At 40.2% G+C, this 144,179-nt stretch overlaps 5 protein-coding genes across 7 annotated transcripts; 3 read left to right on the forward strand and 2 right to left on the reverse strand.

Annotated features, from left to right (window-relative positions):
* Window positions 1-17,459: 17,459 nt before the first annotated feature.
* LOC124262384 (tubulin-specific chaperone cofactor E-like protein) lies at window positions 17,460-28,482 on the reverse strand. The gene is made up of 7 exons (XM_046696865.1): window positions 28,394-28,482; window positions 26,978-27,131; window positions 25,937-26,082; window positions 24,279-24,460; window positions 21,260-21,605; window positions 19,457-19,608; window positions 17,460-18,082 (listed from the first exon to the last, which is right to left on the reverse strand). The coding sequence occupies exons 2-7, from the start codon at window positions 27,120-27,122 to the stop codon at window positions 17,767-17,769; spliced, it is 1,287 nt and encodes a 428-aa protein (XP_046552821.1). The 5' UTR covers window positions 27,123-27,131; window positions 28,394-28,482; the 3' UTR covers window positions 17,460-17,766.
* A 257-nt stretch (window positions 28,483-28,739) lies between these two features.
* LOC124262380 (prenylated Rab acceptor protein 1-like) lies at window positions 28,740-42,108 on the forward strand. 2 transcript variants are annotated; one of them, XM_046696862.1, is made up of 6 exons: window positions 28,740-28,888; window positions 30,851-31,060; window positions 34,737-34,834; window positions 36,447-36,548; window positions 37,440-37,576; window positions 39,858-42,108. In XM_046696862.1, exons 1-5 carry the CDS (start codon window positions 28,812-28,814, stop codon window positions 37,538-37,540), a joined length of 588 nt encoding a protein of 195 aa, XP_046552818.1. In that variant the 5' UTR covers window positions 28,740-28,811; the 3' UTR covers window positions 37,541-37,576; window positions 39,858-42,108. The 2 variants fall into 2 exon arrangements, with proteins under 2 accessions (XP_046552818.1, XP_046552817.1); XM_046696861.1 differs by having other exon boundaries at window positions 37,440-37,525.
* Window positions 42,109-46,829: 4,721 nt separating this feature from the next.
* Window positions 46,830-51,475, forward strand: LOC124262381 (transmembrane protein 218-like). The gene is made up of 3 exons (XM_046696863.1): window positions 46,830-47,022; window positions 47,411-47,513; window positions 51,126-51,475. Exons 1-3 carry the CDS (start codon window positions 46,916-46,918, stop codon window positions 51,264-51,266), a joined length of 351 nt encoding a protein of 116 aa, XP_046552819.1. The 5' UTR covers window positions 46,830-46,915; the 3' UTR covers window positions 51,267-51,475.
* A 5,629-nt stretch (window positions 51,476-57,104) lies between these two features.
* LOC124262388 lies at window positions 57,105-68,229 on the forward strand. The gene is made up of 5 exons (XM_046696870.1): window positions 57,105-57,286; window positions 63,537-63,614; window positions 64,335-64,403; window positions 65,234-65,407; window positions 67,400-68,229. Exons 1-5 carry the CDS (start codon window positions 57,197-57,199, stop codon window positions 67,532-67,534), a joined length of 546 nt encoding a protein of 181 aa, XP_046552826.1. The 5' UTR covers window positions 57,105-57,196; the 3' UTR covers window positions 67,535-68,229.
* A 2,583-nt stretch (window positions 68,230-70,812) lies between these two features.
* LOC124262387 lies at window positions 70,813-115,310 on the reverse strand. 2 transcript variants are annotated; one of them, XM_046696869.1, is made up of 6 exons: window positions 115,104-115,310; window positions 80,225-80,309; window positions 79,485-79,684; window positions 74,857-74,942; window positions 72,918-73,107; window positions 70,813-71,184 (listed from the first exon to the last, which is right to left on the reverse strand). In XM_046696869.1, the coding sequence occupies exons 1-6, from the start codon at window positions 115,302-115,304 to the stop codon at window positions 71,068-71,070; spliced, it is 879 nt and encodes a 292-aa protein (XP_046552825.1). In that variant the 5' UTR covers window positions 115,305-115,310; the 3' UTR covers window positions 70,813-71,067. The 2 variants fall into 2 exon arrangements, with proteins under 2 accessions (XP_046552825.1, XP_046552824.1); XM_046696868.1 differs by lacking the exon at window positions 115,104-115,310 and adding an exon at window positions 85,488-86,326.
* Between the last annotated feature and the right edge of the window lie 28,869 nt (window positions 115,311-144,179).

Here is a 144,179-nt window from a genome sequence, read left to right on the forward strand (position 1 = left end):
GGATTCTCAGTATGTTTTGATTCGAAACTATAATCCGTTATCAATAGTGTTTATTCGTAACAGTGAGTACTTCCTAATTAATTCCTTCTCAATTAAATCCTAATTAAATAACAAACAAGTGACACCTTCAACTCAATTAGCCCTAATTAGTTTTCACAACCGCATCCCTTTGATTCATGCTGCACCGTGTGTAAACGTGTGCAAACAACTTCAGTTCAGAGGCCATAAAAGGTAGGTGATTATCGAGTTTCTTGGCAAATATCGACTTAAAAGGGTAATTTTGCTTGTTGGGACCATGAAATTATATCGAGATATTCTTAAAATCGATACATCCGTATCGAGTTAAAAGAGCTAGAATAATGATAAATTATGAAGGATTTTGCCGGGAGTGAGATGTTATATCGAGACAACCGAGATATCGAGTTATCAGAGTTCGACACAACGGTGCTCGACGATACCATGTTTGAACCCTTAGTCAGTTTTTTTCCCACGGTCTGTCATACGCTGGTATATGCCGTATCTGTACAGTATTCGGTACTACGGCATTTGGGATATTTCTGTCTGTGAGATATGCTTTTATGTTTCAGGACACACCCCAGACCAGTTACTATTGTCCGTGTGGTTCGTCAAGAAGAATACACATCACCATTTCAGGGACACAGACAGTACCCACCGGGTACATGTATATTGATAACATTTATAATGGCCATTGGGCCTAGTAGTTACAGCGTTCGCTCGTCACGACGAAGACACGGGTTCAATTCCCCACATGGGTACAATGAGTGAAGCCCATTTGTCTCCCGCCGTGATATTGCTGGAATATTGCTAAAAGTGACGTTAAAACCATACTCACTCACTCACTTTAGTGGCCTAGCGTTTGTCGAGACAAAATCACACATAAAGGTCACCTCGAAGTCCACATACATTTACCAGAGCATCATGGCTAAAATAACAATATCTGAAGATTAATATGTACACTGTCACGGCCTCTAAAGGCTTATCCCTAAAATGTCTGGGATGAAACAATTGGATGACAGTATTATGAGTAAGTCAATGAGTATGAAAGAAATCAACCACAAGAAAAAGATGAGATATATCGGCAATTGCCAAATGTCGATTTTGCTTATTTGACATATGGAGACGGATAAAATCAGTCAGATGCCAGTATATCTGCTATGTCATTGTATAAACGTTCCGTTTACTTTGAGCGATTCTCTTGAGCTATTCAATGTTTGACACTGACTTAATGTTTCCGGATAACATTATACACTGCTCTTGCTTTTCAATACACTTACCTCTCCCGAACTGACAATATTAACCGTCTCGTAGTAATTCATGAACATATTTTGCGTTCGATTCTTGATGGGGGGCTGTGGGGTAGCCTAATGGTTAAAGCGTTGGCTCGTCACGCCGAAGACCCGGGTTCGAATCCCCACATGGGCACAATGTGTGAAGCCCATTTCTGGTGTCCCCCGCCGTGATGTTGCTGGAATATTGCTAAAAGCGGCGTAAAACCAAACTCAGTCAGTCAGTCAGTCGATTCTTGATGAAAGATTTCCTAAAATACAGCATGATTATGTACTTGCGGATCTCTTTGGCGTATTCTGCGACCCGTAATGTTCCAAGTAAGGCTTTGTGGGATTGCGATGTGGACTCCTTGTGACACAAGGTAGGCCTCTTGACGTATACATGTACTCCCCAACGACAGGTGCGCGATGTGGCCTAGCGTTGTCGTCCACGAAGATATAACTTGTGCTCAGACGGATTGTCAACGAAGTGTGGTACAACAACCATGTTTAGGATGTGAGTGATATACCGTTGCAGATTCAGATTTTGTCTGATCGTCACAAACTCAAGTTAAGAGTCATATGAGAGACAACCACACACAATCTGTGTATTTGACGCACAGTAAACGATAAAATCTATCTATTTTAAGCTTACTAATCGACGTTGAAAGTAAAAGAGATATCCTACTGCATGTGTACTTCGGCTTTCAACGACCTGCAAAAACTGCCAGGGTGTCAATCAGCACAAGGATACAGCGGAGATGGGGTGTTCAGAGTACCATGTCTTCCTCTTGGAAACTTGGACAGATTGCTGAAGTATGCATAACGATGAACGATGGAATATACATGGTGAGACATTCCTTCAGTTCAAACTACTTTCATGACCTTACATTCAGTTCTACACAACCGTACTTGTAGGTACTGTGTGTGGATTGCTTCTTCCATGTAACGGAGCTGCTGATCAACACGAGGATGCAGCAGAGATGTTGACTTCCTCTTGGAAAGTGGGGAGGGGTGCTGAAATGTAGTGTTGACTTCCCCTTGGCAAGTGGGAGAGGAGGCTGAAATATTGTGTTGACTTCCTCTTTGCAAGTGGGTGTGGAGGATGACATATTGTGTTGACTTCATCTTGGCAAGTGGGAAAGGGTGCTGAAATGTAGTGTTGACTTCCGCTTTAGCAAGTGGGAGAGGAGGCTGAAATATTGTGTTGACTTCCTCTTGGCAAGTGGGAGTGGAGGCTGAAATATAGTGTTGACTTCCTCTTGGCAAGTGGGAAGGGCTGCTGAAATATAGTGTTGACTTCCTCTTGACAAGTGGGAGAGGACCTGAAATATAGTTTTGACTTCCTCTTTGCAAGTGGGAGTGGAGGCTGAAATATTGTGTTGACTTCCTCTTAACAAGTGGGAGTGGAGGCTGAAATAACGTGTTGACTTCCTCTTGGCAAGTGGGAGTGGAGGCTGAAATAGAGTGTTGACTTCCTCTTGGCAAGTTGGAAGGGGTGCTGAAATATAGTGTTGACTTCCTCTTGACAAGTGGGAGAGGTCCCCGAAATGTAGTTTCGACTTCGTCTTGGCAAGTGGGTAGTCGTGCTGAAATATAGTGTTGACTTCCTCTTGGCAAGTGGGAGAGGTCCTCGAAATGTAGTTTCGACTCCCTCTTGGCAAGTGGGAGTGGAGGCTGAAATATAGTGTTGACTTCCTCTTGGAAAATGGGGAGGGGTGCTGAAATGTAGTGTTGACTTCCTCTTGGCAAGTGGGAGCGGAGCCTGAAATGTAGAGTTGACTTCCGCTTTGGCAAGTGGGAGAGGAGGCTGAAATATTGTGTTGACTTCCTCTTTGCAAGTGGGAGTGGAGGCTGAAATATAGTGTTGACTTCCTCTTGGCAAGTGGGAAGGGACCTGAAATATAGTTTTGACTTCCTCTTTGCAAGTGGGAGTGGAGGCTCAAACATAGTGTTGACTTCTTCTTGGCAAGTGGGAGTGGAGGCTGAAATATAGTGTTGACTTCCTCTTGGCAAGTGGGAGCGGAGGCTGAAATATAGTGTTGACTTCCTCTTGGCAAGTGGGAGTGGAGGCTGAAATATATAAAGTGTTGACTTCTTCTTGGCAAGTGGGAGTGGAGGCTGAAATATAGTGTTGACTTCCTCTTGGCAAGTGGGAAAGGACCTGAAATATAGTTTTGACTTCCTCTTTGCAAGTGGGAGTGGAGGCTGAAATATAGTGTTGACTTCCTCTTGGCAAGTGGGAGAGGAGGCTGAAATATAGTGTTGACTGCCTCTTGGCAAGTGGGAAGGGGTGCTGAAATGTAGTGTTGACTTCCTCTTGACAAGTAGGAGAGGAGGCAGAAATATAGTGTTGACTTCTTCTTGGCAAGTGGGAGTGGAGGCTGAAATATAGTGTTGACTTCCTCTTGGCAAGTGGGAGTGGAGGCTGAAATATAGTGTTGACTTCCTCTTGGCAAGAGGGAGTGGAGGCTGAAATATAGTGTTGACTTCCTCTTGGCAAGTGGGAGAGGAGGCTGAAATATAGTGTTGACTTCCTCTTGGCAAGTGGGAGAGGAGGCTGAAATATAGTGTTGACTTCCTCTTGGCAAGTGGGAAGGGCTGCTGAAATAACGTGTTGACTTCCTCTTGGCAAGTGGGAAGGGCTGCTAAAATATAGTGTTGACTTCCTCTTGGCAAGTGGGAAGGGCTGCTGAAATATAGTGTTGACTTCCTCTTGGCAAGTGGGAGAGGAGGCTGAAATATAGTGTTGACTTCCTCTTGGCAAGTGAGAGAGGAGGCTGGGATATAGTGTTGACTTCCTCTTGGCAAGTGGGAGAGGAGGCTGAAATATAGTGTTGACTTCTTCTTGGCAAGTGGGAGTGGAGGCTGAAATATAGTGTTGACTTCTTCTTGGCAAGTGGGAGCGGAGGCTGAAATATAGTGTTGACTTCCTCTTGACAAGTGGGAGTGGAGGCTGAAATATAGTGTTGACTTCTTCTTGGCAAGTGGGAGTGGAGGCTGAAATATAGTGTTGACTTCCTCTTGGCAAGTGGGAGTGGAGGCTGAAATATAGTGTTGACTTCCTCTTGACAAGTGGGAGTGGAGGCTGAAATATAGTGTTGACTTCTTCTTGGCAAGTGGGAGTGGAGGCTGAAATATAGTGTTGACTTCCTCTTGGCAAGTGGGAGAGGAGGCTGAAATATAGTGTTGACTTCTTCTTCTTGGCAGGAGTGGGAGTGGAGGCTGAAATATAGTGTTGACTTCTTCTTGACAAGTGGGAGTGGAGGCTGAAATATAGTGTTGACTTCCTCTTGGCAAGTGGGAAAGGTGCTGAAATGTAGTGTTGACTTCCTCTTGGCAAGTGGGAGAGGAGGCTGAAATATAGTGTTGACTTCCCTTGGCAAGTGGGAAGGGCTGCTGAAATATAGTGTTGACTTCCTCTTGGCAAGTGGGAGAGGAGGCTGAAATATAGTGTTGACTTCTTCTTGGCAAGTGGGAGTGGAGGCTGAAATATAGTGTTGACTTCTTCTTGGCAAGTGGGAGTGGAGGCTGAAATATAGTGTTGACTTCCTCTTGGCAAGTGGGAAGGAGGCTGAAATATAGTGTTGACTTCCTCTTGGCAAGTGGGAGGGAGGCTGAAATATAGTGTTGACTTCTTCTTGGCAAGTGGGAGTGGAGGCTGAAATATAGTGTTGACTTCCTCTTGGCAAGTGGGAGTGGAGGCTGAAATATAGTGTTGACTTCCTCTTGGCAAGAGGGAGTGGAGGCTGAAATATAGTGTTGACTTCTTGGCAAGTGGGAGAGGAGGCTGAAATATAGTGTTGACTTCCTCTTGGCAAGTGGGAGAGGAGGCTGAAATATAGTGTTGACTTCCTCTTGGCAAGTGGGAAGGGCTGCTGAAATATAGTGTTGGCTTCCTCTTGGCAAGTGGGAGAGGAGGCTGAAATATAGTGTTGACTTCCTCTTGGCAAGTGGGAGTGGAGGCTGAAATATAGTGTTGACTTCTTCTTGGCAAGTGGGAGTGGAGGCTGAAATATAGTGTTGACTTCCTCTTGGCAAGTGGGAAGGGGTGCTGAAATGTAGTGTTGACTTCCTCTTGGCAAGTGGGAGAGGAGGCTGAAATATAGTGTTGACTTCCTCTTGGCAAGTGGGAAGGGCTGCTGAAATATAGTGTTGACTTCCTCTTGGCAAGTGGGAAGGGCTGCTAAAATATAGTGTTGACTTCCTCTTGGCAAGTGGGAAGGGCTGAAAATATAGTGTTGACTTCCTCTTGGCAAGTGGGAAAGGAGGCTGAAATATAGTGTTGACTTCCTCTTAGCAGAAAGTGAGAGAGGCTGGGATATAGTGTTGACTTCCTCTTGGCAAGAGGGAGAGGAGGCTGAAATATAGTGTTGACTTCTGCTTGGCAAGTGGGAGTGGAGGCTGAAATATAGTGTTGACTTCTTCTTGGCAGAGTGGGGGCAGGAGGCTGAAATATAGTGTTGACTTCCTCTTGGACAAGTGGGAGTGGGAGGCTGAAATATAGTGTTGACTTCTTCTTGGCAAGTGGGAGTGGAGGCTGAAATATAGTGTTGACTTCCTCTTGGCAAGCGGGAGTGGAGGCTGAAATATAGTGTTGACTTCCTCTTGACAAGTGGGAGTGGAGGCTGAAATATAGTGTTGACTTCTTCTTGGCAAGTGGGAGTGGAGGCTGAAATATAGTGTTGACTTCCTCTTGGCAAGTGGGAGAGGAGGCTGAAATATAGTGTTGACTTCTTCTTGGCAAGTGGGAGTGGAGGCTGAAATATAGTGTTGACTTCTTCTTGACAAGTGGGAGTGGAGGCTGAAATATAGTGTTGACTTCCTCTTGGCAAGTGGGGGAAGGGTGCTGAAATGTAGTGTTGACTTCCTCTTGGCAAGTGGGGAGGAGGCTGAAATATAGTGTTGACTTCCCTTGGCAAGTGGGAAGGGCTGCTGAAATATAGTGTTGGCTTCCTCTTGGCAAGTGGGAGAGGAGGCTGAAATATAGTGTTGACTTCCTCTTGGCAAGTGGGAGTGGAGGCTGAAATATAGTGTTGACTTCTTCTTGGCAAGTGGGAGTGGAGGCTGAAATATAGTGTTGACTTCCTCTTGGCAAGTGGGAAGGGGTGCTGAAATGTAGTGTTGACTTCCTCTTGGCAAGTGGGAGAGGAGGCTGAAATATAGTGTTGACTTCCCTTGGCAAGTGGGAAGGGCTGCTGAAATATAGTGTTGGCTTCCTCTTGGCAAGTTGGAGAGGCTGAAATATAGTGTTGACTTCCTCTTGGCAAGTGGGAGAGGAGGCTGAAATATAGTGTTGACTTCCCCTTGGCAAGTGGGAAGGGCTGCTGAAATATAGTGTTGGCTTCCTCTTGGCAAGTGGGAGAGGAGGCTGAAATATAGTGTTGACTTCCTCTTGGCAAGTGGGAGTGGAGGCTGAAATATAGTGTTGACTTCCTCTTGGCAAGAGGGAGTGGAGGCTGAAATATAGTGTTGACTTCTTGGCAAGTGGGAGAGGAGGCTGAAATATAGTGTTGACTTCCTCTTGGCAAGTGGGAGAGGAGGCTGAAATATAGTGTTGACTTCCTCTTGGCAAGTGGGAAGGGCTGCTGAAATAACGTGTTGACTTCCTCTTGGCAAGTGGGAAGGGCTGCTAAAATATAGTGTTGACTTCCTCTTGGCAAGTGGGAAGGGCTGCTGAAATATAGTGTTGACTTCCTCTTGGCAAGTGGGAGAGGAGGCTGAAATATAGTGTTGACTTCCTCTTGGCAAGTGAGAGAGGAGGCTGGGATATAGTGTTGACTTCCTCTTGGCAAGTGGGAGAGGAGGCTGAAATATAGTGTTGACTCTTCTTGGCAAGTGGGAGTGGAGGCTGAAATATAGTGTTGACTTCTTCTTGGCAAGTGGGGAGGAGGCTGAAATATAGTGTTGACTTCCTCTTGACAAGTGGGAGTGGAGGCTGAAATATAGTGTTGACTTCTTCTTGGCAAGTGGGAGAGGAGGCTGAAATATAGTGTTGACTTCCTCTTGGCAAGTGGGAGTGGAGGCTGAAATATAGTGTTGACTTCCTCTTGACAAGTGGGAGTGGAGGCTGAAATATAGTGTTGACTTCTTCTTGGCAAGTGGGAGTGGAGGCTGAAATATAGTGTTGACTTCCTCTTGGCAAGTGGGAGAGGAGGCTGAAATATAGTGTTGACTTCTTCTTGGCAAGTGGGAGTGGAGGCTGAAATATAGTGTTGACTTCTTCTTGACAAGTGGGAGTGGAGGCTGAAATATAGTGTTGACTTCCTCTTGGCAAGTGGGAAGGGGTGCTGAAATGTAGTGTTGACTTCCTCTTGGCAAGTGGGAGAGGAGGCTGAAATATAGTGTTGACTTCCCCTTGGCAAGTGGGAAGGGCTGCTGAAATATAGTGTTGGCTTCCTCTTGGCAAGTGGGAGAGGAGGCTGAAATATAGTGTTGACTTCCTCTTGGCAAGTGGGAGTGGAGGCTGAAATATAGTGTTGACTTCTTCTTGGCAAGTGGGAGTGGAGGCTGAAATATAGTGTTGACTTCCTCTTGGCAAGTGGGAAGGGGTGCTGAAATGTAGTGTTGACTTCCTCTTGGCAAGTGGGAGAGGAGGCTGAAATATAGTGTTGACTTCCTCTTGGCAAGTGGGAAGGGCTGCTGAAATATAGTGTTGGCTTCCTCTTGGCAAGTTGGAGAGGAGGCTGAAATATAGTGTTGACTTCCTCTTGGCAAGTGGGAGAGGAGGCTGAAATATAGTGTTGACTTCCTCTTGGCAAGTGGGAAGGGGGCTGGGATATAGTGTTGTGTCTTCTTCTTCTTTACAAGTGGAAGAAGATGCTGAAACATACTTTAGTGTTGACTTCCCCTTTGCAAGTGTGAGAGGAGGCTGAAAAATAGTGCAGACCTCCTCTTGACAAGAGGGAGGGGAGGCTGAATTATAGCGCTGACTTCTTCTTGACAAGTGGGAGGTTGTGCTGAAATATAGTGCATTGTCTTCCTTTGAGCAAGTGGGAGAGGATGCCATGACTTTGCATGAGTTTCTCCTTTTTGGGACGTTCTGCAGATAGAACCCTCCGTCAGTGCTGGGGCGGTGGGGTAGCTTAGTCGTTAAAGCGTTCGCCAAAGACCCGCGTTCGATTCCAGTCATGTGAAGACCATCCCTGGTGTTCCCCGCCGTGATATTGCTGGAATATAGCTAAACGCACTACTCACTCACTGCTTTGCGATGATGGCTGATTTTGTGAACATCTATATTTTTGTTGAGTTTTGATGAGTGGTGATTAATTATTTGGGTAATACGGTTAGCCTGGTGACACTTCTATCTTGGCATCGATATCGTGGACTAATGTTTGTATCCTATTCATTTACAGGTAAAGCTGAACGGGACAACTCTACACACCAGGCGAGAGCCGAAGAAGGAATAGAAGCAAGAAAACTTTTTGTCAGCCCCAGTTTGAAAATTCGTGAGCTGAAGATCTGGAGACTAGACTAAAGTAGGAATCGTATTTAACCGACCTACCGGGTCGACATTGATAATATTAATACTGTATAACAACCGTCACATCGGAAATGCGACACGACACTAAGTCATACATAAATAATATACTCTCCCCCCCAAAAAACGCATCATGAAAATAGCAATTTCATGTAGCAATGAATTAAAACGTGATTCATTTTACAAAAGGTTTTGCTCTGTTTATGAGTCCTAGGGTGTTTATGTTTTGAAACATCACAACAAAACGCACCATCCGTAAAATACCCGTATTTAACAGCATGATTTCAATTTCGGCGTGTAGTGTCACAGAATACACAATTCACATGCAATGCACGTGAAAGTTGGGGATCAGATAGTCTGAATGATGGGTATAATAGGTTGATCGCTGTCTGTCGATTATTCACTATATTTGAAATATTGTTGACGAACGCAAAATGCCACGTCTAAGTGAAGCCAACCGTCATATCGTCATTGGTTTGCTTGAAGCTGGCCAGTCTCATAATATAATAGTTATACAGTATACCAGCCTGAACCTGAAAGACAGTATAACATCTAGATGATCACAGATTATACCTGAAAGTAGTTTTCAACGATATAATTATTCAACAACATAATAGATAAATCGCCCGGAACCAAAGTTACTCAACCATACTGAGGACCGACTGACGCATGTTATGATTATAACGATAAATTTTGTCTTATATGAGCGGTACCCAGTTGACAATTTTGTCACAATTAACGTTGTCAAAACTATATGCTTTCGTTGTGAAATCGTTATGATCTTACGTCCGTACAACGGTATTCTCTGGACTACCATTCACGTTGTCACAACGTTGTCATTTTCACGTCGTCGAAGTGCTACATGAACGTTACAATTACGTTGTCATAACGTTGTACCTTACATTTTGGGAACGTAATGGTAGTACGTCAATACAACGTTATTCTGTTCACTTACGGGATAACTGTAAGAGACAGTACAGTTATTCCCATTCTAATTCAACTCGTTTTACACTGTTTTCTCGTGAAAGAAATTCATTATTTAAACAAGGTTCCTCTAGGTCAAACGTTAATCATATCACTCCTTGAATTTACACCATCGCCTGAAAAAGTAGTTCCCTTTTTAACTTCAACACGTTTATTAATTGCACACTGACTAAATCCGACAATGATGAATAAATCAGAAATGAGGGGGCAAATGATAATGGCCCTCTGATTCCATTATCAGTTCTGTTATCACGCTCCATAATGACGTCATACATATTGTTTCATGATCTAACAGTATTGGGTCAACAGTCCGTTGCGAGTAAGTTGTTTGAACTTACAATTAAATTTATGATACTGTTTTGTCATTTTTAACACAAACTTCATCCATTTTAGACAATCCAGTGATCAACAGCATGAACATTGATGTTCACAATTGGTCTTGATGCTCATGCTGTTGATCACTGGATTGTCAGGTCCACGTCACGGCTTTTACAGACCAGCGCCACATACGTGGAATGTTGCTGAGTTGAACAGCAAACAGAGAAACATGTAAGGATCTGGGTTAGACTGACTGACTGAGTTTGGTTTTACGCCGCTTTTAGCAATATTCCAGCAACATCACGGCGGGGGACACCAGAAATGGGGGATCTGGGTTAGAATTGATATTCATGCCTGCCACTCACAACACACTGAGGGTCGGTGGTTAAAGCATTCGCTCATCACACCGAGACCCAGGTTCAATTCCTGACATGGGTACAATATGCCAAGCCCTTTATGGCGTCCCCCGCTGTGATGTTGCTGAAATATCGCTGCAGTATTGCTGTAAGTGGTGTAAAACTAAACTCACTAACTCACAGCACACGAGCTTGATGGAGACATATACCCAATGAGAAATAAGGTGCCCGACTCTGAGAGAGTGGTTTCAGGATGGTACTCAACCCAAGAAAAGTACTATAAGCATCTGTACTGTGAGAAATTGTAATCCCAAACACAATGTGTTACAGCTGACCATTCTCCAAATGACATTGTGCATTCGAGAAATTAGGAGTCAAGAATATAAACAAAAAACACTTCACACACTTTCAACGTAATGAAAAGTTTTATTACAATTACTACATAATTATTATATTAAAACCAACTTAACCATATTAGATTGGTAATTAAAACTGTAACACGAGAAGCTCTTTGTAAAAGCGTGAGAGAATTATTTCAAATTGGACTTACCTGAAATGATTTTAAAGTAACTTCACAGAAGTTAATGGATGATGAAGTAGACAAAAGGTTTATGGACATCAATTAGAAAAATATCATACATAACAGGTGTCGACCCTAATATGCTGTCAATCATCAATAAAATATTAATAACGTTGATATCACAGTGTCATAAAGAAGTTAATTTCTATAAATCTGTTTACTTGGTTATATCAAATCTTGTGTATAAGATGATATATGTATCTTTGACTGAGCCTCACATTGCGATAAAATATATAAATGGTACACATACTGTAAAACACACTGGTTTCTGTTAGTTATTACAAACACACAGGAACATTGACTTCATCGTGACATCAATGCCACTTACCTATTCCTGAAAGACAGAGTTTTACACAGCCTTCAGTAACATCCATGTCACATCTGAGGGCATGAATAATGGCGGCCCTGTCACATATTTAACAAGAGTCATCAGAAGATGACAAATCCCCCCGGCCCCCATACATTTGAAAGAACAAATCAACTGACAGTTACTTAAATTCCAACTTGATTTTTTTTAACTAGGTCCAAATTGTTTCCGTGGAAACCAAGAAAATAAAAATGCCAAAAATCTGCAAATAGCAAAAGGCACCACTTTAGGTTCTGTTTGATATATCTACCAAGTCTTGTAGAAAGATATAGAACGGTTTCCGAGTTGTGCTCTGGAAACGAAAGCCCACCCCTCCCTTTTGAGACTAAGTCCGAATCATTTCCATGGCAACCAAGAAAAATAAATGCCAAACATCTGCAAATAGCAAAAAGCACCACTTCAAGATCTGTCTCATATATCTGCCAAGTTCTGTTGAAAGATATTGAACGGTTTTCGAGTTGTGCTCCGGAAACGAAGGCCATCTTTCCCTTTTGAAACTAAGTCCTAATCGTTTCCATGGAAACCGGGAAAAATACAAATGGCAAAAATCTGCAAATAGCAAAACGCACCACTTTGGGATCTGCCTCACATATCTGCCAACTTTTGCTGAAAGATATTAAGGAGTTTTTGAGTTGTGCTCCCGAAACGAAGTCCACCCCTCACTTTTGAGACTAAGTCCGAAATGTTTCCGTCGAAACCAAGAAAAATAAAAATACCAAAAATCTGTAAATAGCAAAAGGCACCACTTTAGCTTATGTTTGATATATCTACCAAGTCTTGAAGAAAGATATTGAATGGTTTTCGAATGGAAACGAAGGTCACCCCTCCTTTTGAGACTAAGTTCAAATCGTTTCCATGGAAACCAAAAATGCCAAAAATCTGTAAATAGCAAAGGCACCACTTTAGGTTCTGTTTGATATATCTACCAAGTTTTGTTGGAAAATATTGAACGTTTTTTGAGTTATGCACCGGAAACAAAATGATTACGGGTGGACAGACGGACGAGGCGTAGACTATATCCACCAGCATTACATGCGGCGGGGATAATAATTGAACACAGTTCTTATGCATGACTAGGAAACCATGCAGGTACACAGAGGTAGGATGGTATACTGTCCTTCCATGACAGCTTTCATAAAGTAAATATATATTTATTCTCAATGTATGACTCTGTTGTCACGATATGGCTACCCCACTGCCCCAACACAGCCAAACTCAGACCCCTTAGTGATCTAGTGGACAGAACCTGTGAAGATCCGGGTTAGAATTGATCTTCAGTAATCCATGCTTGTCGTAAGAGGAGACTAACGGGATCGAGTGGTCACACCCGCGGACTTGGTTGACACATGTGATCATATCCCAATTGCACAGATCGATGCTCATGCTGTTGATCACTGTTTTGTCTGGTTCAGACTCGATTATTTACAGACAGCCGTCATATATTGAAATATTGCTGAGTGCGGCATAAAACTAAACTCACTCACTCACTCTAGTGGACAGAGCGTCTGTAAAGTGAGCGTTGGTGGCTTCGAGTTTCAGCCATAGCATAACTCTGACTTGAGCTTGCATTAAGGCAGAAGACAAACACTGCCAGTTGTCATGATATACTCGGAGTGAAGCATCCATGTTAATCTGCCGCCTGGTATTGCGGTTGGTTAGCATTTCAACAGTCTGCCTAAGTCCCTGAACCACAGTATTTTCCCCGACTGCCTAGCACGCCCTAAATGAAGCAAGTCTAGATTTCCTCAGGTTCTGAACCTCCATCTCACTGGGGCTCCTTTTCAATTCAGTTGGGATTATTTGTTACTATCAAAATTATATATATTATATATTAATAGACTAACCATTAGTCTATCATTTCAAAGTAGCCCAACACACATGCAAGCAGATTGTCAGGAAACAATTACGAGACCCCCATTACATCACAGCTTAGCGATGAGGTATCACTGGGGGCTGTTTTATTTGTTAGCAACATTCAGACTAGGAAAATATACATAAAAAAGAGCACTCAGCACCAGTAACTTCATATGTCAACATAAAATAGTTACATTAAAAAAATGTATGCTTTCTTTTGACAAAACATAGCCATTCATGGAAGATCTGGGTTGCAACTGGTCTTCAGCAAACCCATGCTTGTCGTAAGAGGCGACTAACGGGACTTGGTACACACGATTGCGTAGATTGATGCTCGTGATGTTGATCACTGGATTATATTGGCCCAGACTCGATTATTTACAGACCATCACCATATAACTGTAATATTCATGAATAACAACACAAACAAAAACAAAAAATTCATAACGTGACATGGTTACATTGAAACACAGAAACTGATATAGATTACCTACCATAACTGTTAGCTAGCAATTATTATTATCATTATTGCCCCATGTTTAGCATGGCCAGATCCAGGGCCTAGATTTTCGAAGCTCTCTTAGCGTTACGACAGTCATAAGTACCATGCATTAACATTAACTTACGACTATCCTAGCACTAAGAGAGCATTGAAAATCTAGGCCCAGGATTTTAAATCATGAAGTCCAAAGGTTAGGGGGAAATACATCACAACCTATTACTATTACAACCCAAATATACTATTCACACTTTCCTGAGGATCAAATCATTGAGTCAACAGCAAAAAAACTATGATGTAGGGTCAAATTTGGTTTAAATATCTAAGCCTATTGTAAGCATGGATCCAAGTTTTCAGTATGTCGTTTCATCTGTGGATCCCATATCTGCTATTGACAGGTTTGTGTACTTATCAATGACCCATGCCATTATTTTCAAAATGGTTGATTGGTGCCATGATAACCATTTTTATGGTTACTCTTGTATCAAGTGCATACTGTTAGCTTAAAGTGGCTGTTTTCCTGAAGATGTGTTACCATATCATTCTTTATCCAGTTCTAAATGGATACAATATCAAAATATAAATCTACATTTAAGTTATGTTGCAATTTTTTGTGATCCTTAGCAAAGTGTGAGTAGTGTATGTATAAAATGATCTACTTGTTCACCAATGTTGATAATGATAAGCTATTTAACCTTTGTATTGTAATTGATAAGGTGTTTAAACTAAGAAATAATGTAACTCCATTGTGTTAAATTCAAATGACTTTTGCTAGTGGCGCAGTAGGTATGTTCACTCATTTATACAGAATAAAATGATGATGATGATGATGATGGTGATGATGATGATGATGATGATGATTAGGGGGAAATGATCCTCAGGGAAACTTTTTCAGGGGAGAGGGGGTTGCGCACCACTCCTCTGGATCCGCCCTGTTTAGAGACTATTTTCTTGTACATTAGTTCAGAGAAAGTGATTATTTGCAGTGAGTAATATACTGAGTACCTATAACTTGTTATTTAAGATGGGATACGTTGAATCCCCAGCATGTTCTCTATGTAATGACTCACTTGAAACCATTGTACATGTTCTATATACCTGTCAATATGCTAAAATCATATGGAGACAACTTTCAGAATGGCATGCAAAGGACACTGAAGGAAACATGGAATTCAACGAAGAGAATATATTATTTTGATTTAAGGGTATGAATAATAACCCTTTAAATGCAATTATTCTTATAACAAAATCTATGCTTTACAGATGTACTATTAAGAACATTAAACCAAATTTCAAACCTTTACATCAAGAAATATCTATATTATCAAACAACAAAATTCACAGCAATTTCAAACTGTAAACAAGCAAGCTTCCATGCCTTTTGGTCATCTCTACATATGCTTTTCAGCAACCCCGTGTTATGCTTTAGATATTGCATCTAAATGAAAACATAATCTTGTGCACATCTATATGCACACACAGTCAACTCTCGTTAATCCGACACTTGTGGTTGCAGAGAAATATGTCGGATTAACGAAAATGTCGGATTAATGAAAATGTCGGATTAATGTATTTGTGTGAAAATATCAATGTTTACTAAATGTCATGATCGTCATACTGTTGCATGCATATCAGAAATGGTAGATCTAGTTATCTTCATCGTATGCAAAAATATTCACAGAAATAAAAAATACTAACAATACATTCTTGTTATCATTCATAGATGGCATAACATACATATATAATCACATCAGCGAACAGTTTCATATCTATTTCATGACCACATTGGCACAAAACTTGTTTTTACCACATATCAGCTGCCATTATGACCCGGATGTTGAATATGTTAAAGCAGCCAGTAAGGCACACGCTAATTACCACTCACGTGTGATTGTTTGTATACGGTCGGATTATCTGACCGGCTGTGTTGATTGTCGGATTAATGAATGTTTTTACAATGTATTTACAATAATCAGTTGCTAGATTGCTGTGTCGGAGTCAGAATGCGAGAATGTCTGATTAACGAGAGTAATTATCACTGTTTTAAATGGTTCCCTAATTTTTGTCGGATTAACGTGATTGTCGGATTAATGAGTGTCGGATTAACGAGAGCTGACTGTATATATGTACATGTATGTATTGTTGTTTTGAAATGGATGGAAATGTAAACAAACGGTGGAATTATTAAAAAAAACAATTATTTGCAGTGAGCAAGTTTCGAAGATTGTTAAACCAGTATTCCAGGTATATCATGACATGTCCACTAGATGTATTGCAGGTCTTGTTTTGGTGAACTGATCAGCAGATGAAGCAAAACACAAGACTCTTTCATCAACAACCAAGCAGGTATTACTGTTATCTTACATGTTCAGTAAATGAGATCAACGTCATGTACATATTTACAAAAGATATATTTGAAAATGGAGAAGGCGTGGTGCACCTTGGGATGGGACGGTCAGGTACTCAAACTCTGATATACCCAGGACTACCCAGACCTATAGTGAATCATGTAATGTGATGAATATTAGTTGTAACAATAATAATAATTATCCATGGCCACAATAAAAGGTTTGGGAATGGTTGTTTTGTTTATATAACCTTTCCTGAATTTTATGTAATGGTAAGTCCTAAGAGCCTAGATGTAACAGTCTTATATACGAGTACTCCCTGAATATTGTTTATTAATATTATAATTATTATCATTCATCCGCTACATCTCTGACACATATAGCCGTGGTACACATTGATGTCTCCCCATTCCCTAATCAAGCTTTCGTTCAGTGAATAAATAGAGAATACTACATGAGGTCTCATTACATACGAATTATACGAAAAGAGTGTCCTTCCTATGGTATCTGACCGAGTGGCTCGGTCAGATATATAGGAAAGATCACGAATTCATTATAATTCGTATATATATGAGACCGAGTGTGGTATTTTATTTATTACCCGTCTTACATGCATTTAAATTGACAAAATAGCATATTTTTGTTATGTTTTGGTTTCAAACCGAAACGGTTTCATAAAGAGGTTCGCGGAAGAGTTTTGTACTGTAGTACAATATTTGCATGGCGTCACACTAATGGCGTCACTGCCATGGTAACCGGCGATCGCGATGCATGTCAGTTGTCATCGCCTCATTACAGCCTCCTACAGTAAACTACTCCGTAGCACCCGTTTCTTGGTTTCCAGTTGCTTCATTAGGCTAACATCACTGATGGAAACATTGCGTTTATGTTTTTCGACAGATGTAATGTCTCAGTTCGACTCACAGTTAAACAGCGACCGCGGCAGCGTTAGCAATGTTTACATTCCCACAATGCATTTAAGTTGTAAAATGAATGAATTCACGTGTTTGTTATGAATGAAAAAATAGTTACGTCAGAATGTGACCTAATTGAGAGGTCATCGGTTATCAATCAAATCGTTAAATTTCAGGTCAAAGTCGTTTCTGACACAGGTCAACAGCGATCACGACACTTTCGTGTGGCGTCTGAGATTAATATGCAACTACCCATACGTGGGTAATAAAGACTAGAACCTTATATGATACTATAAAGCGTATTATACGTTGACCCACGTGGGTAATAAAGACTAGAACCGAATCTTAAAAAGGTATATGATATATAAAGTTATCAACTGGACGAACTTAATACAGGTCTACATCTGGGAAAATGTTTTTAGATGCTATTTTAATGGGCAGATAACCCCCTCTTTTCCCAGCTGTGATTTTTCAAAAACTGTGAATGTTACCCCAAAAAAATAAGTTAATATTATGAACTAATGGAAAATGTAAACTATTTAAAAATATACCGAGGACGGTAATTATCTTGAAATTACTAAGTTGAAATTTCAAGAAAATAAGTTGAAATTTCCAATTAGTATCTTGAAACTTCAAAGCAAAATTTAAATAGCCCTGTAAGGTTTACGTAACGTACACCTGGGTAGGGAAATATTTCAACAATAGGATGTCGCGTTGTTGGGTAGTGAAGTTATACTCCATACATGGGTTACAATTTTGGGGTGTATATTATCACCAATATTATGATTTCATCATAATGATAAATTCATCTCCATCACTAACATTATATGCATACAGTTTTCGATTAGGGTACACCATGCGTCTTGGCCCAAAATTGAGCTCTGTTTCGTGGTAGAAAAGAACCCATTTGGCCGGAGGTTGGCCTACAAAGTTTGTCAGGAACTTTTTGAACTGTTTTACAGTTTGATTGACACAGACGTCCATTTCTTCTTGCCTGTCATCTAAGATCACAGTCACTTTACAGGAACTTGGAGGTTTCATGTCTATGTTTACTAGAGCGTCGAGTTTGCCGTAGCGAGCTTCAAGTTCATCATATCTGAAACAGACAATTACATTGCAAAGTAGCGTTCGCTCGTCATGCCGAAGACCCGGGTTCGATTCCCCACATGCAGGGATGAGAATGAAGTTTTAAGAAAAACTCTGAAAACTAGCCGAAGCTCCTGATATTTAGGCAGTTTAGACCTTTAAAACTGGCTCAGAAATGACAATATCATGAACACAGCAACCATTAAAAAACTTTAAATCTGCTGAAACACATTCATACAATTGTCAAGGGATTTAGACGAGTCACAAAAATTATCCTTGGCCTTATGAAATCCGCGGAATATTCTCATCCCAGCCACATGGGTACAATGTGTGAAGCCCATTCCTGGTGTCCCCCACCGTGATGTTTCTGGAATATTGCTAAAGCAGCATAAAACCCAATTCACTCACTCACATCGATAAGTGCCTCACAGCAAATACAGCCATGAACTAGTCCAAATGACAAGATCATCAGTTTTATAATAAAAGCAACTTGATTTCCAAACAGAAGCTGAAGGGATTTGTAGAGTGGTGGTTAGTTTCAGCTAAAAGTATGAGTGAGGTACACTGGACAAATCAAGGTCCAACTGTTTCACACCGCAAAAATGGAACCTGTAATTCAAGACCTTCCAACAACACATGTAACAGAATTCAGTCTTTATGAACAGAAGTAACAAATAACCAAAACATGGCTCACACATTGTACCCAAGTTGGGAATCAAATCACATCTTCCGTGACATCACAGAAAGAGCACTTCTACAAGTGGTCTAACTATTCAAAGCTGGAAAGGCAGGCGAGCGAACGAACGAACGATCAATCGATCGAATATTGCTTTTTCGTATCAGCAATTCTGGAAAAGCAAGGTGACACACATCCTCGATGATGTCCAGGGTATACGTTACGATAACTCTCCACTATACCCATCTACGGCTTGGCCCGATGATTTTATTACCTCTCTTGGCTGGCTCCGCATTCTCACAGTAGCCAATCAGCTAAGCCGCCGTTACAACCGAACTTGTCAGTGTCAACAAAGATAGAGGTCGCAGCCGCAAAGGTTTGTTCGCAGTGCGACTCAGATTTTTGGGGAAATCATACAGACAATTTTACAGGTCTGAAACTTTAAAAAAATATATGCAAGAACTTTCCACCTCTTTCAGCATCTGTGTTGCCAAGTTTAATCGGTTAGATAATTTAAGAAGCGAAAGTGAGTTTTGATTAGTCCGCTCAACTTCCCAGCGTAGACACCTGATTGGATAAGAAGCCAGCCAAGGGACGTAATAAAATTATCCGGCGGAACTGTAGATGCATCCAGGGTATAGTGGAGAGTGATCGTAACGTATACCCTGGAGATTATCGAGGATGAGGTGACACATGAATGAGACGTACCGTGTTGGCTTGTTATCGCCATCCATGTAGTGTCTCACAAAGGCTCTCTCTGCATCCTCCCTCTCCTGGGCAGGCACAATGCTTCCATTCAGATACACAACGTTGGGGGTCCGTGCTATCATTAGCTGACGCCGCTTCTTGTCGGGAATACCCTGGAAAACACAGCAGGCAATGTGATGCAGAGAGCTACAGAGATGAATAGACACAAGGACAGATAGTCAGACAAACAAATCAGGGGTTTATCTTTCCCTTCAAAAGTAGGATCGACCAGAAATATGAGGGTACTGTAGTGTGGCGTGGTGTGGTGTGGTGTGGCGTGGCAAAGTGTAGTGGCGTGGTGTAGCATGGTGTGGTGTGGTGTGGTGTAGCATGGTGTGGTGTGGTGTGGTGTAGCATGGTGTGGTGTGGCGTGGTGTAGCATGGTGTGGTGTGGTGTGGTGTAGCATGGTGTGGTGTGGTGTAGCATGGTGTGGTGTGGTGTGGTGTAGCATGGTGTGGTGTGGTGTGGTGTGGTGTAGCATGGTGTGGTGTGGTGTGGTGTAGCATGGTGTGGTGTGGTGTGGTGTGGTGTAGCATGGTGTGGTGTGGTGTGGTGTAGCATGGTGTGGTGTGGTGTGGTGTGGTGTGGTGTGGTGTGGTGTGGTGTGGTGTGTGGTGTGGTGTGGTGTGGTGTGGTGTGGTGTGGTGTGGTGTAGCATGGTGTGGTGTGGTGTGGTGTGGTGTGGTATGGTGGTACAGTGAATTTTAAACATTTGTGAGTACTAGTGTTTGGAATTGGTTGAAATCCCACAATTGATGATTGCTTCATTACCAATGAACAATCATCGAAGAAATATTGGTTAGCGTCATTTTTCAGATTTTCCTATCCAGGTTGTTACTGCAGAAAAGTATAACATCTTGCAACGTGCTACATTAAAGTGATGACTAATATATCATGAACATAAACTTCCTGGAGTCTTAGAGAAACATTCAGTCATGACTTTTCAGTTAGTGAAGTGAGTTTTCTAAGAAATAAACATGTTTTCAGGCCCTGACAACTTCTAAGATATGTTCCATTGTCAAGTATTTCAAAGACAGTAGTTCCAAAATCGTTTATGTTCGATTATGAGAAAATGTGATCGATTGATTGGTCGTTTGGTCACTGCGACCAATCTTCGATTATTTCAATTAATCGGAACACCACCAGTGAGTACTAGACTGACATTTATGCTTCACAAAAAACCCTGCACATGAAAGGCCAAACATGTAGACACAAACACAGACAGGCAGATTGGCTTACAGACAGTTAAACAGACAAACATAGTTGATGAATGGACACACAATCAAATAAGTGAGTGGGTGAGTGTGGTTTTACACCGCTTTTAGCAATATTCTATCAATATCACGGTGGGGGACCAGAAATGGGCTTTAGGGATTGTACCCATGTGAGGAATGGGCGTGATGTGCGAATGCTGTAGCCCAAGGCTACCTCACCTACCGCCCCACACGATCAAACAAACCTACACAGGCAGGACAGTACAGACAAACTTGTTGACTTAAGAAGATCTACCACCTTTGACCAGTTTGATGGGCATTTTAGAAGTTGAGTTGATGAAGAATAATGACAATTATTATGGACATACAACTTCTTTTATTCTGTGGAGGCGACGTTTCGACATAGGTTCTAATATCGTTGTCGTCATCACTTGCTTGACAACGACATTAGAACCTATGTCGCAACGTCGCCTCCACAGAATTAAAGAAGTTGTATATCCATAATAATTGTCATTATTCTTCACCTTTGACCAGTTGTGACTTTCTCACCTCAAACAGTGGGATGCCGACCACTCGGACATCGGTCAGAGCTGGGAACAGTCTTAGTTTGTCAATCTCCTCCCACTTGCTGATGCATGTCTTGTTGATGTTCAACACACACAGGTGGGGGAAGGCTGCAGCGATTTCCTCCTTGTCTCCCAGTGATGTCAGCTCACAGGTCGTCAAGACCAGGTTCTTCAGCTGGGTAAAAGTGTGGCCCAGTTGTTTTATCTGGGACCAGTCTGTGACGTTGTTGCCGTTGAAGTGGAGCTTGTGTAGAGAAGGGTAGGAGAAGTCGTCGGGGATGTTGATGAGGACGGTGTAGTCATTCAGGCTCAGGTGCAGCTCCGTCAGGCTGTGAGGAATGTAAGTAGTCTGAGGCTATCATCACAAATCTTAATGCTGTAGCTGGCTCCTGTCTAGTTAATAATCTCAATAAACGTATTTGTCAGGGAGTAGAGTGGAGGGTAGATAAGTGGGGTTAGGTGTGGTGGTGGTGGTGGAATTGGTGTTTAACGTCGTGCTTGAGAATAGCCCACTGAGATACCATGCCGTAGTGAAGCATGAATACCCCACTCAGACACATTATACTGACTTCAAGCCGACCAGTCCGTGTACCCATTTATGCCGAGCGCCAGGCAAGGACCAACAAGTACCATATTTTAACGTCTTTTGGTATGGCGGTCGGGATCGAACCGACCTTCCAGCTCTCGAGGCTGGGACAGCTCTAACCACTACACCACAGGGGGGTGTAGGTTTGAGTGAGGATGGGTGGGGGGGTACAGGGGAGGTAGGTTTGGTGGTTGGGTAGTGTAGGGTTGGTTTGGTGGTTTGGGTGGGCAGTGTTGGGTGTAGTATTGGGTGTGGGTGGGGCGGTGTTGGGTGTAGTGTGGGTGGGCGGTGTTGGGTGTAGTGTGGGTGGGGCGGAGTTGGGTGTAGTGTGTGGGTGTGGGTTGGGGTGTAGTGTGGTGTGGGCGGTGTTGGGTGTAGTGTGGGTGGGGAGTTGTGTGTAGTGTGGGTGGTGGTGTGGGGTGTTGTGGGTGTGTTGGAAGGTGTAGTGTGGGTGGTGAGTTGGGTGTAGTGTGGGTGTTTGGGAGTTGGGTGTAGTGTGGGTAGGTGGCGGTGTTGGGTGTAGTGTGGGTAGGCAGTGTTGGGTGTAGTGTGGTGGGTGGTGTTTGGTGTAGTGTGTGCGGTGTTGGGTGTAGTGTGGGTGGGCAGTGTTGGGTGTAGTGTGGGTGGGGCGGTGTTTGGTGTAGTGTGGGTGGAGGAATGAGTGGGTGTGTAGTGTGGGTGGGGGCGGTGTTGGGTGTAGTGTGGGTGGCCCGGAGTGTTGGGTGTAGTGTGGGTGGGCAGTGTTTGGGTGTAGTGTGGGTGGAAGGCGGTGTTGGGTGTAGTGTGGGTGGGCAGTGTTGGGTGTAGTGTGGGTTGGCGGTGTTGGGTGTAGTGTGGGTGGGCAGAGTTGGGTGTAGTGTGGGTGGTGCGGTGTTAGGTGTAGTGTCAGTGGTGTTGGGTGTAGTGTGGGTGGGTGGTGTTGGGTGTAGTGTGGGCTGGCAGTGTTGGGTGTAGTGTGGTGGGGTGTTGGGTGTAGTGTGTGTGTGTGGTGGTGTTGGGTGTAGTGTGGGTGGTGTTGGGTGTAGTGTGGGTGAAGCGGAGTTGGGTGTAGTATGGGTGGGCAGAAGTTAGGGTGGTGTGTGGGTTGGAAGTGTTGGGTGTAGTGTGGGTGGGCGGTGTTGGGTGTAGTGTGGGTGGGCGGTGTTGGGTGTAGTGTGGGTGGGCAGTGTTGGGTGTAGTGTGGGTGGGTGGTGTTGGGTGTAGTGTGGGTGGGCAGTGTTGGGTGTAGTGTGGGTGGGCAGTGTTTTAAGGTGTAGTGTGGGTGGCATTGTGCAGTGTTGGGTGTAGTGTGGGTGGGCAGTGTTGGGTGTTGTAGTGTAGTGTGGAGTGTGGTGGTGGGTTTGGTGTAGTGTGGGTGGAGTGTTGGAGTGTAGTGTGGGTGGTGTTGGGTGTAGTGTGGGTGGGGTGTTAGGTGTAGTGTGGGTAGGCAGTGTTAGGTGTAGTGTGGGTGTAGGCAGTGTTGGGTGTAGTGTGGGTGGCGGTGTTGGGTGTAGTGTGGGTGTGAGAGTGTGTTAAGGTGTGAGTAGTGTAGTGTGGGTGGGCAGTGTTGGGTGTAGTGTGGGTGGGCAGTGTTGGGTGTAGTGTGGGTGGTGTTGGGTGTAGTGTTGGGTGTAGTGTGGGTGAAGCAGTGTGTAGTGTGGGTGCGGTGTTGGGTGTAGTGTGGGTGGGCAGTGTTGGGTGTGTATGGTGTGGGTGTAGTGGTGTAGTGTGGGTGGCAGTGTTGGGTGTAGTGTAGTGTGGGTGGGCAGTGTTGGGTGTAGTGTGGGTGGGTGGTGTGGTAGGGGTGTAGTGTGGGTAGGCAGTGTTGGGTGTATGTAGGTGTAGCTGGGTGCAGTGTTGGTTGGGTGTAGTGTGGGTGGCTGGAGTGTAGAGTGTAGTGTAGGGTGTAGTGTGGGTGGCGGTGTTAAAGTGTGGTAGTGTGTGGTGTGGCAGTATATGGTGGGTGGGCAGTGTTGGGTGTAGTGTGGGTGGGCAGTGTTGGGTGTAGTGGGTGGGGCTGGAGTTGGGTGTAGTGTGGGTTGGCAGTGTTGGGTGTAGTGTGGGTGGGCAGTGTTGGGTGTAGTGTGGGTGGGCAGTGTTGGGTGTAGTGTGGGTGGGCGGTGTTGGGTGTAGTGTGGGTGTAGGAGCAGGGGGTGAAGGCTTGAATTGTGGTTGATTGGGAGGGGGTTGGTTGAATTGTGATGGCTTTGGCTTTGGCTTTGAATAATAATTATGACACATATTCAGTATTGATTTTTTTCCCACTATATACTAATTTAATTCGCTTAATTCGATATGGTTGAGACCTATGCCCGCTCCATTCAGTTGAACTGCCAGCATATACCAGTTACCTCTCCAGATGTCTGAGACCTTGGGTGCCTGTTGTCTCTACTGATGTCAGATGTCTTGTTATAGAAATGTTTATCACAAGACCTACCCAGGGAAAACTTGGAGGATGTGAACAAGGCTGCCCCAGTCGATGTGGGTGTGGTTCAGAACCAGCTGTTTCACCCCCGGGAACACAAGGTCAGGGTCAACCAGCTCCTCACAAAAGGACAGGGGGTTAGAGGTCAAGTTCAGAAATGTCAAGTTGGGTATTTCCTTGATAACTTTAAAGACCTGTAAGCAGAAATAAATCACTGTCTGTCTTGGTGACCTTGAGAGATGTGGTCTGAATCAACGAGCAAGTAAGATAACTTACCATGCATATCATTCGGAGAATACTTTCAAAAATAACTAAAATGACTGACTGAGTTTGGTTTTACGCTGCTTTTAGCAATATTCCAGCAACATCATGGCGGGGGACACCAGAAATGGGCTTCACACATTGTACCCATGTGGGGATTCGAACCCGGGTCTTCGGCATGACGAGCCAACGCTTTAACCACTAGGCTACCCCACCGCACATGTAACGCCGCAAAATGACATGTAACATATGTTCGTCACAATGTCGCAAAGGCAATTTCATTACAATCAGACAGTGTACCATTATCGTTACACAAAGTTGTGAGGATATTCCATTACCGGTCACATAAGAATGACATTCACCCAAACAAATCATAACACCACTTATGACTGACTGACTGAGTTTGGTTTTACGCCGCTTTTAGCAATATTCCAGCAATATCACGGCGGGGGACACCAGAAATGGGCTTCACACATTGTACCCATGTTGGGATTCGAACCCGGGTCTTCGGCGTGACGAGCCAACACTTTAACCACTAGGCTACCCCACACCACTTATGATATCACAAAATAAGATACATTTCATAAAAATCCTTGTCTGTTTCTTGTTTCAATGTGGAACAGAACAGACTTTTAAAAATCCTTTGTTGTTGAGTTGCCAGAATTGTGTCCTTAATATTCCTTTGTTTGTGGATTATTTTATTTTCTTGTCTCAATAACCTTTAAATCTTTAGTTTTTGTTACCTGGTTTCAGGCCACTGACTTTTCATTATTTCTTAAAAATCCTGTTTGTGTTTTCAGTAGTCTGAATAGTGGCACAGAGCCAAAACTGACTAGAACATGCACAAAGCATCATAAACATTATGAAAAGCACTTCACTTTTAAAGTACCCACTTGAAGTTGAAGCTGCAGCAGCTCTGATACATATAACACAACCATTAGGGCTGTAACGATGCATCAAAATTGTTGAGTCTCCAACAGCAATTAATCGATGGTAGAAATGAAAAACTATCGATGCATCAATAGTATGTGTGACTATCGATAGTTTAGTAATTGACTTCCGTTGATAAATGTGCAGCGCAAAATACAGGAAATACCAGATTCATTCACCTTGATTTAGAACTATCCACCCCTGTTACCACTAAACAAACTGTTTACTTGATCTGGATTTCAAGTTTCTTGTCAGTTATTAAAAGAGACTGAAACTAGTTCAACTTGTTTTTATATCAGTATAAACTATACATTCATTGGGGAAATGACTTCAAATGAGACAATTCAAGGAGAAAAATACCATTGCAATAGTATTGCAATAGTTGGTCGAAATAGACTATCACAGTAGTTTGTTGCAATAAACTGTTGCTAGCGCAATAGTTGTTTCCCCTTCAATGGTTACTCCTGACCACCATGTACCTCTGTCCACTGTGTGATCTTGTTCTGCATCAGGTCCAGTTCACACACACCCTGACACATCCTGCTTAGCTCATCACAGTCTCCGGCCAAGCCCACATCACAGTCCGTCAGGTGAAGGTTCCGAGGAAGGATGAGGTCTCCTGATTCTAAATTGCACAACAAAGTGAGTGACCTTCAAACCTTGCATGCACCGGCAATGTTCATTACACAAAGCCATTCTAAAGATTTCAAAAGCATGAGAGGTACATTAGAAGGTCATGAAATGAAATATAACATTATATGAATGAAACCAGAGAGAGAGAGAGAGTTGGGTTTTATGCCGCTTTTAGCAATATGCCAGCATCACGGCGGGGTCAGACCTCCAGATAAGATTTAGCTCATGTGGGTACTGTACCCACTGTAATTTTTTGGAGTGGGTATTATGAATGTTGAGTGGGTATTTCATTTTCCGTTACCCACTGCTTTCAAATATGTGCATATTTCAATCATATTACTCACCTAAGTATTATGTCATTGAGTAAGTTTACTAAGCAGGTATGTCCTGCCTCATATCATACCGAATCAAAACCAACTTAAATATAATGGAAATCATTTCATAAAAAATCACTCATCCTATACCGACAGCATAACACTAGTCCTATACTAACAGTACAACTTGATAGCAATCTATGTCTTTTTCATTATGCAAGCGATTTTTATAAATATATTCCGTACATCATTTGTTTTAAATTTTTTGTGTATCTAACATTTTAAATGCGTAATTGGTACGCAACAATTATTTTTCAATGCGTAGTTGGAAATTTTCTATGCGTATTTTACCCGGATACGCAGCTTATCTGGGCCTCTGGGGGTACACCAGAAATGAGGTTCACTTTATTGTACCCATGTGGGGAATCAAACCCGGGCCTTCAGCGTGACGAGCCAACACCTTAACTACTCGGCTACCCCACTGCTCCAGAGAGAGAGTGAGAGTGAGAGTGTCACACACAAAGACATGCATATTCATCAATATGTAAGACTAGTCTTTTCTTTTAACTTTACCTGATATTTTTGCAGGGCCTCTTTTGGGCACAAATACATGGACATCAACCTCAACCTCCATGTCATCAATATACTTGTGGCATATCGCTTCAACCAGTGTCTTCACTGGCTGCTCACCTGCATCCTGCTTGTCACAAGCTGCCATTCTGCAAGACTAGAAACAGCATTAATAAATATCACAGCAACTTTTACATGTAACCGTATTTAGGCCACGCAAACCTTTGTTTTATCATGTTTTCAATCAGAGGAGACTGATTTTACAAAACTGGTTGCAGATCCTTTAAAATGTTGAGTGAAAACAATGTCATAATCAATATTTCAGTACTCAAAACAGACAAACTAATATGTTTCCAATAACCCTGCAAAGCAGCAGTGTTTCATATTTCTTTGTTTAATGCCACACGTTTTATGTTGTTTGCAAAAAGGTTACATGAACTAACTTGGCACTAACAAAACTGTTTTTTTTTAATTCTTTAACACTGAATGACCAGGGTTTTTTTTACATAGATCTGTCAACCAAGCAAGCAATATACTTCTTCCTAATCCAGAATAACTAGCAAAACAATATCTAAGACCACCACATCAGCTTCCAGTATCACAGGTTAAGATATGATCTCAGGGTCCACTTACTTTTGTAACTGCATAAAAATGGATAATAAGCTTTTAACATATTAAACTGATTGGTACATTTCCACTTTTGACAACTATTATATCTTTAAATGCTCATACATTTCGGCTGACATATTTGTCAATAAATATCCTTGTGATTCATAACATACCAAAGAAAACTTTTAAAATGTGTAGCCTAATTATTGGTTTGTTTTACCAAATTCATATTAGATAAAGAACAATACTTAATTCATTTGTCATATTTAGGACATAATGTGACATCGAAGACCAAGATCATCCCCAATAGCAATTGAATTCTAAAATATTATACAGTATCACGATCTTCTAGTTAAAGATCAATAGAATATATTACTGGGATAGGATAAATAGGATACAACATATTTGGCAAAAACAAACAAGTAGGAAAGCTGTGCCAAACATGTAGATATGAACTTTGTCACTTACTTGCAAAAAATAGGAATATATCATCAATCAATCAAAGTCATTGCTATTTATAGCTTGGAGCGGCCCGAACCCCGATTTATAGATTTGAAACATCTACTATAACAAGTAGTGGGACCTAGGAACCGGAAACTAATTATGCCAGGTAAACTATGTGAAGAACAGGCCTGCTGACCTTGTGTCTACTGCCACTGTACAGTGCAAAGTTTACACACACAAAAACAAAAAACATTTCAAACTTTAGCTATTCGTACCAAACAAAATGCAAATGCAAACTTATAAACAAGAAACAAGTTTGTTTCAAGTGAGCAAAAACTGAAAACATAATGGACACGTGGCTCTTACCTACTGCTGCCTTGTGTCATGCAAAGAGATAACTTTATTTAAACTTGTGACATTGAATCAAGATGAATCAGCTGCTATTTATTGTTGAAACATTTTAGGCGGAAGTGTGAAATACGTCATAAGTTTCTGCGTTAAAACTAGACTGGTCCCCTGCAACTATATGCTTGGGATATGGTACTTATCATTACAAGTTGACACCTCTGGGTCATATTTTTCATTTAACTGCAATATTTAGAATAATATGGTATAAGGATTTCAGTGCTCCCGAGTGTTAATTTATACGCTGTCTCGATAATCCATACTTTACCCCGAGCGGTTTATCCGGATCACGAAATATGTGACCTACGTAATACATTTGTGTGTTTACTGATGTCACTTCCACGTTGTCACTTCACACTGATGGAGTTGATTTGTTGACATGGCGGATAAATCTGGACTTGAAGGGAACATCGAAATTCCACTCATTGAACCAACATCACAGAGTTTAAAGCAACGGTGAGAATACAACTAGTTAATGTGCCCAGAAGTTACTTGACTTGTATGACTAGTCTTTCGAGTGTACCTAAGTTTATGGCAGTTGCAACTTGCATATCGCTCGAACTCGGAAGTCGTCAACTTAAACAGTCACTACTGACCACGGTGACCACCCCAACACCCTCTCAACAATTAGTTTTTGACAAGTTTGCACCTTAGTTTCATTAAATCTCATTAACTCACCATAAGGATGGAACAGAAAATATTTCCAATATTACCAAAATTAGCAGCTTGTGTAAATTATTCGCTTTGGCCTAATTTGTGTTTGAGAATCATGAATCTTGTAATTTCAGAAGAAACAGACGATTATTCATTATTTTCATTCACATTTTAGTGAAACATATTTGCCTAAAGTTTGATTGATAAATGTAAGGAGTCTACTGCTCAGCTTTTCCCAAACGACCAAACTCGAGTTGCCAGTTTGAAGCTAATCTAGGATTGACATGGCTTTTTCTAATTAGACCACATTGACCAGTCAGGTTGTAATAGGTACTTAGTGCTTGTTTCCCTAGTGATTGGCATCCAATAGTTAAACTTCAGATGCAGTAGCCATATTTCTCTGCAAGACTTGAAACACATATGAAGGTATTCACCTTGAACAGAAGGGAACAGATTTACTGTAAGTGTGTGAAGGACAGATTTTTATTTTTATACAGCTTTCTTGAAATGAAATAATCGATAATGGACTACTTCCCCAAATACAGAAGTATTGTGTTAGATCATTCGATTCAAACACTTAGATCTGCTCAGGTTTCTAATTTTTGGAAAAGGCGGGGTGTTAGTATGCATTCCAATGCACAAATATTAAAATTGTTGGTGTGATCAAACATAATAATGCTTATAATGCTGATAAAACAACAAGAAGAAAAGGACACTCAACTTCTCAAAGTCTGTAACTTGACACGGACAGTGACAGTCTACAGCAATCCATGAAATTATGTCAGTGGCTGACTCATCTTTCATATCATTTCCCAGTGATGGGCCAAACAATCACTGATGACTGAAGCTGCGGGAGTACTGCACTTTACCGGGTGCACTTTTTTGCAGATTAATTAGCGCTGCTGGGGCTCGAACGCGCTTTGCCGGTTTACTGACTTCGTTAATTAGTGACGTAATTGGCGGACGCTCTACCTCGGGACCACAAGTACCATCACAGTTAATGAGTGCTCGTTTAACGGGTCATTTGCACAGAAGTGAGGCGGAAGCACGAGAAATGAAAACAAACCACTGCGCACTGGTTTGTTTACATTTCTTGCGCTTCCGTCCCACTGTGCTACGCCCTTCCCATTCATTTTTTTTTTGCGCCATTATTTCTTGGACTGTACTGACAGTACTGGATGGATCGAAATGTGTTTCAATTGGATATAATAGGATTATACTGCCCTAAGGTAAAGTCAAACCCTAAATAAGAATCGGAAAGGGTGCCTAACCCTACCCCTCTCCCAACCCTAACCCTAAGGATCGGAAAGGGTGCCATACCCTACACCCTAACCGTAAGGATCGTAAAGGGTGCCATTCCCTAACCCTAAGGATCGTAAAGGGTTGTTTGACTCTTAAGATGCAAGTGAAGGGAGACGGAGCAATTACCGCGATATAGCAAGACAGTGCTGGAGACAGTGTGGTAGCGCTATAGCGATAATTGCCCCGGCAGAGAGGGTTGCGTCCAGTAAAGTGCATAATATAATGTCTTTTATGTGCAGAGAGGCCCTTGTGCACTGTCAGTTTTGTGATGCGAATGTGCACTATTATCATGAGAAAAGACAGCATCCAATCAAGTGTTAAATTTCCCTCTCAAATTATTTTAAGGATTTTCAGTATGTGAAATGTATATTATATATCAATGTTTGATGTGTTGTTACAAAAATTCACATGTGCAAATACCAAAAAGCTATTGGTCTATGTATAGTTTTCTTCATCTTCCAGCATGATGTCTATGTCTCTGTCCAACGCCACAGTCCGGGAATGGTTCTCCAAGACAAGGGAGGGTGTCAAACCATGGGGGGAGTTCCTCAACACCTCAAAGTTCCGGCTGCCAAAAACAGTTGCACCAGTTCCCAAGAGAGTCATGAAGAACATCGAGAGCTACCAAGGCAACTATCTCTTCGTCTTCATGGGCCTCGTCATCTTTTGTGTGTAAGTATCAATTTGTCTAGTGCAGAGATAGAATTCTGGATGATGTCCCCATTGCCTATACCAGATATATGACAGCTGTCTGTAAATAATCGAGTCTTGACCAGATAATCCAGTTATTGACATTGTGAGTGCGGATACACTCTAATGGGTTCAAAAGACACAGTCAACAAACTTCCAGCTCTCAAATGTTTTTCATGATGTCAATCACAGGGCTCCAGATAACTTTTGGGGGTGCGAGTGTACTTACACATCATATTGCAAGTGTAGGTGTACTGAGAATTTTGAAGGAGTACTGACATGTTTTTGTGTGAGCGAGTTGGTGATGTGGTTTGTCTGGACGATTCATCCATCACTATTTCCAACCATGTATTTGTATTTGAAGACGCGTGAGAAATAACTGAGTGACCGTGTGATGCGCGAAATGTCAGGTCCGACTGGATATAAATAGGAACAGTGTAGTTTTTAGCCAATCGAAAAATAATGACGCATATCGTTGCATGGCAACGCAAGTGATTCCTATTGTCGGGGTTTCCTCATGTGTCAAATCGTGTTTCGCAAAAGAAACTTGACAAGTATTTATCCGAAATAGATTTCCATTTGCACGATACGCACGGAAATTAAATGTTAGATGTACAAAGGTATTTATGTGCGTACACGATACGCTTGAAATCTTATATTATGTCAGACTTAATTGATTTTGAGGCGTACATTACGCCTGTACGCCCCTTATCTGTAGCCCTGAATCACAAGTTTGTTGATGCTAGCGTGATGTCTTTACTGTCCAACAAACATTAGAATGAGGTGCGTGAAAGACGTGTCTTTTAAAGGAGAGTGGGGAGCGTGCCGTGAACTGATCCACTACCTACTCGAAGGGGGAACAGGTGTGAAAACTTTGCGCACATGATTTTTGAAATCCTTGCAGTAATCACTTTCTACGCAATGATTCGGAAGCGTCGTGTTTCTGCTCGAGCATTTGTATACTAGTATCTTGTAAAGTGGACTGTTAAAAGAGTATTAAACTCTGCAGGTATTTGAAACTTATCATGTCGCACTCTAAATTGGGTAAACGTATTATCCATAAAATATTCACACACACAGAACCTAGGCTAGGACAGAAATTAACCTTTTGGTATTTTTTTTATCGTTAAACACAATAAAATATCGAGTGTTGTATTGGGTTGTGTATGGAAATCGTCAACCGCAAAATAGCAATAGAACCCGTTCCAGAAGAGCGAGAGTAGACTGACACGCTTCACAGCAGTTTATCGCTTTACATATCCTCGGCCCCTTAATGGTAAAATGGACTGCACCGCTATTCAGATTCACGGGTTCAAATGACAGGCCGGCATTATTCTTAAGTTCGTCTCACAACCCGAAAAAATGCCAGAGAGATAATCAGATGTTATTTAAACATGGACGTTTAACTTTCAAAATGCCATTAACAGTAAAACAGTATATCTGAAGTTTAATCTAGCTAAATTCCAGTTTGTTTTTCATTGGTTTGTAATTTTTGAAATAATTGTCCAAATGAGCCATTATAAACATCCTCCATTAAGATTTGGAATGGTGCAGTCTATACGATATGGCATCGCTGGTTAAATGAGACACATCTGCTTTATTTGCATGTATAATTTTTTAAGATGTTAAGCTATAAACTTCTCAAAATGACTAAATGCTCATAAACTGCTGATAAATGTCCAAATTTCAAGAAGAAAAGTGTTCATTGGTTAGAATGGCTGCGGTCTGAGTATTCTGCAGACAATCCAGTGATCATATCGAGTGTGTAAATACTTCAACCAAGTCCTGAAACTGACCATTATTTAAAGAACATATGATGGCAAGCACATGGGTTGCTGAAGACCTACCGGGGAACCAAGTTAGGTTATTGTCCTACCTCGTGGATTTAGGAAGATTGTGAGCTTGAGGTCTTAACTGAGCTAGAGGTGTGAGCTGTAGTGGTGAGCTTGAGGCCTGAACTAGAGGTGTGAACTGTAGTTGTGAGCTTGAGGCCTGAACTAGAGGTGTGAGCTGTAGTTGTGAGCATGAAACCTGAACTAGAGGTGTGAACTGTAGTTGTGAGCTTGAGGCCTGAACTAGAGGTGTGAGCTGTAGTTGTGAGCATGAAACCTGAACTAGAGGTGTGAACTGTAGTTGTGAGCATGAAACCTGAACTAGAGGTGTGAGCTGTAGTGGTGAGCTTGAGACCTGAGCCAGAGGTGTGAGCTGTAGTTGTGAGCTTTAAGGCCTGAGCTAGAGGTGTGAGCTGTAGTTGTGAGCTTGAGGCCTGAACTAGAGGTGTGAGCTGTAGTTGTGAGCTTGAGGCCTGAGCTAGAGGTGTGAGCTGTAGTGGTGAGCTTGAGGCCTGAGCTAGAGGTGTGAGCTGTAGTTGTGAGCATGAAACCTGAGCTTGTGAGGCCTGAGCTAGAGGTGTGAGCTTGAGGCCTGAGCTGTAGTTGTGATCTGTAGTTGTGAGCTTAAGGCCTGAGCTAGAGGTGTGAGCTGTAGTGGTGAGCTTGAGGCCTGAGCTAGAGGTGTGAGCTGTAGTTGTGAGCTTGAGGCCTGAGCTAGAGGTGTGAGCTGTAGTGGTGAGCTAGAGGCCTGAGCTAGAGGTGTGAGCTGAGGCTGTGAGGAACGAGGCCTGAGCCAGAGGCCTGAGCTTGAGGTGTGAGCTAGTGTAGTTGTGAGCTTGAGGCCTGAGCTAGAGGTGTGAGCTTATAGGTGAGGTGAGCTAGAGACCTGATCTGTAGTTGTGAGCTTGAGGCCTGAGCTAGAGGCGTAAGCTTGAGGTGTGAGCTTGAGGCATAAGCTTGAGGTGTGAGCTAGAGGTGTGAGCTTGAGGCCTGAGCTAGAGGCATGAGCTGCAGGTGTGAGCTTGAGGCCTGAGTTAGAGGTTTGATCCTTGACTGGCAAATGTTCTTTATGCGTTGTGTCTAGTCTCAGTTCATCCAGAGTTTTGGTTTGTGAGCACTATATTTGTTCTCATGGTTTTCCTGAAAGTGGTAACTAGGTGAAACCTGTATTGCCCTGTGTACATCAGGGTCATAATTTGTCTTTAGCAACGCATGCTTGTCGTAAGGCGATAAACGGGATCTGGTCTGTCAGACTCGCTGACTTGGTAGACTGCTTTCGGACCACCACTACCACTAACATGTTATTGTATCTCATTTGCATAGATCCATGCTCATGATGTTGATCACTGGATTGTTTGGTCCAGATTTGATTATTTTCAGACCGCCGCCATGTAGCTGGAATATCGCTGACAGCAGCGTTAAACAACAAGCATGCAAACAAACAACGCTGTGATGTATGTTGATGCAACAGTAAACCTCACTCACTCACTCACTCACTCACTCACGACATTGGCTGCATGTGCCAAAAAGGAATATAAATTAATCTGCCGGTCTTCGATTCCAACCACTGTTACTCAAATATTTTCTACAGCTTACAGATGTGTTACCTTCCAACCAACAAGTCCATACAATGTCATTAAATTGTATGATGTGTTGCTTTTGTATTGTATTGATAATGTTGTTGTTTATTTTGCTCTGAGGGTCAAATTTTGGAAGTGAGATTTGCCTTGGGATAATATATATTCATAATTTATTCTCCCTCATTATGTTACAGTACGAGTACAAAACAGTTCGGCTTTAACCCTGCTCACTGTCTCCTGTTTCAGGTTGACGTCTCCCATGCTGTTGGTGGCTCTGGCTGCCTGTCTCGGGGCCTGCTATATCATCAGTCTTAAAAATGCTACACAGAAACTGGCCATACTTGGTAGGTACAAACTGATGTGTCAAATTTCATACATGTTGGATAAGGTGCAAAAAGTTGTGATTATTTTTGGTATTTCGGGCACGTTCCAGACTGCATGAATAATCATGATTTTGGGAACTATGTTTAACTTAAATTCAAAATACTTGCTAACAGCTTTTAAGATTCCCGCCTTCCCGACCGTCTGGAACGCTCTATTTTCATCTCGGACAGTCAAATTTCAAATGTAGCCTGTCCGGTGGTCTGGTAGATATTTTTACCTCTAACAGTAAATATTTCATAATATCAGACAGGTTGCCTTGTCGTCAGTTTGAGGTATTTAAGGTATTAGGATAATTATGTTAAACTACTTATGATTGGACAGTTCATGTTCGATAACCAATCACAATCATGTACTTTCAGTTTTCCTAAACTCGGTGCATTGCTTGTTAGTGCTATGTAGTTTCATTGTGATGCCTCCAAACAGTGTATGGAGCTTGCACGTGTTGGAAATGGCAGTCACAGTTTCTAATTGTTGAAAACCGGACAGGCAAGCTTGTATCTGGACAGTTAATTTGTTAACAGTCCAGCTGTCTAGCTTGGAATTTTGGGAGTTTTAAACACTTCTTGCTGAGATAATGTCCCTGTGATAACGCATGTGCTTGGATACAGGAGGGTCGTTTTATTATTTTGGTTTTCAGTCGTAAGAAGTCATTCAAAATTACATTCTCAAATAGCATGTGTCTACTTCGTATTGTCTCTTTTCTGAACATAATCAGTTAGACAAGCATGAGTATGTATTGCAGGACAATCAAACTATCGGCAGGTGAACATCAGTTAAAGACTATTGGTGGGCAACTGTTCAATATTCAGACTTTGGAAGGCTTTTAGAATAAATGCCTGTGACTACTAACATTATCTGATTTACTTTAAGTGGAAACACACTTTCTTGTGAATTACAAAATATTAGTTCTTTGTGTGTGTGTCCCATCCAGGATTTGAAACCCATATTTCTGGGTGAGGTGCTAAGTCTCCTAAAAATTCAGCAATTTGAATCATTCAGCCACCAAAGCTTCATTTGCTTTCTAAGCCTCACCAGTAGGTTGTATGTATTTATTATTTGTTGTGTAAGTATGAAGTGTAGTGGGCCCATATAGCAAATGAACTTCTCCTTCACTTCAGGAATGAGTGTCTTGTGACCCGTGAAGATCCGGGTTACAATTGTTCTTCAACAACCCATGCTTGTCTTAAATGGCGTCTAACACTAGTAACAGTATCGGGTGGTCAGACTCGCTGACTTGTTGACACATGTCATCGTATCCCAATTGTGTAGATTGATACTCATGATATTACACTGGATTGTCTGGTCCAGACTCAATTATTTACAGACGTTGCCATATAGCTGGAATATTGCTGAGTGCGGCATTACACAATAAACATACCACCACAACCAGCATGTTGTACTTATTTTTATCCCCCGGGCATGTACTTGTTCTTTCAAGTATGTGGGGGCCGGGGTGATATGTCATCTCCTGATGACTCTTGTTTGTATGAAGTTGTGAACTAATGAAATATGGGCTCATATACCGAATAAACTTCTTCACTTCATTAATGCGTGTGTCTTGTTGTATTGCAGGTCGGGAGGTGACAGTAGCCCAGCAGTATGCATGCGTGGGGGTGCTCTCCTTCCCCCTCTTCTGGCTGGCTGGGGCAGGGTCTGCAGTCTTCTGGGTCATAGGTCAGTATCTCACCCTGTATTGTCAACATTGGAAGGATATTATTGTTGTGGAATATTACAAACCAAAGGGTTGAAAGACTTTGTATGATGGGATCCGAGGCCTGGAAATCTGCACTGTCTGGTCCAGACTCAATTATTCACAGACCGCTGTCATATACATGGGAAATTACTGAAACAATAAACAAACAAAAGTCGTATTAAGGGAATTTTGAACCATTCAGTGATTGTACATATGTGTTGCCAGGGGCGGTGGGGTAGCCTGGTCATTAAAACGTTCGCTCATCATGCCGAAGACCCGGGTTCGATTACCCACATGGGTACAATGTGTGAAGCCCATTTCTGGTGTCTCCTGCCATGATATTGCTACAATATTGCTAAAAGCAGCGTAAAACCCAACTCAGTCTCATGTGTTGCCTGGATACAAGGTATACAACCGCACAAGACACCACTGTTGATCAGTAGATTCATCTAGTAGCTGTAATTATGATGTGTCTTCAAGGGTTTTGATGTTATTGTTTCAGATCCTGCTTCATTGAATAATTCACAGAAATCAGGCACTTAATCAACAAAGTTGTCAAAAATGATTTGTATTATTTATAACGTTCTTTGATTCTTTGTGATTTCAGTGATAAAAGTTTTAATACTGGCATTACAATTCAACATGTGAAGATCACAGAATCCAGATAAAATGACCACACTTTTTTGTGCAATTTTAATAACATTTTTCCCATACTGACTGTTATTGTGTTTTAAAAGTAAATCAGTACAAAAATAATAAAAGTATTATTACTATTTATGTCATTTTTATGTGATTATATATTGTTCAGACTTATCAGTCTTGAAAGTTGAACTGATTCCAAACTGTAGTTGCCATGGTGATTCTCTTTGCAGGTGCTTCCTTCTTTGTGATCATGCTGCATGCCACCTTGCATGTGACAGCTGAAGAGGCTGAGGCCTTCGACATCGACATGGACGAGGTTCAAGTTGTCTGAGTTGTCTCCCTTGCACTAACTCGGTGTTTTACACTGGTACATACCTTACCTTCTGTTGCTGTACATCACATTTTGTTACCAGACATCACATCATATGTTATCCCATCTCTCATCACATCACATGTTATCATCACATCACATGTTATCCCATCTCTCATCACATCACATGTTATCCCATCTCTCATCACATCACATTTTATCCCATCTCTCATCACATCACATGTTATCCCATCTCTCATCACATCATATGTTATCCCATCTCTCATCACATCACATTTTATCCCATCTCTCATCACATCACATGTTATCCCATCTCATCACATCATCATGTTATCCCATCATCTCATTATCCCACATCACATGTTATCCCATCCCACCTCTCATCACATCACATGTTATCCCACCTCTCATCACATCACATGTTATCCCATCTCTCATCACATCACATTTTATCCCATCTCTCATCACATCACATGTTATCCCATCTCTGATCACATCACATGTTATCCCATCTCTCATCACATCATATGTTATCCCATCTCTCATCACATCACATGTTATCCCATCACTCATCACATCACATGTTATCCCACCTCTCATCACATCACATGTTATCCCACCTCTCATCACATCACATTTTATCCCATCACTCATCACATCACATGTTATCCCACCTCTCATCACATCACGTTATCCCACCTCTCATCACATCACATTTTATCCCATCACTCATCACATCACATGTTATCCCACCTCTCATCACATCACGTTATCCCACCTCTCATCTCATCACGTTATCCCACCTCTCATCACATCATATGTTATCCCACCTCTCATCACATCACATGTTATCCCACCTCTCATCACATCACATGTTATCCCACCTCTCATCACATCACATGTTATCCTACCTATCATCACATCAGATCATGTTATTCTACCTCTCATCTCATCAGATCATATGTCATCACATTGTGTGTTATCCAACCTTTCATCACATTAGTTATCCCACATCACATCAGACGTTACCTCACATCTCATCACACCATAATATCTTGCATCAAATCAAATATTGTTACATAACATGCCATAGCACATTTTTGCTCACTCACTAAATTATACATCACATCTCATGAAGTAACACCTTGTTACACCACCACATGACACACCACACATGAGTGTAGTGTTTGCTTGTAGTGATTACTTTTTCTGTGAAGTTTCCTGTACCAGAGAAAAAAATCCATTTTTCTGCAGAGCATCTTTTGCATAACTTTCATGATAACTCCTTTCAAGCCTTCATATAGTTAGTTGCCTTGCTGTGATGTGTTGCTGTGTTGTATAGAATAGAATAGAATAATACTTTAATGCCTTTTCAGGAATTTGTGTTACATCATGGCTGTCTAGTGGCTTGCATTAACTGTGAAATTCTGTCTACTGAAACAGATTAAATACCACATGAAGTCACTCTTGCCATATTGTTAGTGTCTATAGTTTGTTACTTGCATGAACTTTTCATTATTGTTATATCAAAACTATTGGGACAGTTGTAATAGTTTGCTGTAACAATTAATTAAACCTAATTCCCCCACCTTCTCTGGTCTGTTGCGGCGATGTCTTCTTTGATGCAGGGCAGTTGGGTAGGCAAGTGGTTAAAGTGACCTCTCGTCATGCCCAGGGGCGGTGGGGTAGCCTAGTGGTTCGAATCCCCACATGGGTACAATGTGTGAAGCCCATTTCTGGTGTCCCTCGCCGTGACCTAAATAAGTTACATTAATTATTTTTCTGAAAATATCAAAACGTGATGCGTTGGTCATTTTTTTGTGAAAGATGAAGCTATGGTACAAAACTTTCCCAATTCCCTAATGTCTGATGAGGGACAGTGAGGTAGCCTGATGGTTAAAGCGTTGGCTCGTCACGCAGAAGACCCGGGTTCGATTCCCCACATGTGTACAAATGTGTGAAGCCCATGTCTGGTGTCCCCTGCCATGATATTGCTGGAATATTGCTAAAAGCGGCGTAAAACCATACTCACTCACTCACTGGTGTCCCCCGCCATGATATTGCTGGAATATTGCTAAAAGCGGCGTAAAACCAAACTCAGTCAGTCAGTCAGTCTCATCATGCCCAAGCCTGGCCATATCTGCATTAGTCAGTGCTCACAATATCAATCTGTGGCTTGAGTGGTTCAGACTCGGACACCTGTATTACTGACCACCATCACCTTGCTGGACACACCAACACTTCATGTGTCAAGTATTAACAGCTAGGAAGTCTGTGGTTTGTCGACTTTATTCATACCTGAAAATTCTTGTTCCAGGTTTCGATAGCAACATGAGGGGAATCTCCAGAATCTTTAACAGCTGAGCATCAACGACACTAACACAGTTCATGTTATGACGCTTCCAGGAACATTTTTCTTCTCAACCTGTGTCAAAACTTTCTCTATGCAGCCAGAAGACAATAGGTCACGGAAGTGACAATCAGAATCACAATGTGTTGTCTTTTGCACCTCATCCAGCTCATCCTTTATCCTGGATGTGTCGGCTCTTGATGCTCATCTTCATCAGCATTGTTTTGTCAAATGGATCAGCCAGGAATCAGGAGCATGTTCAATTGTGTTGGGCCACGTTCCATTTAAGACAGATAGTGGATCTGTGTAGGAGTAGTCTCGAAAGTAAAATCTTGATCCCTGTTCATGACCTCTTTATTTTTCAGTTTTCGAATAGTGACCTACTTTGTTTACACATTTGTTCTGTTTAATCAGCATTATTTTGTCAATTGGTTTGTATTAGGAAAAAGATCTACTTGTTAAAAAGTATTTGGCTATGTTTTATTAAGACAGATAGTGAATCTGTGGTTAAGTGTAAATTTGATAACAAGAAGTCAGTGCCAGACAATGCCCAGCCTCAATGATCTGCTGAAGCTGATTTCATCAATGAAAATTTATAATGGGTGAAAATTACCTGAAGTATTGGTTTCCATGATTTTAGACAGTGCAAGTATTATTAATTCTATCATTCAAATCTGTACATATCCTGGGTACTTTTTATTGTCCAACTTCAAAAAACAGACTTAGCACTAGGGACTACCCTTAGCCTAGGTTCTAATATGGGAGTTACAGTCCACTTGGTGCTGAGATTGCTTTGGGGAGTAGGACCCTGTATGTCAATCACTGCTGCAGGTGCGTATTGCATGAAATGTACGTCACTCTAAGGCATTATGTATCTGGAGGGTATTGTATATAGCAGAGTGGGGTGTCACAATAGGACTGCTGTAGGAGTTTAGTGATGTGGGTAGGTGGTTAGTGGACGATATAGACAAGTTTTGGGTGCACTTACTAGGCAATATTATCTGTTGGATGAAAATATTTGTAGCGAATTATCTGATAGGTTAGACAAAGACTTTTCAGTTTTACTTATTCAGAGCCAGAAGAACAAAAGAAAACAAAATTTAAGAAAAAAATTTTTTTTAAATTTGGATAGCATTTTGTCACCAAATGCAGTCTATTTTCAATTTTTGTAATTCAATTATTTGGATTTTCTTTATACTTTTGATAGCATAAAATCTGGAGTCATCAATAAAACATGAAGGAATTGTTTTGTTTTTACAGTAGACAGTGAACGCTTAGTGGTATCATGGCTGAACACATCACAACTTCATCATTAGGTGGGATGGAATGTCACAACTGCTGACGAATTTCGTAAAAAAAACTTGATATACATAGTTTTCATGTCATTGTGCTAATGTATGATGGTCTCTGTTAAATTTGTTCAGCAACACTTCCCCAAAGTCTTTGTTGAATGAAAATTTAATTGAAAAAACATGTGATTCTGAAAAAAAGCACTTGTCTGGTTATATCAATATTTTGGTATGATTCTTTTTGGAGCATGACATGGCTTATGATATTACTGTTACACTATTTTATTGAATGGTTTCGTCCATCACATGTGGTAAAGAATTGGGAACTATGGACCTTGTGAAAGCGAGGGGGTCAAATCATTCGTGGTGATGGGAAGATAGGAGAATAACATTAAACTAGATTTATTTGTTTTATTATTAAAGATATTTTGGGGGCTTTCAACACCTAACAGAGTACAAAAAAGTAACATGTAAGTACTGAATGGATTCAACCTTTTATGAAATGGGTATTTATGCTTTAGACTCTTAAAGCATCTTAAAAACATATTGGCGTTAAATTTTACCTCACTATAAACAATCCTTACATATACTACTCAAAGTTTCATAAGAATAATCAGATTGTGTTTCAAGGAAATGAAAACTATTCTTATCTAAAGTGGAATAGTATAGTTAAATGTCTTTGATCACAATGGCATCATTGATGAGGTTATTTTTGCAAGAATATGTGATGTAAAAGAATTACCTTATCAGTGTTTTGTTTGGGGACAGTACTGGGTATGGTTTATGTCCCTGTACAGTTGCTTGTAAATATTGTTATTCCACTACGTGGAATGTGTGTTTATTTCATCACCAAGCATATATTGACAATGTGATAACTATTTTTGCTAGATGCGTCATTATCAGGGGTGAATAAATGTGTATTTGTGGTACTGGCTTTTCTGTTTTCTTTTGATTTGTATGTTAATTTGCTCATAGAAGAGGCAGTGGTTTGCCTATCACTGCAAAAACCCAGGTTTGGTACAATGTGTGAATCTTATTTCTGGTGTCCCCCGCTGTGATATCGCTGGAATATCATCACAAGGGGAGTAAAGTTTAAAACCCTCACTTTTCAAACAGTTTTGTTCCACGTTGAGAAAAAAAAGGAAAGACTTCTCTGCCCATATCCCCCTTTAATAGTCAAATCATATTATCATCCAAAACTGTGTTCCACAGGAGATATCGCTTGTATGAGATCAGACGATATCTCCTAGGAGATATCGTTTTGACAGTAGATTTTGCACAATGCCCTAACAATGCTATGATGTCATCAACTTGATGACGTCACAATGCTATGACATCACTGCACTGCAAATCTAATGGCAGTACTGTGTTCAGAGATGTACATTTTTCATTGAAAACTAATGAAGAGTGATTTTTGATGATAAATAGAATCTCACCCTAGTGTCTTCTGATATCATATATATCAACACTCGTTGATAAAAGTAAAACTATCCTCGGCAAGCCTCGGATATTTGTTACTTTATCAACTCGTGATATATTTGATATCAAATGACACTCGGGTGAGATTCTGTATTTACCTGAATCTTATCAACTCGTGATATATTTGATATCAAAAGACACTCGGGTGAGATTCTGTATTTACCTGAATCTATCTATCTATCTATCTATCTATCTATCTATCTATCTGCTCACAGCCGGTTGAAATGGCGAAAATAAATGTTGTCTGAGAGGGTATGCTAATCCCTCCGTTCTTGGAAGTGTTCTTCCTGTGGACATAGGTAGGACATATTAGATCTGTTTTTGACTTATCTTGCCAATAATCGCAAGCAACTAGGAGGAGGATACAAATCCAGCTGGGGTTGCATCAAGGAAACTGATGTACTGGACTGAGTGAGTTTAAGGCAGTAAAACAGTATTCCAGCAACATCATGGCAGGGGACACCAGAAATGGGCTTCACACATTGTACTCATGTGGGGAATCGAACCCGGGTCTTCAGCGCGACGACTTATCCTGCTATTTAGGCATGCCGATAGATATGAAGCACTAATTCGCATTTCATGGTATTTGTAAGTAGGGCAGCGCCATATTACCAGTATATCGCAATACGCTTTTCAAACATACGTATTGCAATATTTTTTCTGAGAACGGGAATATTGGTAAAGAACATATTTGAAGATTGTGATTATCTTTATGTTTTAAATTAAAATCTGCACATCCTTTTATTTACAACAGATGTTTTCGTCGTTATTCAATGACAAAACTGAATACTATAGTACTGTAAATTGTATAAAAAAAAGAACATAATCCAACCTAATTTTGAGATTGCTGTTATCAGAACCTTATATAGCATATATGTTTAGGGACTTACTATGTAGAAAATAGGATTGACATGCACAATTAGTATCACTGTCAAACACTTAAGTTCCCAATATATCGCAGTACGGTAGGTATCGCAATACATTGCAAAACAATTTATTTGCCAATTCACATCCCTATTTGTAGGAATAAGCCCAACGTACCCTGTTGGTTATTCTGGGGCTCAGACTGCTCTAGTTGATTATCCCAACTGCATCTACATAGTGAGTGAATGGGTGAGTATGTTTTTATGCTGCTTTTAGCAATATTCCAGCAATATCAGGGTGGGCGACTCCAGGATTGGGCTTCACACTTTGTACCCATGTAGGGAGTGGAACCCGAGTCACGAAGTGACGCGGACCAGCGTGAATGCTTTGGTATTGAGTTCCGCCCGTAACCCCCGCTTGAAATGTATTCTATTCCTTAGGATTATTTCAAGGGTTTACGGTTAGGTTTGGGGCTTGATTTTAGGGTTAGGTTTAGGGTTAGGTATAGGCTTTTTATAAAAAAACATAGGCGAATATATTCTTAGTCATATAATGATTTTAAAAAATACGGGGTTACGGGCGGAAATCTTTCCAATGCTTTAACCACCCGGCTATGCCACCGCCCCTGCATCTAAATACTGAAACTCAGACCAAAACATATGACTTTGTCACGTGGGTTACATTCCATGTACAAAACTAAGAATTAAGAACGGCTTCAGATAGTGATAGTAATTTGATTGTGGATTTTGTGAAGAAATAAGTTTTATGACGTTACATTTGTTTGATACAACAGAGGTTAGCCAAGATAAATATTTCATTCGGAGTGCAGAATATTTTGGACAGGAAAATAGTATGTTAACTTCATCTTCGATGCAGCGATATATGCAATGTTCACAGTAGACGTTATGGTCGCACTGTTGTTCTCTTTCCTCTATCCACTTGCCTTCAGATTCTTCAATGTTATTCTGATTTTAGGGGCGGTGGGGTAGCCTAACTCAGTCAGTCATTCTTCTGATTTTACATAATGCACTTTCCAAAGACTTGACTTGAAGGCAGGTAATACATATATGTTTCTGTGTTAAAGTCAGTTTTAAACACAGGGGTGTGTCTCGCTTTGAAACAGTGTTAGAAAGACACATAGGTATACAGACCCTACCTTACTACTATAAAGGGTAGGGTCTGTATACCTATATGTCTTTCTAATGCTGTTTCTAAGCGAGATACGCCCCTGTGATTTTAAATCCAGAGTAGAATGACAAATAATTTGAGGTTGAAATAGACAATCGTCAATCCTGGATACAGATATGTGATCTTTGTTTGAAAGTGCTGATAAATAGCTTCTCGTGCATCTAAATACAAACAACTATATGTACTAATGGAAACTGGGTAACTTACTGTGTATGACAAACAATATACTTATGAACACTTAAAAATGCATAACGAACTTAGTTATAAACAAAGACATATATGATAAAACAAAAAAATATACTCGCTCACTCATTCTCAAAGACAGAAATAAGAAAGTGGAAAGATGACGACCTGTTTATGTGAATTAAACCGACTTATTGTTCCTGTCAAATCACATTTTGGATATACCTGTATTGATTCTTTAGATAAATTTAAGGTAAGAGTTCCGTCCGTAACCCCGGCTTGAAATGTATTTTATTTATTAGGATTATTTCGAGGGTTTAGGGTTAAGTTTAGGCTTTGTATACAAAAACAACATAGGCCTATATTCTTAGGCACAGAATGATAAAAAAATACGGGGTTTACGGGAGGAGATCTTTCCAATTTTAAAACATGATGCACTATATACATGTACACATAATAGTAAAAACATACAAAATACATAACTAACCTGTGAGAAACTCAGGTTTACTGGACCCTGTTTACTCAGTCTGCAGTGGCTTGTCAGCTGTGCTGGTGAAGTGCTGAGCGTTATTATTTTACACAAGGCCAATCAGGCGTAAGCTGTTTAAACAAAGGCCTGGTCCAAGCTATGTAATCTTACCCCAGAGCTACCCAATAGATTAAAGTTGAATTAAAGACAAGTCAACCGGAAGCTAAGTACATCAGCTATACAAGTTTATTATGTTTAACATATCACAGTAAAACGTTAATACACTATCTCATTACATCAAATATATACAAATATGTAAAATACGGGCATATATACAACACTTTCACATAAGGTTTTTGTTCATTAGATAAATATCACATTCAAGGGGCAGAAAATTAAAAAAGAGAAATTGTTTCGTTGTGTATAGCGAACATTTTAAAACTAAAATTGATATTCAGAAGTCAATAAACCCCATTAATTTGTATCATCATAATCTGAGGCTTGATTTCATTTACAATGCCTGGGGTAGTCATTACTGTGACCTCAGTATGGCCAGTTTCTGCGTAGCATTTTTAAGACTGATGATATAGCAGGCCCCGAGACAGGCAGCCAGAGCCACCAACAGCATGGGAGACGTCAACCTGAAACAGGAGACAGTGAGCAGAGTTACAGCCGAACTGTTTTGTACTCGTACTGTAACATAATGAGGGAGAATAAACTATAAATATATATTATCCCAAGGCAAATCTCACTTCCAAAATATGACCCTCAGAGCAAAATAAACAAAAACATAATACAATACAAAAGAGACACATCATACTATTTAATGACATTGTATGGACTTGTTGGTTGGAAGGTAACACATCTGTAAGCTTTAGAAAATATTTGAGTAACAATACTTGGAATCGAAGACCGGCAGATTAATTTATATTCCTTTTTGGCACATGCAGCCAATGTCGTGAGTGAGTGAGAGAGTTTTAGGTCGCTTTTCGCAATATCCCACATTGTACCCATGAGTGGAATGGAGCCCGGGTCTTAGGCGTGAAGAGCGAACGCTTTAACCACTGGACTACCCCACCGCCCACTAAACAAACGGAAGAGGTGACATACAAAACGGTTTAATGGAAAATGTCCAAATACCCAGTTCGCGATGATGATGGATGTGTTAATGAAGTGTTTATATATAATGACATATATAGTACCTGGATTTAAAATTCCTTTAACATTATCTAAAGTATAGATTTGAAACTTTATTCTAAAGTGATAATGACATTTTAATTATCTCGTGCACCCTTAAGGAAATGTCAGAAACAAACGTATTCGATTAAATTGCCGTATATAAAATACCATAAAGGCAACTGCGACCTATGAATTGATTGAAACGTCTTAAAATACGTATACCCTTGTATGATACACAGAGTGAAGGCCCGCTAACCGACCAATGAAATTTGCCGTTACAACCGAGCACCTGAAGCCGCCATGTTTGTTCACTAGGGACGCTGTTCTGACATGAGTTTCATTTTGGCGGTGTGTTTGGTTTGATTTAGGTGAAAATGGCGAGGGTTCTTGGAGTTGGGGAGGGTCTATTCGCCCTGGCCTTCATCTGGACATTATGCCTTTTACTCTGCATTGTCTTTTCAAGGGCGCAAACGGCGATTTCGTGAGTATTGTTCGGCTACCAACTTCGTAAACATATTTCTGTCAGAAAAATGTTTTCTGAAAACATTACACACATTTTAAAGAAACAATACCGTTAAACTTAATATTATACCTATGTTGACACAAATGAGACACACCTGACTGAATGATACCTGTCTATGGAAAGTTTTGTTTTTGTGAAAAATGAGTAACTGAGTAGGGAGAAGGAAATTAACGATATTTTACAATTTTAGTCTAGCAAAAGTTCAAAAGCGTCCGCCAACTTCAATTATTTTTTCGAAATGTTGGGACTGAGATTGATTTTTATACTCGAATGTTTACAAATGAATCTGGAACTGTGATTGAATCACCAAGAAACACATGTTTATGTATTTCTTTTTTTTCCCCAGCAACATGGGCCCAGTAATGATCTTCATCGCAGGATTCCTGACAATAATTCTTGTGTTCATCCCCCGAGAACCACAGATACCCTCAGTGGAGGATGAAGTAAAGGTAGGTGATGCTGTCCTGCTCCATGCGGTTAGAGGTGGAGGCAACTGGCCGGGTGACATGGCTGGTTGATTGTCAGGCGCGTAGGAAGCCATTTTTTCCGTGTAAGCCAAATAGGTTGCAAAACTTTATAATTAGATAGTATTGAAAGCTTGCCCAACCCTTGTTGCAACAATCATGTGTAAGCCCGGCCTTTTTTTTAAATAATGGTAGCTATGTCCCCTCCCCAGTATAGGTTGTTGCTCAAAATATCTGTCATGGTTTATGAAGGCGTTTCCTATTCTCGCAGTACTTAGGATATCAGCTGAAAAATTAACACAAACAATTCTTATAGTATGAATGCATGTTGTTGTTATATGAAGGGCCTTCTCCTCGAACATCTCCATCTGTCAGCTGTTAGATGATCAGGTGAATTACCACTTGCGAGCCTGGTGATAAACAATGCCATCCGCCACTGGCAAAATGTGGCTTCTCCTATTCTCGTGGGATAATGAGTAGCACTGGGACGATACACTATGTCACGATGATATGTATTGCGATATTTTACCTGCGATACGATACGTATCACGATACATGCACCTTGAAAGAATGGCACAGTATTAAGATGTAAGATTTATTGCAAGGTATTTTGTGTATAACAATAACACTATTGTAATAAACAAGCAAGAAACTCTTATCATAATTGCCTATTTTTTCTAAAGAAGTACTTTAACATGTTTAAGACAAGACTGTTTTGAAAAACAGTTGTGTATCATTTTGTATCAATACACCAGCTGTATCAAACTTAAATGTATCGCGATGTACCGGTGAATCGTTGCAGCCCTAATAACGAGGAAGTAACATTATGGAGTGTATGGAAGAGCAATCCTGCCGGAAAGGGCTGCAAAAATGATATGTCCAAGTTGGTATAAACTTACAAATATTCGTGACATCGCAAGATTTTGATGCATCGCAGACTTGGGTCACTTCCTAATTACCGATCGGCAATGGTTAACAACCGCTCAGTGTCGCACATTGGCGATATCGGCAGAAAATGTGTTTACCACGAGAATAGCAGACGGAACTAGATCCGTTGAATGTTTACCATTATACATGGCTGTGTGAGGCATAAAACAATATAAACAAACATTCGCACCAAACTGATTCTTTGATGATCCTTGGGCATTTCGGCAGATTAGATCTCATCATGTTCTGTTCTATGTGCTCTGATTTCTGTAAACTTTTAGGTGTATTTTACTTCCTTTTGAAGAAAAAAAGACAAAATCTTTGACAAATTTAGAAATACTGGTTCTGTCAGGGGTGGAAATAACTTTAAAATTGCTAGTGTACTCCAGTACAGTGGCACATGTAAAATCACTTGCCCTGATAATTTTTCCACTATACTGGCCATTTTTTTGTTGATTTTTTAAATAAACGACATAATTAATATTGGAAAGTCAACTGGACACGGTACAGTGTGATATACAAATTTGCTTGCCCGACAGAAAAAAACACTGGACTCGGGCGTCGGGCAATGGGTTATTTCCACCCATGTCAGTATTGCCATTAATCCCATGGTCACCTACCATCAATTTGTTATTCAGGTGCAGTCTAAGTAAACTTAGGCTCAGTACTATTCGTTACACTACTATACTGAGTCTAACAAAACCTTGTAGAAGGTCGCGTCAGCTAACCTTTGAGCGACCTATGACTGTCCAATCAAACGAGACGGACGAACGGATTTAACCAATCAGACAACGACTACTTGTTAGGGTTCGGCGGGACTTACAAAACGGTTTTTGGATTTTCTCTTCCCTGGTCGCTGACACTGATCTATCAACAAACGAAAATCCGCATAAAACACAGATATTTGACCTGCAGTATATACGCTTAGGGGTTTTTAATGACATGGTTACTGTTTGCTTATATTTTCGCAAGATGACATGCTTGAATATTGACAAAAACGCTATTTTCAGTGACAGTTCACTCATTGCGTGTATCACTCGGAAGCGATCGTGTGGAAAATAGCATCAGAATCGTTCATGTTTTTTAGGTAAAGGTTCAAACGGTATGTGCGAATGTTAACTTTCGCAATTTGGTAAGCTGTGTTCTGATTGGTCAGTCCAAAAGTTTAGCTGACGCGACCTTCTACAAGGTTTTGTTGGACTCAGTATAACACTAACAGTGTAACGAATAATACTGAGCCTAAGTTTGAGGTTACATGCCTGAATTTGTTCAGTTTGCACAATTGTTGTGCTCTTTTCTTGGCTAATATTACTGAGCAGTATTTTACAAGACACTGGCTTCTTTTTTTTCAGAAGTCTCTGACTCACAAGTAGAAGATGTATTTTACTCCCTTTTGTTCATGACTCGCGGACACACTCTGGCACAGTGGCGACTTAGAATAGGATCGCCTCCACAGGCTAATTTGCATATCACATGACCAGACTTTTCACTTTTACAAACCCACATATTTTGAAATCAGAGCAAACTGGATCAATGCAAGCTTTTCTGTGCACACTTTTTGGGGCGATGGGGTAGCCGAGTGGTTAAAGCGTTTGCTCGTCACACCGAAGACCTGGGTTCGATTCCCCACATGGGTACAATGGTGAAACCCATTTCTGGTGTCCCCTGCAGTGATATTACTGGAATGTTGCTAAAAGTGGCATAAAACTAAACTCACTCACTGTGCACACTCCTATGACAGCTTTTGACAATGCATATTTTTACATCAAAGTGACTGTACAAAATAATGAGATTTAAATTTTCAAACGATCAATTTTGTGAACATAATTAATTGCAGTGTCAGATTCAAATAATAGTATTGTAAGGTGCTTATGAAACGATTACCTTATGCATAAATCAACTTTGTTTGTGAATATTTTGAAAATATCGGTATAACAAATGGTTTTTTTTGTGTGTTATCAATCGTACTTTTGACATTTACCCCTACGTTTCGTTTCGGTTGATAGTCAATCTTGATTTAACATTCAAAATAAGTAAATTCCGTGGCAGAAAAATGGCAAATTCTGCAGGTATTCTGCATGAAAATGTGTTTTCTGCAGAGCAGACGTCTTTCTGCATCAAAAGGTAATTTCTGCGATTCATTCTGCAACTGCGGAATCCAGGAGGGACTGAGATATGCAGATTTCTTACAAATGAAACAAATGAGAAACTGTGTAAGATATGACAAATCCTCACCTGGCAGCGATCTGTGGCAGAGGAAACCCATGAAGGTCCGGCTTAGAATATTGATCTTCAGTAACCCATGCTGCTTGTCAGAGGCGACTAACGGGATCGGGTGGTCAGGCTCGCTGACTTGGTTGTCACATGTCATCGGTTCCCAATTGGGTAGATCGATGCTCATGCCGTTGATCACTGGATTGTCTGGTCAAGACTTGATTATTTACAGACCGCCGCCATATAGCTGGAATATTGCTGAGTGTGGCGTAAAACTAAAGTCACTCACTCACTCTTTGGTTGTTAAATGCATACATACTAATATTTGTATAGCACCAATATCCAGCTCAGCTGCTCAAAGGTGCTAAATCATTAGGTTTGAGTTGCTATGCAGATTTTGTTCCCATTACCATACCAGGATCTGTTGATATCAACGAGATATGTTTGATGTTTCAGATATACGACTACGCCATCATCTACAGATCTGGTCTGATTGCTGTGTGTGCACTGTTTGTCTTGGTGGGTCTGGGGCTGTACCTGACGTCGCACGCCATGCAACCCATCTACGCCAAACCCATCAGGAGACTCCGAGGATGAGACACAGGCTTCATAATTCATGCTGGTCGCTTGCCCGTGACTACTTAATTGTGCTGAGGTCAAGAGGAAATCCAATGATGGAAGTCCTCATTTACTAGAGGCACGGGATGACTATTATTGCATTAAGTCTGCTTCAGATAAGTTGAATATAACTAGCAGAGTAATTAAACAAAGTAGACATCAAGTAGGACCAGGTACAAGTTTGACAGGGCTTGACTCAAGGAACTTGATTTAACGTCGACTAGGTGTCTGTTGACATGATAACCTGGCTGCATCAGACACAATCAGGTTGCTCCATGGTTTTATCTGTTCTAAATAAGTTACATTAATTCTTTTTCTGAAAATATCAAAACGTGATGCGTTGGTCATTTTTTGTGAAGGATGAAGCTATGGTACAAAACTTTCCCAATTCCCTAATGTCTGATGAGGGACAGTGAGGTAGCCTGATGGTTAAAGCGTTGGCTCGTCACGCAGAAGACCCGGGTTTGATTCCCCACATGTGTACAATGTGTGAAGCCCATGTCTGGTGTCCCCTGCCATGATATTGCTGGAATATTGCTAAAAGCGGCGTAAAACCATACTCACTCACTCACTGGTGTCCCCCGCCATGATATTGCTGGAATATTGCTAAAAGTGGCGTAAAACTAAACTCACTCATTAATGTATGATGATGTCAAGCCCAATAACTGTGTCAAATTATACGACACAGAGATTGGTGATAGATTTGGTAAAGAAAGCTTTAATCTGTTCAGAGACAAATGTTAAACGGATAAGACAAACCTTCAATATTTTACCTCTTGAAGTTTGTGGACCTAGAAATTAGGCTGCATTTTCAGTACTGGATTGCAGGGATTTACAGGACGCAAAGTCCTGCGTCCTATACGCATAACAATTGACAATGGACGCAACCAAATTTATTAGCACGTCCACAGGGACTCAAAAGCCCAAATACTTTTTGTAAAAAGTCCAGTCAAGTGACAAAAAGTTATCACTGAGTTTGCTACTAGCTGGGTTATGCTATCATTTGCAATTTAATTACTGTAACAATGTGATGATCATGATACACAATACAATAACAGTATTAATAGTGAAACTTTGTGTCTGGGACCCCCACTTTGTTGTCCAGGACCCCTGAAAATTAAGAGTATGAGTCCCAGGGACCCTCAAATACAGGACTCCATGTAAATCCCTGGGATTGCATTGGTGTTTGTTTCATAGGTCGCGTACTGATCCGTCGAATTTCTGATTTCAGAGAAGTAAAATGCATTCGACGGATCGGCACTGTGATCTTAGCTATGAATTAGTTATCAAAACATTGGATCATACCAAACAAAAAGACGCAAGGGGTGTTGGATGGTTTGACTCTCTATATTTTTGTACTTTTGTACAGTATATATCTTTGCCTACTCATATGATACAATGAGAAATTGATGCATTAAATATATGTTTGGACTCTCTTTATTTTTTTTACGTTTGTACAGAATTGAAATTGATGCATTAAATAAAATGCATTCATAAGGAGAAATATACAGTTCGTAATGTTCAAACTTCTCGAGTAGTAATTGAGATTTGGTGCATAAACCTTGGAGTATAATAATGTAAGGTATACAAAGTCGCACGGTCAGGATTAAACTTAGGTCTCTCTAATCTCAAATATCTTTGTTATAAAAATTGCTAACACAAGGGAAGCTTTTTCATTTTCGTTGGCTAGTGGTCCTACAAACTTATAAAAAAATGGGTGCTTTGTATAATATTCTAGTAGATACTTTTGTCTGCTCTCCTCATACCTAGGACATACAAGGAGGACATAGAAAACTCGTCTTCATCTGCGTTTCTACAGAACGGGCAAATCGATACATCAGGGTCAGGGTTTTTAGCCCGCCGGGATTTTGTATGCAGAAATTATGAGCACTACATCTGAACTCTGAAAGTGCTCTACGGAGCTTACCTATATCCTGTGCAAGCCACGTCCATCCAAAGCCATAACTAAATAGTAATTGCCTAACATATGATACCCAGTTCGATGTCAGCAATCAGAAAGTCTTCACCGGAATCTGTTCTTGTTCATTAAAAAAAGCATGTAGTCTAATCCAATACAAGCCGACCCCTTAATTAATGAACTTAGACTCTCCCAGTGTGTTAACACAGTCTGAAATTTCACCGAGTAGCACAGAACCACTCAAGCATGATTCGACGGATCGGCACTGCTGGCTGTTCAAAATTCGACAGATTAGGTCGTAATCGTTTCATATAGTTAAGTCGAGCCCTGCCTGAGGAGTGTTGATAGTGTTCAGTGCCCTCCCCAATAGTCTTTCTCAGATGAAATGTCTAAGGCTGGATGCAGTGCACTTATAGTCAAGGGCTGTATAGAGTATTGTGAAAGTGTGATGATAATCTAGAAGCCATGAATGTCTTCACTGCAGAGGTATCTGATGAAAAATAGGTTGGAAAAATATTATATGGAGTGTGTTCTGGAATCTGATTGGTTGAAACTCTAGCACTGGAGGTGTTTGTCAAGTTATGTAACTATATCTTGTAAGCTCAGGACTAGCAATCCATTATCGCACAACATTTGAGAAATAATGCTGAGAGCCAAGTTTGGGCAGTAACCACAAAATATTTGGCACAAACTACATACATACAAGTGTAAATGTGTTTGAGCAATTAATGTTGTATATATATATGTAAATAAAATATTTATTTCTGTTTATATGTATCTATGCTTGTTTGTCAAGTGTCTCTTGGAATACGAGTTAATTCTCATGAAAGGGGCTTTGGTTGTCTGCTCATGAAAGGGGCTTTGGTTGTCTGCTGCTTTCTAAAGTGAGGTTTGCTATGTTGTTCCATCACTTGCTGTGGTACCATGGTGCTGATCCTTATATCACATGTTCATCTTTCTATGATCCTTTGCTTAAATCACATGTTCGTACACCCTTTTATGATCTTTGGTCTAAATCACATGTTCACCCATTATGATCCTTGGTCTAAACCACATGTTCACCGTTTTTTATGATCTTTGGTCTAAATCCCATGTTCACCCATTATGATCCTTGGTCTAAACCACATGTTCACCGTTTTTTATGATCTTTGGTCTAAATCCCATGTTCACCCATTATGATCCTTGGTCTAAACCACATGTTCACCGTTTTTTATGATCTTTGGTCTAAATCCCATGTTCACCCATTATGATCCTTGGTCTAAACCACATGTTCACCGTTTTTATGATCTTTGGTCTAAATCCCATGTTCACCCATTATGATCCTTGGTCTAAACCATGTTTTTATGATCTTTGGTCTAAATCCCATGTTCACCCATTATGATCCTTGGTCTAAACCACATGTTCACCGTTTTTTATGATCTTTGGTCTAAATCCCATGTTCACCCATTATGATCCTTGGTCTAAACCACATGTTCACCGTTTTTATGATCTTTTTGTTCACCCATTATGTCTAAACCACATGTTCACCGTTTTTATCTTTGGTCTAAATCCCATGTTCACCCATTATGTCCTAAATCCCATGTTCACCCATTATGATCCTTGGTCTAAACCACATGTTCACATGTTCACCTTTTTTATGATCCTAAACCCATGTTCACCGTTTTTTATGATCTTTGGTCTAAATCACATGTTCACCCATTATGATCCTTGGTGTATAACTGCCATCATCATATTTGTAGCATATATGTTTCACGCTGCTGGGAATCTGTGACATCAACTATTCAAATCTTATGCTTTAATTTTATACTTGTATTAATTAATTGTGACCAAATAGTCCGAACCGTTTCCTTGTTTCATGTTGTTGCTGTTCAACACAGCGGAACGTTTTGAAATGACCGGCAAACTCAAACAATAGTTACGTCTCATTGGGTAAGAGTCACTTTCCTTCAGTAGAGGTCTGGCAGATGGAATGCCGCGAAAGTCAGGGCTCCGTTTCACAAAGCTCTCGTAAGCCTAAGATCTCGTAACTTTTCTCGTAGCATTCGTACCTCCTATGTTACAGTATAGGAGGAGCGAATGCTACGAGAAATGTTACGAGATCTTAGGCTTACGAGGGCTTTGTGAAACAGAGCCCTGGTATACAATGTGTTACGAAGCAGGTTACTGCTGCAGTAATACTGACAGCTGTCTCGGGCAGACTGACAGTTCACTACATATAAATTTACGCGCACCAGTCATTTGGTTTTTTTTGTTTAACGCCGCACATGGCAATATTCTAGTCTCGATCCCACAATCCAGTGATTGACAATGAGCATCGCCCTTTGCAACAGTGATACGATGACATGTGTCAACCAATTCAGCGAACCTGACCACCCGATCCCGATAGTCGCCTCTTACGACAAGCAAGGATTACTGAAGATCAATTCTAACCGGATCTTCACGGATGGCGTTCACCTTCAGGACAAACTGCAGCGTAATGCTTGTGAGAGATGAGAACAATTGAATGTGGGTTGGGATGGTATTTAAGAAATAAATATGTACATTTGTTCCTGTTCATGAACCATCCCCACACGTACTGCGTAATTATCTATATTTTCCTTGAATTTAAAGTGAACGAGTTGTGACCATAACTAGGATTTCTCACTCACTCACTCACTCACTTACTGTCAAACAGCTTATACAAAGATTAGTCAAGGTTGTCACATATTTTTACTAAGAAAGTGTAAACTCAAATATAACATGTTACATAAGTCAAGGTTGGTTTGTCAAGCAATAGTTACCTAATAAGGTTGTATTAAAGAGTAACGGACCAGAAATCACTCATTTTGAAGTATTAAAACGATATCACATATTTTGAATGAATTATAGAATGTATTTATTCAACTTTATTGATAGTTCACTATCAGTACTACACAGCAGAAATTTAATCAATTTAGCTATAAAAATATGATGATTTCGCGACATCGTGACAGGCTGTAATGGATCAGTGTTCATAATGATCACTGGATGTTCTGATCGTAGTCGCGTTACCGGAATTCTTTGTGGATTTAAACTAGACCCACTCATGATTGACACACTTATCTTTGAGACTAACCATTTTGGTGGGGTAGGTAGGAGCATGGAATTTGTAATGAAACTGACGAAGAACTTGTAATGAAACAGCTTAAGAACCATTCCTTGTAAAAGCCGGGAAGGCTAAGTGGGTAAGATTGCTGACTTTGGGTGCCCCACTCTACAGTGTGGGCTCCAATTCCCGATGGCAACGAACCCCACCCCACTGGAACATAAAATAACGTACTAAAATATGTACCATGTTCAGAAAGTTTATCAAAATATAACATATGTTTTGTTATAGTTGATCACTTATTGAATGACCGTGCGTATCCACGGCATAAGAACCGTTTTGTGATTGAAACTATGATTTGGAACTGCCATGTTTATGGGAACGTCATGCAACATCCGATATTATGATTGACGTCAACTGCTTTTGTATTTTCACGAGACTGAAGAAGTTAGGATAGAGGTTTGCTTTAGGCGACACAATGTCAATTTAGCCGGGAAGGGATAGAAGTTTTAAAGAGTCGTAAGAATAAGCAAAACAATGTGATCGGTGTGTCACGCTTCTAGGGGCGGTGGGGTAGCCTAATGGTTAAAGCGTTGGCTCGTCACGCCGAAGACCCGTTCGACACATCGTGCCCATTTCCTGTCCCCGCCGTGATATTTGGAAATTGCTAAAAGCGGCGTAAAACTAAAACTCCTCGTCAGTCGTCTGAAGGTCACACGTGACCCGTGACCTGGTGTTAACCCTCGCTCGTCTGAAGGCCCCGTATGAACACCAGAAGCTGGAAACAGATCCGTGACCTGAGTTTACTGGTGCGTGACGCAAGACAATTGCATCGTTTCACAATAACAGGCCCAGCCTACCTGGGTCTCTCACAGTACACGCCAAGACTCCAGATCGCGCACTTGCTGTTCACGTAAATCAGGAACGATGTCGACATTTCTGTACATGGCCGTGGTCATCTGTGTGTCCACTTGTGCCCAGGGCTTCCAGACCAGTGGGCGTATCGACACAGAGAAGGTATTTTGTTTTGGATCATTAATCTATTGTACCTGTTTTGTCACCTGATTGACCGTTTAATGTTTGATACGGAGACACGGCTCGAACTGATGTTACACCATTACACAGACACGGTGGTCTACATTGGACTGACCATCGGCAGTGTATGAAATAAGCCCAAAATCCAGCCAGACATCAGGGCTGGTAACTTCAAAATGTAACCAGCCCAAATGGATTTAACCAGACCAAATATGTTGAATTTACTCAAATGTATGGAACATCTAAACTTTTTACCAGACCATCGGGCTGGCTAGCTGTAAATTTAGACCGTCCGTCAGAAATCTAGCCGTCTCGGGCGGTCGGACGGGCCTTATTTCATACACTGCCATCGGTTATCGTGTGTTGATTGTTGCGGGTCTCAGTACGTCTCTGGTTTACCCCATTACTCAGACACAGGGGATTTTCTGCTCTACACTGGATTGACCATCGGTCATCGTCTGTTGATTGTTGCGGAGTTTACACACTACCCAGCACCGTCAATTTACAAATTCCGTGTCTGTTCAGACTGGATGTCTTATCAACGAATAACCGATACCAGATGTTCGACAAACTCTCAAAATGTTCCTGCCACATCGAGTGGTCAAATTCCAGCACTTCGTAAACTGTTATTTGTTGAAAGGCCAAACTTGAGAACAATAGTCTGTCAAACAGACACTGAAAACAAACATATCCAAGAGAGTCCACGCCAGTCCAGATTACCACAGTCTCTAGACTCCTTCTCAGACGCTTTGAGCAGCATTTTTATGGATATCAGCGCTTTACAATTTTCTAGGATAGATAGATAGATTTTAATCATATTTTATGTAACGTTTTTTCTGTAAAATATGTCCTTTTCAGATACTAGATGTTTGTCTACCCCAAAGCTGGCTCACTGAAAGTTTGACGACATGGTTGATATAACATATGATATAATCAGTACATTATACAGTTTAATGCGTATATGTTCATAAACATGTATTCATGAGTACACTGCATTCGTCAACATCCAGGTAGTGCTGACTGAGATCTGGTAAGCGTTCTAGTCTGTTAATTACGTAGTATGTGCTCCAGATCCCCGGGGAATGAGGCCATAGAGGAAAAACACGCTTGTCTTTGTTAAGACCTTACTTGAATATGAAATATATGCTGGAAGAAAATGAGCATTAAGATCGCCCATCCTTGAAAAGAACTGACGTGCATCGCTGTTGCGTTGACACAATGATAAATAACACTCCTTGCACGCAATAAATAACGTGTACGAAGAGCACTTAACCATAGTTTCTCGCAACAAAACTCGTAGGGTTTTGAAACGATCAGTGTATGGGATTCAATGCATAATGCAGACAGTCTTAAACTGTAGATGAAAGGTTGCTGTACAAGGGGCGTTCAAAACGCCTCACTATGTTCTCGATGTCCCTTGTTTGATAAGTTTCCATTCTACATTAATGGAATCATTAGCAAAGCCGTATACAAAATTTTACATATGTGGGTAATGTGGTTAACGAGATATTAGTCATCACAACGTATTGGGTATAATACTAGTATTTCTTAACAACATGCAGTTTTCAGTAAACATGAAGGGGGGAGTCACTTTAACAAGCGATTGTAGTTTCAAATTGTTTTTTTATGCACTTCAATATCAAAGCAGATCTCGAACACCCAAAATGTATCTTGCATGTTTTGTTTTGGGATCGTGAGGCTGTAAATTAGCAAAACCAGATTTTTGAGGTTGACAATGACAGATAATATGTAGAAAAATATAACATGAAAACAGCTGCATTTGTATCATTTTCCAGGTGAATTTGAAGGCTTTTTGAATTTGAATTTTTGAAGGCCCTCGTATGATGGTTTATAGACATTAAGATACAAGTTTGAAAAGGTTTCTAAAGGTTAGATCTGCTCAAGGAATAATTTCGTGTGTGAATCACATCAGTGGTTTGTCCCAGGGCGAGTCTCTCCAGTCCGGCAACAAGCGGTGGCCTTGACACGGAAGACAATGTCTTGATCATTTAAGCATGACGAGGTGCTCAGTGGCTGTCAAAAGAGTGCCCTCGGACCTATTCTCTTCAACCTGGGATGTTTGTAAGGCAAGGGTAGTCTTATATCCAGATATACCTATACATGTTGAGTGGCCTCTATTATAGCTATGTGTCTGTGTAGTGTGCCCGATCGAGCATTCTTAGACCGGAGTTATGTTGACGGACTAGTTCTGACCGCAGCATTCAGTCAATCACCACACTATGCTCCGTCGCTGAGCAACACTGTCCCGAGGGTAGTCAACTTTAGTTGTGATGCACAGCGGCCAATCTGTTTTGTAACATCTCACCAAGGTCACAGACATTTAAAATATACACAAAGAACTTAATTAAGCACAACTGTATTTTTCTGACGCGTATGATCCTTTGACTCATAACAAACGGCAAAATGATTGAAATGTATGTTGATTTTATGATGATAATTACCATTTCAAAACAAACAAACACTGACTTTTATACAAAACCATGTCTGTACAAGTATGGCCCTTGAATGTTTAATGTTGAATTTATTGGTGAATGTGAACACTGAAAATGTCATTTTGCGTGTCATACACGATTCAATGTCAATACAGAGTGTAACCTCCATGTGACTGTATGACTGCCAGCACTCTTCTCCTCATCACCCCTGACAGCCTCCTGATCCTCTGAAGTGGCAGTCAACGCCAGTCCTCCTGTAAAGCAGCTTCCAATTGGGCCAGGTTCTGTACAGGAGGATCCCTTTGTTGCACACGACGACCAGTCATGTCCCAGATATGCTCCAAAGGGTTAAAATCAGGGCTCATTCAATCGTGAGATATATTGGGGGGTGGTTAACTAAGTTCTTTGTGTATATATAAAGATATAGTTACACAAACAAGTAAAACTTGTCCCCCTTCAAGTGTGAACTCACGTCGTGATATTGTTGGAATAACTTACTCACAAAGACACCAAGTTCAAAGCCACCAGTGAAGATCCAACTTTGAACTGGTCTTCAGCAACCCCCTGTTTGTAGGAGGTGACTAACGGGATCTTGTGGTCTGTCTTGCTGACTCAGGTGACAAATGCCATCATATCTCAGCTGCGTCTATCGATGCTCATGATGTCGATCACCGGGTTGTCTTGTCTGACCTGATTATATATAGACCGCCGGAACACTTGGAATTGGACTGTGGCGTAAAACCACAACCCCCTCAAAAAGCAAAGAACGACGGCGTTCCTCCACCTTGGGGGCGGTGGGTGAAGCCTAGTGGTTAAAGCGTTGGCTCGTCACGCCGAAAACCCGGGTTCGATTCCCCACATGGGCACAATGTGTTAAGCCCATTTCTGGTGTTCCCCGCCGTGTTATTGCTGAAATATTGCTAAAAGCGGCGTAAAACCAATCTCTGTCAGTCAGTCAGTCTTCCACCTTCAGCGGAGACATCGTGACCCCCAGTATTGTCTGACGGGCGGTGCGGTGGGGTAGCCTAGTGGTTTAAGCGTTGGCTCGTCACGCCGAAGACCCGGGTTCGATTCCCCACATGGGCACAATGTGTGAAGCCCATTTCTGGTGTTCCCCGCCGTGTTATTGCTGGAATATTGCTAAAAGCGGCGTAAAACCAAACTCAGTCAGTCAGTCAGTCGTCCACCTTCAGCGGAGACATCGTGACCCCCAGTATTGTCTGACGGGCGGTGCGGTGGGGTAGCCTAGTGGTTTAAGCGTTGGCTCGTCACGCCGAAGACCCGGGTTCGATTCCCCACATGGGCACAATGTGTGAAGCCCATTTCTGGTGTTCCCCGCCGTGTTATTGCTGGAATATTGCTAAAAGCGGCGTAAAACCAAACTCAGTCAGTCAGTCTGACGGGCATTTACGCTGTACGAATGTAAATTCACAAGAGGGTTTTTCCGAAAAGGATACCTTGACATGCGTCGATCGACGCTCATTATGTCGCCCACCGAATTATCTGGTCAGACCCGATTATTTACAGAAAGCCGCTATAAAACTGGAATAACGGAGTGCGGCGTAAAACCACCAACAAAACCAACAAACTTCACGTCACATTCGGCGTTCCTCCAGCTGGCTGAGACATATTGACGTTGACTCTGACCCCAGTATTATCTGACAGGCGTTTACGATTGATTCTTGTCTGATCCAATTATTTACAGACCGCCGGAATAGTTGGAATAATTCTGCGTGCGGTGTAAAACAACCCCACCCCCTAAAAACAAACGAACAAAAAACGAAATAAAAACAAACACAAAAACAAAACCGACTTGCCACATTTGGCGTTCCTCCACCGCCAGCGGAGACGTCGTGACGTTGAATCTGACCCTGGCATTGTCTGACGGGCGTTGACGCAATACAACTGTAAATACAGTGTCTGTCGACAAGGATACCATAACATGCTATCAAGCAAGTCACGCAGCTTGAGAACCCCATCAATTTGGTCGCCCCTCACCAGTATTACCTTGCAGTGCCCTATAATGTTTGTATGAAGTTCCCATGAGGTTGACTCACCGTGAACACTGCTGCCACGATCACGGGGACCCTTGCAGGTCAGCTGCTACTTGTGGGTAAGGGAGACATGAATATCTCTTCTCATGCACTTCTTCGTTTGTGTGTATATGTGTGTTACTATACACTCGCGAGTACGTATTTGCTACACAAGTGAGAGTGATTTTACGCTGCTTTCGGCAATATTCCAGCAATATCACGGCGGGGGACACCAGCAATGGGCTTCACACATTGTACCCATGTGAGGTATCGAACCCGGGAGTTAGGCGTGACGAGCGAACACTTTAACCACTACCCCACCGCCCCTATTTACAGTGAAAGTTTGCACGGTATGTACCTGCCGTGTTGCTTCGGTTTATTCAAAAGCCAGAGACTGATCCAGTTCATATATCTCTTCATTTACCACCTTCCGGGTTCGAGTCCCCACATGGGTACAAGGTGTGAAGCCCATTCCTGGTGTCCCCCGCCGTGATATTGCTGGAATATTGCTAAAAATGGCGTAAAACCCAACTCACTCACTCATTTACCATCCGCAACACATTGGCAACAGTCCTGTGAGACTTACATCCTTAACATCACTTAAATACAACACCTTCGTGAAGTCACATGCGAGTGGATAGTATCTTTACTTGACCATACTATGTACAATGGAGTATTTGGGACTGGCTCAACGTGCTGCAGATGATATCTGTTACGTATTACTGGTGCCCTGGCCCTTATATGACAATGGATACCTTGATATGACAATGAGGACGTTCGAATGATATGACAATGAAAGCCATACTATGACTATGGAGGTCATGATATGACAATGAGGACCTTCGTATGACAATGAATACTTTGCAATGGCAATGAAAGCTATGCTATGATAATGAGTACTTTGGTATGGCAATGAAGGCCATGATATGATAATGAGTACTTTGGTATGGCAGTGAAGTCCATGATATGACAATGAGTACTTTGGTATGGCAGTAAAGGCCATGATATGACAACGAGGACCTTGGTATGACAATGAATACTTTGTAATGGCAATGATAGCAATGCTATGACAATGAGTACTTTTGTATGGCAATGAAGTCTATGATATGATAATGAGTACTTTGGTATGGCAGTGAAGGCCATGATATGATAATGAGTACTTTGGTATGGCAAGTGAAGGCCATGATATGACAATGAAAACCATAATATGACTATGGAGGTCATGATATGACAATGAGTACTTTTGTATGGCAGTGAAGGCCATGATATGATAATGAGTACTTTGGTATCGCAATGAAGGCCATGATATGACAATGAGGACCTTGGTATGGCAATGAAGGCCATGATATGACAATGAAAACCATAATATGACTATGGAGGTCATGATATGACAATGAGGACCTTGGTATGGCAATGAAGGCCGTGATATGACAATGAGTACTTTGGTATGGCAAAGAAGGCCTTGCGTGCATACTGTGGGACATGGCACAAGCATTAACAAACCTCCTTCTCCGTAAGCAAGACGCCCATAAATCATTGGTTTTCAGCAACCCATGTTTGTCACAAGGGGTGACTAACGGGATTTGCTTAGTGTATGTCAACGTATCACATAAAGATGTTCACGATGGTAGTCCCTGGATTGTCATATAGATGGAACATTGGTGAGTGTAGCGTTAAGCATCACATAAACAAACAGTTGATGGCTGCCATGTCCCAAGTGACTCGTTAGTGTGTTTGTATTTTCAGCACACTTTCGTCATGCAGTCGCCATACTACGGTCTTTATGGAACTATTACTTTCACATACGAAATCTCCTTCCCCGAGGTAAGTACTACAAAATAATAACAGCTTTTATAATAAGTAATGTTCATAGCGTTGATAGACATGATGAATCAGATCACGTAAAATCCGCGAAGATCCGTTTTAGATTTGGTCTTCAGCATCAGAACCGTGAAGATCCGGGGTAGAATTGATCTTCAGCAACCCATGCTTGTCGTAAGAGTCGACTAACGGGATCGGATGGTCAGGCTTGCTGACTTGGTTGAGATATGTCATCGTATCCCGTAGATCGGTGCTCATGCTGTTGATCACTGGATTGCAGACCGCCGTCATACAGCTGGAATATTGCAGAGCGCTGCGTAAAACTAACCTCACTCACTCACATCAGCAACGCAAGCTGATCAGGGTAATTTTATCCCAGTTGTGTAGATAGATGCTCGGATTGTCTGGTCGAGACTCGATTATTTACAAATCGCCGTAATATATCTGGACTTAAACACACAAGCAAAGATATATATCACATCAGCCCAAGTCACGTTACTATCTCTACAAGAGCACAGAACCCGTGAAGATCCGGGATAGAATTGATCTTCAGCAACCAATATGCTTGTCCTATGAGGCGATTGACGGGTATGTGTGGTCAGGCTCTTTATGATGCATCAAGAAACATCCCAAATAAGGTTATGGCTATGGAAACGGATTTGTCGGTTTTATTCAGCCTACATTCATTCCTCATGATACATACATGCTGCTTTGGTGTTTCAGATGTACGGAGGAATTGATCTGCTTGCATTCCCAAGGAAGGAGATGGACATGGCGAAGAATTCTAACACAGTATGTTTGCGAGCTGAGTGAATGGGTTTTGTTTTAGCTGCGCTGTTGCTTGATGTAAGTTAGGGGTCGCCTGATGGTTAAAGCGTTAGCTCTTCACGCTGAAGTCCGGGGGTTGATTCCCCACATGTGTACAACGCATGGAGCCCATTACTGGTGTCCACCGCTGTGATGTTGTTGGAATATAGCTAAAAGCGGCGTTAAACCATGCTCACTCACTGATGTAAGTGGCGCTGTGTCAGCCTAAGTAATGCAGGGCACAGGTGGTGGACCATCGTGGTGCTTCCAGGCAGGAATTGGTCCTAGAAGTAAAAGACTTTATAGACTCTCTGGGTAGACCGTATGGCTTCCTTGAAGACAGAACCACAAACACCCTTGAGGTGATCACTGCTGAAGCTGCTATTCTAGGATCAAATTTCTGCTGTACCTAAGGGTATTATTGAGACGGATCACAGTCAGACTGGTTTGTTTGATACCAGGATACCTCTAAGGTCAGCCGGCACAATTGCACACCTCGCCCAAAATTTCTTATTTATTGACCAACTGGTCACCTCCAAATCTAAGGGGGGCGATCGAGTAGCCTAATCGGCAAAGCGTCCGCTCGTCACGCTGAAGACCCGAATTCGAATCCACGCACGGGTACAATGTGTGAAGCCCATTTCTGGTGTCCCCCGCCGTGATATTGCTGGAATATTGTTAAATGCGGCGTAGAACCATATTCACTCGCTCACTCACTCACATATATTCTCCCTTCCTCTCATCCCTTATCATTCATGCCCTGTCCCTAACCGGCTGATTTTCTTATATGTTGGTGTTCTCCCGTTACTATCCAGAGCTGCAGCGATGCCAAATTCCACTGGCACCGCACTCTCCACTCATTCGAGCCGAGCTGTCGATACAACGGGGAAGACATCTATGGGCGTATGCTCAAATGCAACGGGCGCTTCGATCTGACGGATAACAGTGGCCAAGAATTTTACTTTGCCATCAGAAATTGCAACGGCATGGTAAGTCTCGCTTTGTTTCTGTGTTGTAAATTTTTGTTTAACGATGACGTATTCCAGCTTTACGACGTGTGTGTTTTTGTGCGTGTATGTGTGGTTCTGTGTGGGTTTCAGTCGTTTTCAGTCGTTGACAATGTTGTGAGGTGTTCCAGTCGTTGACAATGTTGTGTGGTGTTCCAGTCGTTGACAATGTTGTGTGGTGTTCCAGTCCTTGTCCATGTTGTAGAGTGTTCAAGGTGCTGTCAATGTTGTGAGGTGTTCCAGTCGTTGACAATGTTGTGTGGTGTTCCAGTCACTCACAATGTTGTAGAGTGTTCAATGTGCTGTTAATGTTGTGTGGTGTTTCAGTCGTTGAGAATGTTGTGTGGTGTTCCAGTCGTTGACAATGTTGTATGGTGGTCCAGTCGCTGATAATGTTGTAGCGTGTTCAAGGTGATGTCAATGTTGTGAGGTGTTCCAGTCGTTGACAATGTTGTGTGGTGTTCCAGTCCTTGTCCATGTTGTAGAGTGTTCCAGGTGCTGTCAATGTTGTGAGGTGTTCCAGTCACTGACAATGTTGTGTGGTGTTCCAGTCGTTGACAATGATGTGTGGTGTTCCTGTCACTGACAATGTTGTGTGGTGTTCCAGTCGTTGACAATGTTGTAGCGTGTTCAAGGTGATGTCAGTGTTGTGAGGTGTTCCAGTCGTTGACAATGTTGTGTGGTGTTCCAGTCACTGACAATGTTGTGTGGTGTTCCAGTCGTTGACAATGTTGTGTGGTGTTCCAGTAGTTGATAATGTTGTGTTGTGTTCCAATCGTTGACAATGTTGTGTGTTGTTCCAGTCACTGACAATGTTGTAGAGTGTTCAAGGTGCTGTCAATGTTGTGAGGTGTTACAGTCGTTGACAATGTTGTGAGGTGTTCCAGTCGTTGACGATGTTGTGTGGTGTTCCAGTCGTTGACAATGTGTGGTGTTCCAGGTGCTGACAATGTTGTGTGGTGTTCCAGGTGCTGACAATGTTGTGTGGTGTTCCGGTCGTTGACAATGTTGTGTGGTGTTCCAGGTGCTGACAATGTTGTGTGGTGTTCCAGTCGTTGACAATGTTGTGTGGTGTTCCGGTCGTTGACAATGTTGTGTGGTGTTCCTGTCACTGACAATGTTGTGTGGTGTTCCAGTCGTTGACAATGTTGTGTGGTGTTCCAGGTGCTGACAATATTGTGTGTCCTGTCACTGACAATGCTGTATGGTGTTCCAGTCACTGACAATGTTGTGTGGTGTTCTTGTATCTGTCAATGTTGTGTGATGTTCCAATCGTTGACAATGTTGTGTGGTGTTCCAGTCACTGACAATGTTGTATAGTGTTCCAGTTACTGACAATGTTGTGTGGTGTTCCAGTCGTTGACAATGTTGTGTGGTGTTCCATTCACTGACAATTTTGTGTGGTGTTCCAAACGTTGACAATGTTGTATGTGGTGTTCCAGTCACTGACAATGTTGTATAGTGTTCCAGTTACTGACAATGTTGTGTGGTGTTCCAGGTGCTGACAATGTTGTGTTGTGTTCCAATCGTTGACAATGTTGTGTGGTGTTCCTGTATCTGACAATGTTGTGTGATGTTCCAGTCGCTGACAATGTTGTGTGATGTTCCAATCGTTGACAATTTTGTGTGGTGTTCGAGTCACTGACAATGTTGTGTGGTGTTCGAGTCACTGACAATGTTGTGTGGTGTTCGAGTCACTGACAATGTTGTGTGATGTTCCAATCGTTGACAATGTTGTGTGGTGTTCCAGTCGCTGACAATGTTGTATAGTGTTCCAGTTACTGACAATGTTGTGCGATGTTCCAATCGTTGACAATGATGTGTGGTGTTCCTGTATCTTACAATTTTGTGTGATGTTCCAGTCGCTGACAATGTTGTGTGGTGTTCCAGTCGCTGACAATGTTGTGTGGTGTTCCAGTCACTGACAATGTTGTGTGGTGTTCCAGTCACTAACAATGTTGTATTTTGTTTCAGGGTATCAGGGGCACTCACTACAACCTGATGGAAGGAATGGAGGTCGTCGCAACAGCATCTGCCTCCGTCTCCGTCCCCAGCACCAGCTGCATCCTGGCATTCTTTGCTGCCATGGCAACCGTCCTGCGAATTTAAAGATGCTTATATGTGCATCTATAGGGTAGCTTTGCAGGTGATCCTGCTTCTCTGTGTAATCAGTGTCTTGTATAACAGTAAGCGTAATCAGACCCCGACTTCCATTCGAGGTGCAGCTTCGTTTATTCCAAAGTCCATGTGAAACAGCGTCTGTGTGAGCGCACGCGTATTTGAATTCAGACGGGTTTTTTGACCGTCGTACCTTAAAAAGATAAACATTATCAATGTTCTTCAGATCTCCAGTAAAGATATGTTAATGCTGCCCTTGTTTGATAATCGAATGCTTATGTTGCACTTGCTTTGTGTTATCAATTAAAAAGTGAAGCAATTTATATATATATATATATATATATATCACATGACAGAATCGGAGGTTTACTTATATCTAGGGGCATTAATAATTCTTCGAGGCATTTAAGTTGCAACTCCCTTAACATGTGAAATGTCAGTGAATTTGTTCTTTGTTTTTATTTTACATGATGCGAATCGTTTATAGACGAGAGTATTGGCTATCGACAATAAGTAACACAATAATATTTTTGTTCAGTGTTTTTCAACAGGCATGATTCTACATATGCTTGGAAGAAAGTTACTTTTTCATATTGATGTACGCAACTCTGCGTTCATGCCATCTTGAATAGTTTGCAATTTTTTTATATGTGAGTACTTTTAAATAAAATACTTAGTTTCTTAAATTCGTTGTGTGAAGAATGTGTGTACATAGTGTCATGTGCTCACCGAATAACTGTGAGAGGTTCAAAGTACTTTTTAAACTATTCCCTGTCTTGCACACTAATGTCGAGTTCTTATTGTCTGAGGCCAGGTATCAAGGAACTCAATTCCAACAGGTATTGTGGAAGCCAGTTTCTTAACAGCTACGTTTCGTATGTTCCCGGCTCAAGTCAAAACATTGATTACACAACAGTCTCGTTTCTTGTTGACTGGGCTCCGTCCTATTGCGCAACTTAGTACAATAACCAGTCCGGAATTTAGACCATTTTCATTTAACTGGATACATAAATATTAATCAGTATTATTTGATACATCTAAGCACTTGTCTATTGCAACGCTATGCTCCTTCTAATCCTTGCTAACACGTCGTGCAGCGTGCTCTGTAGTACAGCGAGCTCTGACAAATACGGAAACCTGGAAATCGTTGAAATCTCAAAACGAGGGTCTGCCGCTTGGAACGTTTGGCGGTCTGGTACGGAACTGATATTATATCAATCACATTGTGTATTACAGAACTACTCTGGAAAAGCGCAAAACATACATGGCAGGTGTAACCAGTGAGCCAGATGCATTGTGAATCATTTTACGACCTCATCAAACGGGGACAGTCTGTGACGTCTTAGTTAAGGTCATGCTGCTTACATCTCGCCATAAAAATTAGAAATACGATGTTATTAAAGTTTAAAATTAAAATTCATTTGTAAATACCATTGTCTTATGGAACAATGGAATTCATTGTAACCATAGTTGTTTGTAGTGTCTCTTTTCACTTTCACACAAGAAAATTCGGATCGGCTGAAAAGTAGGTCATTGTCTGAGTAGGTTAATGAGATTTATGTTTCGGTTTGCAAATTGCCGAACTATTCGTATCTTGTTTACGACATACAAACCCGGAGCGAATTAACTTCAAATTAATGAGGAAAGTGACCTTCTCCCTGTCTTTAAATAAATCCCGATCCGCAAAGCGTTCTAAACGTTACGAGCTGTCGTAGTTTATCATAGACAAACAATTGTCGCAGTGCTACGAACGTTTTGTGGATCAGGCACCAACTCTGTTTTCTGTCTTCTGCTATATTTCCATTTCCATGTATGAAAAATGCTCGATGACATCCTGGGCCACGACCGTATGTTTATATATTGTATGTTTTAGTTGAATGCGTATAAGGAACTACGGTAATATCGAACTCAAAGGGACCACTGTTTATAGTTCGTTATAACCGTAATTGGTTAAAGGCATTGCAAGTAAGAGTGAGTGAGTGAGTTTAGTTTTACGCCGCACTCAGCAATATTCCAGCTATATGGCGGCAGTCTGTAAATAATCGAGTCTGGACCAGACAATCCAGTGATAAACTGCAAGTAAGAAAAGCAACCCTTTTTCGTCATATCCGTGAGAGAGTATTCATTATCAACGTAGTGTGCTATATGTTCCCCTCAGGGGAGTGAACTAAAAGATTCCGACGACTTGGTGTGTGTATCATTACCTGCCAACCTTACTCAACACAGTGTCGGAGTCGTCAGTTGTGAACAACCTGTTCAACAGCGCCATACACGTCAGGGTTTGTAATGGTCATTATCTTTTCCTGTATTAATCTCCAATGTGCATGTTATACGCCTCACGGTCCCAATCCACACAACATTCGTAACGTTACCATAGGCATACGAATGTCATAGTGCGTTTTGTGGATCGTAACCCGGGCATTGATGTATGCTTGACAAAATACCAAACACATTTGCTCATACAATTGGAATATATATTTATTTGAAAACAGACACTATACATCTTCAACGACAAAGCAATAAGAACGAAGAAGTTGTAATAAATATTTTAGTGCAGGACCTCAAGCTCAAAACGTATATATTTTTCAAACTTATCCCAGTTGTAGTGAATATATTAAGCTGAGATGGTTCCTCATCGGAACTAGATAATGTATAGGTTAAACAAATTATTATATGCATTGGTGAAGGAATTAGAGCTACATGTATTGGTGCCATTATATTGAATAGCCTACACGAAAATTGTGTTGCTTTCATATTTTAACTGTGCATATACAAAGGCCCCGAATACATCATAAGTTGCACAACGAAATAGACTGATGCCTATATATTACACGCAACTCTATGACAATAAATACAGACATCATGTTACCACAAATCGGCTTTCTTAAGATTCCAATACTAAAAGACCACGGACCTGCCCTACCAAAAAAATGAAAAAAGGTAAATTAAATAATAAAAATAATAATAAATAATAAATAAATAAAATTAAGTAAACAATAAATAAATAAAAAATAAACTAAAAAAATACATAAATAAATACATAAATAAGTACATAAATATTGCCATAAATAATAGTTTAATAAACAAATACACCGTCTATCTCTGGCTCAATCTCTAAACGTTAAACACAGTTCTCTGTCGTATGTTATGAATCTGTACAAGGGAGAGTATTTCAAACTACATCTGGTCACAGTACCCCGTATTCACGAAGATACGTGAAACATCTCCATGGATTAGTATACACTCGATTTTCATTATTAGCTACTTAGCGGAGTATAGATGTCATCAACTGTAAGAAGTTTAAACGGCAAAATACAATCTCATCCTGCCTGGTACCCATGTACTGCTGAGTGGAACAGGGCATATTGTGAACAACTTCACAGGTCAAAACAAGCACAGACGTTGAACCACCTATTCTTGACATCAAGTCCAACACAGAAATGGTTTCATATTTTGAAAAAAAGCTAACTCGTCAAATTCGCCAGTGGCTTGGTAGTTGCCGACAATCAAAAGTGACAACAATATTAGATGGTGTAACGGGCCGCTGTTACTCTGCCATCACCACTAATAAAGAGGCCTTCCATGATCTCATTCGGGTACCTGTCTGTGAAATTGTGTATGCTTGATCCATCCACAGCAAGCTGCAAAGAGTTAAATAAAACATCGATTATCCATTGATTACGCACGCACGCACACGCACACGAACATTTACACACATACATCCTATTAGCATCACAGATTAAGATACGCCCTAATGCAGCAAGAGGATAATGGCGATCCTGGCACAGATAGACCACTTTGGCTCAGGTACCCTTGCTCACTCTACACGCAGCGCAGACACTGTAGGCTTCTACCAGGAAAATATGTAGACTCCCCAATACTGCAGCCTTCTGCATTACCCAGAGTGGACAACTCGGGCACTCATCTGCGCCAAGATACCAGGAGGAAGCAAGCCATGGCGCCGAACACGATGGGGAGCCTGACGACAGTGTTCTTGGGATGCAAGCGAGACATACATACTTACCACTTTGTCCTTAATTTCGCCAGATTAGTTTCAAGAGGACAGAAAATTCAATGACAATACATATTTTGTTATTTATAAAATACAAGGTCAGGTTTGTTGGCTTGGACACGTCTGAGGCTGTACATTGGTCTATTCCAAAACAAGTTTGTTATTGTAATTTCCCATGACTACTTATATATATTCTGGATGGATCTTGCAGTCAAAACCAAAGCATGGTGAAGACGAACAATTCAAATCAACAATATTGTGCTCCCTCTGGGCATTCTCCGACCATAAATCTCATTATGTGTATTACGTTAATTATCTGCATGCCATATTTACAAATCACATATTAATGGTTACAAATGGGAAGTGATTTTAAGTGGCAAGCAGAAAGCCTTCTGTTTCACTTTTAACTTCATCTAGGAAAAGGCTGCTCTTCTTTTCAATACACTGCAGATACATTTGTTCAGCAATCGTTGAGAGTATTCCCCATTGAAAACTTGAGTATGTGCTAATTCGATATGACACTTCGCAGTACAGAATCATCAACAAAATCAACATTGACATTGTGTCCAGCATGGCTCGTTTACAGAAACTGTGAAATGGTTTGTTTTGATCATGTTTTTGATGATTCATGTTTTTGCTTTTTCAGCACAATATCGTTCCTGATAGGTGTTTCGAACGTGTTATCGTCCAATCGTGATTTACCAAGCCAAGATGCAGCCTAGATGCACCTGCAAGTGGTATAAGCACACTCCGGTTACTCATATGGCAAGTGATACGAAAGAAAAGATACAACTGCGAAACAGAAACGAGGTTTATGCATACTCCATTGTAAAGGCCGATTCAAATTAAATGGACGAGTTTGGGGTTTGCAGCCTGTCATGGACGATAACATTTGGAATTGGTCTGGGCTTTTTTGATGGATATTTGTCTCTTTGCACCTTAACATAAATGAAACTTTGATGAGACAAATGTCAATCCATCAAACATATGCTTCACGCAAAACGTATAAGCTGAATGTGATGAGTGAGTGAGTTATTATTTAACGTCACATCGGCAACATTGCAGCTATATCGTGCCGAGAACATATTTGATTCTGAAGTGGAATATATGTTTATTATAAAAACCTGTTGACGAAGGACAGTAAAACAACTAGAATATCACAATTAGAATTAAAACTAGCGTGGAAAGTTTAAAACTAATAGCACTATTGGGACAATACCATATAAAAACAGGCTAGAGATCGCCAACAACAGAAGGTAGATCACCATACTAGGGACCATGGGAACTTACTGTACCTTTGCTACCTGCATGGACCCTGAATGTGATGAACTTCGAGTAGATGTATCAGAAACAAGTACATACCATGTACATTCCTTGGTCCAGTCGTATCTCCACCAGAGACTCGGTACCCACTGACATTGGGACTGGCGTTAGTGTAATCCCCGATCTCCAAACACCTTCGAAGCGTGAGCTAAATACCACCGTGTTATCATCCAGTCGGAAGTCGATATGACACAGAATATTTGCCCCACTTAGAAAGTCCATGTGTACTCTAAAGAAAGGGAAAATGTAATGTGAACACAAGAAATGTTTTTCCAGATCGAAATCAAAACAGAACATACTTTAGTCAACACAATAGTGTTGCGTCATGGTTTCCTTTCCGGGGCGGTGGGGTAGTCTAGTGGTTAAAGCGTTGGCTCGTCACGCCGAAGACCCGGGTTCGAATCCCCACATGGGTACAATGAGTGAAGCCCATTTCTGGTGTCCCCCGCCGTGATATTGCTGGAATATTGGTAAAAGTGGCGTAAAACCAACTCAGTCAGTCAGTCAGTCAGTTTTCCTTTCCATCTGGATTCTTCATTCGAAGTTTGCTGGAAAAGTTGAGGTATTCGGGACTAAGAGGATGAAAACTTGGATGAAAACGCAAGCCAATTAGGAGTGATAATATTGATTGTAATTTATTTTACCATTAGGAGTCAATCACTGTTCAGATCCGTGAAGATCCGGGTTAGAATTGATCTTCAGTATCCCATGCTTGAGGCGACTAGCGGGATCGGGTGGTCAAGCTCGCTGACCTGTTGACAAATGTCATCGTATCCCAATTGCGTAGATCGATGCTCATGTTGTTGATCACTGGATTGTCTGGTCCTGACCTGATCATTACAGACCGCCGCCATATAGCTGGAATATTGCTGAGTGCGGCGTAAAACAACAAACTAACCTTGCTGAGTGTCATGGTAGAAACGTGTGTGTTCCTATATGTTAAGTCCGTGTGAGAATAGGTCCCCAGCAACCAATGTACAATATACACAGACGGTTGCCTCTCCTCTTACATGTTAGACCTTCTCTTGGCCGTAACGATGGGGTCACTGGGTTATGTGGTTGTTCTACCAGCCGTCCATATCTATGCCCATTGACAAAACATTGTCATCAGCGTTCTTGACCTTCATTGGGACACGATGGTAGATAATAAGTACTAACAAACCTTTGCTGGGAATATCTATATTCCTGCATTAAAGAAGACTGACTGACTGACTGAGTTTGGCTTTACGCCGCTTTTACCAACATTCCAGCAACATCACGGCGGGGGACTCCAGAAATGGGCTTTACACGTTGTACTTATGTGGGGATTCGAACCCGGGTCTTCGGCGTGACGAGCCCACGCTTTAACCACTAGACTACCCCACCGCACCCATTAAGGAAGAACAATGTGACACTCACCAATACATCACGTCATGACGTGGTTGGTTTTGTTTGTTTGTTTGTTTGTTGTTGAACGCCACAGTCAACAATATTCCAGCTATATGTTGACGGTCTGTACATTATCGAGCCTGGACATGGCAATCTATTATACACAGCATGAACATCGAACCATGTAAATGGGATACGATGACATGTGTCAACCCAGTCAGCGAGCCTGACCACCCGATCCCGCTAGTCGCATCTTGGGTTGGTTGAACATGGGTTGTTGAAGAATTCTAATTCTAACCCGGGTCGTCTCGACGTCTGATTTGTAGCAGCAGTTTGTGCTGTTACTGGCAATGTGATCGTAACTGGTGAAAACATCAATAGAGCAATGTCTTAGCTACTAAACAATTACATTTTAATAATCGAGTCTGAAGCTCCTGGGATGAATGTCTTGGGCAACAATTCACAACCACACTCTGTACCTTCGCAAGCACATGTTGTTGGAGACCAACTCCCGCGGGATCATATACACATCCAATAAATTTAACATCAGACCCAGACTCACACTCAGAATTTTATCATCATTATTTTGAGAGGAGTATCAATACTTTACTTTCCAATGGCCGTAGGCGTGACGTTTGCTGCTACTGTGAAGTTCCTGGAATTTCCACACGGTAAGTCCAGCTGGATGTTTCTGCTCTGTGTGAACAAAGAAAACGTTACACATGTTATATCTGGGATTACACTTCTTAGATACTAGAACTGTTGTGTTTGAGTCCCTTCCAGACCCACAAAGTCACAGATCTAGCATACAAAGTCACAGATCTAGCATACAAAGTCACAGATCTAGCCTTAGCCCAGTGATTAAATTGTGCACTTTGTGTTACAAGCATGAAATTTGGCAAGATTGTAGCTTCTACCATTCTAATTGAATAAAGATCGAGAGGCCTCGCAGATTTTTTATATTTTCCATAATTTTGTGGAAAAGAGTGAAAAAAACTCATTTTTTATACTATTTTCGTCATAATTTAAATTTTTCTCATAGGTCACATATCAAATTGTAGGTTATTCATAGCTGATCATGTTCCATCTATACATGTCTTTAAATCTTTAACGGTTAGGTCTACGGAAGTCAATTTATATCATGACTACCCGAAAATGGGAAAATTTGCGGCCATTTTTCAATAACTCTAGGGGATAGCTTGGACCTGTATGGACAACTCTTCTGTTGGCATGAAAGGGCTGCCAGGAATTGCTGAAATGCATGTGTATAAAATGTTTGAACTGGTCCAAGTGTTTAAAAGCAGCTCTTAAGTGCACTGCACTTTTCTCATTCAGTCAAGCTAGATACAATTACACATGATTGAGTAACCTTCCATAGATTAATGAGATAGCTACTTTGACATTGATGTTGAAATGAAATATGTTTGCGTTGATTTTTTTACAGGTGATATATAGCCAACCAAGCTCATACATTATACATGTTTTAAATCTAATGATATATTCCTTAAAATAAACTCCCATCTGTACTCACAATATTCTAGATACATACTTTATGAGGATTTAAAATAGAGTTAAAATAACATTTTTTGGAAAATTCAATCTTTTCCCACTTTTTCCCCCCAAAAATGAAAAATGGCCACAATCTGCAAGGCTTCTCCTATTGGTTTTGCAAAGAAATGATAAAAATATTTTACATCATGGGATGATCTCATACTTATTTTTCTGATGTACTCTATATGGCGGCCATTTTGAAAACTGGCCTCCAATTTTCCCATTTTCGGGTAGTCATGATATAAATTGACTTCCGTAGACCTAACCGTTAAAGATTTAAAGACATGTATAGATGGAACATGATCAGCTATGAATCTCCTACAATTTGATATATGATTTATGAGAATTGGAGAATTTTGTAAAAAGTTATGACGAAAATAGTATAAAAAATGATTTTCTTTCACTTTTTTCCCCACAATTATGGTAAATATAAAAACTCTGCGAGGCCTCTCTCCCTTCATTCAATTAGAATGGTATAAGCAACAATCATGCCATATTTCATGCTTGTAACACAAAGTGCACAATTCAGTGAAAAAATTGCACTTATCCGCTTGGCTACCTAAAGTACTCACGGAAATAAAATAAAATGGTTTTGTTTTGCATTTATTTCGTAGTTTTGAACACAACTAAAGTTTATTTTTTCAAGATGCTATGACTATTGTTTTTCCCAACTTTTGTTTTTAAAACCATCCGAAATAGATGAGTTTACAGGAGAGCAAATCATGTCATTGTTACCCCTTGAAATTTCATCAAAGTCAAAATGTACGTTTCTGATGCAAGCTATAGTATGCAAATTGGTACTCACCCAAAAAAGAAACGTAACACATTAACATTGAAACAATTATATATTTTTGCTATGAGTCATGTTGACAAAAAGTAGATGTTGGCAACAAAACAATTTTATAGTGCACAACTCTAAATCTTTTGTCCCTCAGAGAACACAGTTCTCTTCACTGTAGACGTCACCAGAAAGGAACCACGCCATCAGTAACGAGAGTGCCCTCCCCTAGTGTCTATCACTGCCTGACATCGACGTCCCATGGAAGCAATCAGGTTGCGAAGAGTTAGTCGGGGAATGTTCCTCCTTCCTGTTGGAGAGCCTGAAGGAGCTCCTGATGACTCTGGGGCTGTGGGCCACGTTGATGTACCCCTCGGTAAAGGACATCAAAGATGATCAATGGGGGATAGGTGCGGTGAACTGGCAGGCTATGGCAAGATGTTGACATTGTTAGCATGCAGGTCCATAGAAACACGTGCAACATGAGGTCAGGCGTTGTCTTGCTGGAACACGCCGCCATGACGTCTTAGAAATGGCACAACGTGGGGCTGCAAGACGTTATCTCTGTATTGCACCGCATTCAGATTCACATGAATGTGCTCCAACTCTGTCCTGAAGTAATGGTGTATCCCTGCCCACACCATGACACTTTCACCTCCACAGCAATCAGCCTCCTGCACACAGTTGCGTTGATAACGTTCATTACGTCGACGATAGACACCTGCTCTGCCATCAGCATTCTCTTCCCACAGAGTTTACTTGTCATATCTTTCTGCGAACCTCTGTTCTAATACGGCCACATTTCCCGGTTCTCAAAAAATCCCCTAGCGGCACAAAATCGCAACACAAATTGTCTCCCTTCTTTCTATCCAATCAGAACACGTGTTACATCGACTTAGATCGAACTTGACTAATACAAGCAAATGTGGGGCCACAAATATCCCTCCTCAGCCGTGGACTTGTGTTGATGTGACACACAAGACATTTAATGGCTAGCTTAACGAGGGCGATTGAAACGCCATTGATCCGCTATTTACATGACTGAGTTCTGTCTTTAAGACACGTTTGCGCATCGCACAGGTGAAGAGGTTCTAGTTTTCCCGAAGCATACGGAAATTACCTAGGCCTTGCGAATGATCACTTTTGAAACAACGTCGCTGATTGCACAACTAAATCTGATTGCAACCAATCATGAATCCTGAACACTCGCATCATGAAAGGGTCGTATTAGAACAGAGGTTCGTAGGAAGATATGACAAGTAATCTCTGTGGGAAGAGAATGTGCCATCAGCTGTCCTCAAAAGAAATCCGGACTCATCTGTGAACAAGACGTTTTTCCTCCATTGCACTGGTCTAACTCACTATTTCGTGCGCCATTGAAGACGTTTCCTGTGGTGGCGTTGTGTCAGGACGTTACGTCTTGCCGGGCGTCTGGGGCGGATTCCGTGTTCCCGTAGATGGTTACGGACAGTTTGACTGGAGATGTTCCTCCAACCAGGGATGCTTACTGCAACTGCTGAGGCTGAACGAAACAGATCACGGAGGTGTTGAACTCGGATGTATCGGTCTTGAGCAGGGGTGGTAACTCTTGGTCGCCCTGACCTTGGTCTATCGGACACTCTTCCAGTGGCTGTGAGTCGCATCCATAACCTGTTTATGGTAGCCTTGCAACCTCAGCCTGACCGGTCCCAGCTTGCAATCTGCCAATAGCGTTGTTACGTTGAGCATTGGATAATCTTGGCATTGTTTCACACTTCAGTATTCGCAAACGATTGATTTCGTTGAGTCTAGAACCCCAATGTTCAAATCTCAATACATGCACAACACAAATATCCAGTGCTCAATGACATTTGCTGCGTTTGTGCGACATGTTTTTAACCTTTGAGGTTCTCTCCGTTGTCCTTGTGTGACGTCGGTTCATTTTGGGTTACAAAACAGTTTCCTCTACTCTGCTTCTACATATAATTTATCAGGAAAATGTTTAATATACACACTCATTTTTATTAATCAAATGTTAGAATGTGTAACGTTTCTTTTTTGGGAGAGTATATTTTTCATGTCTGTACTCTTGTTGAAAGTTTACTATTTTTACGAGTTCATTAATATCTTTGATTGTCAATTGCACAATCGCTATGGCAACGCACGTGGAAATGCATCTTCTCATCTAAACAGTGCCTCAGGTAGTTGCTACCACCCATTGTTGATTGTGACGTAAGTTATAACATGTTTCTAGATTTGTTGATAATGTGCAAAGTTTTGTTATTTTTACTTGTAGAATGGTATTTTGGATGATTAGCGGACCCAATTAAAAGGCCTAGTTGGGAAAAAGAAAATAGTTATTTCAATATTTGTTGAACCTACCTATTTTAATGAAGTAATATACAAATAAACGCTTTATTTCTATTTCCGTGAGTTTTCTTTACTCCGCAACTGTGGCTGCTACAATATTTTAAGTCTGACAAATGAAGCTCTGGATCAGGTACCCTTTGTACACCTGGCAAGTGAAATTGGCAAGGCTCCGATCGTCGTGGTTACGTATACGAATACACAATGTCATTTATATAAATGGTCAAATGTAAATGATAGAGACACTTCAAATTGATCCTTGACAGTTATATATTCAGCCTTCCCATCTCAACTGTCCATCTTGTTAATTCCTTAATAGCTATGTACTCGGCCTTCCCATCCATCTTGTTAAATCCATTATAGCTATGTACTCGGCCTTCCCATCTCACCTGTCCATCTTGTTAAATCCATTATAGCTATGTACTCGGCCTTCCCATCTCACCTGTCCATCTTGTTAAATCCATTATAGCTATGTACTCGGCCTTCCCATCTCACCTGTCCATTCGTTAAATCCTTAATAGCTATGTACTCAAACTTCACACTGTCCCACGTGACCATCTTACCGGGATGTCCCAGATGTACCGAGCGCACGGGCCGACAGAACCATTCCAATGTCCTGTTGACTGACACATTCTGCTGCTTCGGGTGGTGCACAACATGAAGTTGCCCCCGCAAGTGTATACTGCAACCGCTCCTTCGTACACACCATCATAATGTACCTCAGCATTGGCAACAGTAGGCGGGGCACCACAGCCTTGAAACTCTGTCAAGAGAACGTGGGTTAGTTGAAACTTCAACAGTAACATTTCAACAAAATATGCCGCCCTTTAAGTTCTTTGGTATGACCTTACAATCGCCCTTCCATTCCCAGAGCAGACACTCCGATTTGATGTAAACTGATTCGCGACAAACATCTATTCAACATGCAACATGATTTCAGTTCCAGCTGTATGATATCAGTAATAGTTTATGAACATAGAAAGGAGAAAGATCATTTTGTTTCACCCCGTAGCCAACCCGTGAAGGTCCCGGGTTAGAATTGGTCTTCAGTAACCCATGCTTGTCGTAAAAGGCGACTATGCTTGTCGTAAGAGGCGACTAACGGGATCGGGTGGCCAGGCTCGCTGACTTGGTTGACATATGTCATTGGTTCCCAGTTGCGCAGATCGATGCTCATGCTGTGGATCAATGGATTGTCTGGTCCAGACTCCATTATTTACAGACCGCCGCCATATAGCTGGAATATTGCTGAGTGTGGCGTAAAACTAAACTCACTCACTCACTCACTCACCCAATAGCCTACCTGATTCACATGATGCACGGCTGAGCCGATCTACGTGACATCTGGACGCTGTACAAGGAGTCTCCGAACAGGCGCCAGCGAGTGACTATTTAAAACAATCAAATTTATTCCGTATTTTAGACCACAATGCCTATGGTACAATTGTATTGTAAGGTATACAGTCGTTGTCACATGACCAAAATTATATTAAAAAGATCTTAAGCTCAAATATTTAGCAAATATATAAACGTAATATATTTACATCAGGTGTGTTTAATATTTGTTGCAATGTTAATCCAGTTTTACAATATTTTTGGATGGACAAAAAGGATTTATTACGGAGCAGAAAATATCTATTACAGATAAAGAAAACATGGCATTCGTTTTCTACAACATTCATATCACAGTGCAAACAAATAGATTCTATATCAGAATTATGATTGACTTTCTTTTTACATTTTTGATTAACCCTGAAATCATGAACAGATATACGAAATACACACCGACCTAACTAAGTATTATTTTCAAGTTTATGGATATATGTTTCGCATTGGAATAAGTACTTTATACTAGAATAGTGTGACAAATATGTACTGTTTAAAACAATGCATTCATGTGGTTAGGGTGTTTCCATTATAAGCAAGTCAATTGTTTCAAAACCAGTATCTCGAGCAGCTGGTGTTCCAAGAAAACGAGCCAGTCAGGGGTTTTAACTGACGCGAGAATGTATTTCCGGTCGTGAAACAGACATACAAAAGAGCTCGGGAACGTACACATATATACTGAGACAAAAAATAAAGGAACGCAATTTTCATCACCAGCAATGAATAGCGCTGTGGGCGGAAATCTGAGAATAAATACAGGAACACTGCCATGAAGTGGTGTTCCCTTATTTGATTCCCTCAATATATATGTATGTATGTATGTATGTATGTATGTATGTATGTATGTATGTATGTATGTATGTATGTATGTATGTATGTATGTATGTATGTATGTATGTATGTATGTATGTATGTATGTATGTATGTATGTATGTATGTATGTATGTATGTATGTACGGTACCAAGCTTATGTGTATGTCTGTTCAATACTTAGATAGTAGTCTGTCATTCGCCTGTTGCATCATATGTTATTCGACCTAAAAGGCTAAATAGACTAAGAGAATGAGTATAAAAAATGTGACGAGACTTTAAGTTGCAAAAACGGGAAGCGTGTTCTGCTCACTAGTGTTACGGTTGAGCACATGTTCTTCAGTCACTTTGGCAGAAAACCTGCGAAGATCCGGATTAAATTGTTCTTCAGCAATGTTTGTCGTCAGATTTGCTAACTCGGTTGACACGTGTCATTGTACCCCAGACCGCCGCCACATAGCTCTAATATTGACGAGTGCGGCCTTAAAGACCAAAACAAACCAACCAGTTGCGTTTACGGATCGATGCTCATGATGTTGATCAGTGGATTGTCTCCTCCAGACTCTAGTATTTACAGACCGCAGCCATATACATGTAACATTGCTGAGTGCAGCGTTGAACAACACACAAATAAACTGTGATAACGTTCTTTTAGACTGACTGACTGACTGAGTTTAGTTTTACGCCGCTTTTAGCAATATTCCTGCAACATCACGGCGGGGGACACCAGAAATAGGCTTCACACATTGTACCCATGTGGGGATTCGAACCCGGGTCTTCGGCGTGACGAGCCAACGCCTTAACCACTAGGCTATCCCACCGCCCCCAGAACAAACGAACATTCATGTTTTTGAAAATATGCCCCCAAGGTAGATGGCAATGGAAATCGTCTGCATACTAATCCAGTGACGCCCGTTCTTTTAGACGTCAATCTAGTTATAAGCAAGGAATCATAATAGGGAGTAACGAAAAGGCAGCCATGAAACATGAGTACTCATGAAGACAGAAACAAGGGGAGATAACCATCAAAAGAGAAATGTAATGTCAGGTATCATCCAACCAGGTCACTCAGATCAGAATCTGAATCCCGTCTCTGTCAACCAAAGACACGTACAGTAACGTATGGCCACAGATGTTTTGACAGCATTTCAGCAAATCTTTGGAACAGTTTACCAATTAGCCTAAGAAATTCATCCTCACTGGACATTTTTAAGAAAGCTCTTAAAACTCATCTTTTTAAAGCTGCTTATTCCATATAATGTATCACTGGTTTTATCACTGTGTAGAATGTTACTCCTTGTATGTGTTTTTACCATGTGTTAGATGTTTCATCTTTTAGCATCACTTGTATACCACCTGTATATACAGTATTTTATATGTTAAGCGCCTTAGAGTGTTTTTTAAAAAAGCAAATAAGGCGCTATACAAATCTTGTGTATTATTATTATTATTATTATTATTATTGATCTTCCCATCATGAAGCACGTCATGAATATAATCCTGAGACGTTTTGAAGACATCAAAGCCACCTACTACGTCAGGCAGTCTGGGCCAGATTCTGCAATGGTCAAAGTTCTCTGAACACGAGGGCACGACCCGGTGTTGATCGCGTTTATACCATACAACGTGATGTGTTCCACAAGTTACTCCTGGTCCTTCCACATTCGTTTCCACATATTACCATCACTCTACACAACTTTCCATTTCTGTCATCATATTTAAAGCGAATATTCGAATAGGCCACTGTTTAGAAAATACGTACCTGTACTGATCCAGTTTCAGTGGGTGCGACACCACTTTGATGGTAGGGTTATTTTCTTTGTAGAAATTAGGCTTGTTTTTCAGGGTTGGCACAGGGTTAGGCAAGGCCTAGGCAAGACTAAACAAATACATCAGGCTTAGGCTTCTATGGGCTGGTCCATTTAGCTCTTGAGGGGTAAGGACCCACTAGGCATGTGCCTTGTATGCTTCTCCCCGTTGATGTGCAATGGGATGGACCAGTGCAGGAGCATCTCATGAGCAGATGGATCAGTCCATTGAACTGTTCTTCTGTAGGCATTTATTGGGTAATTTTCAGAGCATTAATTTTATGGGGTTAGAGTTGTAGGTTTGGGTATAAAAGGGCAGATTATTTTCTAGTCTGGGCTCTGGGGTCTTACTGAGGCTTTAAAGGTGAAATTCACTAGCGTATCTGTAGACTAGGCAAACAGAGTTTCTTTCAGTTTTAGTTTAAAGAAGAAATAAAGTTTGGGTTAGATAATTTTTGGTAGTTAAATTTGTTTTTGTATCTGTAGACTAGGTAAACAGAGTTTTAAGTTTCTTTCAGTTTTAGTTTAAAGAAGAAATAAACTTTGGGTTAGATAATGTTTGGTAGTTTATTGTTTTTTTGGGCAGGGATTATTATTTTGAGGAATTAAGTTGGATTAAGATCAGGGTCAATGGAATAGGTATTTCTAATAGGGTTTCACTTTTCTTAGGATCTTTGGAGGCATTACTGTTTTTGTTGTTTATATAAATTTGTTGATTGTTGTTTATATGATATATATTTGTTCAGTTTGAAATAGATTGATTTTGTTTACAAACTTTTGTGTTTTGTTGTCTTTGTGACTTTAACTCCCTGAATCCTGCGGACCTGGGCAGGATCCTCCTGTTACACCACGCATTTGAAATTTTGTTCATCCTGCCATCAGGATCCTTGAAAACAAACGGACCCACCCGGGTGAAAAATAAAATTTGAAAATTCATTGGCATAAAACAGCTGACCTGAGCTAATGTCATGGTCTTGTTGTTCGGCATGCACCTTCTATCTTGAAAAGCCAATGGATCAATGAAGCTGAATGGTCACACACCTGCTCCCATAAATTGATAACAGCCCAATTTGTTTAAAAGGTTCAGGTTCTGATTATAGCTGCCAATACGCTATTGACCTCTGGGAGAAATAGTGGAGATACAACTTTAAATGTGAGGCCATTGTTAGTACACATTAATTTATTTATTTGTTTTATTACTGAAGAAATTCCTTTCAATAAAAGAGAACAGTTTGCTAAAGACACTTTCTTGATGATATGATGTACTCAACGCTTGTCGAGACAAAAGTGTGTTGGTAGTATTGTGACGCTCAGTGTTGAGGGGAATACCAGAACCTGCATCCTTGATGTGGATGTGAATACCACCACTGGCCAAAACTATCAATAACAATGTCAGCATCGACGCATGACTTTATTACCATACTTTCGTTCTATGAGGTTTTACGTTTTCTATGTCATTTAGCTTGGTTAAATATATCCAGAGGATATTAAACATATTTGGGTATTGGTTATGGTTTGAGAAGAGATACATTCACACATGTTATTAATCCAGAAGACAATAGTTTAAGAACATTCAGGGGATCAACTTTGATACGATCCCAGACGCAACCACTTTTCAGCAACGAGTGAGTGAGTGAGTTAATATTTAACGTCACATCGGCAATATCTCAGTCAATTGACGAAAACAATTTATACAATAAAAAGTGAAAACATTCTTCAGCAACGAACCCATCAATGATCATCCAGTTAATGCCATCTATAGCTTGTGTGTCTTTCATAGCCAAACTGTATCTCAGTGCGCTAGCACTATAAAACCAGCGTAAGTCTGGGCTAGTACAAGCAGCCGCACATACACATACACACGCATGCACGTCGTCATATGAGTGAAATATTCTCAAGCACGACGTTAACCCAATTTCACCCAACCTCATAGCCAAACTCAACAAACTTGAGAATCGGAGGGGTAAGAAGATCTATGTAAACTACTGAGCATGTTTCCAAAGCAACGGCAATAGTGTAATGTCACTTTAACAACCCTAGAAGAAACGGGTAAAAATTGGTCTTCAGCAACCATGGCTTGTCCTAAGAGGCGATGCTCGGGCCGGTATATTTGATCAAGTCATAATATGGTTGTCTAATAACTTCTCCATTTGATGGGCGGTGGGAGATGTGGAAACGCAGAATATCAATCGTACAACTTAAAACATGTCTCTGCCTGGCATCCATTTGGTAGTACACCTTAGGACAGGTTTTGTTGTTAGTTGAAATGCTCAACTTTGGTTAGCGGAATCTGTAACTTGGTTTGTCTCGTGGAAACTCTAGTAGCCAAGAAAGATGTCCTGAGATAACTCAGGTTTCCAGGTGAGGTGTTATATGCCGAGAGCTTATATTTACTAAACATAACAACGGGTTTGCGTCGTTAATGTAAAGCAGATACAAACCAGGTAGACAGCTAAATGTAATGCAATTGACCTATTCTGTGTTTTCACATCACACAAGATAAGCGAGAATTAATGCTCAAGGACAATATGGAGTAACTGATAAAGTATAACGTATCAGTACCTTTGGCCAGTTGCTGATGTCGCTGTAGAGAAATCCTGGTTGGCTTGTGATGGCCACCTGATTGCTGCTGTTGCTGTTGAGTCCACAGGTGCGAGTTCTGGTCTCAAAGTTGAAGGACATGCAGACTGATGACATCAGACATTCTGAGGCACAGGAATAGACGGACGATGACTTCACTTTCCTAAATACGTAATGTTCCATGTGTGCATCTGTCTCCAGAACAGAAGATGCGTCGAAGCAAGTGCCACAACAACCCAATCCTATACAAGATAGGACAAGGACTCCGGTGAAAAGTGTAAAATGCATCTTCCTGATTTCTGAGAAATCATAAAGATAAGTTAAATGTATTCTTAATTAACGTTTAACAAACCACAAACTGTATCCGAAAAGCTGAAGCCTATGGCCACTGAAAACAAATATAGTCAAATCAGGACATGTCCATTCGTCCTTATGTCTTCAGGCAAGAAACAAGTAAATGCACCTCTTGTGAGTTGTTGTCTCCACGTACGTTCTTCACCTGATGGCCATATGAAACCAGTCTTTAGCTAAAAAGGATTGTGTATTCCCCCATAACGGTATGACTTGACATTTGTAATAAATTATGTACTGGTCCACAGTAGAGCGTCTTAGATCTCATTGTCACAGGCAAATAAATAATATTTGGTTGAAGAAGAACGTCGACAAAATCACACAGTGTTAGCTGTGTGATTCATTGTTCAAACGTCAATACAGTCACCGTTCCCTTCTTGTCATTTGAGCAGCGCCGTTTGAACGGAGCTAATTGTACCAGGCAAACAAGCCTGCAACCACTGCTTCCCGTTTGATACACGGTAATCGTTTGTTCCAAATGATACACGGAAAAGTTTACAGGCAGAAAAATCAATCGCAGCTGAATTGAACTGTGCGGTTGAATAGTTACTCAGTCACATAGCGTTTGTTAAGCTCTTGAGTTCGGAATAGAAACTGATGACTTGACAAACACAGCTTATTCACATCAGCTGGGGAAATCCATTTTTGGAACACAGGGATATGGAGATTGAGCTGACAAACCTGGATCCATTACCAAGGCTGATAGGATATTTTACCAACGATCGCATGACCCAAGCACGGTATCATCAAATAAGAAATTACAGTTGCAATCTTCTTGCAGCAAGAGATTAAAACACAAGGCAGCATGTGATTTCCTTTCAGTCAGGATATATTCCGACCTGATTTCTGTTTGGTCATTATTTTGATGGATCATCCGTTCATGTCAGTTTGAAAAAAGACAGTTTTCGTTTATATATACTGAATAGCAAAAGAAACGCAAGTTTAAAAAAAATGAAATCTCATGAAAGTAAGCGTTCATGTTTATGGAACGTTCATGGTAAAGTGACGTAATGATCTCATATGAGATGATGCGAGGCAATTTGACGTCCATACGAAACGGTCAGACAAACACACCCATAGTGCAGCAAAACCATAATTTTAGCACGTGCATCGACGTTTCTGGATGGAAAGCATGCATTTCACTCTGAGGTATCCTTTATAAAGGTTTGTGTCAAAAAACAGTTCTGTATTGACGCTAGGAGGTGTACACGACAAACAAACGATGCCTGGACTAACAACTGAGCGGAGGGGAATGACCATTGGAAAGTTGCACGGAGGTAGCTCTGCAACCGCTGTAGCTAGACAATCTTTCCACCATTACACAACTTGCTCAACATCATCAGCAAACCGGGGTTGCTGCTGAACGTCCCGTACCAGACGGGCACGGGTGACAACTCATGCGCAAGATCCGTTCATCCAGGTCACTCATCTAAGGCTGACTGACTGAGTTTGGTTTTACGCCGCTTTCAGCAATATTCCAGCAACATCACGGCCACTCATCTAAGGAACCGAACTCAAGCAGCAACAGTAACAGCAGCCTTAGTTCATGGGTCAAGGGGAGCAGACAGTGAGTGTCCAGCGATAGGATTAGGTGCCGTCTTCGGCTGCTGGAATCCACTGCCAACGGCCATATGTGCAGCCAAGTTTGACAGGTCAACAAGGCCAGCAACGTTTACAGCCCTCACACAGCAAGGGTGTCGATGGATTATCTGGCTCAGAACAACGTTAATGTTCTTCCATTGCCGTCTCGTTCCCCGGATATGTCTACCATTGAACCTTCTGGGACGAAATTTGACGTTGGATTCCTGCATGTAGACATCCACTCACACTTGCGTTTCTTTTTGGGGATAGTATATTTAGGAAACGAAATTATTCTTCCAAATGAAAGTACTTATGGCATGTACAGTATCGTTAGATGCAGCGATACTTTCGTTGTTTTCATGTTAGATACTAGCTAGAACACATACATAAGCCACTCAATGCAGTGTTAGGAGAGTCTGTCCAAGATATATACTCAGCAGCAAAAAAACGTCAGTACGAATTCAAAATTAGATATGGACATAATAAGTGGATCAAAAACATTTTTTTGTGTACAATATCTTGACACTCAACACAATTTTAAAACATTACGTGAACCTGGAACCACACTCTGAGAAATCCTGGCGCAGTAAATCGGCTGTGTTCGGCCTTGGTATGACATTATTCAGTCTCCTCTGAATTTCATCCCAAAGATGTTCAATTGGGTTTAAATCAGGGCTGGCGACTGAATAATGTTGACACCGTTCTGCTGTAGGAAGTCCCGTGTAGCTCTGGCAGTATGGGCCCGGGCGTTATCATGCTGGAAAATGTTGTTCCGGTGATGTGTGAAATGTGGTATGACGTGGGGTCTGAGAGCTTGGTCGATGTAGCGCACCGCTGTGATGCCGCCTCCTCTCCCTGGACCAAGGTTCTGGAACACCACAGGACCCACACTCAGGTTCAGGCCTATTCCACCCCATACCATGATTCTTGCACCTCCCCATGAGTCTCTTTCCATAACACATTGGTCTGAGTAACGCTGGCCACGTCGTCGCCTTATTCTTGTTCTGCCATCTGCAGGTGATAGGCAGTACCGACTCTCATCTGTAAACAGAACAGTTCTCCATTGCCTGTATCGCCAGTTTTGGTGTTGTAGGGCAAACTGTAGACGTTCACGGCGATGACGAGGGGTGAGGATAGGTCCACGGTAAGGTGTACGGCAATGAAGGTTCCTGCTGTTAAGACGTCGGCGTACTGTATCAGTACTGATTGGTCTTCCGTGTGTTCCCACTGTCTGGCGTGCTGTTTCGGATGTCTGCATGAAGGGATTCTGTACATGCTGTCGCACAACATGGCGGTCTCGTCTTGTGGTCACCCTTGGTCTGCCAGTACGGGGGCGATCATTTGTGGTGTTGGTGGCCCGGAAACGTTGCTGCAGCCTGTAGATGGTCCGAACGTTGTCCTGGAAGTGATTGGCAAAGGCTTGTGCAGTGTGGCCAGCTTCGAGTCTTCCTAGCGCCTGGTTCCTCTCAGTTGTCGCATCCTGCTGACGTTGTAATGTCGGTGAATGTTTCAACCAGGTTTGGGGGTGCATTTTATAGGGCTGGTCCTTGTGAACAGCACGTGCAGCATGAGTTGCATGAAAAACATGGAGAACACCGTACCATCTCCAGAGATCAGGTTGCGTTTTTGAGACCATTTCCTGGGTTCCATTCTGAGTTTGGGAAGGAATGTCTTTGCTCAGGTAAAGTTGGAGATGTTGTCAAAAATATACAATCAAAACATGAAAAACGTTTACAGTAATCCGTTTCTGCGAAGGAAAATTCCAAACTGAGGTTTCTTTTGCTGCTTAGTATATTACGCATATTTACTAAAACCCACATGGTACCAGCGCACTGTCTCTAACGGACGAATGACATTGTAATATGGATGGTTTTACATTTTCAGTGCTTTTCTCACAAATATAGAATACATTCTGTAAAAGTAAAACAAAACAAATATGGAGGTATTAAAATCTCCAGCGACAACCTCGAACCCCCTGAACCCGCCAAAGCAGAAACTTAACTTCAATGTGGTCTTTAGTGATTTTCCAAAAGGGGTGGGGTTGTTAGAACCCCCTGAACATCCCCCCAACCCCTTTCTGGAACCGCCAATGTGACATACTGTGGAATTTAACTCACTCAATCTCAGTGAAGGTTCCCTGTCCTGACGCGGAAGCCAGGCTGTCATTGTTGTTGGCTGGTTTGCTGTTCAACGTGGCACTCAGCAAGCAATATACCAGCAGTCTGTAAATAATCGAGTCTGGATCAGAGAACTAGTGATCAACAGCATGAGCATCAACCTACGCAATTTGGATACGATGACATGTGTCGACCGTCATTATAACCAGTTCGTGCCCCCTTAACAATATAAAGGTATCAGTACCTTGCTTTCAGAACGGTCTCATGGAAGACCTAGCCATAGCTGCTGTGTTAAAAAAACAAGTGGACGACTGCCATTCAAACCGGTAAGTTTTGCCTGAATGCATGCATGCATGATGCACGTGCATCTCGATTTCAATGTTGTGTCTGTGCAAACTCCTCCCTTTCCTCAAACAAAAACATTTCAAACCTCAATCTCAAACAATACTTTATTTGGGCAATACAGGCTACACGACCATGATTCATGTTTTCCTCAAACTTGACTTCCGGCGTATATTTAAAACAAATAGGTTCAAATAGTCCATTGATACTTAAATGTCATTTCCAATATTACGATATTTGCCTTTCAGTATATATTCGTATGCTTCGCTCGAGGCTAGTACGATCTAATGTAGCAGTGTCACCCGAACCGGTAGGCGAGGGATGACACTGCTACAAAAAGGCGTACGTCAGACCGTATTACCCGAGGGAGAAGCATACAACGTATTGACCTTACCGCCATATTAAATGTACAAAATATAATTTGATTATATTTTGAAGATCGCTTCCGACTATATGGCATGTTAACAAAATGGCCTCTGTCTCTCGACTGGATTTTTAAAATCACTGAAACATATTCTGACAAGTTTAAAACTGCTATAAAAATGGTTGATTATGTTTAAGTTGAGCGTGCAAACGATTCAATGTATACAATAGTTTAAATAATGCAGTGAAAGTCGATAAAATAAAGGTGTACATGTGAACTCAAAAACAGCTAATCGAACGGTTTCCCAACTCCGGTCCCTGCATGCCATATTATGACTTCATACGATTGTTAGCGATACAGCTTCTCGCGGAGTGTTTAGCGGTTACCATGGCAGCGGGATTTTTCATGAAGGTAAGATAAAGTGTGACGTCATGCAAACAGTGTACTGTATTACCTGATAAAATACCGAAAGCTCCTTTGATCTTTGATATTGGAGAGGGTTGGAGGGGTGAATGAGGTTCTCAGTCGTTGTTTACCAATAACACCTTTGTCCATCGATGTCAAGGGAGTCGGTTTGAAACACCTGCAACATAAAATATTTAAGCCATTGTTTTAACAAAGAAGAATAAAAAACTCATTTTAGCATTCAGTCAATCTATTCATTGATTAACGAATACATCGGTGTAAGTTACAAGTATCATTCAATGCTATTCAGCAAATGCCGAAGACTGCAATTGCGTCAGGCTCTGCTATTCCAGTTACTTCTCCGATTTTAAGACTGGTTGTCGTATCGTATGACGTGCTCTTCTGTGGCTGTACGGATCCAGTAACACAGTCTGTACTTCTCGCTGGGATAAACACATTTATTATTCAAGCAGTAAGTACACCAGCAATTATTTCTATGCCAGTTTGGGAAAAGTGACCAGGCATATAAATATTTAACATATAGGGCACTAAATGTTTGGACAAACTCTCTGACACTTGGAAGTCTTAACACATGGATGATCTTCTTTACTACAGTGAGAGCGACGTTTCGGTGTAGGTTCTAACACAGTTTTCATTCACTTGCTCACACCGAAACGTCCCTCTCACTGTAATAAAGAATTTGTTCATCCATATATTGTCATCAATATATTGTTAACCTTCCTTACTTGGAGGGACCGCCTCCGTGGTGTAGTGGTTAGAGCGTCCGCCTGGAGAGCGGAAGGTCGCGGGTTCGATCCCCGACCGCGTCATACCAAAAGACGTTAAAATATGGTACTTGTTGGTCCCTGTCTGGCGCTCGGCATTAATGGGTACAACAAGGACTGGTCGGCTCGGAGTCAGTATAATGTGTCTGAGTGGGGTATTCATGCTTCACTGTCGCATGTTATCTCAGTGGGCTAGCACTATAAAACCAGCTTAAGTCTGGGCTAGTACAAGGAGCCGCACCTACACATACACACGCATGCACGTCGAAATATGAGCGCAATATTCTCAAGCACGACGTAAAACCCAATTTCACCTCACCTTCAACATTTAAAGTTTGATATATAGAACATTGATGTAAACTTGGTATCAATTGCGTGAGGTAGGAGGGGCTGCACTGACATTGTTGTTACGCCCTGACCATGTATTGTGCATAAGGTATTATTAATTCATTCGTGAAACTTTATACCACGGTAGTCAATTTCGATTCGTCGCAGCTGTTAGGAGAAGAGCCGCAGGTGTTTCAGTCCGGCGTACAGGACACATTCCCCCAGGGTAATGTCAATGATTGAACATGTTCTTGTTCTGGTACCTTCTTGTCTGAGGTCTTTTTTGTTGTTGTTTGCAGTAAATACACAAAGGTGGCTTCATATGCAGTGACTGTATCCACGGAAAAGGACACACTGAACGAACATCGTATGATATATAAGATCGATGTAGTGAACCGTTCAGCGTAACGTCAAGGCGTGTCGAGACTTTCTCAAATATGAGTGATTTAAATTTTTAAGTCGCTTCGGCAGTATTTCAACAATATCGAGACCAGAAAATATACATACATAACAAGCACATGTAGTTGCAATGTAAAAACTGGAGCATCACAGATGTTGTATAAAAGTAGAATGTCACCATAAAGACATCTGCATTTCTCCATGCTGAATAAAATTAACACATAACTGGACTACAAAATGGCATTACCTAATGTTAAATGACCCTACCGGAGCCGTTGGGCCTTAAAGTACCTTTGTAAACTGCATGGGCCCCGGCAGGATTTCCATCATCTTTCACCGACTGGGAATTATCAGCAAATTTTGCCGCAATTACAATAAGAAAAACTCTACGGTTGAAACCCTTGCGTTGGTAAACACAGCTTGAATTGTGTGTTTCTTTTTCAGTGTGTGATGCGTGTTGCACTGCAGGGTGAACACATATATCGACGTTTTTTTAAAAAGAATATTATATTTTAATTATCTTTCGGGTGCACATTCACAATTTACATTTGAAGCTGATGACCATACACTGACATATTACATACAACAATTATATACTAGTGGACAATTGCTTACATAACATAATGGTTGAAATACAATTAAGAGATTGCAGGAGTATGTCTAATGACATGAAGACCAAAATGTTTGCAGTTTCAACATCGTCTAGGATAGATTTAATGAGAGGTACTCTCTTTATTAGTCAGACTTTGTAAATGGTTTACCTTGTGATTATAATGATAATGGTAAGTACACCATTGCTTTGTTCCGCGTTTTAATATATAATTTATATCTTATTAAGTTCGATTTGTGTGGTGGGTTTATCTTGAATCCATTATATCACATGTTTGCGCACTTCTTGTACAACTGGACATCTGATCGTTTCTCTTTCATTTTTAGAAAATCATACATACATTTAAGTTTATTAAATTTAAAAAAAAAGTATCTCGTTTGTTGAGAGATATATCTGAATAATATTGCATTGAAAACATCGATGTTTACAGTTTGCAAAAGCTCTGCGGACTATTGTCCAGTCTTTATCATGCTCAGTTTCCTCTAGGTCATTTATCCACTGAAGCAGTTCTCTGTACCTTGAGATTTCTCAAGTATACCATAAAATATTCAGAGTTTTCGAATCTAATAACATCTTCCATATTGACAGCCCCTTTACAATGTGTTTATATAGATTGTGTAATGCTTGCATATTCCAGGAAATTAGTTTTGCAATCAAGTTTCTAAACGTTCCAATGGTTAACAACTGCCAATCAGCATCGACAAAACCTTCTATCACATTATTCCAACTTATGTACAGTGTGTTTAGTATATAGGTTTAGTTACGATAGGCCAGGTTGGTGTGTCCGTTAATCTTCATCTTTGTCTTGAACTGACCCTTACATGTATTGTATTAACCCCAAGAAATGGAAACGTCAGTCCAAAAATCGTTGGTTCATCCAGGCTGTTTATCAGATGAGTGAGTGAGTGAGTTTTAGTTTTACGCCGCTTTTAGCAATATTCCAGCAATATCACGGCTGGGGACACCAGAAATGGGCTTCACACATTGCACCCATGTGGGGAATCGAACCTGGGCCTACGGCGTGACAAGCGAACGCTTTAACCACTAGGCTACCCCACCGCCCCTTTATCAGATGAACACTAGGCAGATCTCCCCAGAGATTGTGAAGACTGTCACACCTGGCTTATTTAACTGACTGGCTCTGTGTGAATATTTATACATCAATGTCTAGGTCAAATTACGGTATAATGGAATCGTTGGGTGCTAGGGTCATATTCGTGAAGAAAGAGGGATTTATATATAAACATGTTTGTCCCACCTATTTCCTGTTAAAATCAATGATATATTTCTTTTTAAATGTTGTGTCTGTTCACACTGCATTTCATCACGATGAGGTGGCACAGCTGGCTTGACTTGACCCGGGTTAGAATTGATCTTCAGTAACCCATGCTTGTCGTAAGAGGCGACTAACGGAATCGGGTGATCAGGCTCCGTTGACACATGCCATCGGGTCCCAATTGCGTAGATCGATGTTCATGCTGTTGATCACTGGGTTGTCTGACTCGATTATGTACAGCCGCCATATTGCTGGGACATTGCTGAGTGCTATCTCAACTCACTAACTTTCTAAGTCACTCTGGGGCGGTGGGGTAGCCCAGTGGTTTAAGCGTTGGCTCGTCACGCCGAACACCCGGGTTCGAATCCCTACATGGGTACATTTTGTGAAGCCCATTTCTGGTGTCCCCCGCCGTGATGTTGCTGGAATATTGATAAATCGGCGTAAAACCAAATTCAGTCAGTCAGTCAGTCTCAGTCACTCTGGCTTGACTTTGGCTCACACGACATTGTTTTACTTCTCCGAATGTATCTATAGGACACAAAATACACATCTTGATATCTGCTTTCAAATCCATACTATCCATCACTTTATACCATGAACACTTTTCTCTGAATCTTCTACCACCAAGACCAACTACTACGGCGTGATGTTATACCCAATTTGTTGATAAAATGTAAAACAACTGTATGTATTAAATGAATTAAATCTATTAGGGCTATGCAATATAACCGGTTTACCGGTATTTACCGGTTCAGACATGAAAACGATACGTATTGTGATAGGCTGAGCGAAAACCGATATTTTGACTTTTATTCGGAAAACTTCGTAACAATCGGACATCTTCGGATATTTCCTTGTTTCATTGGTGTCAAATATTAATTATACTTTGATTTTGTCATGATTAAAAGTTTGCTTAGTCAAGTATATGCTGTATAAATCAAGCATTAACTCGATTATAAGTAGTTTTTTTGTTTAAAAATACTTCTTGCAATATATTGCAATACACATCGCAATGAATTGTAGACCGGATTGACTCTCCATGAGACGCTTATCTGCACATCGGACTGATCATATGGCCTAATTATTTTGACAGATTTTATTCTTCTATGGCTGTGAGACGTGACTGAATTGATGGTCTATTACTCTAGTATGTACCAGAAACAAGTGCAAAAGATGGAAGAGATCGATGGACATGTGTGACCACATATCAGATGGGATGGAAATTCAACTTTGCCAGCATAAAGAATTCTTCCTTCTTTTAGGTAAGCAAATAAAACCTTCATTTTGCTTCCTTGAGTATGTGTCAAGATTTTTTCAGCAGAGTGTCCATTGTATTACCAACGTGGTAAATGATCTCTGTCTTGCACGCTTTGTTATAACTGATACACTGGGGCTTCCTCGGGATTCTTTATGTTGTGTTAAGAGACAGCACCATGTGATTGGGCAGAGAAGTCACGTGTCGCAAAATTACCACCTGTAACAACATCTCCATATATACTACCCATCAAAAGTTAACACACATAAGCACTCATATTCACCAATAAATTTGATAATTAAAACATTCAAGGGCCATACTTGTACAGCCATGGTTTTGTATGAAAGTCAGTGGGGTTAGTTTTAATGAGCAATTATCATCATAAAATCAACATGGATTCCAAGCATTTTAACGTTTTTTATGAGTCAAAGGATCATACGGGTCAGAAAACCCACATTTTTCTTTGTGGTCACCACGAGAAGTTTTATGTACGTGTTGAAAACCTATCATTGCAAAAATACAGGGGGTGCTTAATTAAGTGCTTTGTGTGTAGTATACTTCCTTTCAAAAGTTAAGACTCACTTAAAACACTCACTATATGTTATGTGCATATACTGAACCACAAAAGAAACGTCCATTTTCAAAACCAAATGCTAGATGTTCTTACAAAATGGTGTTATTATTATGATTGTATCTTTTTGTTAACATGTTTTTCAATCCAAATTGACAGTTATTACCATCATCGATGTGTTTTTTGATGAAAAAGCATTTGGACCAAACGCACTTAAAAAGGCAGACGTGGTAAAAGGTTCCGTATGATATTCGTGAAAATGAAAATGCACTTGCATATCGTGACCACCCTACCATTGAAAGCGAGTCCCAAACTCGCCTGAAATCATTTTTGTTTTGACACAATCGTCATGGCACGAATTACGAGAGATCAGAGGAACCAAAGTCTTCGGACGATTGCAAGTTGGCCAGACTGCCAATCATCTTAATGTTCATGTTTGGACAATCTACCGACTGCAGGAGTGGTATCGGGTCACTAACAGCACCCAAGACCGTCCACGCAGTGGGCGACCTTCAGTAACATCACAATGTCAAGACCGACAGATCGTGCGCCACCATCTGCAGGGTCGCTTCCCGAGAGTGACGGAAAGAGCACGCCTGACCATTGGGACTCACAACAGACCCATCAGTGCCGATACAGTGCGTCGGCGTTTGCGCGGAAGAAACCTCTGCTGTCACAGACCATATCGTAGTCCTGTCCTCACCGCTAATCACCGCCAAAACTGACTCCAATGGGCAACTCAGCATCGGAATTGGCGTTATCGACAATGGAGAACTGTGTTTGTTCTCATGAAAGCCGATATTGTGTTTCGACAGCCGATGGCAGAGTGAGAGTATGGTGAAGGCGTGGGGAACTCTTTTCCAGTGAGTGTATTGTTGAAAGAGACTCGTGGGGTGGTCCAAGCATCATGGTGTAGGGTGCAATCGGTCTGAACCAGATGGGTTCCAAAATGTCGGTCCAGGATGAGGAAATGACGTGACAGCTGCTCGTTATATTGACTAAGTCATAAAACCCCACGTTGTACCACATTTTGAACGTTACAGAAATCACATCTTCCAGCAACACAACGCTCGTGTCCACACTGCCAGAGTAACATTGGACTTCCTAAAACAACATGGCATCCAAACTCTACACTAGCCTGCACTCAGTCTTGATTTAAGTCCAATAGAACAGCTTTGAGACGAGATTCAAAGAAGACTGAATGACCGCCACCCAAGGCCGACAACTGCTGCTGGACACGATCAGAGTATGGACCCTAAGTGCCTATGGCCTTCATCAACCGGCTAATTCATTCCATGTACAGACGATGCAGCGCTTTCATCGATGCTTATAGAGGCCACACACAATACTGACTTTGGGGTATCTTAATGGTACCATTTTTGGTGATTTTGCTTGTGTGAACTCTAAATGTCATTCCCCAAAATTTGTTAACCATAATTGTCAAGTTTGAACTCAATCCTCCGTTTTGATTTTTCATTAGAGTGAATTAAAGTGAGTGCTTTAAGAAACCGCTATCAGTGCGACATTTCTTTTGTGGTTCAGTATATATATATATGGTTTAATCGAATGTGAATTTCTCCACTAACTTGGGGGAACCAACTGCAAACCTTATGCCGATGAATTGCACGAGGATGATGCATCAAATTCCTGAAGCGTATATGCAAATATGGTGCACGGGAACAGCTGCGTTTTGGTGTAAAGTTTTGTTCAGAATTTGCCAATTTTCACTGAGTTTCATCATTTATTGAACTCATGACAATAATTTTTCAACGTTACGAATCAGTTCATGTGTAAACAGTACCTTTTAACAGTATGGAATATTTTGCAAAATCTAGTTTAGAACAGTTCACTGAAGTAAGTGGCTAAACGTTTGATGGGTAGTACATGATGTTCAGATCATGATCTACATTTTGACAAATAAAACAAATTCTGATAATGGAATATATATTTATTTGAATACAGACACATGACATTTTAAAGGACAGTATGATAGAGGATGATCTATTTCACAGACGAGCAACACTAAGAAATATTTCAAGCAGACAATATACGTTTCAAAATGGTAAATAAATTACTAGTTGGTGTCGGGTCCAGATTCGATATAGCTGGAATATTGCTGTGGGTGGCATTATAGAAGAACAAATAAACAAGCAATGACGCTTCACAACAACACGTGCAAAGGGGAGATACTTCCATATCCTGATACAGTGAGTGAGTGAATATGATTTTAAGCCGCTTTCAGCAATACAATATTCCAGCAATGTCACGGTGGAGAACACCCGAAATGGGCTTCACACATTGTACCCATGTGGGGAATCGAACCCGTGTCTTCAGCGTGAGGAGCGGACGCTTTAACCCACCCCCACCCCCTTCTGATACAGAGGAGGGTTACACTTGAATTGTCACATGTTCGCCAATGGATAGGTAATTATTATGTACACCCCCCTTGAAATCAATGAAACTCTGTCGAACAACTGTTGACGATGCCCAATAGTTGGGATTCCCAACTTCTGGTACCAGGAATGGGCTTCACAAATTGTACATTTTCAATGAGAGCATAGCTTTTTATTCATATGGCAGCTGTGGCCCAGATAAACTGCGTATCCGGGTAAAATACGCATGGAAAATTTACATTTACGGATTGAAAATAATTGTTGAGTACCAATTACGCATTTAAAATGTTACATACGCAAAATGTTTAAAACAAATGCGTACGGAATATTTTTATAAAAATCGCTTGCGTAATGAAAAAGACATCGATTGCTATCAAGTTGTACTGATAGTATAGGACTAGTGTTGTACTGTCAGTATAGAATGAGTGATTTTTTCATGAAATCATTTCCATTATATTTAAGTTGGTTTTGATTAGGTATGACATAAGGCAGAACATACCTACTCAATGTCATAATACTTAGGTGAGTAAAATGACCGAAATACGCACATATTTGAAAGCTGTGGGTAACGGAAAATGAAATACCCACTCAATATTCATAATACCCACTCCAAAAAAATACAGTGGGTACAGTACCCACATGAGCTAAATCTTATCTGGAGCCATATTATGGGTATGAAAGTACTTCAGCACGACGTTTTTATAAAGCTTAAGGTTTATGTGCATGGACCGGTGTCAGGGTAATATTAGTATGACCTGAGACTTTAATGGCAGCTTACTGTTATATAGATATAGTGATGGCTTATTTACCTTGATAATCTGAATAAACTGATAGTTAATTAGATAGAAAGTGTTTTTACTCGTAAAAACTGATGTCTCCCCCTTCACCCAATTAAGGTTGAGACCTCAAACAATTCATTAATTCTTTCAATTCCAAAAAGTGCATCAACTATTGAATATTTTAAGGACAAGGGAACGTTTGGGTTGTATTATCTGCTCTTGGATTGATACGGACGTTTTACCAATCAATTACTTATGCCTAATTGGATTATTAATTGCCTTCTAATATCATGAGATAAACAACTGCGGCTCGCTACGTCCTTGCTGCCTGTCGAGGTAACGTAATAACAATAAGGAACATCGATTGGGAATTACGATGTACAATTGAAAGAGAGAGCACGATTACAGATGTCAGGAGGCAATGGGACTTTCTGACACATATGGTATTTAATAACATAACAGAGCCACTTATACAATGTCACTGTGGCACTGGATGTCATATGTATGAAAAACACGTTAATAAATAATGATGCTATATAAGTATATATGAACGTAACAGGGAGACTTATATATACTAGGCACATAAAGAAACTGTGCATACAACAATTTAAAATCTAAATTTATTAAACCTGTGTAGACACATAAGAATTTAAACTCAGAGATTAGTGACATGTATCCAACATGTATGCACGTGCCACGTTCCGTGACGTCAGTGGGTTCGTCCTTGAGACGTGCAATACGTTGTTGCACGTGCATTCCGGGAAAGAGAAACAGAGCAAATGAATGCCACACAATACTGTCACTTTGGAAAGCTCAACCCCTGCCCTTGCGATCGTTCAAAAAATTAAACGGCTATTGAAACGCATAGCATGCCAAGGCTCACGTCTGCACAACGTCATGAGGCCATTGGGATGGTCCGTGGGGGAATGTCTCAACGACAAGTGGCTGCACATTTCCACTGCCACCGGAACACCATTTCTGCACTGGTGAGACGCTACCAGAACACAAATGACGTCATCGATCGGCCTCGTTCTGGACGTCCACGTGTAACAAGCCAAGACAGGACATATGGATAAGGGTGACCCATCTTCGACACAGGTTTCAGACTGCAGTGATGACTGCCCGAACCATCCCAGGACTTCGCCGTATCCACCCCAACACAGTTCGACAACGTTTACGTCATCACGGGATCAGACCACGACGTCCCGCCATACGGCCTATCCTGACACAACGTCATCGACAAGCTCGCCGAATATGGTGCCGAAATCATGTCCGCAGACCCTTGTTTTGGTGGAGAAATGTTGGTTTTACAGATGAGTCCAGGTTTAACATTTCCCATAGTGATGGACGTCAACGTGCCTATAGACGCGTGGGAGAACGTTATGCACAGGCCTGTGTCTTGGAGAGGAATCGCTTTGGTGGTGATTCCGTGATGATTTGGGGTGGAATAACAGCACGCCAAAGAACTCCTTTGGTGATTGTTCAGGGCAACTTAACTGGTGTGGGCTACAGGGATCAGATTCTTCGACCTGTGGCAATTCCTTTTCTGCAACGTCATGGCCCTGGGTTAACATTCCAACAGGACAATGCCCGCCCTCATACGGCAAGGGTTGCTATGGATTTCTTGCAACACCACAACGTTGACTTACTGCCTTGGCCTGCAAATTCACCGGATCTCTCCCCGATAGAGCATGTTTGGGACGAGATGGATCGACGTCTACGCCGTCTTCCTCATCCGCCAGATAACGTCCTTGACCTTGCAACAGAACTTGAGAGAATCTGGCGTGACATCCCACAAGCCTTCCTTGCACGTTTGATAGGCTCTATGCGTCGTCGATGCACTGCTGTTCTCAATGCCGATGGTGGACATACCCGTTATGAGCTTGTGATATGGTCGTTTGAACCCTGTCCCGCTTGTGGACTCGTGACGTCATTGTGATTGACTTTTCAATTGAAATTCTCCCGACTTGTTATGGTCTCATGATCCCTCCATCAAAGTTTATATGTACATTTGACATTGTTATCGTACTTATCAACTGGGATAATATTTTGACAATGCACAGTTTCTTTATGTGGCTAGTATAGTTCCTGTTGTCAGAATTAACAGTGACTTTGAAACACGACTTGACATATCACCAAATACGATTTGGGGTTCCTCTGTACATAATTCATAAGATTATACAAACTTTATAATGCAAAACACTAATCTGAGCCAAACGCAGCGACATAGGCTGGCTGTCACACAATTAAAATGGCTGGTGTCACCGAAACGTGTAGCTCGGCCCTGATAACAAATTCACAAAAGAATGGATAATTAACAATCGTCAAGGGATTGTGATCAATCCGTTGAAGGACAAAGGTAAGATTAACCCATACCAATTAAAAATCCCTGAAAAGGTAACAAGATCGTGTTGATAGGCACGTTGTTGACACAGGCCCTCGGGTCGTTGCGAGGATTAAAGGTGTTTAAAAAAACATAAAACATTTCAGATGACCCCCGACTCGAAATGCTTCACAGTACAATACATTATGACAAGGCCTTGTCATAATGTATTGTACTGTGTAGCATTGCGAGTCAGGGGTCATCTCAAAATGATTTTTGTTTAATCTTTAATCTTCGCAAAGACACGATAGCCTGTGGTTGTTGGCATGGTTCTTACCAAGTAGAATGAGTGAGTGAGTGGTTCCAGGTAAAGCCTACAAACCTACTAGGTCCTTCAGTTGTCATTTCTCTCTTCTGGGATGTTCTCGCTTTGCAAGCATTGTTGCTAACAATGTCACATGGTGTAATAGGCCGCGGAAACGATGGCTATTTTCGTGATAAAGAAGTACTCTTTTACCTCATTCGGGTAACTGTCTGTGAAATTGTGTATGGCAGATCCATCCACAACAAGCTGCAAAGAATCAAGTGTATCATATTTGCTTTATATATTGTAAGAAGGCTGTTAATCGTTCATTTTCGTGTCTAATCTCTTCTGTGTCATGATCGTGGGACGTAACGTGCAATAGTAATTCAAAAGAGAGATTATAGTCCAGTTGGCTCAAAAGCGGACCGAAGAATTGTAATCGAAAACTCGAAAACTAATTTACATGTAATAATCAACGAAACGCTCATCATAATCAAAACATTAGACCATCTCTGTGATATTTTTTCAGAATTTATGTCATCAAAATAAAAAAAACCGTTGTTAAACAAACTATTGTTACAATTTTGACACAGTTCACTATTTCTTAGGATGGAGTAGTGCAAAGACAGGAACAGCCAGGTGTACGCGAAGCACGTGCACATGTGCCTACAAAGTTATTGATTCATTTGCCTGTGCTGTGCCGTCTCCATCCTTTCTCGCACACCTGGCTGTTCCCCTCTTTGCATTTCTCCCTCGTAACAAATGGTGAAATGTGTAAAAATGTTAATGACTGTTTGTTAAACAACTTTCTTATTTTTAGGACATAAATTCTGCAAACACTCATGGCGTTGGTCTGATGTTTTGATTATGATCAGCGTTTCATTGAGTATTATACGTTTATTAGTTTTCCAGTTAGATTGCAATTCATCGGTCCGCTTTTGAGCCAAACAGACCATAGGTATTCTTGCCATGTCAGGCGCTGGTAGTTTTTTATCTCTTGTCAAAAATTTGGATAATCTGAATTATCCTCCCACTTTGATGTGACACTTAAACCAACCTAACATTATTTATTATTATTATATGATATTTATATAGCGCACATATCCTGGCGCTAACATACCCAAATGAGACAACGATTTAGGATGGTGATGGTATATCAATGTATGGGACATGGACAATTATGTGTGGCTTGACTTTGCAACCTCTCACAGCTGGGAACATCTGAAAATGTGTTGGACATTGTGTATGCTCATCAGTCGATACTTGCCTCCGCCGTATAAACACACATATATATTTACAGACCAATTCCACACAAATCGGAAACACGTCCACCTATTGCGTAAATGCAAAAAGAATTAATTACTGACTAAATCAGATTTTGACAAAGCAAGTAGAACGCGTGAGAAAGAACATACCATGTACATTCCTTGGTCCAGTCGTATCTCCACCAGAGACTCGGTACCCACTGCCATTGGGACAGGCGTTATTGTCGTTTCCGGTCCCCAAACACCCGCGAAGCGTGAGGCAAATACCATAGTGTTTGTATCCAGTCGGAAGGAGATATGACACAAGATATTGGACCCTCCGCGAAAGGCCATGTTTACACTGAAAGAGTGGGATAAACTGTAAGTGTGTTCATAGGAACATTTTTCCAGACCGAACACAAAACAAGATTGCGGTTCTTCCAGGTTTTCTGTTTGATCGGAAATCATCATTCGAAATTCGTTGGCGATGAAAAAATGTTCAGGCGTTTGTGCGAAACAACAACTCATCTTGAGGTACGAAATGACATTATATACAAGATTGGATTCTTACTTTGACGTATGAAGAGTGGAACATCGCAACGTCGTCACAACGTTATAACAACGTTCCTTATAACACGGTGTCACGATAGAGTTGAATTTTCACTTTGAGATTCTTTCATCACTATTCAGCTACAGCTTCAGAAAACACACGATCAAAATAACATGCAAATTCACGAATAAACATTCAAGGAAATTTCTGCTCTCTTTCTTATGCACTTGTAGCAGGATCAGATGTCAATTGAGACATATTAGATTTTATTGTTATCAGGTGAAGGTGGTTTATGTAGTTATAAAATTATGCAAATAAAAAGTATAAACTCCAAAAATATGTTTAAAATTTCATTGGTGAAGTGTTGTTTAGTAAACATGGTGGTTGCCTGCAGTTAGATTTACAAAGCTCATAAAAGGGTTTTGTTGGGGGTTTGTTAGTAAATTTCTATGTGTTTGAGGTGCATCTTAATTATGCCCCTTTATGAGATATTGTCATCACTAAGTGAGGTGGTTCATTCTGACCTCAATTTCACATTGTGTGTAATGTGACCAGAGATTAAGTCTCTGATTGGGTACAAGTATTTTTAGGCATATTAAATACCCTGAATGTCCAAGCATATGGCACTTAGTATCCAGCCTTGCACAGCACAGCATCAACAGCACTGTTACTTGCTACAGAAGGGTAGTTTTAATATATAGTCTTTTTGTTTAAATACACTAAAGTTAGAAGTTGTCATTTACATTACGCTTGAATGAAACTTAGGAAATACTACAAATAAATAATTAGCAAACTATTTCAAGCATAACATGAAACTGTAGTGTATGTACTTCTGTGTTTCCTTTGCAATTGCGTGAAATTGGCAAATGTTGTTTGCAGGCGCCAAACAGGGTAGAATTGTAAACTTCATTCCATTCCATAAATAGGTAAGGTATATTTTCCTTCAGTGCACTGTGTGAATGTTTTGACTGTGGTGTGTATTTGTGTGACATGACTATATTGTAATTAAAGCAACCTGTGAAATATTGAGACCTGTTTGTTATATAGAACATTCTCCTAGAACGGTTTTACTGTCCATTGCTAATTTGTCAAATGTTTCATGGTGATGTTTTGTGGATTCTGTGAATCACTGACTACACTCCGCAATAAATGTCCTCACGCCTATCAGCAGCGTTGTTGTTTTCAAAAGCTGGTCACATTCTGCTCACTATTGGGAAAACTGACAACTATACATACTCTTCTCTTGCGCTGAAGGAAGCAGACACCTGTATTACTTATTACACCTTCTTTATAACAGCTAGGTCATTGGAGTATACACTGAATTAAGCAACTGTAAGACAAAACATCCATCCCGTTACCAATGCCATCAGTATCATCATTCACCGTTCTTGAACCCCATCAGATAATGCAGCAAATACAAAGTGCCAACTCATGTGCTTGCAGTTTGCACATTTTTCGTGTAACGATGAGCTGCATGTGCGGTTGAGAAAGGATGAGATTTGTAATGCGGATGCCATCTGATGCCTCCCCAAGGCTTATTTAATGCAGCAACTGTATGTGATACAACAGCAGCACATATGGTGCCCCAGGCGACATCATAAATCAGGAAAGTGGTTGACGGCAGGTTATCGTTAAACAACACGAAACCAGTGACTATGTGTTGGCTACTGAACGAGCCAGTCCACAACGTTCAAACAGTATGAGTAAAGCTCTGTCATGGTGATGCTACTGAACGAGCCAGTCCACAACATTCAAACAGTATGAGTAAAGCTCTGTCATGGTGATGCTACTGAACGGGCCAGTCCACAACATTCAAACAGTATGAGTAAAGCTCTGTCATGGTGATGCTACTGAACGAGCCAGTCCACAACGTTCAAACAGTATGAGTAAAGCTCTGTCATGGTGATGCTACTGAACGGGCCAGTCCACAACAACATTCAAACAGTATCCACAACATTCAAACAGTATGAAAGCTCTGTCATGGTGATGCTACTGAACGAGCCAGTCCACAACATTCAAACAAAGCTCTGTCATGTATGCCAGTACAAGTTCAAACAGTATGAGTAAAGCTCTGTCATGGTGATGCTACTGAACGAGCCAGTCCACAACGTTCAAACAGTATGAGTAAAGCTCTGTCATGGTGATGCTACTGAACGAGCCAGTCCACAACATTCAAACAGTATGAGTAAAGCTCTGTCATGGTGATGCTACTGAACGAGCCAGTCCACAACATTCAAACAGTATGAGTAAAGCTCTGTCATGGTGACACGCTATCGATCAAGTCACTATTTCTTTCTTGGCTGAGTCACAAGCTGGTGACCAACTCTCGAATTCATGGGGTTCATAAACACACTCAGTGCATGTAAAATAATATTTTGATTGCCAACACTTAATCCTTTAGTCAAACTAATTCTGAGAGGAGTGTCAATACTTTACTTTGCAACGGCCGTAGGCGTGACGTTTACTGCTACTGTGAAGTTCCTGGAATTCCCACACGGTAAGTCCAGCCGGACGCTAATTCCCTGTGGAAACTTAGAAAACGTTATACATAACATATACAACTCACACTTTGATAAGGGTCACACAAATTCACAAGTTTAGTTAAATGTGGATTTATAATATGAAATTGTATCCATTTAAAACTGGATAAATGATAATATGGTCACCCTTCTTTAGGCAGACAGACACTTTATTCTAACCTTATGCACTTGATACATGAGCAACCATAAACATATTTTTCATGGCACCAATCAACCATTTTGCAAATCATGGAACGAGTCATTGACAAATAAACAACACCTGTCAATAGCAAGTATGGGATCCACAAGAAGCAATGACATACTGAAACCTAGGAGCCATGCTTACAATAAGCTTAGATATTTAAACCAAGTTTGACCCCACATCATAGTTATCTATTGATATCTATGATTTGATCCTTAGCGAAGTGTGAATAGTATATTTGTTCTACGCCAAGTTGCTGCACCTATTTCTCAATACTCACTTATTACACGTTATGTGTCCATTATAAAAAAGTTACATGAATAAGTTGGATGGGTAATAAATATGCAAATCATACAATTATACATACTTAAAGGCGATATTTGTTTGTGCTCTTAGGTGGTGTTTATTTAGCGGGCTATAAAGTTATATAGCATAAAATTCCTCTGTCTTGGCAGCATCGAACTGTTGGACACACATTTGTATTGCCGACGAAAACAGATACAAAATCGTATACATATATTGTTTTACGTATGTCTTTTCTGTTTCCAGCACCTCGTTATTTTGCGATTCTGAATGGAATCATAATAAACACTAACTTCCTCACAGCATGTCTCCCATCTGTTGTCGAGTTACTTGCAAACGTCTTACCAGTTAAATTTGAACAAAAGGCCAGGAACGGAACCAATTCCAAATGTCAAATTCGATTGAGCTCTTCTAGATCTTGTAAACTGCTGCACTACGTGTCATTATAGTTTTGAGCATGCATAGGTCTCTCCTGTCCTTATTGTGAAAACTTAAATAACATACCCTTCTTACCGGGTTCTTCATTGTTGGTTATGATTATATCAAGCACGGGTTTCATATAGAAGATATTATTTCATAGATCTCACCTCTCCTTCTTATGAAAACTTGAATAACATAACCGTCTTACCGGGGTGTCCCAGATGTACCGAGCGCACGGGCCGACAGGTCCATTCCATTTTCCTGTTGACTGACAAACTCTGCTGTTACTTGTGGTGCACAACATGAAGTTGTCCCTGCAAGTGTAGACTGCAACCGCTCCTTCGTACACACCATCATAATGCACCTCAGCATTGGCAACAGTAGGTGGGGCACCACAGCCTTGAAACTCTGTCAAGAGAACATGGGTCAGTTGAAACTGGGTATAGCGTCGCGTTCGAGATTACTTGAACAGTAAAAGACATTTTGATTTTACTATAACATATTGGCCATTTTCCTTGTGAGGTCAGTTGTAATGGGGTTGAAATGTTACTTTTTAGATTATTGTTACAGTTGCACTTTCATGACTTTTGACTATTTTAAACTGCTTGTCCGCTGAGATGCCATGGCACTGGTTAACCTGGATACTCAACAGGAATCAGTCCTCACTTTGTTCGATACCATCTTTTAAGTTCCTTAGGTTTGACCAAACAATCGCCCCAAGCAGTGACTGCGTCCTGAAGTAAATTGGTACAAGCATTTTCTCTGGATGCTGCTGCTTCTTGATGTCAGTCCAAGCCGAACGATGTCAGTAAAATTATGAACAAAACAGAAGAATGACCTTATCAGTTTGCGATAATAGCTCACCTGTTTCACACGATGCACGACTGAGTCGATCTACATGACATCTGGACTTTGGGCAAGGTGTATCCGAACAGGCGCCAGCGAGAGACTGTTTAAAACAATGAATTCTTGCGATTATTTCGTCGTTTCCAATAAAAAAAAATATCCGAACAAGCACCAGCGAGAAACTGTTTAAAACAATGAAATCTTGCGATAATTAGGTCGTTTCCAATACACAAACTAACGGTGGTGGAAATGTTCCCAAACCAGTATCTCTACCTCTGTTGCATCTGTTGAAACTCCGACAGCTATCACTTGGGTGAAAACAGATAAATACTCTGTAATTAACATATCTCCCTCTGTTACTGAATCTATTGCTTCTTGTCGTCCTCAATCTGTTCCTGTTCACTCTCAAGCTCAGACGCAACGTCCAAAACCATCTACTACTATTAACAACGCCAGCAAGACAGTTGATGACACAAAACATCAGAATATAAATGGGCTTTGTGATCCGGCACAATTTGTTTAAATAAATATCAAATCTTGGAAGACATGGATGAGTCACCATTCCCCGTGGATGCAACAGAAGCAGGTTTTCCACGGACCTAGCAAAGTAGATCGCCCGTCCTGCCATCGTCAATATCATGATAACTTCCCATCCCATAATACGGTGAAACTGCATAGCTTCTATGCAGAAGATGAACCTTCTCTTCAACAACGCCAATTCAAATTATCTCTTCAATATATCCCATAATTACGTCCATAAGACCCGTGAAGGTCCGGCTAGAATGAATCTTCAGTAACCCATGCTTGTCGTAACGACTAACGGGATCGGGTGGTCAGGCTCGCAGGCTTAGTTGACACGTCATCGGTTCCCAATTGCGTAGATCGATGCTCATGCTGTTGATCACTGGTGTGTGTCTGGTCCAGACTCGACTATTTACAGACTGCCGCCATAAAGCTGGAATATTGCTGAGTGCGGCGTAAAACTAACCTCACTCAAGTCCATTACATACTGCTTATGATACAGTTCTCAATCCACCGTATAAAGAACTGTTCCATAAAAACAAAACAAATTCCTCCACTGGGTATTTGGATTAGATCCCATATAACAGCTGCAAACATTGAACTGCATACTGTCTATGCGAATATATTTCCTATCGTTCCATTTTTACTGACGGATCTAAGTATGGTGGCATCGTGTCCAGTACCACTGCCTTTTTCCGTTTACCAGACAATAGTCCAAGGCGATATTGACAGCCTTGGGAAACATTGAAAAACAGTGCCTTTATAAACAAAGTGTGTTATTTTCTGATTCATTGTCTTGTCTTAAGACAATGTTTTCAGACCATCTTGTCATCTTGGATATATTGGAACTATACAATGATCTTGCCTCTGGCAAATACGACATTGTCTTCTGTTGTTTGCCCAGCCATGTTGGCATTGTGGGTAACACAGCAAAGGCAGCATTCAACAACTCCACTTCCACTTCCATACAGAGATATGAAACCTCTCATCACCCTCCTACCATGCGGCAGCCAGCATAGTACATCGTCACATCTTGCACCGTCCATTCAATATAATTTACATATTTCTCAACTCTTATATTTTTGACGAGTCTACACAACTAATTAAACATCTTTGATAGAATGGTTTAGTTTCATTGAGAAAATATCCTTAAACATGTAATACTATTTCGATTTGCGTAGCGATCCTTTGTTTACGTAGGTTGTACGGCTCCACGTGCTGTCATCGAAGCTGATGGAGAGCAAACGATGCAGCCAGTTTGATATCTAAATATGTACTGTCATAGACCTTACTGTCGCAGTTGTGGAAGAATATATATGTAACAATGTAAAACATTATAAAGAGAGCGCCAAAAAGCTTTCGTGAGTCCAGTCTCTTCTTATTATGAATATGTGCGTTTGATTACAAACAAGAGAAAAGTCCGGTCACGTGATATGTAAATTAGCCTGTGGCAGTGATGTTATGTTAAGTCATCGCTGTGCCGGAGTGTGACCTCTCATTAGATCTTATATCCGCGCGATCTAATGCAAATGAAGTGAGACACTGAAGTAGGTGTCAATAAACTACATGCAATAAAAGCAACTACGTTGTGTATGTGTTACATCTACTTGGAATGTCAGTCTAGATTAAAAGAAGTCATTTTGCGACCATGTGATGTCGTACTGGCCATTCTCCTTACACATAGGAATACCTATTGAAAGCTGAGGATCCTCCTTTCCGTGTGTACTTGTGATGAGAGATTTCTCTCTCACAAGAGATGTAAATTAGATGATCATTCCACAACCTAAAAGATCGTTAAAGCAATGTGAATGCTCACTTACTTCTTGGCTATTTATGATAAATTGAACTTGTAGATAAGTTGTGATAACCGATGTGTGCTTTGAAATTAGGTTAGTATTATGATAAACTGAGACCAAAGATGGCTGGGACACTATGTGGGTTAAAGTGTAAAAATGTAGTGTAAAAGCATTGGTTACCCTTCTGCCATTGAGACATAAATCCATTGTTGTTCAAAGTAAATAATATTGTCGTGGGTTTTAGAATTTAGGTTGGTGTGTGTCTTTTAACATACAGCCACTGATACCCAAAGGGTTGACGCAAATCCTGCTGGGAAATCATGTAAGAATCAAAAGCACAGTAAGTCCCTTTGATCCCAAGTGAGGTGGTCAAACGTAAGGCTGTTTGTGGTTTATAGCCTGGTTTTAATTAAAAGGATGAATTTATTGATTACCTGAATTTCTGTCTTAATTTTCATCAAGTTGGTTATATTAATAAAAACACAGTGTGATATACTAAATTATTTTACTGTCCTTTGTCGACAGATATTTTCCAATGAGTATCTATGTTTTCATCGCTATATGGCAGTAATATTTTGCAGAGGCGATGTAAAGGTTTAACTCATTTAATCACTATATAGTTGAAAACACTGCAGACCGACGTATATGTCTAAAATTGGACTCTCCCAATAGAAAGCACTTGAAGTACTTTACTGTCAATGAGGATTTGGTTCAAATTTGTTGGAGGTAGCAATCCGTATCGGGTAGTTAACTCTTTAACTTGGTTGATACATGCCGTCGCATTCCGATGCCGATGAAGTAGATCATTGCATTTCCTGGTCCACATTTACTTATTCACAGACCGCAATCATATAGTTGGGATATTGTTGAGTTTGGCGTAAAAAAGAAACAAACTTTACGTTAAAGAAATTGAAACACAACTAACCAACACATTGTGAAATACACGAACAGACAAAAAGTACCTGTGCATAACATACACTTGCATAGAATATAAGTGAGAGCTCCAGATAAGATTTAGCTCATGTGGGTACTGTACCCACTGTATTTTTTTGGAGTGGGTATTATGAATGTTGAGTGGGTATTTCATTTTCCGTTACCCACTGCTTTCAGATATGTGCGTATTCCAGTCATTTACTCACCTAAGTATTACGTCATTGAGTAAGTTTACTAAGCAGGTATGTTCTGCCTTATGTCATACCTAATCAAAACCAACTTAAATATAATGGAAATGATTTCATAAAAAATCACTCATCCTATGCTGACAGTACAACACTAGTCCTATACTCACAGTACAACTTGATAGCAATCGATGTCTTTTTTTTTCATTACGCAAGCGATTTTTATAAATATTTTCCGTACGCATTTGTTTTAAACTTTTTGTGTATTTAACATTTTAAATGCGTAATTGGTACGCAACAATTATTTTTCAATGCGTAAATGGACATTTTCTATGCATATTTTACCCGGATACGCAGCTTATCTGGGCCTCTGTTAAGTTATTTGAAAAGTTATAAAAATATTGTAGCAAAGCTCTTTGCATGAAATTCGATGTGGCGTATTATGCGTGACAAGTGCACTTTGTGCACAGTGAACGAACTCACTTTATGCATGCTTTTTGACACCTGAAGTTCACACACCTGATATTGAAAATTGAAGAACGGTTGATTATTCTCTAGCCTCTGAATGTTGTGGAAAACACTTTAATGTCAACCTAAACTGCGCGTACATCATGCCGCGACTTACAGAAAATCAGCGTCTCCGCGCCGTGGGTATGGCCGTGGGACTGGAATTGCCCCAAATCAAGTGGCCAGACATGTGTGTGTCAATCGAAACACGATCTCATCTCTAGGGAGACATTTTCAACATATGGGAACACGAACCTCCGACCGGCCGCCCACGCATGGACGTTCGTCAGCAAGACAACCACATTATCCATCTAAGGAGTCAATTCCAGACTGCCAGTTCGACTGCCCGCCCCATTCCTGGCTTTCGTTCAATCAGTTTCAGGACTGTATGGGACCGAGGGAGCACAACATTTGACCCCAACGGCCTGCAGAATGTCCAATTTGGCAACTACGCCACCGAAGGGTGTAGACAGCATCTAAGGTACAGGAGACAAGATTGGAATGGTGTTTTGTTCACTGACGAGTCGAGATTTCATCTGGACAGATCAGATGGCAAAGCAAGAATCTACAGACGGCGAGGTGAACGGCATGCTGACGTGTGCGTTGTTCAACGTCGACAGTTTGGTGACGGAGGGTTAAGGTATGGTGGAGCATCACGTCTAATGTCGGACACAAATTGTCATTTGACAGGTCTGTGATCTGCGATACAGGGATGTGGATCATCAACACATGTGCAGCCGTTCAATCTGGGACAGAGACGTAACTTCACGCTTCAACAAGATAATGCCCGTCCACATGTCGCTCGTGTTGTGACAGATTTCCTGAGGCAGCCAAACATTCCGGTAACCCCTGGCCAGCTGTTTCTTTGGACCTGTCCCTTATGGAGCACGCTTGGGATGAAATGGCGCTACCTTTACGTCAAGCCCGGAATCAGTCATTGATGTTAGCTGAATTGGGACAAGCGTTGGTTCAGGAATGGAACAACATTCCCCAAGCTTTGTTCTATTGCTTAGTCTCGTCTATGCGTCGTCGTTGTCAATCCTGCATCAACGCCATTGGTTGACACACACGATAGTGAATTTGTGAACTGACTTTTAACACCACATCTCTTCAAGGGCGTGTCATGATGCCAAGTGCCAAATCATACAGATTTTGATAATATACCGTCAAAAGGTAAAGAACAAATAAACTTTGTTTTTTGTACTCTTTTAACTATTACATATGAAAGATGTGTGGTTAGTCTTATGCCGAACACCATATTCATTCTTAAAAAACTCGTGGTTAATTAATACCGAGCGATTAAATATTGCCCAAAAGTCGCCTGCTTCACTCTCGCCCGCCAACGAAACCACAGACAGGTTACGTAACTCTGTCGCCAGAGCACTGCAGTGACGTCATATGAGGACGGATTTTCAGTTAGTTGTATATAAAATGTAGCAAGCTCGTCATTTTGATGATTTCTTGACATCAACGAAGACATGCCGATTCGTTGATTTGTCGTCTATTGCTCCTAGGGGTAATATCTAGACATTTTATAGTTTGCCAATGTGAATCATAATTCGCACACACGCCCTAATGTATGTTGTCTGTCTCATTACACTTCACGGCGAAAACAATGATTCTGTTGAATGCGACGTCAAATGAAAAAAACAAAATGCAAATATTAAAATTAAAACAGATTAAAGTTATAGGAACAATGTCAGGCTATTACCTTGTTCGAGGAATATATCCATCAATATCCACAAAAACGAGTGATATGCCATTATCTGCAGTTGTTCCAAGTGATGTGTCTTTTAACAGTCTAATATACGAAAAAGTGATATATCGTTTCAGGTATTTCACATTGATGTATAGTCTCATTGGTCACCCAAGATAGCACACCTGGCAACTAATTGCATAAAGTCCGCCATTCTTTAAAAACAAGTAATTTAGTTAGCCAATAATGAGCAATCAATCCGTGTATTGGCGGTTAATCCTTTAAAACAAGGACTTTGAATTTTACGCAGACACAGACACGACAGAGTGTATTCAGTATAGATTAATAAATCTACATACATAAACACTACCTTTTGACAAATCCGCTGTGCAAGAAAAAAGTAATTAATCAATCAGCGTGTTAATCCTTTGATCAATGTTTATAATGTTGAGTATTTACTCCAGACACAAGAAATGCCAAATGGGAACCTTTGTCGGGTAATCTTAGTGGTGTTACCACTAATTATACCTGTTATAAATTCATTAACTGACCATCAAGTGAATGATGACAAATAACATGTGTAGGTTTATACCACCTAACACGGGTTACAACAAGGGAATGAATTGCTGTATTGCATGTGAAAACTTATGGGCTGAACTTCATTGTTGCATAAGAAATACATATAAGCATTTGCTGTGTGCTAAAACTGTATGTACCTATTTTACCTAAGTAAATTTTCAGATTCTTCTAGCAGTGGCAAAGTAGGGTTGTTTAGTTTACGGATTCAAATAAATATGTAAATATTTTATATCATACGTAATAGACATCATATGTTTACATGACATGATTAATATCGAGGTAAAAAAAGACATGGGATCAATTTGGATCAGTCATTATACCATCCAGGCATTAGAAACCTGAAAAAGCCATGACTGCTTTGATACTTTATTACAATCATATTTTCAAATAACTGCATCTGATGGGCATCCACCCTTCTTAATGTCGCACTGTTTAGGTTGAAGAAATTAACCGTAACCGTGATGAGCGAGGCTGATCATCGTTTTCACTATCACTAGCGTCTGGCTCGAACAAATAAGGCCTAGCGACACCAAGCAATTTTGACAGAATCGTCTATGAAAACAAGTTGTAACTCGGAAACTAGGCAAAGCAGGAGACAAAATTAAATGACAGTAGATTGTGATAACATATAGCTTTCATTTTTCACAACAGTTGTCACGATTTCAGGTTCATACAAACCTGTAAACCAGATAATTTACCCCCTGAAATGTACATGAATTCTGCATGGGCCCTCATATCTATTCCTCATATGACGTCACAGAGACGCGCCGCTCTGATTGGTTGAAATTTCGTTCACGGGTGAGAATTGTGCACTGTTGTCAAAAAGGTCGATTTAAGTTAATTAAAGATCGAAATGAGTAGTTTTAATGACGGGGTTTCATTTATAACGATGCCAATTAGTGATTTATGTATTTGTACCCCCCTAGAGTATATGTGATCTTTAAACAGTAATTAAGGAAAACACCACAAATCATGTTATTATCGTTTTGCATTATAAAATGGCATAACATCAAATAATGCACGCTTTCGTTATTCTAGTAGTATTGTCCTTATTACAATGTCCTCGTTTGTCAAAATGAAAGTAAGCAATATAATAATATACTAACGGTACCTTTGGCCAGTTGCTGATGTCGCTGTAGAGAAATCCTGGTTGGCTTGTGATGGCTACATGGTCGCTGCTGTTGCTGTTGAGTCCACAGGTGCGAGTCCTGGTTTCAAAGTTGAAGGACATGCAGACTGATGACATCAGACATTCTGAGGCACAGGAATAGACGGACGGTGACCTCACTTTCCTAAATACATAATGTTCCATGTGTGCATCTTTCTCCAGAACAGAAGATGCATTAAAGCAAGTGCCACAACAGCCCAATACTACCCAAGATAGGACAAGGACTCCGGTAAAGAGATTAAAATGCATCTTCCTGCTTTATGGGAAATGAGAAAGATATGGCAGGAGTATTATTAGTTAATTTGGAACTAACTAACAATCTCACGATGTCATTCTTCAAGTGGAACGTTGAAGCTTATAAGGGCAGAAGCTAAAAACGAATATGGTCAAATAGATACATGTCCATCCATCTTCGTGCCTTTAGGTAAAGAAAGCTATGTACAAGTCCTCAGTGAATATATCTATTGGGAATTGACTGTCTATAGTTCGACTGAAATACCATAGCAACGTCCATTATAGAGTTTTACTTGACATTTGTTATTGTACATGCACTAGTTCACGGAGGAGAATGTTAGTTCTGAACCTCCAGGCAAACAGATACTAATTGATTTACTACAATACTATATTTACCCAATGCTTGCTGTGTGGATCAGTGTTGCCAAAATCAAGACAATTAATTTTCCTGTTTGTCATTTGAGCAGCTCTGTTTTAATGTCTGGCAGTACAAAGCTATTTGCTCCTGGCAAAAAAGTGTGGAACCACTAATTTCTTCTTGATAATGATATGATCGTTTTTTCCAAGTGGGACACTCAAACGTAAAAGGTGAAAGATCGATGACAACCCTGTTGATCAATCACGTGTTGACAAACTTGAAACGCGTGTGAAAACCGTAGTTTCAAAGTGTGATTATTTTAAATCTGAGTCTCAGAAGCTGAATCACAAAACGAGGGAACGAGACAGTTTTTAAACAGAAGATCGTGACAGAACTACGAGAGATTTTGATGATGTTTTCTAAGTGAAAAATCAATCAGAGCACTTCTTAGTCAAACTGGTTACCAAACTTTGAAAGCAAAAATCAAAACACGTGGTTAGTCGTATTTTGTTATCACCCACACTGCAGCAATGCCAAAAAAACTCCCCGGAAAAACACAGTCCTTGGTTAACCGGGGGAGATTAATGTCTCTGGCAACAGAACGGGACAAGTCCATGACCCTTTAGTCCGCAGGACATTCAGGGAGTTGGATAAGTCGACAGGCAGGTCTCAGAATACGCTGACCATCGACTTGAATAGAGGCTGATTGAATCCTACCGTCAAACCTAGGGAAAGTCTCGTTTACCTTACCGACCTGCCATGAAGCCCTAACACTTTGCGGGTCTAAGACCATCACACCATCTCCATACTTAATGTACTTATGATCCTTGCGATCATTCTACCATTTCTGCCTCAAATGTAGATTAGGTAACTGGTCACGAATGAAATGTTTCCAAAAGTGATCCGCAAGAACTTCACTGTACCGCATCTGCGGCGACCAAGTATCTCTTCTTCTGGATACACAACCGATGGTATAGAACTGTCTCTGCGACCGTTCAGGAGTACGTTCGGAGTCCCTCACATCCGACGAGACATAACTCAAAGGCTTTGAGTTTAGGATTCCTTCTACTTCGGCCAATACAGTCTGGAGTACTGGTTCCGTGACACTTTGATCTCTGAGGCTAACACTAAGTCTATACATTACAGATTCAATTTCTCTCTCCCATACACCTCCAAAGTGTGGAACACTTGGCAGGTTAAAGTGGAAGCGAATCTTCTGTTCAGCATGTTGTATTGTCAGTGATGGCACCATTACTGCCCATGCCTCATTGAGTTCTTTGACTCCTCCATTGAAATTGGTTCCATTGTCTGACCAAATCTCAAATGGCTTCCCTTGACGTGATATTAAACGTTGTAGTTCCATCAAGTAGGCATCGGTGTCCATTTTGTCAATGAACTGATCGGGTAGTCATGCATTTGAATAAGATACCCCACCTTTTCTCTGAACGTCGTCCAACTTTCACGTGCATTGGTCCACATCAATCAGTTCCTGGGGAATAAAATGGCGGTTTGAAGACTCTCAAGCGTGCAGGTGGCAAGTCCCATTTTGGAAACTTGTGGCTTTGCTCGCCATTTGCTGCTGACAGACTACACACTTCCTCTGGTGGGAACAAACAAATTCTCGTCGGCGCAAAAGCCAAGAACTTCGCCGAATCTCGGCAAACACATACTCTGCTTCAAAATATTATTAACATTTTCAAGACTGCACTCCAAAAGCCTTTAAGATAAATTTCTTAAATTTGGAAAGTCGGATCCTCGTTCTTTTTGGAAACTATTGAAAGGTGAAAAAGTGACACGACAAAGCTTCTGGACAAACAATTACTTTCTGATTTATTCAGAATGTTAAAACAAGGAAGGAAATGTTGATTTAGGCATTAACTCCATTAACGATGTTAATGACAGTGCACTGCCAGATGGTACATTAACAAAGGAAGAAATTATTGCCTCAGTTACAAAACTGAAAATTAAAAAAGCTGATGGACTTGCTGATATCATAAACGAGTTCATTTCTTCCACAATTGACATATTTTCAGATATATATGTAAAACTTTAAGACAAAGGGAGTTTCCCAGAAAGCTGATTAAATGGAGTTAAATGGAACAATAATGTATATCTATAAACAAAAAGGTGATACAAATAAACCAGAAAATTATAGGCCTACTACCCTTTTGAGCTGTCTCGGGAAGCTATTTACATCCATCTTAAATAACTCTAATACAATATTATGTGAAGCACAATCTGGATTTTGAAAAGGGTACTATCTTTCGGACCAGCTAAAACATAGAAAAAAATAAATTATTTTATGCTTACATTAATATCCAAAAGCCTTTTGACGCTGTCTGGCGGGTGGGACTATTGCAAAGATGTATTTCAAACAACATGACAGGAATATACTTTAAAGTTATTCATAACATATCAAAATATATCAAATCGTGTGTATCGTGTAATGGAGTGAAGACCAGTTTCCTCCCATGTACGTCTGACATTCGTTAAGGTGAAAATTTGTCCCCGATACTACATAAAATACTTCGGAATGATCTTGAATATAATCTACAAAATGAAACCTGCAAAGGAGTCGAATTATATCCCTATCATTTAACAACCGATTAGAAACTATGATATATGTTTGTTTTGTTATATGGCGACCACACAGTTCTGCTGCGACCACACCTAGGATCAGACCCAAATTGGTTACAACATATGTTAGAATACTTTGATAAATATTGTAAAACACGGAGACTTAATATAAATGTATCCAAAACAAATATACTTATATTTGGTGGTTCTTAAAAAGAGCATACATACTGTTTCAAAATTGGAAATCACATTATAGAGAACGTACCTTCTTATAAATACCTAGGAATCACAATGCAAACAATAATACATTCACCTTAATAAAAAAAAATATAGCTGAGAAGGCCACCAAAACTATGCATTTTGTTTAAAGCAAACTTAGATTACTTAATTTGTCTTGTGACTGTCAGTGACGATTATTCCATTGCTTCGTGGCCCTTGTTCTTCTTTATGGGTGTGAATTATGGGGTTGTTGAAATAATTCTTGAAAATATTCATATAATATTTCTAAAGGAACTCCTCTGATTAAGATAAAACACCCTCACATTCATGGTTTATTGGGAACTTGGGAGATGTCCACTGGAAACATAACGAATGCTACTCTTTGGGAGGAAACACATTTCAGGAAAGGCTTCTTAATTTTCTCTCCTTGTTTATAAATTTCTCCGTAATAATACAATTTGAAACATTTGGCTATAAATGGATTGCCTGTATTAAGGACACTTTTGACATAATTGGAATGAGTTGGAAATATTTGGGCTACTGAGGCATGTCCTAAACAAAATTAAAGCACTTGTTGCAAACAGTCTGAAAAAATCAGTCTACAGACCAGGATATCAAACACAGAAAAAACTTCAAGAGGAGTTATTTATATTTTCCAAAATTCTGAACTGAAATATGAAACCTGTCTGAATTTATTACGTTGTACTAACCTGATATCAGGACGTCAGACCATTATCTACCAGCTGAAACAGGACGATGGATTAAATGGATTAAAACACCCCCAAAAATGAAATATTATGTACTCTGTTATGCAAACGATATTGGAGATGAATTTCACTTTTTGTTTATTTGCCCTACCTTTGCCCGTGAAATGAAAAATATATCAACAACTATTTCTGTAAAACCCAGAATATGCACAAAATGAACCAGCTTTTTCACTCTATTAAACTAGGGACAATTAGGAAATTAGCAATATTTTAAAAAAATAATAATGTTTCATTTTAAGCAACCCCCCACATAAGATACCAAAAACGCATGAGTGTAACATTGTTTATTTAACTGATTAAATGTATGTACAGACAGTTTATTCTTGCAACCAAGTGATATGTATTTACGAACACTTAATGTTTCATAAATGTATTTAAGTTGTACATAATGATGTAAACTTGTACAGAACACGGCCGGAGTGTTAATAAAGTTCCATTCAGTTCTATACATGTTAACAGCTCCTCAGTCACACAACAACTGATGACATGACTTATACCGAGGTAAGGCCGGCAATGTGCCTGTAGGGTTCCAAACATTTCAGACTTCAGAGTATGAGGCCTATCGACAATGGACAGTAAAATAACCTGTCACAGAATTTCACCTAAACAATGACAAGTCAGAACAATGCAGTTTAGAAAGGGGCAATAAATCACAAACAACAAAAGTTCGGCCATATTCAAAAGACCATTGGGACTTATGATACTTGACATAATTATGGTGATTCGAAACTCAGAGAGAAGAAAAACACTTTGAGTAAAGAAGAGCGTATGCACCCTCTCAGAGGTAGAGTGGGGAACACTAATTTAACGTGAAAGTCACATCCATGTTAAATCAAATCCATAGGCTGTGTGAATAGTAGTAATGTTTGGAGCTGCCGTTAGCCGAATTATCAACTTTTTGTGTTCACGTTAATCATCTCTAATGACTTTGCAGTATTTTTGCGATTGTTTCCTATCTTCTAATAGAGTCCATATCGACATTACTAATGGACTGTCGGCATTAAAGTCATCGAGGATTATCATATTGTGTTGCAGCTATCGCATTTTGTCTTCCCTGTTTGCTTCTAAGGTGTAAACCTTGTTCTCAGTATTGAAACTTATAGGTTTCTAGGGTCGTATACTAATCCTGTCAATAATAAGAGGACGACAATGTTCCTTCACACTTTATATTGTTTTATTTCTTGAATCTTTTCTACAATATCTTGTGCCGCGCTTGTGTGCGTACCAGTGGGAGTGAGAGTGCGAGTGATTGAAGTTTTATAACCTCTATATGTGACATTCTTCATCAGTGAACACGCTTTCTAAGGTTACAAAAGGCTAGAGTTACTTCCCTTGGTTTCTTTGAAAATACAAAAATACAAACGAGATTTTTCTGATCTTAAGATATAACAAAAGTGCACCTTACATCTGGGTTCTATCTAGTGAGAACATACTTTTCCTGAAAAGACGAGTGTATACTAACAATATGTAAGTAGAGTGTCAGCAAAACATAGCCCGGCCTCTCCATTACACTTGCGACCGCAATGTCTGTTATTAATGACGTATTTGTTTGAATGGCATTTCAGAAAACAGAGAATGAATAGTAAAACATCAATAAGCGGATCAATAGTTTTCTGTACAGTCGAATCGTTCGGTGCTAAGTTAATATATGTGTATATCCAGCGACAAAGGAAACTTATAATTTTGTATCATCCATCAATAAAAGATGTCCATTGTTGTTTCAATTCACAGTGTTTTTCATGATGTCCATCTGTTGGTTTGTTTTTAGTTCCCCTCTTTGCAAATGTTTCAACTGATTCATTTGAAATTGTAAACCAAAAGTCACTGTGTTCTTTAATCTGATTGGTTGAAAAACGTGATCAAATGGTATTTGATTCCCGGAAATACTCTGCGTATTAATACATACAACCTCGCTCACACCATTGTATTGTTACGTCGTCAGCTGTGATGACGTCATTAAAATCATATTGTGACGTAAAGTCCGAATGACGTCACAAATGAGCAGTTCCAGATGCTACCATGGTCGATGTCAATGAGAGCAGACACAAAAACCGTGTGTGGACCTTTCGGTTTACTTTTGTGTTTACAATGTCGATAAACATCATGTGTTGGCGAATTTCCGGGTGTTATTGAGTATTTGAAGCACGGGAATTCATTTGGAACCGACGGCGTCAGCCGGAGGTTTCAAATGAAATATTCCCGTGCTTCAAATACTCAATAACACCCGGAAATTCGCCAACACATGATGTTTATCTCCTAGTTGTCAGCTTTGCTACTGCTGAAAGGGGAAAGAAAGCATCAAAATTAGAATCTCAGTAAGGGTTAAAAGTAATTCCATTAAAAGCAAGAGAAATACATAACTCTTTTCCTAAGACATGTAAGGCTGGAATGTAACGTTAGACTGGTGTCCCTTGTATCAACCACTTGATTGTCTGGTCTAGAAACGATTATTCAGTGACCGTCGTCATAAACTAGGAATATATTGCTCATTGCAGCATTTAAAAAAACCCCAAAAGAACTACTTAATATTATAGGAACATTATAATTTGAGTTTAGAAAATTACAATCGTAATACTTTGAACATTTATTTAATTTACTTTTTAACGAGATTTATTAAGGTTTTGCAGTTTGTTTTAATTCACTTTCTTCAAATTCATACAGAAGGATGTCTTTTTATATACTACTGAGTACAATAATTTGAAATAACTCTTTCATATTTTGAATAGAAAAGGTCACCGCCAGGAAATATCCAACTTTCCCTTGAAAAGCTTCTACTTGACGTAAAAGACAAAATGTCACTTTCTTTGTTGATCGCCGAAAATAGTGATAAAGACAGGGAGATGACAGAAGAGAGACAGGAATGTGACTAAGAAGAGTATCAAATGACTGTTATTGCATGTATAAATCGGTGGCACGAAAACCACACCCAAACTATAAAAGGGTATACCCTTATGTCATGATTTCTATTGACGCAAAGTATTAATTATTATAATAGAATGATACAAATCACTGACCTGGTTTCACTGCAAAGATCACCTTCGATAGTAGGTTGTGCCATACTGTTATGTAGCAATATGTACCGTGGACCATGTCGCTTTCGTTTCGAATCCCGCGTAGGGCAGTAGAAAAACTGCTCAATCAAACCGTATTTCATGACAGAATGAAGGTTTACTCCCCTGGCTTTGATTTCAATTCGTATGCAAAATACGAGTCTTCAATGAATATCAAGTAGCAGTTACGCTATCTAAAAACGAGATGTTTGTCCAGATAGACAATGGGCGAGCCGGTGTTGACTGTTTTGTACCATGCCCACATTGCGTGTTTTCAAAATCTGCGCGGGATGTTTGAATTTGAAATCATTCTGTGTCACACCGCCGCGATGTCAAGCCACGTATAGACCTTACATGGTAACAAATAATTGACGAAGTTGACAATAATAGACTGGAATGGGATGATACAATCGAAGACACATATTTTTCGCAAGCTGCTGAGGTTATGGAAACTCAATCGGCCGTTTTAGATGGGTTGACGCAATTGCCAGTATCGTACACAGACGAAGGTGCGTTTCCTGAACTTTAAAACTAAACACTTTACTCCGGTCATGAAAAATTATGATGTCCACACGAGCTCTCGTTTTAGAATGAAGTAATTACTACAAGGTCAAGTTTACATTCGATTGAGACTGTTTTATGTGCTTGGGAACAGCAGGCGTGAGCCAATCAGATAGCCGCGGTCAAAGGTTACTTCAAGCCGTGTTGTAACTATCAGATAAACCACGGGTACGACCAAAGGGACCGCCGCCAGGGCATGGTACAATATAATTTTGTCTGGCGCCAAATCCACCAGAAGCATCCTCAAGGCACTAAGATTATTACGGACGTCACTTGATTAGTATGCAGACGATTTCCATTGTCATCTACCTTGGGGGCATATTTTCAAAAACATGAATGTTCGTTTGTTCTGGGGGCGGTGGGGTAGCCTAGTGGTTAAGGCGTTCGCTCGTCACGCCGAAGACCTGGGTTCGAATCCCTACATGGGTACATTGTGTGAAGCCCATTTGTGGTGTCCCCCGCCGTGATGTTTTGGAATATTGCTAAAAGCGGCGTAAAAGCAAACTCAGTCAGTCAATCAGTCGTCTGTTCTGATTTTATTGACACGAAACATGACACAGTCATCGGCACGATGTGAAAGGAGAAATCATAACTCACCCAATAAACACATTCAACAAAGGTAATGTATATCCCCTTTAACCAAAATGCATTCTGTCCAAATGGAAAAACAAACAAACTCACGCGTACGAAAATAACTTTGGATCAGTTTAACTCCGTTGATTGTGAACACAATTTTGTATGCTTGTGTATGTTCTCGTTTCGCAGATTGTTACCAAGAGTCAAGTCTTTTATTTCGTATGAAGGCCTTCGGACCATATGCAAATATACAAATAATTCTTACAATGATGAATATAGCTGAGGTACATTATAAACACCTATAATTTAACACAAGGGGCAAGATGAAATATATTATATACAAATATATTATCCTTCAAGCAGCTGCTGCCTTAGTTCAAAGCTCAAAGCTCAAACTTTAATATTTATAAAGATTATTTAATAATTCAGTTGATGTAGAAGATAACAATTGATGAAATTTATAGATAGACAGATTGTCGTTGTACATTTGTGGTAAATAACAGAATCTTAAATTATCATAACATTCACATATAAGTATGAAATGAAATTTATCTTCTATTCCTATTATATATGGGGCCAATACGTTGATTAAAATCAACTCATTAACCTTTAATGTTGCAATTCCCGCTTTGATCCTAGTACGAATTATTTCTATGGGTTTTTTTATTTGTTAACAAATTTTAATATATTTTTCTGGTTCTAAAAGGCTTGTATCTTGTTGTACAGCTTGTACATTCAACTTTCTTCAATTGTACTATTCCATGTCTGAATATACATGTCAGCTGCAACTCTTTGTAGCAACTGAAGAAACAGGAATTCATTACCGACACCTTGAAGTAACCAAACATAACCAAATACACATGAAAACAATAAATTATGCACTGACCGAATATAATTATCATAACCACAATTAACATTAACATATCATAAGTTTGTTTTAATTCTTTGTTGATGCATATTTACAAGTTGAAACCAGTATTTTATGTTTGTATTGAGCGTTTATATACAGTGAGGTAACGTCCACAATCACCATAAACAATTACATTCGGTATTTGAGGGCGAACATTTGAAAAATTCTTACATGCAGTTAAATGTACATTTTCAATGTTATAAAATTTACTATTTCCCCACACCTCGGCAACAGACAAAACAACTGGCTGAGTATAAAAAAATTAAAATATACAGAATGGTCAACATTGTTCAATTTATAAAAGAAATGTATTACTTTTACTTATCCCGCGATGATATGTCTAGTATACATTTATTGAACTTACAAGAAGATGAAAAGGAATACCTGGATATCTAAATCAATCAACTGTTAAAACACGTTCAACTTTATAAAACCATTTCTCGATAAGGGTCCACTTCTCCTAAAAACAACAATCTGAATTTCCTTTTGATTACCTGTCAATCCCTACGTGTCTGCACGTCATTCTGGAATTGCCAGTTGTCTTTACAGACCCGATATACCATCAGACACTTATATCACACCATCAGCCAATGATAGAAATAAAATTTCGAATCTGGAAATAATTGCACACCAAATTTTCCGTGTTGTGATATTTCAAATGACAATTCATGTATAAAGAACGAGAAAAGCATTGGACTTAAAATGCACCCCATCCTTAATCCTATTGGAAATTCAAAATAGTCTGTTGAAATATTATTACATTTTACACAGGCTTTAACAGAGCTATAAATACTTTTTAGTTCTTTTAAAAAATTTCAATTCAAACCAGACACATAAAGACATTCCCATAGATCAAATCAAAGGCCTTTCGGAAGTCGACAAATGCGACATATAATTTCTTCAATAAAGTGTTTTGAATGATAACATATAGCCTGATAATGTGATCTACTGCTGAATACCCCTAAAACCACCCTGGGTTTCTGCAAATTTGCCTCTCAGAGTAGCCCAGTTTGTCAATCTTGCGTTAAGTGTACATATATAAATTTTACTCAAAGTGCAAAGTGTAGATAATTGTCTAAATCGTCTAAATCGTCTGAAATGTCGTGATTCTTGCTTAGCTCTTTTACATGTCAAATCATAATATTTTCTATTAATACCAACTCACCCATTTTTAAAGGATTTTGTCATGCATCCAGGTGCGGACCTTATTAAGGTTATCATCAACTCCATCAATCATATATTGTAATGAAGGACATGGGGCACTCAGGGAAATGAAATGACATAATTCCGAAGCCATATTATCATTCCACTTGAAAGTAAAGCTGCCTTCGTTATGTATCGTTGGATACACTAAACACCAAAAGAAACGTTACCCTCCCTTCCTGAATGAATTTATCAAAATGAAACTTTTTGCTGCATTTTATAGCAAAACAATATGGAATCATATGGTCACTAAAAAGCTGTGTTGTTAAGCTTTCTTGTCAACTAATACATTCTAACATATCCTTGATAGTTTTTAAGTAATTCAAGTAAAGTTATGAGGGTAACGTATCTTTTGGCGTTCAGAGTATATCACCCGCGAATCACAGGCATATGTTTAGGTTCGACTGTAGAATCTACTATAAGACCATGATGCATATAGAATAAACCAGCACTACCAATAAAGTAGTCAACTACCTTGTTGCAATATATAAGTAAACTCATGTCATGTCTATGTTCAGGTCAAATAATAGGGTTATTAGTCGTTTCGTTTTATGTTCTCGTTTCGCAGGGATTGTTACCAAGAGTCATTCTGTGTTGAGGTCACACAGTGGGCCGTGGAGACGATGACTTCCCCGCTGACGAAGACGTCTTCTATGATCTCACCAGGGTACCTGTCTGTGATGTTGTGGATACTTGGACCATGTACAACAAGCTACAAAGAGCCAAAAGGAACACCCTCTATTACCCAGGGTAATAGTTCCTATTAGTTCGTCATAAATACCCTGGACACATTTGGTACCACAGATTCGTTTGGAAACGGTTTTGAAAACAATGAATACACTTTGAATGATATGCGTTGGTATGCTCCAATTTTCTGTGAAAGGAGAAATCTCAGCTCTTCCGGCAACAAAAAGAAAATTATCAAACGTAATGTATAGATAGCCAATCTGTTGTATGTTCTCATGTGACAGGGATTGTTAATCTGTGTTGAGTTAACACTGTGATGTGGGCCGCAGAGATGATAGCTTTCCCGCTGATGACGACGTCTTCTATGATTTCATCCGGGTACTTGTTTGTGAAGTTGTGGATACTTGAACCATCTACATCAGGCTACAAAGAGCCAAAAGGAAAATCCTCTATTACCCAGGGGATTCTAGTTCCTATCGGTTTGTCATAAATACCCCGGACTCACTCGATACCACAGATTCGTTTGGAAACGGCTTTGAATGAATGAATAAACTTTGAGTGATACTTTTGTCTCATGGTCATCCAAACTTATTGATAGATGACGTCATACAAAAAAAACCCAAAGTATAGGTATTATATGGCTTCGAATAAGTAGAATAGAGATAATGATAGAATCATGGGTAATCGAGATGTATTTCATTCAAGGTTAAGAACAAAAGAACAAAACTTATCATCAATGGAACAATAAAACTGCTAGTCTCCTAGTTTGCAGATGATACATCCCTTGTGTTAGATGATACTGAAAAGTGTCTACAAAATCCTTTACAAATATTGGACGTCTATGCCTCCTTTTCCGGTCTGAGAATAAATGTAAGTAAAACAAGAACCATTTGGATAGGATTTCTCAGAGGATCAACCAACATTTTATGCACAAAATGGAAACTTAACTGGTCCCAATCTGACATTACTATTCTCGGTATTGTATTCTCTCTAAACCTAGCTGAGATGGTTGAAAGGAACTATAAAGACAAACTTAAAAAAATAACAAGACAAATGCAAATATGGACAGCTCGTAATCTTACACCCCTCAGTAGGATTAAAATCCTAACATCCTTAATCTTGCCAACAATAAACCACGTATTTTCCGCCCTACCAAACCCACCAAATGACATTGTTAATACCTTTGTGTGGTATAACACACCTGATAAGATTAAACGTGATATCATAAAACAAAATATGAGGAGGGCGGTTTAAGGATGCCCTACATAAAACAGACTATTAATGCTAAATAAATTGCGTGGTTTAAGAGAATGTTTGTAAATGACTCCGAATTGACTGTCATCTTTACCTATACTGTGTCACAAAACATACCAGATATCCTGCTGAAGGGAGAAGCATTTATAAAACAAAGAGCTATAAATAAAAAAAAAACTTTTTGGAAAGACGCTCTTTTAGCAAGGGGTTCCTATACGTCATTGAAAAAAAAAAAGTTGTTCATGGCAACGATATTCTATCGCAATGTTTATGGACAATGAACAAATTCTCCTGGATAAAAAAAACATTCGCGTACCCACACTACGCTAAAATAGGCATAACATTTGTAATTGACATGACACTGATGGAAAAATGGATACGTATCAAAAGTTTCATGAGCAAACTAGAAACTTCGTAGAACATGCAAGCCCAGTAAGAGCAGTTGAACAATATTTTAAAAGATAAAACATACCATTTGGAGAAAAAGATTACCATTCATTCCTTATCACATTCAAGACATCTTTAGAAATAAGAAATGGTGTAAGATATATTACGACATACGTATTCCAATTTTAGCCTCTGCTATATATAAATATAAAAAGAAATTGGAAGATGAACTTGAAATAGATATAAATGAAAAAGAATGGAAATCATATCAAAAGATTATATTTCGAGCTCACATAAATTCAGACTCAGATGGTTCCAATATTCTTTAGTGCATAGAATCTTACCAACAAACCTACTTTTGTTTAAGATGGGATATGTAGAAAGTAAGTTATGCTCATATTGTAAAAATGCACCAGAAAGCGGAATTCATCTCTTTTACGACTGTCCAAAATCTAGAAACATATGGAACTAATTTCCCAATTGGATAAACCAAAAACAGATATCACATTGAATATCGATAAGATGAAAATCATATTTGGATTCTCTGATAAAAGGAACGATGTCCTTAATCTCCTGATAACAGTTGTCAATTTACTCTTTTTGAAATACGAACATATACTTGTACACCAAGTTTTGATATGATCAGAAAGGAAATAAGTAAAATTTACAATATCGAGAGAACACATGCCATCTCTTCTTGTAACTTTACCACATTTGTTGGATTCTGATCTGATTGCCATCAACTGTTTGATTGATACTAATGTACAACTGATCCTTTTTCCTACAATGTCATTTGTTACGATATGCTTGTCAATGTGAGATACCGCCAAACTCTGTATACAAACGCATGGTTTATATTTGGTTGTGATTTGATGTCAAGTTTTTGTACCTTAAAAAAATAAATAAAAAATTGAAACTGCTTTACTCGACAATACGGCAAATCATTCCAAATACACAACCGGTAAACAGAAAACAACAACACTGTGATGTCACTGTGTATGGATGTGAGTCTGTTCGATTATTGCATTTTATCACGACAAGGAACACCAAGAAATGCACTGGACATTTTAGAAAGTATTTGGTTGATGTGTGTTTCTGCAACAACAAGAACATATTTTCGTCTTTAACTGTCGATCAGACAGACGTTAACCATCAAGTACATGCCAGACAGAGTAATTACTGACTGAATCAGATCGTGACAAAGCGAGAAGATGATGTGCGAGAAAGAACATACCATATACATTCCTTGATCCAGTCGTATCTCCACCAGAGACTCGGTACCCACAGCTAACGGGACTGGACTTAGATCAGTGTGTGTTCCCCAAACACCAGAGACTAATGAGTTGAATGCCAGCTTATTGTCACCCAGTCGGAAGGAGATATTTCCAGATGGAAACAGAACAAGATCATGGTTCTTCCAGCTTTTCTGTTCGATCGTGAATCATCATTCTTAGTTCTTCATTTGTTGTCAATGAAAAAAGAAACAGGCTTTTGAAACGAAGAGGTCTCTGTGTGAAACAGAATGCTAATTTTGAGGTATGGATGGAATCATATATATGATTGGATTCCTCTTTTAACCAATCAGAGTCAAGCATTGTTTAATGTCATGGATAACACCAGGGGTCATGAACGTACTCAATATATGAAAATCATGTTGTTAGTGCCCACACTTTTTTGTTTTATCAAACTAATTCTGAATGGGTATGTCAATACCTTACTTTGCAACGGCCATAGGCGTGACATTTACTGCTACTTTGAAATTCCTGGAATTTCCACAAGGTAAGTCTAGCTGGACGCCAATTCCCTGTGTAAACTAAGAAAATGTATATAATATATTTTCTTCGCCAAGTTTCTGCATCCAGTTGTCAATACTCACCTTTTATCGCACGCTATGTATCCATTGTAAAATAGTTACATGAATATGTATGAGTATTTTGGAAATAGACATGCCCAAATCGTTTAATCATGCAATAATAAATACCTAAAGGCGATGCTTGTTTGTGCTCTTAGCTAGTGTTTATTTAAAAGAATATAGAGTTATATAGCATAAATATCTCTGCCTTGACAACATCCGAACTGTCAGATACACATTTGCATTGACAACGCAAACAGATGCAACTTTGTATACATTTGTTTTTTTCTACGTATGCCTTTTTTGTTTCGAGCACAATTTGTGATGGGTTTAGAATTAAATCATATTTCCTCACAGTATTTCTTCACTCTGCTGTCGAAATACATGCAGTCGTCTAACCAGTTATTTTTCAGCAAAAAGCCAGAAACGGACCAAATTACAAAAATCAGATACGATTCCGCTCTTCTTGCTCTTGTATATTGCTGCATTACGTGTCATTGCAAGATTATTGAGTCCATCTCACCTCTCCTTCACGTGAAAACTTTAATATCATAACTATTTTACCGGGGTGTCCCAGATTTACTGAGCACAAGAGCCGATAGAACCATTCCAATTTCCTGTTGACTGGCAAATTCTGCTGTTACTTGTGCACATCATGAAGTTGTCCCTGCAAGTGTACACTGCAACCGCTCCTTCATACACACCATCATAATGCACCTCAGCATTGGCAACTGTAGGTGGAGCACCACAGCCCTGGAACTCTGTCAAGAGAACGCGGGTCAGTTAAACCTGGGTATAGCGTCGCGTTCGAGTTTACTTGAACAGTAAAAGACAAGAGAACGTGATAAACTGACATTGATTGTACTATAAAATGTTGCAGTGACCATTCTCCCTGTGAGGCCAGTTGAAATGGGTTTTATTGTAACAGTTGCACTTATGTGCTTGTATTAGTGTGTGTTAGTGTGTTAATATGTGTGTTAGTGTGTTAATATGTGTGTGTGTGTGTGTGTGTGTGTGTGTGTGTGTGTGTGTGTGTGTGTGTTTGTTTTACATTCTTGTTTGATCGAGCAATCACCCTTTCATTTTAAAAGTAGATATTCTGACCTGGCATAAATTGATTCAACCATGTTGCTACATAATTTCAGTCCAAGCCAAATGATGTCAGTATCTTACCTGATTCACATGATGCACGACTGAGCCGATCTACATGACATCTGGACATTGGACAAGGGGTACCCGAACAGGCTCCAGCAAGTGACTAGTTATTATGTGGTTAGGGTGCTTACAAAAAGCAAAATAACGATGGTGGAAATTCTGCACCACCAAGTGTTTCAGAACCAGTATCTCTAGCAGTGTGGTGACTCAACATACAGACATATATTACCAAAATGGGCATCTTATACAAAATCAAATGATAACTACATGAAAGAAGTCTTTTGTCTGTGAAAACATTTTCCTGGACATAAACTACACCGAGAGATGATAATTGTATGAACGGATTACTATAATAAGCAATAAAACTTGAGTTCCCAAATAGGGTAGGCGGGTCCTTCTCATTGGTGGTATGTACGTCTATTATATATTGTGTAGATCGATGTTTATGCTGTTGACTGCCGTCATATGGATGGAGTAGTGCTGAGTGTGGCTTTAAACAACAAAGAAACAAACGAGATTGACCTTTGACAATATGGACGTTTACCTGATGACGTGTCTGTCATGAAATGGATTGGGTAACTACGACTGTCAGAAAGCCCCAGCAGATTCACAGAAAAAGGGTCATTGGACAATGCTGCTAATTTGACCAACCTTTATATACAACACATATTGTTTTAAGAAGACCCAGGCTCTCGCCTGTACAAACATTAATTTACTGTTAAAATGGAAGCTATTTTGTTCAAGCATATTGGTGACATGCTGTTTTTAAAAGACACCACCACTGTTCAGCATGTTTTAACTCCTCAGGTTTGTGCTATGTCACATCATTAGGCCAAAGCCACCTGTAATGATGTGTCCCACATCTCAATCACCCACCAGCATGATATCACATCACTAGGCCAAAATCCCCCCACCTGTAATGATGTGTCCCACATCTCAATCCCCACCAGCATGATATCATATCATCACCTGTGATGACTAAGCCAAAGCCACCTGTAATGATGTGTCCCACATCTCAATCACCCACCAGCATGATATCACATCACTAGGCCAAAGCCACCTGTAATGATGTGTCCCACATCTCAATCCCCCACCAGCATGATATCACATCACTAGGCCAAAGCCACCTGTGGTGATGTGTCCCACATCTCAATCCCCCACCAGCATGATCACTAGGCCAAAGCCACCTGTGGTGATGTGTCCCGCATCTCAATCCCCCACCAGCATGATATCACTTCACTAGGCCAAAGCTACCTGTGATGATGTGTCCTGCATCTCAATCCCCAACCTGGCGAAACATATGAAAATATTTATTTTCGAAATTATGTAGCTTATTTTATGATGATATATAGTAGGGAGCACTTTAGAGTGACGTCTTTGTTTGTCAAAATGAAAATTTGGAGTATTTAACAAACTAACGGTACCTTCGGCCAGTAGCTGATGTCGCTGTTGAGAAATCCTGGTTGGATTGTAGGGAAAACTGTAGACGTTCACGCAGATGACCATGGGTGAGGATAGGCCCACGGCAATGGAGGTTCCTGTTGTTAAGACGTCGGCGTACTGTATCAGTACTGATTGGTCTTCCGTGTGTTCCCACTGTCTGGCTTGCTGTTTCGGATGCCTGCATGAAGGGATTCTGTACATGCTGTCGCACAACATGGCGGTCTTGTCGTCTTGTGGTCACCCTTGATCTGCCAGTACGGGGAGATCATTTGTGGTGTTGGTGGCCCGGAAACGTTGCTGCAGCCTGTAGATGGTCCGAATGTTGACCTGGAAGTGATTGGCCACGGCTTGTGCAGTGTGGCCATCTTCAAATCTTCCTAGCGCCTGGTTCCTCTGAGCTGTCGTGAGTCGTGGCATCCTGCTGACGTTGTAATGTGAATGTTTCAACCAGATTTGGGGGTGCATTTTATAGGGCTAGTCCTTGTGAGCAGCACGTGCAGCATGAGTTGCATGAAAAACATAGAGAACACCGTACCACCTCCGAGATCAGGTTGCGTTTTTGAGACCATTTCCTGGGTTCCATTCTGAGTTTGGGAAGGAATGTCTTTGTTCAGGTAAAGTTGGAGATGTTGTCAACAATATACAATCAAAACATTAAATGAGTTTACAGTTATCCGTTTCTGCGAAGGAAAATTCCAAACTGACGTTTCTTTTGTTGCTTAGTATATAATCAGTATCCAATCTCATTATTCAGGCGAGAAGCTTAAAACTAACATCGTCAAATAGAGACATGTCATCCATCTTCGTGTCTTCAGTTGTAAAAAGATATGCACAATTCTGCAGTGAATATATCTCTTTGTGGGTTGACTACCTTTGGTTTCATGTGAAATGGCAAACAGAATGAGAGAACCCCTGACATTTGTTTTCCTATATGTACTGGTTAACAGTAGAGAATGTCAGAACCTCCAGGTAACTAGGTAAGAATTGATTAATGTAGAACGTCGACAAGACCATACATAACCAGGGCTGGCTCCGTGGTTATTGTTAAAAACAATCAATGAAGCTAATGTTCCTGGTAATGTGCCTGCAGAGTTACAGACGTTCAGAATTCAGAAAATAAAGCCTATCGACAATGAACAGTAAAATTACCTGTTACATACATTCTTTCAATCCCGAATTTCACTTGTACAATGACAAATCAGAACAATACATTTTAACAAGGGGCAATAGATCACAAGTTACCAAAGTTGGACCATATTCAAGGGACCATTGTGACTTACGATACTTATCACAATTATGGTGATTCAAAACCACGAAGAGAAGAGAAACACTTTGAATTAGAGCGTATGCACCCTCCTAAAGGTGGACTGGTGAACACACATTTAATGTGAAAGTCACATCCCTGTTTATTGAAATCCATGTGTTATGGGAATGGTAGTCATGTTTGACACTCTTTTAGATCCAATAGTTGTTAGTGACGAAGTTGATGTTGTTGAAAGTGGTGTTGTTGATTTTGATAAAAGTATAAGTGATCACAAAGGCACGTTTGTCAGCCTTGATGTACATGTATCAACTAAAGTTGCATATCCTAGAAAAGTTTGGTGTTACAATAATGGTGATTATGAAAAACTGAATGCTGCTGTAGCAGTACGGATTGGATGTCACTATTTACTGACTGTTCTAATGTTGAAGATGCTTGCTGTGTATTTTATGAACGTTTTAACGATTATACCAAACAATGTATTCCTTCTAGAATTGTGATGATACGATCTAATGACAAACCATGGTATGACTCAAATATTCGACGTGAAAGTAGGAAGCGGGATCGACTGAGAAAAAAAGCTAGGAGAACACGGAAGGAAACTGATGTTATGAAATACAAAAACAGCGTAATAAAGTTAATAATATGAAATGCTATGCTAAAGAACATTTTATTCAAATCTTGACGAATTTGTATTCAAACTTTATGGTGAAAATAAATCATCATATTGGAAAATGTTACGCAGTTTGATCAAGACGTCAGGTTCTGCTTCCTTCATTCCCGCTTTGAAAAGAAATGTAGATGAAGGTTGTCCATCAGCTTTTTCAGATTTTGATAAAGCTAATATGTTAAATGAATATTTTGAGTCTATATCTAATTTAAATGGTGCAGATACCACTTGTTTACCACATTTTGACAAGCGTACCGATGCGGTATTGGAAAACATTACAATCGAAGTTAATGAGGTTGCAGATATCATTAAATGACTTACTCTTAAGAAAGCTGCTGGGCCAGACCTGATTAGTCACCAATTACTCAGAAAAACTGTTAATTCCATCAGTCCAGTCCTGTGCATATTATTTAATATGTCACAAAATTTGTGTGTGTATCCTAGCCAATGGAAGTATGCAAATGTTATGCCTTTATTCAAGAAAGGTGACCATTCGGTTGTATCAAACTATCGCCCAATTTCACTTATTAGTTGCGTTGGGAAGTTGTTTGAAAGAGTTGTGTTTAAGCATGTTTATAATTTCTTTGTGTCAAACGATTTGTTATACAAATATCAGTGTGGCTTCCGGAGAGGTCATTCTACTGTACATCAACTTGTAGAAATTTATAATCAAATTTGTACATCACTCGATAACAAAGAATACTATTGTATGGTCTTTTGCGATGTATCAAAGGCCTTTGATAGAGTTTGGCACAGAGGGCTTATGCTTAAATTAGAGATGTATGGAGTCAGTGGAAAACTCCTTGATTGGTTTAATAGTTATGTAACTGATCGCAATCAATCAGTCTTTGTTAATGGGTCGCTATCCAAGCCTATGGTGTTGAAAGCAGGAGTTCCCCAGGGATCAGTTTTAGGCCCATTTCTTTTTATTGTGTATGTCAATGACATAGCTGATAAACTACATTGCATAACTCGGCTTTTCGCTGACGATACTTCACTGGGAACTTTATCAAAGGACAAACAAGTGATGGAAAGAGCCATGAATGAAAATCTAGAAATATTAAACGATTGGGCAGGTCTGGTTAATTTCCTACAATCCGGAAAAACGGAAGCTATATTATTTACTTTGAAAGATGGCAAAAAGACATTAATTTGAAGTTTGATAACTGCAATATAAAACAGTCGATTTTCATAAACATCTGGGTTTAATCTTCACGTCTAACGGAGCTGGCATTATCATATTGAAAACATTATCAAAAAGACATCTAAAATGATTGGAGCATTTCGGAAATTAAAGTTCTTATTAAATAGAACAACACTAGCGAAAATATATACTGTATTCATAAGGCCACACTTTGAGTACGCATGCGAGGTATGGGATGGATGTGTAATTGAACAAGCTAATAGATTAGAAAAACTTCAACTTGAAGCAGCGCGCATAGTTACTGGTCTTCCAAGATATGCATCTTCCAGTTCATTGTATTACGAAACGGGATGGGATTTACTTTCTGAGAGAAGGAGAAGACGCAAATTAACATTATTTTATAAAATTAAAAATGCCTGACACCAGTTTTCTTCAAGATTTACTCCCACCTGTCGTTAGCAACCAGACAAGTTATGAGTTAAGAAACTCAAATAACTTTAGTCAACCATATACAAGACTGAGGTACTCAACGTCATCTTTTATTCCATCAACAGTTAAAGTGTGGAATAATATTCCCTTAGCTATTAGAAATTGCGACTCTGTTGCCACGTTTAAATCTTATATCCACGTGAAGGAAAAATGTGCACCTATATATTATTCATATGGAATAAGGAAGTTCAATGTTATGCACACTAGATTAAGATATATGACGAGTACACTTAATTATGATTTATATAGAATAAATGTAAAAATGACGCATCATGTCAATGTGGCCATAGATGTGAGAATGTTTTTCATTACTTCCTTTGAATGTCCTTTGTATACTATTCAAAGACATAAACTGTTAAAATCTTTAGAACATATTGGCAAAAATAGAACACTGATTGATATTAATCTTATCTTACAAGGCAATGCAGGTCTCTCAATCACTGACAACCAGAATGTTTTCAAATATGTACATATCTATATCTCTCAAACAAAACGCTTTCTCAGTTAACATCTGTTGTACATATCCTAGCCTATGTCTGTCACTAGTGTACTTTGATGTAAGATGAATTGTGTAATTATCTGGAGAGGGCTTTTCTAAGTTGGATAACTTGTGCCCAATCCTTTTCTTAAATGAATAAAATATGTTTAAAACAAAAAACACTGTCGTTTGTCGAATTATCAACTTTTTGTCCTCAAGCAATCATCTGTAATCACTTTGCAGCATTTACGCAAATGTGTCCTGTCTTCTAATAAAGGCCTTATCGACATTACGAATGGACTGTCGGCATTAAATTCACCGAGGATTATCCAAATTACTTTCAGCTATTGTCATTTTGTCTTCGATGTTTGTTTCTCCATCGTAAACCTTTGTCTTGGTGATATTGGCAGAAAGAAGACACCTATGTCGATATTGCCTTTGTTAGCATGTCCTGAAAGGACCTGAAAAGACAGTTACTTACTGGCATAATTTTGCAATGAACAACGTATCCAGAGTGTCAACCAAGCATAGCCAGACCTCTTCAATACCCTTGCGACAGTCGTGTCTGTTACAGATGAATTATTTGTTTGAAAGGCACTTCAGAAAAGAAAGAGTGAACAGTTAAACGTCAATAATCGGATCAATACTTTTCTGGACAACTGAGTCGTGTGCTACTATTTTTATATATTTGTGTACGGAGCTACAAGCTATATGTTTTGTATCACCCACCAATAATGGGTTTTCATTGTTCTTTGCATTCACACTCCTTTCCATGATTATGATATATTGGTTTGTTCTCATTCCACCTGGTCGACCTGCTTTGTGAGAAACGAGAAAGGTAAGGTAGGAGTATTGTTAGTTTATGTTCAACAAGTGACAATCGTCTTGGCGTTCATCAACATGAAACATTTTATGGAGATCTATTGAGGATGTGACGTTTCACGTTGTAATTCACGTTTTCAGACTCAAACCTCATGCCACAATTCTGTATTTTTAATCCACAATGACCTCTTGGCATCGTTATGATTGAACGGGGGGGGGGGGGGAGGGGATGGAGGACCATGTGTCGAACTGTTGGGTTGGTACTATTGTATTCATGTTTCAGTCTGTGTCGGCAGTAGTTCTCTAAATTGTTAACGGCTGAAGGGATGGTGTAAATCCAGTTTGGCTCCATGCAGGAAGCAAGAGTACTGTAAGTCCCCATGGTCCCTAGCATGGTGATCTAACTTCAGTTGTTGGCAATATATAGCCTGTTTATATATTGTATTGTTATCTATAGTTAAAATGTTTTAGTGTTAATTACTAGTTCTAAATTGAAATCTGTGTTATTCTAGTTGGATTACTGTCCTTTGCTGAGAGTTTTTTTATAATGTACCTTTATTTATTGTAAAATTAGAACTTGTTTATAGTCACGATATTGCTGAAATATTGCCGATGTGACTTAAAATCTTAACTCACTCACTCACTCACGGCAGTAGTTCAGCCATACCGTGACTACAAAAGTTGTTCATATACAGTGAATAAATGTTGTTATTATGAAATCAAATGACTGTAAAACGCCTAGACTATCACAGATGTTGTTTTAAAATATATCCGCATGTGTAACAGTACACCGGTTATACATCACCAACAGATGAAGGGAGATCACATTCTAGGGATCTACATATGTAACAGTACAGTATGAAAACCAGCAGATCACCAGCAGCTAAAGGGAGATCACCATACTAGGGACCACGAGGACTTATGGTACATTTGCTACCTGCATGGACCCCAGCAGGATTTACGTCATCCCACTAGCAACTGGCGATGATCAGCAAATTTAGCCAAATTTAAACAAAAATAAGGATTCAGCGACTAAAACCCAGGCATTGAGAAACAACATCCTTTGAATCATGTGGTCTTGTGGTCTATCGTCCACCTTGATGGTACAGCCACAAACGATCATAACATTATCTATTTTAGTGATCGGTGCTTCTTCCTCACGTGTACATCGGATCACATTGGACTGACCATCCGGTGCTGCTCTTAGGTTTCCAGATGTAAAACAGGAGACAGATCGCGACTAGACACAGGCGACAGTAGAAGCATCTTAAAACTCAGAACCCCAGTCTGATCTCCCCTCTGGTCGAGCTTACAAAGTAAGGTAAGCACCCTTTCCTCACCACAAGGCTTTCACAACAGTATCAACCTCGTTATTCTAGTTATATCACGGTTCAAAGGATGCAGATTAACGAGCTCGACAAGGCTTCTCAATCTAAGACAGATGTACCTGATAATGCAATCTGTTGGGACAGTTGGTGTTCTCGTCTTTGCATAAATTTCAAACCTTTGAAAATATACGTGTATTTCTCTAATGCAAATATATTCATTGGAGATCATATGATAAGGGTCTGTATTTTGATTTCCAACGAAGTGGTTGGAAATTTGGGATCTGCTATTTTACTTTCCTCTTTCATCACCTTCCACACATCTAGAATCTGTTGTGAAAATCATACTATCAATCACTGGTTATCATAAATACTAGCGTTACGCTTCTGCTTATCTATTACCGGCGGGACTCACTGTTGTGCATGCTGTTTACAGTTTTACTGAAGGCATTGACGCTCGTGGCGTGTGGTGTATATAGAGCCATTGTTGCAATTGGCTCTGAGGTCATAGGCGGGCCATTTGATGAAGGCAGTTCGGCATTCAAAATTGTTTTCCTAAATGTGAAATACTTTTGAGTTCAAAGCACGAACTGAATCTTTCATGTGCTGAATAGAAAACGTCAGCGCCAGGTAATAACAGTTACTAATGTGTTTCCACTGGAACAGTTTATATTTGCTATTATAAAAGACAAAAGAGCAGTTTATGTGTTGACTGAGTCATATTAGCAGCAAAGAGAGTGAGGGAATGTCTCTGGTTGGCGAAAACAGAATCCGCAAGAGACAGAATGTGCTCTTGTTCGCAGAAGCAGACATAAAATCGTTGTTCGTATTTCCGCTGAGGATACTTTTATTGAGAGCATAATAGTTTGAATGAAGACGTTCATTCAGGGGAACATATTTTGATTGAGGGGGAAGAAAATATCTCTGAATAAACGCAGTGGAACCGTAAGAAAATGTGGGCCTCGGATAATTGGGCTTAACAATCTGCACAATTGTTTGTCCTAGACTAATGTGTTTGGTGATTTGTAAAATGTCTTTGAATTATGATCCTTAATTTCAAAGTTATCAACATCAGAAGGTTCAAAATTTAATATCTGCTATTTCAGGAGAAAACAAGGAATCTTTTTACTTCAGAGAAGAAGCTGCTTCTCTGAAGGACCTGATGATAAGCACTATCAATTATTGAAACATCTACCCGAGTCTTTTATTTAAACCCTCTTATTCATATTATATAATATTTGGAATACTTTCATGCTACTTGGCAAGAAGCTACTCCCGGTAACAAAACCAGGGAAGTTTCTCAGGAATCCTTCTCATTACTACCCAGCTGCTTTGACAATTTGCATCCATAAATCCACGTAATGAATGAGCAGCAGACATCTTGTCTGGTATCAGGAATCAAATTAGCTGAGAACTCACACGCATTGAGGAATGCCACTGACCATCTCACAGTCATTTGTACACAACATTGTTTTATTAAGAAAAGGTATGATACAAAATGAAAATATGCCACCTTAAAATGCTTCCATAAAACGGGACTTAAATGATCCCAAAAGGATATGTTTTAAAAGGAATTAAACCCTAAGTCAAAATATATTGTAGCCTTGAATGGGATACGTGACTGAAACGTTTGTGATTGTCATCATAATTTTGTTTTGTCTTGTCTACATGCAATCAAATAAAAGATATTTGTCGCCGGAAATACCTGCAGAGTTTCTGAGGGGACGTTACACAATATTCACTCACACACTGTGCCCGTAGTTTTGACGAAGGGAGTAAACGTCCAATGTTTATCATTCTGGCTCACCCCTCACTTTAGTCTGACACTAACATAGCTGTTGAAAGTCCTATTCAGTATCCTTCAAGCTGTGGTCTGGGTGGAGAGAGAAATCCATAGGTCAAGGCGGAGAAACGACATATTTACCAAGAACAGTGTTTAATTCCAATGCTCATGACATGCTCTTGGTAACATAATAAACACTCAAGACACATACACAACACATACAGAGTTTCACAAATGCGAATAGAAGTTATGCTGCTTTTTAATTAAATGGAAAATATTTTCGATGACAAAACAAAATAAAGAAAAGGTCTGTTTCAGTATTGTGAGAAACGTTGTAGTGTAGTCATAGAAACGCGACACAATGCAGATTGTTTGCGAAAATTCCTCTTTCACTTAGTCTCGATATAAATTGCACTGGTAAAACTTTTCATGAACAAAATACACACATACATACATATATGTTGTCCACCAATCAAATCCGTCGCTGTATTGAAAAATACAGTCTTCATTACACTTATCTTGCTTCTAGTGTACACCAGTACCACTTCAGTCTTTCTATATACCTGTAGGCGTAATGCATATAACCTTTTTTTTGAGCGGTATGCTGAGGGATTCGTAACGGGAGTTACGTCCCATATTGAATTATTGGGGAATATGAAAGTCAGCATCGTTGACTAAGATGTGCATCAAACGTGTGTTATTGCATGAACAAACCTGTGAAACGAAAATGATATCCAAACGACAAACGGGTAAAGTTATATATACTGATGGTAGAAAGTCAAGCAACCCCATAATTTTCAGACGTTATGGAACATGAAGTAGCATTTTCACTACCAACGCTTTATGATGACACACATATTGGTGGATGTCTATCAACCAATACTTCAAAGGTACTAAACATCATTACAAGACAAACTCCAGTCATGGTGTACGTTTAATCTGCATAGTGTTGAAATGGTAAATTTTTGAGCAAATAAAGATCATCTAACAACGTTTGGGCACACAGGAAAACTTTTAAGTGTAAGGTGGGGTATGTGACTGTCCAGGACAAGCTGTAGACTATTGTCGGTTTGATGACACAGTTTTCACAAGTCAAAACTGACATAATGACCCTCAGTAATGGGTGTAACCATCTCGGCCGTTTATCACCTGATATAAATTAGTGGCATGGTTTCACTGCAAAGATCACCTTTGATAAAAAAACGTTGTTTCACACTGTAGCGATAATGAACCATGTCGCCATGAAGGTTTCATTTCGAATCCAGTGTAGGTGTAATGGCCAAAAAGGAATTTTCTTCTAGTTTCATTTTATTTCATCTTTAGTAAGTCTTCAAGTTCATCAGTAAGTTTATTTTTCCAGTAAAGTAATTTTTTACATTATTTTTGTAAGAATAAGCTGTTTTTATTATATTTATATTTATTTATTTTTCATCTAAAGATATTAATATTTTTCTATTTTATTTTAAACCTAAACAGGTCAGTGCATTTGTTCCTTAAAGTTATTAGTTAAAGGGAGAAAATTTGCTATCATTTCAATAATTATAAGTGGTATATTATTAAGGGAGGTAATTCAGGGTGGATTGTATTTTAAGCCCTTGCTCTTAGTTCCGGGAACCCTGGTTATTTTTCATATCACATAGCACATGGCAGGATGCACATGGAAGGATGCACAAGGCAGTTTGTCTGCAATGTTCCAAGTTAGGAAGTTTCTCAAGTTGAAGGCAAAGTTTTCTTATTGGAAATACAGTAATGGTGAGCTTTTTCTATGTATTTTCTAATTTATTATTCATATTTTATGTATAATAATTTACAAGGGTATGTTTTAGGTATGTATATTAAAATGTCCCTCTGTTTACATGTCTTGAACACTTTCTGTATCTGACAGGTTATTACCTTTGTTTCAAGTGTAACATGTTGTCAGGCATTCTAAGGAATTTATCTTAAAAGGTTTGTTGCTTGTCACAATATATTTGAAATAACTTTGATATATGCTAAAGTAAGTTCAAGTAACAAGTGAGTGTATATTGTCCAGCTATTTGTCATAATAATTTTAAGTCAGCCACTTTCTAAGACATGTTTATTTTATTGTATTGCAGTTAATCTGCTAGTTCTGACTATGAAACGAAGAGAAGTAATAAAAGTCAACATTAAGTTTTAGTGAAGTTTGTTGGTCCTACATTAGGACTATAGAAACACTGCCCAATCACACACTATTTTATGACACGAATGGGCTTTTAATTCATTGGGTTTGATATTATGAGTGAATAGATGCGTATGAAAACACACGAGTCTACAATGAATAATTATGTGATTTTGTCGTGGGTCAAATCCACCATACGCATCCTCAAAGCGCTAAGATTATTGGATTAGTATGCGTCATTGGATTAGTATGAACACGAATTCCATTGTCATCTCCCTTGGGAGCATACAACCCATGCTGCCTTATGGACAGGGAGGTTAAAAGTCACGATACAATGTCGGGTACCCATTTACTGCTGAGTGAACAAAGGCATTTTTTCAACAAAGTCACATACACAAGAAGAGAGCAACATGAATGTTGACATGATTATACTGACATTAAACACAACGTCGTTAGCGGCCTTGGTATGCTTTAGAGTGGTATGCATTGGTATGCTCAAATTCTATGCGAAATGAGAAACCTCAGCACTTCCAATACAAAACATTTATATATTGATAGCCGATCTGTTATATGTTCTCGTGTGGCGGGAATTTTACCGAGAGTCAGTCTGTGTTGAGGTCACACTATGATGTGGGCGGCAGAGACGATGGCTTCCCCGCTGACGAAGACGTCCTCTATGATCTCATCAGGGTACCTGTCTGTGAGGTTGTGGATACTTGAACCGTCTACAACAAGCTACAAAGAGCCAAGAGGAACACCCTCTATTACCCAGGGTATTCCAGTTCAGTTTGTCATGAATACCCTGGACTCATTCGATACCACAGATTCGTTTGAAAGCAGTTTTGAATTATTGGATAAACTTGGAATGATACTTTTGTCTCATGGTCAAGAAACAACATGCAACCGTATCGATAGTTCACGTCATAAAATATAACATCAAGGTAATATTTTGAAATTAATAAAATACAGATAATGATAAAATCATGGGTAATCGAGATTTATATCCGTTCAAAGTGAACAACAATGCATATGCCCCACCCACCCTTTCACTGTCCTTTGAAAACATAATATAGTGTAAAAGTCGCAAGGCATTCGTGTTCGGATAAAGTAGCATATATAATTGCATTTTTGAGAGAAAAATGACAAAATGATAACGATCGTCGCTGTTGCACGTGGCGATACATTTGTTGGAATCCAAATCCACACTGACTTGTATGTTTCCACACTGACTATTTTTGTTCATTTTGTAAGCATCTTGCGGTGCTAATAGACTTCTCAAATGCATAAGTGTCAAAAACTTAAAATCACCTCTCAGAGTAATGTAACATGGCATGATATAGCTTCAAGCCAGTTCCAAGAGGCATAAAACTGATTTACTCATCCGTACAGTAACTTATACCAAAGACATCACACAACCGATAAACAGAAAAATTCAAAACATAGTGATGCCACTGCATTGTATGGAACCTCTGCATGTATGTGAGTCTGTTCTATTAATGCCTCACGACAAGAAACATGCAGAAATGCACTGGACATTTCGGACAGCACTTCGTGGATGTTTGTTTTCACGTCATCAAGGACATATATTTTCGTCTTTAACTGTCGATCAGGCAGACGTCCACCCATCAAGTACATGTCAGACGGAGTAATTGCTGACTAAATCAGATCGTGACA

Source organism: Haliotis rubra, unplaced genomic scaffold (genome assembly GCF_003918875.1).
Source record: "Haliotis rubra isolate DU_JTF1 unplaced genomic scaffold, ASM391887v1 Scf834, whole genome shotgun sequence".
Classification (NCBI taxonomy): domain Eukaryota; kingdom Metazoa; phylum Mollusca; class Gastropoda; order Lepetellida; family Haliotidae; genus Haliotis; species Haliotis rubra.

Excerpts from the sequence above, each read along its gene's own strand:
- LOC124262384 (XM_046696865.1), bottom strand. The coding sequence starts at position 27,122 with ATGGCAGCTTGTGACAAGCAGGATGCAGGTGAGCAGCCAGTGAAGACA. Across the intron at positions 24,461-25,936 it reads AGATCACACAGTGGACAGAG|GTCTTTAAAGTTATCAAGGA; the intron begins GTACATGGTGGT and ends TTCTGCTTACAG. Across the intron at positions 18,083-19,456 it reads GGCGATAACAAGCCAACACG|ATATGATGAACTTGAAGCTC; the intron begins GTACGTCTCATT and ends TGTCTGTTTCAG.
- LOC124262380 (XM_046696861.1), top strand. The coding sequence starts at position 28,812 with ATGGCGGATAAATCTGGACTTGAAGGGAACATCGAAATTCCACTCATT. Across the intron at positions 31,061-34,736 it reads GGCCTCGTCATCTTTTGTGT|GTTGACGTCTCCCATGCTGT; the intron begins GTAAGTATCAAT and ends CTCCTGTTTCAG. Across the intron at positions 36,549-37,439 it reads TGCAGTCTTCTGGGTCATAG|GTGCTTCCTTCTTTGTGATC; the intron begins GTCAGTATCTCA and ends TTCTCTTTGCAG.
- LOC124262381 (XM_046696863.1), top strand. The coding sequence starts at position 46,916 with ATGGCGAGGGTTCTTGGAGTTGGGGAGGGTCTATTCGCCCTGGCCTTC. Across the intron at positions 47,023-47,410 it reads AGGGCGCAAACGGCGATTTC|CAACATGGGCCCAGTAATGA; the intron begins GTGAGTATTGTT and ends TTTTTTCCCCAG. Across the intron at positions 47,514-51,125 it reads CAGTGGAGGATGAAGTAAAG|ATATACGACTACGCCATCAT; the intron begins GTAGGTGATGCT and ends TTGATGTTTCAG.
- LOC124262388 (XM_046696870.1), top strand. The coding sequence starts at position 57,197 with ATGTCGACATTTCTGTACATGGCCGTGGTCATCTGTGTGTCCACTTGT. Across the intron at positions 63,615-64,334 it reads ACGAAATCTCCTTCCCCGAG|ATGTACGGAGGAATTGATCT; the intron begins GTAAGTACTACA and ends TTGGTGTTTCAG. Across the intron at positions 65,408-67,399 it reads TCAGAAATTGCAACGGCATG|GGTATCAGGGGCACTCACTA; the intron begins GTAAGTCTCGCT and ends ATTTTGTTTCAG.
- LOC124262387 (XM_046696868.1), bottom strand. The coding sequence starts at position 85,793 with ATGCATTTTACACTTTTCACCGGAGTCCTTGTCCTATCTTGTATAGGA. Across the intron at positions 74,943-79,484 it reads GGTACATCTGGGACATCCCG|AGCAGAAACATCCAGCTGGA; the intron begins GTAAGATGGTCA and ends TTGTTCACACAG. Across the intron at positions 71,185-72,917 it reads TGGACCAAGGAATGTACATG|CTTGCTGTGGATGGATCAAG; the intron begins GTATGTACTTGT and ends AACTCTTTGCAG.